Source organism: Pogona vitticeps, chromosome 5 (genome assembly GCF_051106095.1).
Source record: "Pogona vitticeps strain Pit_001003342236 chromosome 5, PviZW2.1, whole genome shotgun sequence".
Lineage (NCBI taxonomy): Eukaryota > Metazoa > Chordata > Lepidosauria > Squamata > Agamidae > Pogona > Pogona vitticeps.
Window position 1 is genome coordinate 158094606 of NC_135787.1, and position 102550 is coordinate 158197155.

General features: G+C 39.1%; 2 protein-coding genes, 1 non-coding gene and 1 pseudogene across 5 annotated transcripts; 3 read left to right on the forward strand and 1 right to left on the reverse strand.

Moving 5' to 3' along the window:
• Positions 1 to 6179: 6179 nt before the first annotated feature.
• On the forward strand, positions 6180 to 14160 carry SLC25A3 (solute carrier family 25 member 3). 2 transcript variants are annotated; one of them, XM_020803317.3, is made up of 8 exons: positions 6180 to 6319; positions 6472 to 6638; positions 7858 to 7982; positions 11125 to 11304; positions 11408 to 11589; positions 12949 to 13121; positions 13670 to 13780; positions 13860 to 14160. In XM_020803317.3, the coding sequence occupies exons 2-8, from the start codon at positions 6485 to 6487 to the stop codon at positions 14018 to 14020; spliced, it is 1086 nt and encodes a 361-aa protein (XP_020658976.3). In that variant the 5' UTR covers positions 6180 to 6319; positions 6472 to 6484; the 3' UTR covers positions 14021 to 14160. The 2 variants fall into 2 exon arrangements, with proteins under 2 accessions (XP_020658976.3, XP_020658975.3); XM_020803316.3 differs by lacking the exon at positions 7858 to 7982 and adding an exon at positions 8154 to 8278.
• LOC140707933 (small nucleolar RNA SNORA53) lies at positions 11749 to 11980 on the forward strand. The gene has a single exon (XR_012088062.1). It is a non-coding gene; the product is annotated as a small nucleolar RNA SNORA53 (small nucleolar RNA).
• Positions 14161 to 15121: 961 nt separating the features above from the next.
• LOC140707822 (5S ribosomal RNA) lies at positions 15122 to 15240 on the reverse strand (annotated as a pseudogene).
• A 14013-nt stretch (positions 15241 to 29253) lies between these two features.
• APAF1 (apoptotic peptidase activating factor 1) lies at positions 29254 to 92044 on the forward strand. Of its 2 annotated transcripts, XM_073000246.2 has the most exons (27): positions 29254 to 29393; positions 33044 to 33224; positions 35228 to 35417; positions 35939 to 36136; positions 37771 to 37954; positions 38372 to 38484; positions 40347 to 40478; positions 41257 to 41495; positions 44640 to 44807; positions 46532 to 46663; positions 47195 to 47308; positions 48341 to 48525; positions 49862 to 49988; positions 51776 to 51901; positions 54679 to 54813; positions 58839 to 58964; positions 60355 to 60516; positions 67056 to 67184; positions 67663 to 67788; positions 70517 to 70636; positions 80964 to 81089; positions 83782 to 83907; positions 85508 to 85627; positions 86359 to 86484; positions 87258 to 87383; positions 88007 to 88153; positions 90554 to 92044. In XM_073000246.2, exons 2-27 carry the CDS (start codon positions 33087 to 33089, stop codon positions 90707 to 90709), a joined length of 3771 nt encoding a protein of 1256 aa, XP_072856347.2. In that variant the 5' UTR covers positions 29254 to 29393; positions 33044 to 33086; the 3' UTR covers positions 90710 to 92044. The 2 variants fall into 2 exon arrangements, 1 of the variants encoding a protein (XP_072856347.2); XR_013536662.1 differs by lacking the exons at positions 49862 to 49988; positions 51776 to 51901; positions 54679 to 54813; ... (10 more) ...; positions 88007 to 88153; positions 90554 to 92044 and having other exon boundaries at positions 44640 to 44796.
• The last annotated feature ends 10506 nt before the right edge of the window (positions 92045 to 102550 follow it).

Genomic DNA, 102550 nt, shown 5'->3' on the forward strand with positions numbered 1-102550 from the left:
GGTATTTTAAATAATAAAAAGAAACACAACATCTGCTGGATAGCTCAGTTGTTTAAGTATCTGGCTGCAGAGCCAGAGGTTGGGAGTGTGATTCCCCACTTTTGTCTCCTTGACGAGCTGGATTTGATGACCCATAGGGCCCCTTCTAGCTCTGCAGTTCAAAGATGATTATATGATTATCTTGTCACACTGATGTAAGTGCTGTACTAAGAAAACCTGCACATTGAGAATACCGTTCTCATTTATACTTCAATTTCACCTGGAAAGTTCTGGATTTCTGTTAAACTGTTTTCCTAAACTACTTTGAACTGAAACATTCTAAAGGCCATGAAGGTTTTTTTTAACAACTAATTCTATAAATTATTAAAAGCACTGCAAAAAAATGTATGAAGGACTGGGATAAAAGTACCAGAGTCTTATCTATGAATGCCATTGTAATCAATACAGTGGACCCTCGACTTACAGATGGCTCGACTTACAGACTTTTCGAGTTTACAGCCAGAGAATTGACTCACAGACCAGAAAAAAACCAAAATGGAACAAAAACGGCCGGTTATGGGATTAATTGGTTTTCAATGCATTGTAGGTCAATGGAGACTCGACCTACAGACTTTTCGACCTGCAGCCACCATTCCAATACGGATTAATTCTGTAAGTAGAGGGTCCACTGTATAGACTCCAAGGTTGGCATGTACTCCCCATGTGAATAAACATATGTTCATATTGTTTACCAAGCACATTAACTCCACATCATGTGATTAAACAGTGTTCTGCTTATATACCACCCCATAGTGCTCCAAGCACACTGGCTAGTTTACAATTTTAATTATGTAGGCTATACATTCACCCCCGCTATGACAGAATAGTGTCCTAGATGACACTGGTGACACTAGCCACCCAGAGTGGTCGTAATTGACTAGATAGGCAGGATATAAATACAATAAATAAATAAATACTGTTAAACAGATTCCTGCATTTTTAATGAAAGCCATAGGAATTTCTAACATGGCTGGATAATGTATGATCCTCCAGCTATTGGACTAAGACTCCCTTCAGGCATAACAGCATAGCCAGATTGTTCTGTGGTGAGATGTGCTGTGGTCCTGTCTGGGATATTTTTTCTTGATTGTTTTATGGGATGTTGTATAGGATCTCCATGTTCATGGTGACTAGAGTTGTGTTCTCTGGCAGACTGCTGATTTGTAAGCATTGAGAGTGATATGGCAGTCCCTGAGAGGAAATTTATCCCATATAACTGAAGGCAACTGTGGTCTAAAGCTGAATAGTATCTGAAATGTATGATGATTTTCTAAAACTTTGTCTTTATCTCACACTCTTCTTGCATCCATCAGTTACTCAGCTTTGCTGCTAAATAGTCAGTGACTAGGGTATATGCAGTCATGGCCAAAAATATTGGCACCCTTGGATTCTCTCAGAAAACGCAACCCTTCTCCCAGAAAATTGTTGGCAGTTGCAAACATTTTGTTACTCGGATTTTCATTTCTTAGGTTTGCGTTGGAACACAAAAAAACAGAAGAAAAATCAAATCTGATACAATCCCACACAGAAACCCAAAAATGCACTGGCCCAAATTATTGGCACCCTGTCTAAGTTGTAACTAATAATTGCTTTTCAAGCATGTGATGCTCCTTTAATTTTTATTTAGACATACCTGTCACAAGTAGTTGCAACCAGTTAAGATGGAGAAAAGTTGACTCAACCTATGTGTTGTGTGTGACACTGAGCACGGAGAAAAGAATGAAGTGTAAAGAGTTGTCTGTGGATGTGAGAGAAAAAATTGTGGAAAAACATCGACAATTTCAAGGCTTCAAGTCCATCTCCAGAGATCTTAATTTTCCTTTGTCCACTGTGCAATATTATCAAGAGGTTTACTGATGTTGAGCATCAGACCATTTTTGGCATGCTCTTTCACCCTCATTACAGGGTTCCTTAATTCGTCCTCACTTTCTGCCATCAGAGTGGTATCATCTGCATATCTGAGGTTGATATTTCTTCCAGCAATCTTAATTCCGGTTTGGGATTACTCCAGTCCGGCCTTTTGCATGATGTATTCTGCATATAAGTTAAATAAACTGGGGGACAATATACAGCTTCTCGTACTCCTTTCCAAATTTCGAACCAATCAGTTGTTCCATACCCAGTTCTAACTATTGCTTCCTGTCCCACGTATAGGTTTCTCAGGAGATAGATAAGGTGGTCAGGCACGCCCATTTCTTTAAGGACTTACCATAGTTTGCTGTGGGCCACACAGTCAAAGGCTTTTGCATAGTCAATGAAGCAGAAGTAGATGTTTTTCTGGAACTCTCTGGCTTTCTCCATAATCCAGGGCATGTTAACAATTTGGTCTCTAGTTCCTCTGCCCCTTCGAAATCCAGTTTGTACTTCTGGGAGTTCTCCGTCCACATACTGTTGAAGCCTACCTTGTAGGATTTTGAGCATAACCTTGCTAGCGTGTGAAATGAGTGCAATTGTACGGTAGTTGGAGCATTCTTTGGCACTGCCCTTCTTTGGGATTGGGATGTAGATTGATTTTTCCAGTCCTCTGGCCACTGTCGAGTTTTCCAAAGTTGCTGGCATATTGAATGTAGTACCTTAACAGCGTCATCTTTTAAGATTTTAAATAGTTCCACTGGAATGCCATCACCTCCACTGGCTTTGTTGTTAGACAAGCTTTCTAAGGCCCACTTGACTTCACCAGGATGTCTGACTCAAGGTCAGCAACCACACTATCTGGGTTGTCCGGGATATCCAAATCTTTCTGGTTTAATTTCTCTGTGTATTCTTGCCACCTCTTCTTGATGTCTTCTGCTTCTGTTAGGTCCCTCCCATTTTTGTCCTTTATCATGCTCATCTTTGCACAAAATGTTTCTTTAATATCTCCCATTTTCCTGAACAGAGCTCTGATTTTTCCTTTTCTATTATTTTCCTCTATACCTTTGCAGTGCTCATTTAAGAAGGTCCTCTTGTCTCTCCTTGCTATTCTTTGGAAGTCTGCATTCAATTTTCTGTAACTTTCCCTATCTCCCTTGCATTTTGTTTCCCTTCTCTTCCCTATTTGTAAGGCCTTGTTGGACAGCCGCTTTGCTTTCTTGCATTTCCTTTTCTTTGGGATGGTTTTTGTTGCTGCCCCCTTTACAATGTTAAGAGCCTCTATCTGAAGTTTTTCAGGCACTCTGTCCACCAAATTGAGTTCCTTAAATCTGTTCTTCACTTCCACTGTCTATTCATAAGGAATTTGGTTTAGATTATACCTGAGTAGCCCAGTGGTTTTTTTAATCTTGAATTTTGCTATGAGAAGCTGATAATCAGAGCCACAATCAGCTCCAGGTCTTGTTTTTGCTGACTGTATAGAGCTTCTCCATCTTTGGCTGCAGAGAATATAATCAATCTGATTACGGTATTGCCCATCTGGTGATTTCCGTGTGTAGAGTCACCTCTTGTTTTGTTGGAAAAGAGTGTTTGTGATGACCAGCTTATTCTCTTGACAAAACTCTATTAGCCTTTGCCCTGCTTTGTTTTGAACTCCAAGGCTAAACTTATCTGTTGTTCCTTTTATCTCTTGACTCCCTACTTTAGCATTCCAATCCCCTAGAATGAGAAGAACATATTTCTTTCGTGTCAGTTCTAGAAGGTGTTGTAAGTCTTCACAGAATCGGTCAATTTCAGTCTCCTCAGCCTTGGTGGTTGGTGCATAAACTTGGATGACTGTGACGTTGAAAGGTCTCCCTTGGATTCCTACTGAAATCATTCTATCATTTTGAGATTGTATTCCAGTACAGCTTTTCCCACTCTTTTGTTGATTATGAGGGCTACATTCCTTCTACAGGATTCTTGCCCAGGGAAGCGGCTCTTTGGCTCTCTTTCTCTCTTGGCACCCCCACACCAGCCTGGCCAGTGGCCGCCTCAGCGCCCGGCGGTGCTTCCTCCTCCTCCTCTTTGTCCTGCTTCAGCTGCCTCAGCTCTGGAGGCTGCCTGGGCTCGCCTTGCAAAGTTTGCTCCTCTGTCATGGTGGGGGTAGCTGCTGCCGCCGAGTGTGCCTTTTTGAGGGGGGCCCTCAGGAAAGTTGCTAGACCTCCGTGTGTTTGTGTGCGTGCATGTGTGCGCATCTGTGGGGGGCCTGTTCTGTTTAATTTTGTGGGTACCGGTGGGGCTTTTCTCCTTTGGCAAGGAGAATTCTGTGAGGGTTTTTTTTAAATGTTATGTTGTGCCCTCCTCCCCACCCTACTAGGCGGTCACCAGCACTCCCTCCCTTCTCCGCTTCTCCATTCTGCTGGTGGTGGTGGTAGTGAAGAAGGAGCCGGAGGGGGTCGTGGCTGGTGACAAGGGCTCGCATGCCCCTCCTCCTCCTCAGAGCCCCAGTTGGGCTAAGGAAACTCCTGGGTGGCTTCCTTGGGCTCTTGCTCAGCTGAAAAATCTGATGTGGCCCAGCCTCACCCAGATTCTGCCTCCAACGGCCCCCAGGTAAATTGAGTTTGAGACCCCTGGTCTAATGTCACTTTGTTTTCTGGCACTGCTTCTTCGACGTCTTCTTCCTCATTCTCTGGCACTGGTTCTGAAACACTTGTCTCCCTCAAGTCATCTGTTAATTTCTCTGGCATGGTTTCTATTCACTCTTGAATTACTTATTTATTTTTAAAAATCTGTGCAGAACAAAATCAAAACCATGCTGCTTTGTGCAATTCAAGGGGGAAGTGTAGTAACAGATTACATTATAACCTCCTGCCAGTCAAGTCAGGAGCAATCATACGAAATACCATTACATTTAAGAAGTCCTGCCCGCCTTATTGGTTGTTTTAGCTTTGTAACACCTATTGAATTATTATTTTCTAGCATCTAAAATGTTTAAAATCTATGACACTTTGATTAGTGTACAGAAATTTTTACCACACATTAAACTAGTTTAGCTACAACCATATCTATTTAAGTGAGAGTATGTTCACTGTACTCAGTGGGGCTTAATTTTTAGTAAATATAATCCTGTTAGCCCTTAAATCCTGCTATTAATAAATGTATTTATTTAAATTTATTTATTTATTTAACTTCTTTACCACTGATCTGGCTGCCAGGCTACTCTGGACGGTTTACATATTAAGCCAAACAATTCAAAACAATAAACATAATAGTATAAAATCAAAATAAGGACAGACAGCCAACATTTTAAATAATTATAATAAAAATAATATAAAATAATAGCAGGCCTGATTTGTTAAGTTCAGTCACTGTATTAAGATGTTGTAAGGTCCGGGAGGTGGGGGCACTGCAAGTTAAACCACAAAAGCCTCTAGACTGCGAGGTTGAAAGACCAGCAGTTCGAATCCATGCGGCAGAGCGTGTTCCGTCGCTTGTCCCAGCTCCTGCCAACCTAGCAGCTTGAAGGCATGTAAATGCAAGTAAATAAATAGGTACCACCACTGTGGGAAGGTAACGGTGTTCCGTGTCTAAGTCGCGCTGGCCACGTGACCACAGAAACTGTCTATGGACAAACGCTGGCTCTATGGCTTGGAAACAGGGATGAGCACCACCCCCTAGAGTCGGACACGACTGGACTAAATGTCAAGGGGAACCTTTACCTTTACCTAAGGTCCGGGAAGGTCTGTCGAAAATAAAAAAAAGTGTTTTTAACAATGAAAGGAGAAAGAATGAGGTATTGTTTGATGCAACTTGTCTCTTGTTTTGAGTGTTTGTTATCAAATTTGTTTCTCACAATGTCACATTGACAGACACTGGGGATCAGCTCCGACTGCCAACTCTCAATAGCTAAAGCCTCCGCAAAGGTGTCATAAAATTTCAACAAGGAATGCATGCCCTGCTTGCTGCTGACTGACTCCCTTGCCTTTTTTTTCTTTTTTTTTCTTTTTTTTCTTTCTTTTTTTTTTTTTGCTCCCTTTGTCTTCCACTGCTCAGTCTTATCTAAACTCAACGTCGTCGCCTGGAATTTGTAATCCGGTCGGTGCCAGACTCCCGAAGGTCGCGAGCAGCAAGGGCGTCTCGCGCACCCAACTGCACAACCACTTCAGGGTCAACCAGCCCTGCCCTGAACACGTGCCTATGGAAGAAGGCAAACCTACAAAGCCGGGCAGTTCGAGACGCGCCGGGCAAGCTTCCTTCGTAAGAACGTCGCGGAAGTGACACAAGCCCTTGCGGCTCTGCCGCCCAATCGCGTCGCGCCTTTCCGGTCTAAGGCCCCGCCCTTTGCGTCAGAGGAGGACAAAGTCATTGGGGAAGGGTGATTTTCGGCCTTTGAGTAGAGGCGCCGCCTGAGGAGTGGAAGAGAGGGGGATTGCCGCCATTTTAGAAGGTGAGTCCCTGGGAAGGTTTTCTGGCGGGTCATACCGTTCGGTCCCGCCACCGCAACTCAGTGCTTGAGTTTGCCCCTGGCTGCCAGTGAGGTAAAACGCTCTGCACGCGGCGGGGTACCCGCTAAGCTGACTGTAGCTTTTCCCCTTGCAGCTTTCCTGTCGCCATGTTCTCCTCCGTTGCGCCGCTCGTGCGGCTCAACCCATTCCACCTTCCTCACATGCAGTTGCAGCAGGACAGCCTCGCTTTGAGGAAGCGCCCGGTGGAATCGACGGAGCCCTCGTCCACTCGGCGGACTTTGGCGGCCGCTTCCGCGGAGGGTGAGTAGGGGGCCGAGGAGAAGGCGAGCGCGTTCACATTCTTCCCTCCCGATGTTCTTCTCGTGTGTAGGTCTGTACTGTACTGGCGCTTTGGCAAAGAGGTGGCGGTTGGACCCAGCCTTAGAGGACAAGGAAGGTCATTCACCTCTGGCTTGTGCTGGTTTCTACTGGAGGCTCGTCCCTGGTTGTGTGACGTGTGTCCCTTCAGCCCTCTGACCCTGCCTCTTTGGCCTAGGTGGAGGAAGCTTGCCATACGACCTTGGGGCTGGAAGGCCATAGACCGGCCCATGTCTTGGAATTTGGATGAAATTCAAGAAATTTGGATGTAATCCAAGAAATTAGACCACCACCCACGTCCAAAGTGATTTAAGGATGGTGTGCCTGTTTGGTAGAAAATGGCTTCCAGGGGTGAAGAAAATTCCTTTTTGGACCACTAATTTGTAGTATATCCAAGCCGGCATGCCCACTGCCATGTTTACTCTGGGATTTTGGGAGTTGTAGTCCAAAAAGTAGATTTTCCCATATCTGTGGGGCTGTTAATAGTAATTAGTTGGTATACAGTTTCCTCCCTGATGTTAGTTTGCTGGAATTAGGTCACAGTTAGAATGACATGGAAGGAGTGAATGGGACTTAGAATTGTGACTGGTATTGATAATTGCTGCACTCTTAGATATTCCAGGTGATCAGTTTTGAATCTTGCTTGTACTCTGCAATATATTTGTCGTATTAGCATGGGTTATTTTGCTGAGTATCTTCCTCATTCTGTTGCCTGGAAATTGTTGATTCATGGCAACTGGACTTCTTCATATAAGAAAGAAGTTCAGTTGCCATGACACAACCTCCAGATAACCTCACCTGGATAACTGAGAATCTTCACAGATACACTCTATATGTTATGTTACTATTAGCAATGAAGTTGTTTTGACATTTTCAGACAATCATTCTCTTAAACTTGATGCCAATGCAAAAGTGCAGATGTTGTTGATACCTGGTATTGAAGCAGGTGTGAAAAGTTTTGTCCAGTTAATTATCATATTAGAAAATGAATAGTAAAAAGACTTGCTTAAGTTGACCTGTAGCTACATCATAAGGTGGGAGGGAGGAACCTTGGTGTAAACAAAATATCAGATGCACTTAGAACTAGCAGATTACAGTATATTGAAATTTTAAATATACTTTAATGATTTGCCAACTTGTTCTTATTTCTTTTTTTAAACAGAAGAATATAGTTGTGCATATGGCTCTGGCAGGTTCTTCATCCTTTGTGGCCTTGGTGGGATTATTAGCTGTGGTACCACGCACACAGCGTTGGTTCCTTTAGATCTCGTTAAATGCCGAATTCAGGTTTGATTGCATGTCAGATGGAACAAGTTACATAGCATGATAAAGTGTGAAACTGTACTAAGTTTGGATTTAACCCAAAGTTTGGATTTAACCCAAAGAGGTGTATTTTTTTTTTAAGAGTTGCATGTGGGGTTTGCTTAACAGCATGGTGTGTCTTGTCTTTTGCTACAGAAGAATACAGTTGTGAATATGGATCACTCAAGTTTTATGCTCTCTGTGGTTTTGGTGGGATCCTAAGTTGTGGTCTGACACATACGGCAGTCGTACCTTTGGATTTAGTGAAGTGCCGTATCCAGGTTTGTATGTTTTCAAGCAGTAGAAGCCTTCTTTTCAGTTCCTTGGAATGAAATATTGGATCCTATTAATGCAGAGAATCCTAATATAGTGATAAAAAGACACAAAGGAAAGGCTCGGCAGTGATGCTGAGCAAGTGGATCATTGTTCTCAAGAATGTATAAACACTGTGTTTGACATAAATGTTTGTCATAAATTTGTCTAATTTTAAAATTAAGGCTAGAATCAGAGTTATCACAAGTGATATTTGGCAAATTAGCAACTGGATCAGTGTCTTCTGAAGAATGTTTCAACAGATTGAAATAAACATTTGTCTTAACTTGTTCTAAACTAAAAATTTAGACAAGAACCAGAGTTACAGTATTACAATTATATAGTATCTGGCAGGTTAACAATAATATCTTATAACTGTTCTTTATACAGTATGTTCATGAGCTGTAATTTAGTTACTCAAAGGAATGCTTCCAGACACAGACCTCTGATAGATATGTGTTCATATTTAAGATAGATATCTCTGGTTACATTCTGAACCTTTACAACATGTGTGGTATAGAGACTAAATGCCTGTTTCATATGCCTGGGTTTTGGAGTGTATGTACTGTAAGACTTAAAAAGCTATTTAACAGGTATTAATATAATATGCAGACACATGGAACATTTTGCGTTAAATAAGGTTAAATGGAGAGTTTTGTAACTTTAAGTGATGTAGTGGTACAAAGCAGTTGCTGTGTTGCAGATCAAATTAAACTAGTTGGAGAGAAAATGTGACAGTTTGTACTTTTTAGACACCATGAGTTAACAGGTAATTGCTCTCAGACAAACATATATAGAACTGCAGCCATAGACAATGGAATATATACATGTTGAAACTTAATATATCTAACATTTATTATCTGCTTCTAAATTTGAGAAATTTCGGTAGTAGCAAAAATATAAAAATTCAAAACAATATTATAGTAAACACACAGGAGTTAAATGAGTTTAAATTCTCTAGCTTTTAAGTTATGTCAGTCTCTGTTTCTCATTGTATGATTGAAGATGTTACAACCATAAGGATGTAGTAATTAAACACATTCATGTATTATATATGCAGTTAAACCCAGCAGCTTTAAAAACCTATAAGAAAAGTTTTCATAAGAAACTTGATTTGTTGTTTTTCTAAAGCAAAGGTCTTGAGGAAACTATCTTGACTGTATGTGGCCCAGTATGCTCTACAGAAAATATAATCCTGCTCATACTGATGTCAGAAAGTCCAGAAAGTAAGAGGAAAGTGAAATGGAACAAGTCAGTAGAGGGCAACATGAGGTAGGAAGGTAGAACCAGACTATTGAAGCATTTATGAAGTTTGTATTATACAATACCCGCATACTGCCAAAACTGTTCCGATTTGTTTTGTAATCAAAAAAACCCACAATAATTAATGGATTTTTGCTCTTTGATTATGTGCGGTTAAGTCAGAACTAGAGATGGGGGTATTTGTATTCGTATATGAGTACGAATATTCCCACACAGGTGGCAATCGCAAGGGTCCAGCCCCATGGGGCCAGGCGGTCCACTCACTGATCTCCCATTGCTGTGGACACAGTCATTTTCCAGTGGCTTTATAAATTGCAATCAGCTAGCCACTCCTGGCAGGAGGTGGGAGGACAAGCCTCGCTGCAAGGTTGAAGAGTGGCTCGTAGATCATGAGCTGCAGAGCCATTGGAAGAATCCTGGTGTCTGCAGCAGCTGCAGATCAGTGAGTGGACTCTCGTTATCGCCACCTGTTGGGGATATTCATATACGAATACCCCCATCTTTAGTCAGAACTAATAGAGTTTCCATAGTATTTAAGGAGTGGTTTTACCAGTTCGATCCCTCAATGAGTTTCCATGACAGACCCAGGGAATTGACCCCAGGTCTACTGAGTCCTAGTCCATTACTATATCCAATACACCACACTGAGTAACAGCTCTTTTCTGAAGACTGTGAAATCCAGTTAGGCCTAACTAGAGTAGACCGTTTAAATGAATGGCACTTGAAAAATCAACATTTTCATAAGCTCCACTGATTCAACAAGATGGGACTAACAGTTGGATTTAGCATTTATGCATACGTTTCTGACTACTAATGCATGACATCCCCCCCTTGATCCTCATTGGTATTGGTGGAATTAAAATTTGAATGCTACACTGATGCTTCCTGCCTCTTTCACGCTTTCCAAAATTTCATGTTTTTTTCCATTTTGCTAGTAGTTTTTACTAGAACAGAAGAAAATACTATTCCTATACCAACATTAATTTAGTGTGAGATGTTTTATTTAAGAAATTCGACTGTTTGGTAGTGACATTGGTGTCTATTCCAGAAATACACTTCGAAAGCAGTCCTGTGCAGATTTGAGTTTGAAACTCAGAGCTGCTACCTTAATGTGTATCACAATTCCCAGCCTACCCCATTAGGATTGTATGCTGGTGTGTTAGTATTCCATTGCAGTTTAGGTTTGATAACTTCCCATATTCATGTTGTATAAAATAGCTTTTAGAGATTTCCACATCTGAGGATCTTGTACAGTACTTGCCTTTCTCTTTGTGCCTTCCAGCTTACCACACCATTCTCATGTCTTTTATACTTTGCTTCAGCAAAGTCCTGTAACTATACCATTCCCCTTTTTCCTTAGGCATTAACACTCCTTTTCTGTTAACATCAGTCTTGTCCAGTTCATACTTTTCCTAACATCTAATTTCTCAAATGAAACTTCTGTCATGTTTATGCTCTGATCAGTGTACATGGCTAAACTAAACTGGGGGTATAATACACAAGTACTGTACTTAAAATGCTTGCTTTAACTGACTTTTCGAAACTTGTTTAGGTGGATCCACAAAAATATAAGAGTATCTTCAATGGATTTTCCGTTACTGTCAAAGAAGATGGTGTTCGTGGCTTGGCAAAGGGATGGGCTCCAACCTTCTTTGGATACTCTATGCAAGGACTTTGCAAATTTGGTTTCTATGAAGTATTCAAAATCCTGTATGGAAACATATTGGGAGAGGTAAAGGTTTTCTATTGCAGTTCCTAGAACTATCTTCACTCTTTTACTTCAAGGTAACCTGCCCAAAAGAGGTAACAATTTTATTACTTGCAATTTATTTCAGGAAAATGCATATTTATGGCGTACATCATTGTATCTGGCTGCATCTGCCAGTGCAGAGTTTTTTGCTGATATTGCCCTAGCTCCAATGGAAGCTGCTAAGGTTCGCATTCAGACACAGCCTGGATATGCTAACACATTGAGGCAGGCAGCTCCAAAAATGTTTGCGGAAGAAGGCTTTTGGGCGTAAGTATTGTTAGCAAGGGGCAAAAGCTTGTCTTGAATAGTCTGATACTGGGCCATTGTTTGTTAGGTAATCTTCAATAATAGATTGCCTCTTCAGACAGTGGTGAATGATATAACAACTCTTATTTAGCATGTCGTAAATCTGAAGTTTTATGAGTCAACATGCTCCCTTAGATCCATCTTTGTTTGATCTCTCTTATGCTGAGTTCTGCTTGAAGCTTTGGTTTTGAGCAGTTCCACCTAAGAGGGATTAGCAACTTTATGGTTGTACAGTCAAAGATGCTTGAGTCATTGGCATGTGAGAGTAATATACCTTCACTCTAGTCTCATGTTCTGATAGAAATGACTGTGTCATTTTTGACTGTCAGGATTTTGCTGGAGTGTGGACATGTTTATCCATTCTGAGATTAAGGATTAGAGGGATTATTAACATCCATTTTTCCTTCTGAAAACATTGTGTTTCTAATTTTATTTGAAGTCTGATCTGTTTGGCTTGGAGGAAACTTCATAATAAAACTCAAGTTCCCATGACAAAGTGCCAGTAAGCTTACAGTAATGTTAAAGCAAGTTTTTCTAAAGTGGAATCTGGAACAGGGGTGAGCAAAGTCAGACCACAGGGAACATCAGGATCTCCAGGACCTTTTAAAAAAAAAGGCAAATCCCATCCCCTAGAAATTTATTTATTTATTTAATTTAAATTAATTTATATGCCACCCACTCTACCCAAAGGTCTCTGGGCAGCTTACAACAATTTAGAGATAACACTTTGGCATTTAAAGGCTATTTTACTTCCTTGAACTTGTTTTAGTCCCCAGAGTAACTTGTTTTTAAAAACTGGAAGTAACATTTGGATGGTTCATTTTTTAAAAAGAAAATTAGAATTTCTTGCCTAAATCAGATTGCATAGAGAGGAGACCTAACATTTAAATGACAGGTTTATCCTTGGGGTTGGGCCTGCATTTCTTGAGTCAAATTTTCTCTGGGGGTTGATGGTATATAGCTTGGCAAGAGCTAGAGGAAGGCAGAATGACTGCTAGACCCTCTGAAGTTGCCACTCCTGATCTAGAGTGTGTGTAAGTCATGTTGACATGGTTGTTCATGACCATAGAAATATGCCATATTTTAAGTTGGAACGTTAGCCTGGTTGGCTAATACTTATCTATACTAAAAGCCTGTCCAGCCATACTTTGAGGTCTCAGATGTTGATGATTTAGATTTATTAAATCTGAACCTTCAAGATGCAAAATACGTGTTTTTTTTCTGGTCAGCATAACTGGATAAACATAAGTTCCTGGAAGTATTCAAAAATAGTTAAAGATATTTAAAAATAAGTTTCTTCATTTTTTTCTTACTTTGAAGTTTCTACAAAGGTGTTGTTCCATTATGGATGAGGCAGATTCCATACACAATGATGAAATTTGCTTGCTTTGAACGAACTGTGGAAGCTCTCTACAAGTATGTTGTCCCCAAACCAAGAAGTGAATGTTCAAAAGCAGAACAGCTGGTTGTTACATTTATAGCAGGTTATATTGGTAAGAATGTTTTCCTGACTTCTAGAATAAAAATATTTACTCTCATACTTGGATATAATAAGTTTCCATAGCTTTAATAAGAGTGACTATTAAATTGTCTAACAATTAATTAGGGTTTTGAATGATAAACATCAAAGTAATGTAGGAAATGTTTCACTCCAGATACCATCCTGGCCAGCAAGAGCTACAATAGGTGATAATGAGAGAGGCCATTCAGTGTCTGGATGGACAGGAATCTAAAACTCATTCCAAAGTACCTGTTTCGAGAGGGCTCTGCCTCAGTCCTAATGTTCACATCTAGCTGTGTGGCACTCTGCATCTGTGACAGAGCCCTCTGGATTTTGAAGTCTTCAGGGATGTAGGTGCCTTTTTGTAAAAGATGTGTATTAACATACTTTCTGTTCAATAAATAATGAGTAGATCTTGTCAGTCCATAGTAGCTGAGGGCTAGGTTGTTACTGAAAGTGAGCTCATTGATATAAATATATATGTGTGGATTCTTAATTCACATTGAACAAATCACAATCAATTGTGTAATTTATTTTCAGCTGGTGTCTTCTGTGCCATTGTTTCACATCCTGCTGATTCTGTTGTATCTGTATTGAACAAAGAAAAGGGCAGCTCAGCTGTTGAAGTGCTAAAGAGACTTGGGTTAAAAGGTGAGCATTAAAAGTGGCATTTGAACTATGAAAATGCATGTATGTTTCTTATTACTAACAACAGTGTATGTTTCAACAGGAGTATGGAAGGGTCTCTTTGCCCGTATCATTATGATTGGTACTCTGACAGCACTACAGTGGTTCATCTATGACTCCGTGAAAGTGTATTTCAGGCTTCCCCGCCCACCTCCACCTGAGATGCCAGAGTCTCTGAAGAAGAAACTTGGTCTTATTGAGTAGATGAATCAAAGACTGAATGGCTGATAGTAAAACATGCAACTTTACACACATGGCAATGTAGAAGAATAAAACCTTACCAGCTCAGGCTGCAGTGTTGTCACTATTGGTCAAAATAAACTACAAGAATTACTGGTGTTTAACATGGTGTTTCAGTTCTCGGCCTGCAGAAGAACGTAATGTAATGCCTAAGGAAGCCAGTAAATTCATAGAGAAAGGATATTGAATAACTATGGGCTTTACCCTAAATTGCTTTGTTTTAAGGTAGGTTCACCAAGTTGCCTGTCCTCTTGTATAATTATTTCCAGTAGGTAATCAAGTTGTTACTTTATTCTAAACTGTAAACATGGTCACTAGTTTAGTTACATTTGAGATGCTTGTAAACATGGTCACTAGTATAGTTACATTTGAGATGCTTGCTGCTAAACCATCCATGGTTAAAAATGAGGTGGCAATATAAAGTCATCTTGGTTTTATTGATGAGGGAGGCCATATGTACACCCACTGGTACATGAAACTATTCCAACATGTGTACTATGTCGGTTATCTGTATCCAGTTTTTGGCTCATGTGAAAAGACAGCCTTGTTCTGTGTATGGACCTTTGAAGACATTGTACACTTTTAAACAGCTAGCTGGCTTTTCTGGGGGTGAAGTTAAAGCAAGTTAACACAACTGTCAGCCATTTAGACTAGCTTAAAAAAGGCTGTATTTTTAATAGCATACAAAATTACAATCCATTTCCACTATTGTCTCCTTAGACTTCAAATATATTATAATTGGCCATCACCACGGCTTCATAAATTATTTTCAGACATTAAATCCACCTTCCCTTGTTCAGAGGACAACAGAGGCTTCCTCAAGTCAGAACAGATCCAGACAGAGCCTTGGAATAGTAAATTTTAAATTAAAAATAAAAGGCAATTGGTGATGGCAACATGAGTCCCACACGAAGCTATGTCTACAGAATTCTAGCCAGTGTCATTCTACTAGCAGAAATCATTGTACTCATGGATGCAAAACCTTGGGAGGAAAGGGAGAATCCAGTGCAGTTGCCAACTGTACAATTAGTATATTTTTACAGATAGAAAAACAAATGCACCACTGATTTACAGCACCCGGTATTCCCAGGTGGTCTCCCATCCAAGTACTAACCAGGCCCAACCCTGCTTAACTTCCAAGATCAGAAGAGACCAGGCACTTTCAGGGTGGTACGACCATCAGCACCACTGATTAAGGGGGGGGGGGGGGGAAGTCTAACAAAGCTCCAGTGGTAGACTGTTTCGTCAGCATTGCATTTTATATAGACTGAAGGCTTTATCATTGTCTACATGGGGCCTGAAATACTAGTTAATCTTAATTTCAGCCTCAATTGACATTAAATTGGAGAATTTCTTATTCAAGAAAGCAATTTCCTTCTGTCTTTCCAGCAAATCCTCAAGTAGCCTTCCTATTCTTAATGTTAGATCATCTAACATTGGTTCCAAGTGTGCTAAATTTTTCTTTAAGTTGTATACTTTTGGTTTTAAGTCATTTGCAAAGGCTACTGTAGTCAAGACTTTGACTCTATCACTTTCCAGATCTAAAAGCTTAGTTGATTGCTTATTAAAGTCTGCATTTAACACAGATATCTTTTCCATAATGTCCTGCATTTGTCGGGCATTTCCAGACGCAGTGTTCCTTAGTTCGGTAGTCCTGTCAATGCTGTTTGTAAGAAAATTTCCTATACTTTGTATTGTAGTCTTTTCAACTTTATCTACTTTATCTTCCAGACTATGTAGATTCTCTACCAATAAGGTCACATCTGTTTCAAGGCCTGAAATACGTCTAATATCAGTCTTCACAGTAGCAATTTTTATAGAGAAATCCTTAGTTACAGAAGCTGTACTCTCTTCACATTTAGTAACTGCATGAAGTAGAGGGGTTAGGTTTTTCTTGAGTTCTTCTTCTTGAAGTAACCTATTAGACCATAGTTGCATGGTGTTCACCTCTTCTTGTAGATGCTTCATCTGAGCAATTATATGGTTATCTTCCAAGTGCTGCATTAAACTTAGTGTCTTTTCACACTAAAGATTTAAAAAAAGTTGATTAGAAAATTGAATTTAAATTTCATTTCATCAGCTTTGAACAGTTAATCAAATTAATACAGAAGCCAAGTCCTGTTTTGTGGTATTTTCCACCATAAGCATGCACAAAGAGAAAAGATTTCAAAGTTTCACAGGTGCTGTTTTCATACCTTAAACAGAGGAGGTAATATAGCGGATCTCACATAAACAAATTGTATTTTGAACATTTAAGAAAGGAAGCATTTGTTCCAAAATATCTATGTCAAGAGTCCTTTCAATTTGTTCACTGAGCAGCAAAAAAAGAAAAAAAAGGGAAAAAAAGCAGAAAGTAAGATTTACCCTCAAAGCAGTTTTGGGTCTAATGTATGGTTACAAATTGGTTTGAATTGTTATTTAAATCTTGTACACATACAGCAAGTCGGTTTCAGTCTTCTGGAAATTATGATATTGGATACATACTGTCTGGATTTTGAAAAACATTTTATGTGCTGTCAAGTTGGAACTGACCTATAGTGATTCTAATAGGGCTTTCAAAGGCAAGTGAGATATTTTAGGAGTGGCTTTGCCAGTTTCACACCCCCAGTGAGTTTCCATGGCTGAATGAGTATTTGAATCCAGTCCTTCCAAGTCCTAGTTTATCCCCTTTTCAAAAAGCTATAGGAACTAATGTTTCCTATGACCAGCTTCTGCTGCTGGATAGGTAGTTGAGTTATTGTCTGGATAATCCCTATGGATTTTGAGTCATGATTTCTTGTTCTCTCCACCTCTTTCTCTGCCAAATTGCTATTTAGGCTAGTATTTGATTAAACTACTGAAAAGATTCAAAATTACAAAAATAATCAATCATGGAATTATTTGTAGAATGAAGGGTGAATTGTGGAGAATATTTTAACATGAATCAAGTCCTTGCACAGGATTTCATCTGTCACACTGACTTCTCTGAGCAGCAGGCTTTATAGCACAATCCTATCCATGTTTATGTAGTGGAAAATTCACTGCATATAATCAAGGTGACTCTTGAGCATGTTTTGCTTTTCTTGATCATATTGCTGTACGACAACATGTTCTGGAACAGGATTTTTCAAAAACAATTTGGGAAAAAAGATGGCAGCTAACCAAGGAAAAATTAAATTCTGATGGATTATATTACCTTTTTCAAATGTACCATATGTTTCACTTTTTGTTATTGGCTTTTGCCAAATGATAAAAATTAAGTCCCAGAATGCTGGCCTTACATAATGTCTTACCCATCAAAATTCTACTTTTATCTTCTACAAAGAGCTGTTGCAATTAAAAGCTGTTGCTTTTGAGCAACTATAGATGAATTAAAACAAATAACAAAACTAACACTACAATTAAACAAAATATGACAGTGAGAAGCAATAAAGGGAGAGGTAATTTATACTGAAGTTGTACAGTTACATAAACCTTCCATCAGCTCTCATTAGTTAGCTCCTTGCTTAAGCTAATGCTTAATTATAAAAGTTTTAAAGTTAGTACTGCATGAATTTCATGAAAAAAGCAACACTTTATTCAATGTCATGTATGGAGAAGTGCCACAACATTGCTACATACAAAATTAATGTACTGTACTGACTTCAAAAGGCTTCTCAGTGGCCAAAATAATTTTAGCTCTGCCGTTTCTTTATCTGTCCAAGATAAATTGCACATTTTAACTGCCATCTCTTTAGTTAACTATTTAAATGAAGATTAGTATCCAGCTACAAGTCTCCATCCTACCCACTACTATGAAGTACAAAATCATTCTAAAAGACTCATTTTTGTGCAGGACAGCAAGATGTGAAACCTTGCTATGTAACTGTACATCTGTAGCCGTACTACACAAATATCTTGACATTGCAACAGAGTTAGACAAAAACAAGGAAGACTGACTAAAAGATTTGGAGCAATTCCCAATGAAGAAAAACCTGAAAGTGGGATAAGTAGCTTGGAAAACAGTAAGTACAAAGCAATGATAGAGGTACAGTGGTGCCTCGCATTACGACGTTAATTCGTTCCAGTGAAATCGCTGTAGAACGAAAACATAAAGAGAAATTAAAAAACCCATAGAAACGCATTAAAACCCATTTAATACGTTCCGATGGGCTGGAAACTCGCCGTCCAGCGAAGATCCTCCATAGGGCGGCCATTTTTGCTGCCTGTGCAGCAAGGAATCCGTCGCAGAAAACAGCGGGGGACCATTTTGTTTACCCGGGGGCCGTTTTGAAACTGCTGATCAACTGTCCGAAAATCGTTTTGCGAAGAATCGGTTCCTGAAGCAAGGAACCAATCATCGCAAAGCAAAATTCCCCCATAGGAAACATCGTAAAGCGATCGCAAAAAGTTCATTGTAATGCGGTTTCGCCGTTAAACGGAGCGATCGTAAAGGGAGGCACCACTGTATAACATTAAATGTGGAGAAAGTGGAGCTTATTTCTGTCAGAATACAATGCAAGGTCACCAAATGTGGAATGTAGGAGACTCAGGACAAACTATTGCCTGTAACAGTCTGAATTGTGGAATTTGAAACCACAGAATATATTTAATACACACCAACATGGATGCTTTAAAAGAGGATTAGATGAATTCGTGACAGGCCAGTAATAAGGACTAAGTCTTGATAGCTGAATATTACTTTTAAATACCAGAAGCAGTCTCTCAACACTTATTTATTTATTTATTTGATTTATACCCCGCTCATCTGGCCTAAAAAGACCACTCTAGGCAGCTTCCAGTGTAATATAAACAAAAAAATACATAAATCATTATAACATACACATACAAAAATAAAGTAAAAATAAATAAAGGGAGAATCAGAAAAATCAGGTATTAGCTGGAGGGAAGGCCTGAATGTATAGCCATGTTTTTAATTGACTTTTAAAATACTCAGTTTTGGGAAGCATAAGCAGGAAGGTGCTATTGTAAGATTTCCTTAGACATCTGGTTGGCTATTATGGCAACAAAATGTTGAGTTAGCGAATTCTGGCTAATAAAGGAAAATGACTTGTTTGTAATATTGTTATGTGCTCACAAGGTTAAAAAGAAAATAATAACGGAACAATAATTAAGGCTTAGTTGTTAGGATCATTTTCCTTATTCCCAGTCACCATGTATGGCTGTGAAAGCTGGACAGTAAAGAAGCTGGTAGAAAAAAAAATGATTTGTTTGAAATGTGGTGCTGGAGGAGAGCTTTCAGATGCCCTGGAATGCCAGGAAGATGAGCAAGTTGGTCCTGGACCAAATCAAACCTGAACTATCTCTGTAAGCAAAAATGTTAAAAGAGACTGACAATGCTGGGAAAGGTTGAAGATGGATTAACTGCCTAAAGCACTGGTTCTTAACCTTGGGTTACTCAGGAGTTTTGGACTGCAATTCCCAGAAGCCTTCACCACCAGCTGTCCCTCCTGGGGTTTCTGGGAGTTGCAGTTCAAAAGCATCTGAGTAACAAAGGTTAAGAACCACTGGCCTAAAGGAACCCACAAGCTTAAGTATGCAAGAGCTGAGCAGGACAGGGCATTCTGGAGATCACTCATTCACGGAGTTGCCATATGTTGGTGACTTGACAGCACGTAAGTTGTCTGGAATTCTTTAAAAGTTACTAAGGATAGTAGGAAATTCAAGAGAAAAACATTGAACCCAATCAACCTTCTACAAGTACCTGCAGCTGTACCCTAAAAATAGTAGAAATTAAATCCTACTGAACTTAGTAGGGGCTTACTTCTACATGAATAAAAGGGCCCAAGGTGATTTACACCATTAAAATACAATATTTCAAGCAGAAAATAAAGTATACAATACTAAGAAGGCTCAAAGACACAAAAATGATAAAAGCAAATCATACATAAAAAAACTACAAGCAGTAAGGCTCAACGATCCATTTAAAAACCTCACTCAGGCAGCCAGTCGCTGAGGGAAGGCTTGCCTAAAGAGAAAGGTTTTGCCAGCTTGTGGAAAGACAACAAAGATGGTAAGACACAAACCTCAAGTGAATCATTATAAAAAGTGCACCATATTGAAATATGTTAATTTTCTATTAATGCTGGGGGTATAACTAAAATTTACAATGCTCTAAAACTGGTTCTCCACCTTGGTAACCCAGTTGTTCTTGGACTGCAGTTCCCAGAAGCCTTTGACACCAGTTCTGTTGGCTGGGGTTTCTGGAGGTTGCTGTCTAAGAGCATCTAGATCAGTGGTTCTTAACCTTTGTTACTCAGATGCTTTTGAACTGCAACTCCCAGAAACCCCAGTCAGCACAGTTGGTGGTGAAGGCTTCTGGGAGTTGCAGTCCAAAACTCCTGAGTAACCCAAGGTTAAGAACCAGTGATCTAGATTACTCAAGGTTGGGAATCACTGCTCGAAAAGAACAGTTCTCAAACTTTATAGAAGTTAACTTTGCCAAACCATTAAAATAACATTTTGCGCCACAGCTAAAAGGAACAGGAGTCTACTGATTTGATAAATCAATATTATAGCATGCATCCCACAAAAATAATTGCAAAAGTAGAAAAGTATAACAATGTACTAGAGTGCACCAGCTGTGAACAAGAGATATCTTGCACCAGCAAAAATGCTTTTTAAGAAAATACTATATATGATTTTTTTTCTCCATAACATACAGCATTATGATCCAGCACAGTATGGTTAGTACAAAATGTGCCACATATTCTGAATTATAGACAGTTTTTCTAACATACATTTTGTTCAGTAAAAACTTTTATTATGTGCTTCATAAAGTTGCACATGGTAGATTAATAAGTCTCTCGCAACCCAGAGTAATAATCTTGTCTCCCTTTCTTTGCTTCTGAGACTCCCGTCTTTCCCACTGATTTTTCCCCAAATCGTTTTTGTGGGTTTTTCGGGTTATTTGGCCGTGTTCTGAAGGTTGCTCTTCAGAACACGGCCAAAGAACCCGAAAAACCCATAACAAAAATAAATCCCTTCAGAGCACTATATCAACAAATTCAGGCTTAAAGAAAAAGGAACAGAATTGTTATAAGCAAAACTGTAACTTCAGATGTTCTAACACCTACCAGTTTCTATTCAAAGTCTCAATGGTTCTGCAAAGTATTCCCCCCCAAACGTCTCACACATCCAACTGCTGTTTACCTAGCAACACCTTTGTGAATGCTAGGAATTCTGCAAGTAGATAAGACACCTTCAGAAGGACAACTGAGCAGACATATGGCTGTAAATAGCTCTTAAAGAGGGCCGGGGGAAAGACCAAATAATAAGGGGTAAGAAAGGGACCTAACATACACCTAACCAGCACATTGCCAGCTTGAGTTTTTTCAGGAGTTCCTTGCCCTAACACTGGAACTTTACCTCAAAGGCAACATGACATTTTTAGCTGTTTTCACCTGCACTACGAGCAGCTCTTTTATGAAGCCAATTTCCTTGCAAGTCTAAGCCGCCTGAAATTATTTTGTGTTACAACAGGGGTGGATCAGAAAAGTACACTGTTGCTGGAATACCCCCTTATGTCCCTCTCCAGAACTACAATGAATTTCAGAGTTAACATCTGGGATGCTGGTTGTGGCACAATCTGGGCTAATTAGAACATCTGTGTGCTTCAACTTTGTAAGTCTCAGCTTTAGTACAATGCTGTCTTATCATTCCTGTATCACTACTATTCAGGATCAATCAATCACTTCTTACCATTCCCACGATGGTTGTTTTCTTCTATTGCTTCCACTGCAGATTGTGCAAAGTCATGATTTTTTTCTTTTGACTCAAGTGCTCCACTGTTTTGTTTTAAGGTAGTGTTTTCATACTCCATGCCTTCAAGAGTTTTTTGTATGTTCATCACATCAGAGATGGTCTTCTTCACTTCTTCTTCTATATGGAACACCTTTATGTTCATGTCCTCCATTTTCTTCTCCATAGCAACTAATTCACTTGATACTCTAAGAACAGAGTGAATGGCGTTTTCTATCGCTGGTAAATGGGTCTTGCACTCTTCCATTTTAGGTTCATAGTCTGCAAGTTTTTGGCTTAGATCTCTGTTTCTGGCTAGCAAATCGTTCTGTTGTTCTTCCAGTTTTCCTGCTGCTTGCCTATCAAACTGCAACTGCTCTTCAACTTTATTCAGTTCTTCTTCCTCTTGCCTATTTAATGTTTTGAGATTTCTGACTGTACTCTCTTCTAGATCTTTCAGTCTCTCAGACAGGGATTTTAGTTTTTGATCTGCTGCATTGATTTGAGAGGCAATTTCACTATGCAAAAGCTTAGCTTCTAAATTTAAACTACTAGTATTTGTAGCTATTGCAGCTTGGCTTCTTTTCCAGGATTCTATTACACCTTGAAATTTCTCACTGATAGTCTGTACATTTTTGGAGTATGTCTGTTCACCATTTTGAATGTTATATATGATGTTACGGAGACTGGATATTTCTTGCTCAAACGTGGTCATCACAGAGACAGATGAAGCGGTTTCCTTCAGAATGTCCGAAGAGGACTCAAACTGCATTTGTAACACAAAACAATGTTCATCTTCATTTAATTACTGAGTTGACACTTCCCTACAGAACTAAAATATCCACAGACAGGCAAGTCATGTTTCTCATTGGATTTGTCTTCCAAATGTTATGACCTACATTTTTTGTTCCACATGATTGCAATTTGGGAGGACTAATAATTTGCCAGTTAATCTATACTCACAAGTGTTACTAAGCAGCAATAAAACTTTATTTTTACAATAATAGAGTGCAACAGGTCTAAACTAACCAGAAACAAAATAAATTCCACTTGTAAATGAAGATAAATTCTTCAGAGTATTTGAGCTAATCATGCAGCATAATGTGTTGCCATAGTGAAGAATGAACTAAGATACATCATGAATTAACTGTGTTACAGCAACACAGACTTTATTTCCTCTGAAAAATTGTCAACGGCTGCAACTTTACTAAAGTATTTCACAAGTCCTGCCCACATATTCTGAAGAATGTGTGCAGGCTGAAGCTTAGCCTGGAGCTAAGAACATCTCAGTGTTCACTAGGCCCTGCCTCTCCAATCCCAATCTCCCCATGAATTCTAAATGTAGAGTTCTGCCGATATTCTGTTAACTATCTCTGTTTAGACCTCACTGCTCTGTATGAAAATCTGGGGAGAGATGGGGAACCACACACAGGCACAAGGATGTTGAGGATATGGCCAGCATGCACACATCCTAACCTTGCACCCTTGCCTGTTCTTCAGAACACATGAGTGAGGTCTAATTATTTTGCTTGCACTGCAGATGGAAAGATAATACTTTATTTTGTAGTGTTAAGACAACTTACACTGGTCTGCTGACTGCAATGTCTCTTTTTATTTATTACTTCTTTTCAGGAAATTTGAGTCTGAAAAGGACAGATATACTCTATATTATAGACCCTAAAGTATCTAAAAGGATATTTCAGTCTACTGCTCTTTTTGTGCAATTTGATGTCATAGATATTTATTTCTAAGATTGCCCCAATGTTCAAAGGGCATGCTTCTAAGTAAGTGACTTTGTAAGACTATAACTTTAGTCTTGCACATACAACAATGGCTTGAAATCCTGTTGTATATCTCCACCTGCGCAATGGGAATCATGTTGTCTGGAGAATTGCCACTGACTAAAGCCTTCCTTCTGCAATGTCGGGGTGCATACTGCTCACAAACAATGTGACAAAAGTTGCATACACATCAAAATTGCAAAAAGAAGCCTTCAATCAGTAGCAGCCTAGTACTGCTGATGATGTATTTTCCATTGTGTAGGCAGACTCTAGCCAATAGGATTTAAGCCCAACTTTTTATAAAACCATAATTCCAAAATCCCATATATAGTTTAAACATAAATACTGCTGAATGCAATAATCTCTAAGATACAAGTGGGCAATGTGCATAACAATGAACCCAACCTAGCTGTCCTTCAATCCCTCCCTGCCTCTTAAACAAAGCAATTTAAATGGCCAAATGCACTCCCAAATCCTCCATATGGTAAAACTGCCCATTGATTCAGAGGCAGAAATAACTGAACTCACTCCCATTTTGGAGAGGAAAAAAACCTCACTGCACCTAAACTAGGACTGAGGGATGGGAACACCAGAGGGGGGAAAACCAGTGCTCCAGTGGTCCTCTGGGGCCAAAGGCAACACAGGTTCACTTCCTGATGCCCTGCTCTTAAGGAAACAGGATTGTGCTATAAAGCAGATTTCCATTCTAACAATTCAGTCTATGCCGTAAATAGTTTTGCTGCAAATTACTCCCAAATATTTTGAACAAGGCACAGTAAGTTTGATAGTGTATGTAACTTAACTTTAAAAGCACTCACATAAACACAAAGTATCATGTCTACAATGGAAAGTTACACAAGGAATATTAGAACAGGCTTGTTTAACAACACATACAGTTGAACTATACAAAATGAAACACAAAATCTGGGTTATTCAGTCATAAATTAAAATTTTCTGAAACATTCAAAAATGTTTGTTTGTTTTCCAAACAATATTTTAAAACAAGTGTAAAGTTATTTTTAAATTTAAAGTCCACATCATCAAGCATAAGAGAAAGAGATTGGATGTGTCCACAAAAAGCTCACATTAAAAAAATACAAAAGATGTGTCCACAAAAAGCTCACATTAAAAAAATACAAAAGTTAGTCTTTGTAAAAAGACGTTTTTGTCTTTTTAAACTTTTTATTTCTATTTTGCTTTTATCTGTACTGTTTGCATAGACTAAAATGGCTACTGCTTCTGCAACTGCAAATAAAGGAGTCCAATGCGTTCAGGTGAGCAAGTAGGCCCACAAATGCAGTCCTCTAGGTCACAGCCTATTGAAGCAATTTTCCCCAAATATTTTTTTAACATTACAACATTTAAAGGTTACTAAAATGTCCTGAAAATATTAATATGTTCTTTTAATATAAACATATATTAACTGGGACATAAATTCATGAGATCTGCTTCCAAAGAAGCATGTTAGACTGCAGGTGAAATCAATTTAGAATAAAATCTTACCTGGAAGTGTATAATCTATTTGAACTCAATAATATTTTAGCTTACTTGACACATAAATGACATTAGGTCTAATAATTTGGACTGATGAAATCAATTAATAGTACTAAGGTAAAGGTTCCCCTTGACATTTAGTCCAGTCATGTCCAACCCTAGGGGGCGGTGCTCATCCCCGTTTCCAAGCCGTAGAGCCAGCGTTTGTCCAAAGACAGTTTCCGTGGTGACGTGGCCAGCACGATTAGACATGGAATGCCGTTACCTCTCCACTGTGGTGGTACCTATTTATCTACTTGCATTTTTACATGCTTTCGAACTGCTAGGTTGGCAGGAGCTGGGACAAGCGAACGGAGCTCACTCCATCATGTGGATTCGATCTTACGACTGCTGGTCTTCCAACCTTGCAGCACAGAGGCTTCTGCGGTTTAACCTGCAGCGCCACTACGTCCCCTACCATAACCCAAAAAAGACTTCCCTGAGAAAAATGCATTTAGTGCTGGCTGTAAATCTTTAATATGTACCAGATTTTAGAGAAATTAAGAAAGACCCACAGTGTCCATAATTCATTCTGAATTATTACCTTTTCAGACATTATTGTAATCTTATTTTCCATGGCTTGACATTTTACAGCTTCCTGCTTTAGTAAGTTATACTTCTCCTCCACAACAGCCAGATGAGTCGACTGCTGAAAAAGAAACCTGGAAAATACAGAAAAACAAAATCAGCAAATACTACTGCTTCTCAAAGATTGGGGGGGGGGGGTAAAGCAAATAAGGATGGGTAGGCACTCTGGGGACTACCAATACATGGATCTGCACTGCACAAGCCATATCTTTGAAAATCACTTCTCTAGGCTTCTCAAGAAAATCCTTTAACATTCCTTCTTTGGTGTAGCATCTTCTCATTCTTTTGGAATCTCACCCCAGTCCATTTTCAAAGTTAACAGAAAGCTGATTAAAGGCTTCTGAACCACCTCCAACAGAAATGAAATCTGAATAGAAAATGTTGTAGTGCTGAGCTTTGTTCTGATAACAAAGCCTGGTTCAGAATAATACAAGCTTCCCAGGAAAGCCACAAAAGCACAGAAGCAGGGGGAAAGGATCAAGTTCAACCTTGGATCACCTGGTCAACAGCAAAAATAACCAAAAGGAACTGTTCTGAACCAGGTATTTTTGCCTCCTTGTGGGTAAGCCATGAGTCTGCCTGTCTAAGGAAAACTTGCAAAATATAGACAAAAATTATATGAATTAAACACATCATGAGAAGAGGAACAAGAAGAATTAAGCACACTTTCCTACTGATTAGACAGGAAAAACTTGAGGAAAACAAGTAGTAGTTTCAGCTCCCTTGTCGTCCCCTCCTCCTCCTGCCTTCACACTTTCCCAACATCAGGGTCTTTCCCAGGGAGTCTTCTCACAAGATGGCCAAAGTATTAGAGCCTCAGCTTCAGGATCTGTCCTTCCAGTGAGCACTCAGGCTTGATGTCCTTTAGAATGGATAGGTTTGTTCTCCTTGCAGTCCAGGGGACTCTCAAGAGCCTCCTCCAGCACCACAATTCAAAAATACATATACTACAACATATCAGGCATAAAAGCTTGGTCCTTTGGCACCATGTATGAATGAAGTCTCCCTGGAAAAGACCCTGATGTTGGGAAAAAGTGAAGGCAAGAGGAGAAGGGGATGACAGAGGACGATGACAGTGTCATCGAAGCTACCAACATGAATTTGACCAAACTCCGGGAGGCAGTGGAAGACAGGAGGGCCTGGCGTGCTCTAGTCCATGAGGTCACAAAGAGTTGGACACGACTTAACGCCTAAACAAAAACAAATGAATGAAGTATCCCCATCTTCCTCTATATATCAGATCACAAAATTATTTTTCAGGTATACCCCGCCATGCTTATCATGAAGAAAAAAACAGTAACGAAAACAAATGCTTCAAAATCCACTGCTTCCTTGTGACCCTCTTTAATACAACTTTCCCCAAATAGGTGACTTCCAAGAGTGCTACATTTTTTACCATCCATAACAATGTAACATTGCCCAAGGCTGATGTGCATTGTAGTCCAATCTGCCCAGAAGGCACCATGTTAGATAAAGCCGCTTATCTGCTGAAGAAGGATTCTAGACTTTGATTAAACTCTCCTCTGTCCCTCTACCTGAAATGGTACCCTCAGATCAGTCACTGTCCATGAATCTATTGAATTAACATAAAAGGAGCTGCTTTCTGAACTTTACCTTACTCCAAATTTGTCCGTATCTCCATGATGGAGCACATTTTTATGAACAGTTCAGTGCTTAATTTCTCTGCTATAGTAAGCAGAGACATGCCATTGTGCTGATGCATGTCCCAGACCAGCTAGGCTAGTTGAGACACAGTACAGTACTGTACTTAGCTTAAGTGGAGCATGCACTGAATACCATTTCCCCAATGCAGCAAGTAAGAAGCTGGACAGTTAAACACCATACCTAACTTGAAAGCACACATTTAATATTTTCCAAAATGATTTACAAATGGATATAGATGAAGACCTACAGACAGAAAAGCCCACTCCATAATGAAACTATAAGAGCTAAGGCAATAAATGTGTTTATTAGATTGCTTCTCCATCTTTTGGCTGAGATAAAGTGGAGTATTTATTAGGCATGGAATAACATATTAAAGTGAGCTTCATATTAAATAGCATGGGTTATAAAAACAACATTTTTGTAAGACTAAGAATTTATATTTTACAGTTATTCTTCAAGCATTAATTAGCTATCTAGTCCCAACTGTTATGATATAGATTACTTACGATCACTTTTGCATAAATATAAATATGACCTGGTTCACAGTGATTTATGTATCCAAGCCTAAGTATATTTATTCAGAAGTAAGTCATGATGAACCAAACAGGGTTTATCCCGAGCAGCTGTACATATAATCACAGGTTATTTCCAATTTTAGAATTGTTACATATAAAAGACCACAATTTAAGGTTAAATGCAAGCACAAAATTACCACAAATTATGCAGTTGTATTTTTCATATTTAGCAGAATTGCAAGGGTCAGTATACGCAGATTGCAATGGATGAGCATCAACATACTCCTGCCAAGGCAGAGGCTTGTTGATCAGCAATGCATTTTTAAAATCCCAAAACGACCTACAAACAAGCTCAAATACTAAGAAATTACCTTAGGCTCCATATTTACAGCAACCTACTTCCCAGAGATAAAAGGGCCTAGATCTCAAACTTCCTATTACAGTACTGTACTGTACTTACCATGTGAGCACTGCACACGTTATAAGGGCCACTAAACCTGAGGCCGTTGGTGGATCCATCCACATGGACTTTTTACTCACGAATCCCGATTGCTCCTTGTCTTGGTCTTCATTTGTTCTGGCAGAAAGGTTAGCTGTCCTCCTTCGCTTCACTTCAGGCATGTTTACAATGTTTTCATACAGAATCTTTGCCCGGACTCAACAGAAGGGGGGAAAAATACAAGTTTGTTTCCAAATTCTGCTTTTTCAAAACTGGCCCGCTGTACTTTCACTGCAGGTAATCCCAGCTTTGTTCAGTCCTAAAGATACCTACACTACTCACAAATGAGTTCAAGAGAATTCTTAGGATTTTTATTCCTAGGTAACGGTCTTCAGGATGTCAACCTGAGATGGCATAACCCTTTCCCCCAAAATACATTTCCCCCTGTAACTACCCTTTTTATGTTGTTGTTTTTGCATGCAAGTTGAGCACTCCTCGTTACTTATTCATCAGAAAAAATTGGGAGCGAGGGTGGTGCTGTGGGGGAGTGGACGGGCTCCCCAACTTTCATTCCACTCCGCAGAACTTCCAAGACACACGCTATACAGTAGCTCCTCCTCGCCAGGACCGCCTGCCACGTCACACCTAAGCGCGTGCACGCCGGCTTCCCAGCGCGCTTGCTTGCTTGCTTGCTTGCGCGCTCGCCCTCCCCGGGCACGAGCTCGGCGCAGAAAGGCATTCATGAGTGGGGGCGCGCGCGCGCGCGCGCCTTTCCTGGTTCTTTCGTTGGCGCGGCACGGGCCTCCCTTCCGTCTTTGTTCACCGGGGGCAGCCTCGTGGCTGCCTCGCGCCCGGGAGCGCGCCTCGTGCCTCCGAGACTTTCCGCCAAGAGGCTTGCCTTTCGCCTGGCTCCGCCCCGGGTGTTATTATCTGCACATCGCCCCGCTTCGCCTTGTCCCGGGAAGGAGGAAGTGGCCGCTAGTACAGTAGTTGTTGTGGATGGTGGGCGCTCCTCCCGGGGCGAGCTGAAGTGAGGGGGGTGAGCAGGCGTGCCTTTCTCTTCCCTTGGGCGCGCAACAGCCCTGCCTGCTCCTGAGGTAACCCTTGTAGCAGCGGGAGGAGGAGGAGGAGGGCTAAGTAGCGCTGTCAGGAGGAAATAAACTTTAAAAATGTAGGGGCTTGCTGGGCAAAGACAGAGGAAGAAAGCTTGCGCTTACGGGGGTGGAATGTGTGTGGAAAACAAAGAGGGAGCCCATTTGGGGGGGGGCTGGGTGAGAGGGCGGCAACGTAGCATCCTTAGCAAAGGATCTGGAAGCGCAGCGTCAAGGGCTCACGATTTCCTTGTCATGTTTTGATGGGTGGCTCTTCGGCTGGTCGAAAGTCTGGCCTCTGTGTCTTGAGGGAAGGCGAAGAGGCGTTTGGGTTGTCATGAGCTTTTGAGTAACGAGAAACAGCTGAGGGGGGGGGAAAGTGTACCTGCAGGGTGATTCCAGCACAGAGGGAGGATGTTCCTGACTAGACTCGCCCCGCCTTTGTATAATTTGATCCGTTGCCTGTGTAGACTCAGCCCTGGGATATACCCCGAACTGAAAACATCCGAAGGTTTAGTCCCGGTAACGATAGACCTGAATGGAAAAAAAAATACCCTCCGATCTTGCTTTTCGTTGTCGTGGGTGCCCTTTTACTCCAGCCTTTTGTTCCGTGTGATTCTGCTGACACGACAAAAGGGAAATTGGCCATATGCAGTTTTCACGCATTTCCTCTAGATGGCAAGTGCTCCTGTTTTTAATCTTTGGGACTCACTCGGAACTGGTTGTGAGGCCAGATAAGTTTTAGGACTTAAATCCTTTTGCATATGCTTGCATGTTTTGTTTGTGTACTGTACATTCTTCACTCAGATAGGTAAATACAGTAAGGACAGGAGAAGAGTGTACACTCGAAAAACCACATTATTTCCAATAAATCTTAACTGATTTGCTATATAATAATTTTCTATATTGGGAATACCTGAACCTTCATTATTTTGAGCTTTATACCAATATCTTTTATTCTTGTTTTTTTACCTTCATTACAAAATCCATTAATTAATCCCTGCCAATACTTAAAATCTTCTTCTAATTATACTGGGAGCATCCTGAATAAAAAAAGTAATTTTTGGTATTATTTTCATTTTGATCATAGCGAGTCTCCCAAACCATGATAGTTTCAATTTAGAATACTCCTGCAATTTATCTTTAATATCATTTTTTAATTTATTAAAATTTTGCTCCTTTAATTATTGAGTCACTTTACCCATATTTATATCTAAATATTTAATATCATTACACATTTTAAAACCACATTTATTTACAAATGTTTCTTGTTCATATTATAATTAAACATTATTTGTGTTTTTGCCAGTTACTAGTTAATCTTATTTCCCCAAATTTTTCTAAATCTTTTTTTTATTTTATCCATACTTTCTAAAGGGTTTTTAATGGTCAATAATGAGTCATCAGTAAATAAATTACTCTTAATTGTATCATTTTTACCTAATCCTTTAATTAATTCATTATTTCTTATTGCATTAGCTAACAATTATTTTACCATACAAAACAATATTGGTGAAAGTGGACAGACTTGTCTTGTACCTCAGCCTAGAAAAATCCGTTCTGTTAAACCATCATTAACTATTACTTGTGAAGTATTGTTTGAGTATAATTGATCTATAACCCCTATAAGTCTTCTACCAAATCCCCAACCCTTTATAAGCAGCTTTAATGTTGGCCATTCCACACAATCAAAGGCCTTAAATATGTCTAGTGATAAAACAGTTACCTTTGTTTTTTCCTTTTCTACCTCATATATAATATTCAAAACTCGCCTAGTTAAATTAGCCATTTGTCTACCTTTTACAAAGCCACATTGATCCTCTTTAATCTAATTTGTTATAAATCTATTTAATCTATTTGCTAATATAGCAGTGAAACTCTTATCTTGATTTATTAGAAATATAGGCCTATAAGATCCCGGCTCTGTTAAATCCTTGTTGGGTTTTGGGATAATAAGAGTTAGTGTTTCCAAGAAAGTGGATTGTCTCTCCTTCCAATATTTTATTATAAAACGTTTTTAGTTTAGGTATCAATAAGAAACTAAGATGTTTATAATATTCTGGGCCCAATCCATCAGGGCTTGGTGTTTTACCATCGCTCAGTTTATTAATAACTTCAGCAATTTCTTCTTCTTTAATCTCTTCTAGTATTCTTTTATCAGATTTCAATAATTTAGTTTTAAAATTCTCATTTATATAATTTTCTATATTTTCGTTCAGTATATTGTTTCCTTTTTATAATTTCTGATAAAAAATGGGTTTGGAAGAATATATTTGGTTTATGTGTACGCACTTAATAATAAACAAGGAGATTTTTACGATACTGTTATTAAAGAAATGGAGAAGTTAAAGAAGGGTTATGTTATTATGGCAGAGGATTTAAATATGGTTATGTATATGATATAGGATAAAACTTTTTATTGGAATGCTTTTTTTCAAAGAGACACAATATTGAGCAAGAAGGTAAACAATAATTGAAGGATATTTGAAGGGTAATGAAAGGTGATGAAAGAAGATATACCTATTTTTCAGCAGTATATAATAGTTACTTTAGAATATATTTTATATTCACATCTCAAGATTTAATTTCTCAGATAGTTATTACTAAGATTAATTCCATAAAAATAACAGATCATGCTTTAATGTCAATGGAGATTGAGATTTAAAAAGATTATAAAGACTCTAAAAGGTAGGGTATGGATATTAATATTTTCCAGTACTCAGAGATAATAGAAAATATAAAGAAAAAATGGTTAGAATTATGGACAATAAATGAAGCAGGAGGTACGAAATTAGGCCTGTTGTGGGACATGATGAAAGCAATTTCAAGAGGAATAAATAAGGGAATCCTGTAAATTGAAAAAAAGAATAAGGAGAAAAACATGAAAAAACTGGAAGAAGACTTGAGAAATTTAGAAAGCAAGTTTTTATTTTAGAAAGAGATAGAAGGATATTGGCAGGAATTCAGGCAAAGGGAAAGGAACTAGAAAACCTAGAGACAGAGAAGGTCTAGAGGGATTTGATGTATTTAAAGATGATTTTTTTTAAAATTTAATAATAAAAATTCAAAATTATTAGCTAGAATGTGTAAAATAAGATTAAGAAACATGATTGGGATAATCAAAGATAGATCAGATAAGAGATGTAATATAAAGAAAGATAAATTGAAGATTTTTCAAGAATTCTATATGTTTCCACAATTTATTTGCGTTTTGAAGCTGAGTAATACATGAACAAGAAGTTAATATTTTTGTAAATCCACATATAAACCAAAACTTAAACGTGAAAGTGCTTTAATTGATTCCTGTTAAATTATTTACATTAAATCGTAGACCATATTTTTTCCAGTACCAGAGAAACTAATCAGTGTTGCTTATCTTTCCTGGTGATTTCTTTTTCCCCTCTTTTTTAAAAGATTTATTGTGATATTTAAACTGTGGACTATATCTTTCCATATATCTGATTAATAGTTTCAAAAAATTTGTGTAGTAATTACTCTATAGTCTGTCAGTTGCAGGTTGAAATGCTGCAAAGTGTGTATCTACTAAGAGTGCTAGTAAGGTATTATTAGATTGTCAGTTCTTTTTTAAACTGATGGCTTGATTTTTATATCCCAGAAGACTGTTTTGCAACCTCACTTTTTGATATATTTGCTAGCTCATGTTGCTGTTTACCAGAGAAGAAGCACGTTGGAGTAAAAATGGATTTGAAGGCTCGAAGTTACTTGCTTCGGAATCGAGAGGCTCTGGAAAGAGATATCAAAATTTCCTATATAATGGACCATATGATTACAGATGGAGTATTAACTTTGCTGGAAGAGGAGAAAGTAAAAGCTGAGGTAACGTGTATGTTTTTTGTCCTTTTGTATTTGTTAGCATTTTATTGATTGATTGATTTGATTTGATTTGATTTGATTTGTATCCCGCCCATCTGGTCTATAGGATCACTCTTGCCTGTACTTTATAGTGCTGTGCTAGCACAATGAGTTGGTGCCCTAGAGCAGGGGTCCCCAACTCCTGGTCCGCAGCCCCACCCCCTGCTAGCGCACCATGCCCGTGCGCGCCCCCTCAAGCGCCGCCGCATGCATGCGTGCGAGGACGGTCCATACCCCAGCGAGTGTGCTGCCCCCATGCAAATGTGCCACGCCCCCCCAACTGGTCCGCAGTTGGGGACAACTACCCTAGAGTATTATCTTATGCTGATAACCATCTTCACAAGATAAAATATAGCAGCAGTTTGCAATCAGTTCTTATAAGATGTATGTTGTAGTGCAGGGGACATGCAATGATGAAAGACAAAAAGTAAATTCCCTAAAGCTGTTTGGGTTATCATGGGCATTAGTGCAACATAAATTTGAAGTTGAATGCTAAGATATAATAATTTTTCATATTTTAAATAGAAATACTGCTATATGAATATTTTAAGTAAGTGCCAACTGCACTCAAGTTAGTTGTCAGTTGTTGCGTTTGAAGCTAGTAGGATTAAGTCATGATTAACTCTTCACTTTGTTTTCAGTAGGATCTATGAAATAACTCTGAGTGAAATCGTATGCATGTCTCTTAAAAATTAGGAGCAACTGAGTCCAGTATGGCTTAACCTGTTGCTACAACATTTCATCTCTAGTCCAAGTTAAACCCTTGCTTAAGTAATACGATGATTTGTGGCTTTCTGTTAGATTTCTAGTTTCTGGACATTTGAAACTTGTCATGAATGTTAAGGGAATTTCAAAAGTTTCTGTGAAGGCAGGCTTAAATTGATTGATTTTAGTTAATGTAATTTTATCTGTGAATTTGAAGTCTGCAGTACCATATTTGGTCACAAGATGGCAAACAGGTTTGCCTCCAATGCACTGTGAAGCTACAGAGGGACAGGGAGAGTGTCAAGGGACAGTGTTAACAAAATTGTTATCCTTGCTGTGTAGTAGAAGCTTTTCTGAGAGATGCTGATGTTCGCTATAGTATTTGTTTCCTAGGAGTCTCAGTGACCATGCCTTCAGTCAGACAAGGATGTGCACAATGTGTTCAATTATGATAGCTGTATAAGTTTATTTGAAGCCTCTGGTCGATCAAGCTCAGGCTATATTTAATAGGATATACAATATGTGCATTATATTTAATAGGATACATGGCAGAATGAGATGTCTTGAGGTTGTGAATATCTCAGATAGTTATCTGTATGGACACGTTATACTGATGTGAAGACTTAATAAACAGATGCCTGACAACTCTACATCTAAATTGAGTTTTCTGTAGGATGTGCTTACCTATTCCTTTGAAATAAATGGAAGCAAAGACTGTAATCCTGAACAAGCTTACTTGGAAATAAGTATTTTGAACTCATAGGCTGTAGCCCTATTGCATAGCCACATTCAGAATTCCTTGATGCCACTGAGGAAGATTTACACACATAGAAAATAATTGGATTTAGAAATACTGAATCAGGTGTTTCTGAAGAAGTAGCAGTGTTAGTCTATGTCAGCATATTAGTCTGTGTCAGCATCTTGACTGTAGAAAAGAGCGGAAATGGGAGAAAAACTATTTTGCCACTTTAAAAATTAGCAATTTTATTTCACAGCTATTTCACAGCGAGCTTTCATGGATCAAAGTCCACTTCCTCAGATGCTGGAGTACAAGTATATGATTGATATCTTTATACTGTACTTATCCCAGTGGCCTGTAAATTAGTATATCGCAGGCAGGGCAACAGCTGTAATTTAGGTGGTTTTGGCTGTCGTAGAAAATGCTAATATATGTTATTGGGACAGATATCAGAGCATTTAAGGAAGGCAAGATGTGTATTGCTTGTACCATATGAGTGTAGTTTTCTTCTTTTTCTCCTCAGACAACACAAAGAGAAAGAGCAGCTATGCTGGTAAAACTAATTCTTGCTAAAGATGATTATGCATACATATCTTTTTACAATGCTCTGGTTCATGAGGGGTACAAAGATCTTGCTGCCCTTCTCCAGGACGGTATCCCTATTATTTCTCCTTATAATGGAAAGAATTCTATGGATGGAGAAACCTCATACGGTCAGTATCACAAGGTCCTTGAATGAGAACATATAATGTACTAACATTTTGATTGAAAAAACAATTAGGGCTTCAGTACTCTAGTGGAATAGTAACACATCTTGTACTTCAGAAATGTTTCATAAATGCAAAATGTGATCCTTACTTCTGTTTAAAGTGTCCAGTTGCTACACTTAACACACCTGTTGAGCAGAAGTGAAAGCTACTTTACTCTTAGTGATAACTTAAAAAGAGTTACCATAAGAAAATGGCTGCAATCCAGTAGTAAGTCACAACTAGAATATGTGCATTGAAGCAGTGGAACTTACATAGATGTTGGTCTCCACTGATTTAGTGGACATATTCTAGTTATGTCTTACTATCCTAAGCAGCAGGATTTTAGCCATTGTATCAGTTTGTTTGTTCTGGCTCTTGAGTCAGTATTTATAGTATACCTAACCACTTAGATGATTTTAAGTGAATGGTCTATAATTTAATACTTCTGTTGCTTTTTGTAACTGGCTTCTCTTTCTAAATTTAAGTTAAGACTGTCCTCTGTGAAGGTGGAGTTCCACAACGACCAGTGGTGTTTGTCACCCGCCCAGAATTAGCAAAGAGAATTCAAGAGAAACTACATAAATTGAAAAGTGATCCAGGTTGGGTTGTTGTATATGGCATGGCAGGCTGTGGAAAGTCTGTTTTGGCAGCAGAAGCACTACGTGACCACAGTCTTTTGAAAGGTATTTCTAATTGCCTTCTGTCACTGACATAGCTCTCCATGGTGCAAGTTACTACAAAACATAACTGATCTCCAGATGAGATCTGGAAGGCTGCTTCAAACTGAGAATTCAAATTTGATTTAAATTGAAGTCAAACTGGGGTGGGTTCAGTTCTGCTTTGATTCAAACCATTATATTTGGCTATAGTCCGTATTCAGACATTAACCTTATTGATACACTCACCCTTTTTTCAGAAGAGTACTTAGCTCTTCCTCCTCTTTGAAGAGTTTTAATACATGAGCAAGTGTATCTTTGCTGCGTACGTATGGCTTTTCACATGTACAAACTGAAGAAGAGGAAGAGGTAGGCACTCTTTTCTAAGTGTAGTAAGTCTTATCTGTAGAGGTAGCGACTTAATGCTCCTAGCACCTATTTCATATCTGCTGTTCAAGGTTCCTGCTAAACTGGGCGTGTGCATGAGCACAACTCCGCTTACCTCCGTGCAGCTCTTTTCTTTCTCTGCACAGTGATTGGGTTGGGTTCCAGTCATGATGGAACCCAGCACACAGGGGGCAGAGTTGCATGTGCAGAAAGGGTTGAAGCCACAAGAGAGGCTGAGCCTCACCCAGCAGGGCTGTAAATTAGAGGGTACGTTGCTGCTGTTAGAGCACACCATGATTTTGGAAGATGATGAAATGAAGTAGTCAGTTAACATGCATGGGTGGTATAAACCACACAACATGAGTTATGGGTGTGTGTGCGGAATTCTGCTCAGTCAGTTGTGAGAGCATGTCCTTTCTAAGCAGTTTGATCAACATCATGCTTGTGGCCCTATATCCCTTATAGTGAAGTACATTCCATTGATTGTGCTATTAATTTTCTTGCTTTTTGTTTGCAAATGAATCCATAGATTTAGAAGTGAAATGAAGTTTATGTCTAAGGTGGCCACCTAATCATTATGCTAATATAACTTGTTACATGTAAGTAAATAGTTATTTAATAAACCGTGCCTCGTGTTGCATCCTGGAAGTATTTTGAAACATTTGCAATCAGCTATATAGGTAAAACCATATTCCACATAGTATGTAACAGCTATCTTTTATAGACCAAATTACCGCAAATATTCTGCATGGCAGACCTTCATAAAGTGCTGCTCTAGTTATAGGACCAAGGATTATCTGTAGTATTTGCTTATCAATACTTTGAACTTTGAAAATGGAGACCAATATGCCCTGTGTGAACAGTGTCAAATATATGTAATACACTTACTCACGTTTGTACCAAATGTGAACATCCTATACTCAATTTTTCCCCAAGATCACTTGGTTTTGTTATTTATTTGCACATACTGTATTTGCTCCACCCAAGCTGAAAAGGTTTTCGGGGTAGTTTATATAAGATCAAAGAAAACAGTATCAAAGTAGGCAGTCCCTGCCCACAGGCTTACAGTCTGCAAGACGCGGCACACACAAAAGTGGACGGTTACAAAAGGAAAAAGCAAGCAAACACAGGCACAAGTTCTTAGGTTTCTCATGTGGCCATAATGCAAAATGCTGGGAAAATGTGTTTGTTTAGGGGGTATCCATGTTCACTATTGTATTTTGATTTCAACTTGCTGCTGTGTTTTTTGTATGGTTGTTTATTTGTTTTTTTAGATTGCTTCCCAGGAGGAGTACACTGGGTTTCTGTTGGAAAACAAGACAAGGCAGGTCTGTTAATGAAGCTCCAAAATCTGTGTCTGAGATTAGACCAGGATTTCACTTATTCACAGAGGCCACCACTTAATATTGAGGAAGCAAAAGATCGCCTCCGTTCATTGCTGTTGCGCAAATATCCAGGGTAATGTCAGTAGAACAGAACAATAAGAGAGATATTTTAAAAAAAAATCTGTTTGACTAGAATTGTACTGTCTTTGTGTCATGCTTTTCTATATGTGGAAATTTCCAGTGAATATCATGTGTTGTGTGATGTAGCATAGTGCACAGGCTGTGATGCAGACATCCCCAAGTTTGATTCCTGTGCAAGTTGTCATTGATCTAGTACTGATCTGTAGAGTTTTCATTTCTGTAGGTTTTTCATTTCATTTTTCATTTTAGTTGTCTCAAACCATCACCTCATAAAAAGGGAAAATATATTTGAAAAATGAAGTACTTGGACATAGAGTTTATGGGTTCTCAGTGCATTAATGATTTCTCTAAGTATATGTGCATAATGACTTCAATTTTACCATCTTTCTCCCCTCTGTTTTGGTTGTAGATCTCTCTTGGTGCTGGATGATATTTGGGATCCGTGGGTACTAAAAGCCTTTGACAGTCAGTTCCAGATTCTTATCACCAGTAGGGACAGGAGTGTAACAGACTCTGTAACTGGTAAGAATTGTATGCCCCCCCTTATCCTATCTTTTTACATGCCTTTCACGTGTAATACTATATACAATAGTGTGACGTGTTGCCATGACTACTATTAACACTTACAAAGTGTCAAAAATGATATAGTCATTGTGTAGCATCAAGAAATGGTACTATCTTTTGGGGAATAGCTTTCCATATTGGTTGGATGAATAGTACAGGGGGAAAAAAATAAGATACAAAAGCAGGAAAAATATGAAGATACTGAATTTGACTGATAAACAGTAATGTTAATTCATGTGATCGCTTTATTGATGGTTAATCATGATGGAGACTGGCTGGGTAGCTTAGTGAGTTAGGTATCTGGCTACAGAGCCAAAGGTTGGGAGTTCAATTCCCTACAGTGCCTCCAGGGAGAAGGGACAGCTTGTGTAGTTGTGGACACGCTACACAGTCCCAGAGCTCCCTTAAAAGATGGGAATGGTAAGCTGTTTCTGAGTATTCTCTATATAGAAAACACTGAAAAGGGTCACCGTACGTCGGAATTGACTTGGCAGTACACAATTATTATTAGACACAGTGGATAAAAGTCTTCATGTTAGATGGAGACTTTTTTGATAGTTTTTTTAATTACAGCTGTTATTTACTGATATTGCAGTGGTTTCCTATCTAGTCACCTTGTAATTTCTACTTGTGCCTTTTGCCTAAGTGGATCATGGATAGTGTGAAAACTGTAGTTTTCCAAATGTCCTTCTTTTTATGGAATTAGTTTGTGGTAGAACAGGTTGATGTGTTTCCTGAGGAAAAACTTTGAGCAGTACACTAGCTTAATGGGGGGGGCAGATTTGTGGGTAATGGGGGCAGTGGGGGGGCAGGCAGTCCTCTGACATGAAACTGAAAAACAAACTGTAAACTGATTTGTTTTTTGGGAGGGGTTTTGATAAACAAAACACCTTTTTTGCAATTCCCATCTCTACATGTAAATATTTTCATGTACATTTTGTGCTTACACAAAGCCACAGGTCAAGATATCTGCATTTAAAACAAGTGGATAATATAGCTCTTTTAAAGTTGACTGATTATCGTATGAATGCTAGCTTGAAACTATCTTAAGAGGACTACATATAAGGGTACAGTCTTTTTTTAACCAAGCTTGGTTAAATTTGGTGTACTAAAGCAGTGGTTCTTAACCTTTTTGAAAGAAACGCCCCCTTGAGTCATTGAGGAAGTTATCATCGCCCCCCTCCCCGCGGTGATGATATCTTATCTATCTATTTATCTATTTATCTATTTATCTATCTATCTATCTATCTGTCTATCTATCTATCTATCTATCTATCTGTCTATCTATTTATTTATTTATTTATTTATTTACTTATTTATTTATTTATTTATTTATTTATTTATTTATTTAAGACACTTAAATCCAATGACCCCTGAAAACAAAATTCAATTCCAAGAAAATGAAATGCCCCCAAAAAGTAACATTTAATGATTTAGTTGCAAGCGAATTTTAAGACTCAAAAAGAAATATTAAAAGGGCATAAAAACAAACCGCAATGCAGGAACTAAAAATTTCAAGACGAAAACTCTGGAACTAAATTAAGATTGGAGGAAAATATATATTCATGCACATTGTAAAAAGGCTGCAGCCATCTTCACAGGTTTGGCGCCCCCCTGCCGCCCCCCTTCTGCTCCAGCGCCCCCACGCCGCCCCTTTTCATTCTACCGCCCCCCTGAAAAATGAAATCGCCCCCTGGGGGGCATTATCGCCCACGTTAAGAACCACTGTACTAAAGTATAACAGCTACATAAATTCACCTGTAGTATGCATCAAATTGAAACATTTTATTTCACACTTCGAATCTTAACTCTATATCCAGGCAAAAAATATAAAGTTCCTGTGGAAAGTGGACTAACACATGAAAAGGCACTTGAAATATTATCCTTATTTGTTAACATGGAAATAACTGAGTTGCCAGAAAAAGCTGATAGTATTGTAAGAGAATGCAAAGGTAAGAAATTTCATTTAATTTATGATATTCTCTGTCAAAAAGCATAGTAGGTTTCAACAAATATCTGTACAATTTCAGAAGTTTGAAGGTTTAGCTATTTTTAATTCTGTTTTAAATTTATCATTTAGACATAGAGCAATTTGGCATTTTTAATTTTTGAAAATTACATGGTTACATTTCCTTATGAATGTTGTCTTGCTCTCCTTTCCATTTAGGTTTGCTTTTAATGGATATGCTCACACTCTCCTGAAATCGGCATTCAGTAATCTACTAACTAGAAACATGGGAGGGAGGAATTTTCTTTCCCATCCCTTTGTGTTCATGCCAATAATCTCCCTGCCCTCACCATCTCCACACTTGATACTCTTTTTCTCCCCTCTGTCCAACCTGACACCTGTAACCTTCATTTAGTTCCTTTACATCTTCGAGACCTATTACCAGCAGAGAAAAGGATGCAAATGTTAACTAGGGAAGCCAGCTGTGAAGCCACTCCTGTAAAGACATAGTATGCCTGAAGATTTAAAGTCACCCCATAGTCCTTAGATTGCAAGTGGTGCTGTATCATTTATGGGGATAAACTGATTTAAGGGGTTTGGTCCTTATATATTAATATAAATCTTTTAATTTGTGAGTTTTTTACTCTATTCCTGTTCTTCTCTTTTGACACTTTTCACAGAAAGAAAGTTAGTCTTTGCTTTACTTAATAATGACTTCAAAATGATGACCAATTTTTAAAATTGTCATTTAATATTTTAAACTATTAATTCTTACATTCTAGGTTCTCCTCTTGTAGTGTCTTTGATTGGAGCATTATTACGAGACTTCCCCAATCGCTGGGAATATTACCTTAAACAACTTCAAAACAAACAGTTCAAAAGAATAAGGAAATCATCATCTTATGATTATGAAGCACTTGATGAAGCAATGTCTATCAGTGTTGAGATGTTGCCAGAAAATTTTAAAGACTATTACAGAGATCTTTCAGTCCTTCAGAAGGATGTTAAAGTGCCTTCAAAGGTAAGATCCATTTTAAGGCAATTCTGATTTTTAAGTAGGTTAGAATGGAAACCATGACACCATTGTAACTGATTAAAAAATAGCAGGGGACTGTGGTGCTTTGCAGAAATCCGGTTTTATAAAAACATACTCTTCCAAGCTGTGCAGACCCACTTGTACATCCTTATGATGAGCATATTTAAGACTGGGCCACCCTTGACTATACTACTTCCACAGATCTCTGCCCCACATACCAGACTTTTCCTGAGGGTCCCCTCAATTGTTAGGAAAACCTTCTAGAGTTTTTCTTTTAGTGATATTGCAATTGTGGTTTATTGTCTCTGGACCCTTAATAAATCATTACCAACTCAGAGGACTGACATGTAAGTGCCTGTTTCTTAGAAATAGCAACTGTTGTGCCTATGCTTAAAATCAAGGCTGCCCTATAATGCATATTTCAATCTAAAGGGATATAGGTTTATAATGTGATAATTGCTTACTTACGTATGAGTTTTCTTTGAATAACTTATAATTTTAATTATTTGCCTCAAGTTGATTCTTGCTTGCTTAAGGTAACCCTCCCAGGATTTTCCAGGAGTGAAGCATGTACCTAAAAGTGGTTCTCTACTTCCACTTTATAGTGTGCAGTTTGTACAAGGCCACAGAGATAGCACGGCACACAATACTGTCAGCTACACATGCTCCATGTGATCTTGGCTGACTCTATCCCGGGAGGCACAGCAGAGATTCAGATGTACAGTCAAGTGTGTTTCGTCAGGCAGTACAACCCACTGGGCTGTACCAGCTTGGATTAAATGCAACATTTAAAACAATGCTATATACTGAATTAGATCATACTGTTTATTTTAAATGTCCTGTTTTGCAGTCCAGCTCAGGCTTGCATTTTCATGAAAATGCTCACTAAAATTTGTAGATTTTGTAAAAGCAACCACAGTTTTTCCAATGTGAGGAAAGGAGTGTTCAAGATTTTATAGGGTACAGAGATGACACCATATTGTTGGCAGATTGCAGTGCTCCGAAGCAATTGCTAATGAAGGTTAAAGAAGAAATGCAGAATCAGACAAAAATTGTAACAACAGAAGAATGGTATAACATTAATGTTGGCAATAAATACATTAAAAATGTTAAAAATCTTCTATACATTGGCTCAACCATTCAGCAAATTGGAGACTGTGGCCAAGAAATCAGAAGACTGAGACTTGAAAGGGCAGCTAAGAAGGAATTAGAAGAGAACTTTTAAGTTTAAGAATATGTTGTTGGAGACAAAGGACAGGTTCATATGTATGTATTTTGGATAACTGTGTAAGAAGTGAAAACTGGACAATCAAGAAACTTGACAAGAAAAAAAGTCAACTTATTTATTTATTTATTATTTATTTATTTGATTTATACCCTGCCTATCTGGTCCGAAAGGACCACATATTTGAAATGAGGTGTTTGAAGAAAGCTCTACAGATACCATGAACCACCAGAAAGACAAATAAATGGGTTCTAGATCTAATCTAACCTGAATTCTCTCTACAAATCAAAATGATTAAACTATTTTAGGTGTATCATGAAAAGGCAAGAGTTGCAGGAAAAAGAAATAATACTTGAAAAAAGTGGAAGGCAGGAGACAGTAGCAAAATAGGAAACTCTAATAAAAATGGGCTGAAATATGTCAGCTTCAAAGAGCTCATGAGGCTCATTTCATAGTTACCATAAGTCACAGACGGCACATAACTACAACAACCACTGGGTATCTATGCCTTTAAAAGCACCAACCATTTCTACAGGTTACGTCAGGCATCCATATTTTTTCTTATAGTCATTCACAGTTTTCTTTTCTTTTCCTCACTGTTGGTTAAGAAATTTCCTGTTATTCTTTTCACTCCTCTGAATGGAAATGGTCTAAGAAGCATAATTAATATTTAGCTGCTTTACGTACAAGTAAGGTTACCTTTAGGTTGTGATATTCACTGTTGAGATTCTGTTCTATACTGATTTACCATTGTCTTGATTTTTTTTTGTAAATGGAGAATCTCAGTAATCACAATCATTAACTGATTTATAATTTAGAAAGTGTTCTTTAAAATGTTTTTTTCTTTATTATGAAAAATAAATAAGATGATACTGGCTTTACTCAGGGCTTGATTATACATTACTGTTCAGAGAGCCAGCAGCTGGTGATTTCTTTTGTTAACACTGAGAAGGGAACAAGAAGATCCTTAATTCTATCCTCTGGAAAATGAGACTAATCTGTGTGTACTGTTGCATGCCCCTAAATCTCTCACCACATATTTCGCACATATGAAAGAGTAGTACTACACATGTACAGCAGGTTCCTCCTTATGAAATAATTGGAGTTTCTTTTTCTTTTTTTTGAATGGACTGAACCATTTACTGACAACTAGTTCAGTATTATTTTTCTGATTCAGCCCAATAACAGAGTGTCTTCAGTTCAAAACATGATAATCCTAGCAAGAGGCTATTCATGTGTTGTATAGCCTTCTTAATTCAACCTTTCCATGTGTATAACTTTTCATATGTCCATGGACCATATGTCCTGGATTTTACTGGTTGTATGTGAGTTGGCAACTTTAACTATATGTCTTCTAAATGATTTGGTAAGACTTTATAACGCGGTGAGTGCTGGTGTGCACTTCTCTATCATTCACTGTGGCTGAACCACTGTATGTAGTATGAAGTGATTGCACAAGTATGGTCACATAAGGAAAGTTCTGTCTTTCACTTTGGCTCCCTTCAGACGCTAGAAAGCTCTTCCTGAGGACTGGTGGGCGGGGGCGGAATCCTCAGAAAAAGCCTGGAATTTGAGGCAGGGATCTGTAGCGTTCAACCTAGGCATTTTTTACAAATAGTTGTCCATGCAGCAGCTGCATTTCTTCAAGTAACTTCCTTCAACCCTGACCTTTCCAGAAGATCGCTTGACCCTCAGGAAAAACATTGAGGGGAAAACAGGTCTATGCAGGGGAGGGCAGTGGAGAAAGATTGAATGAGTGAATGCTTCATTGAATGTCACCCAATCAACAGAAACAGTGAACTTGTCCCTCTATACTTGCCTGTGGATTATATTAATTTGCTTTTTAAGATAGCTAACAAAAGTATTAGTCAGTCGAGCAATCTTTCTTCCCAAATTCATTTTAGGTATTCTGTATTCTTTGGGATATGGAGACAGAAGAAGTTGAGGACATACTGCAAGAATTCATTAACAAATCTCTCCTATTCTGTGATCGGAATGGGAAATCGTTCCATTATTATTTACATGATCTTCAGCTTGATTTTCTGACTGAGAAGAATCATGGTCAGCTTCAAGTATGCTTTTAAATTTCTAACAGTGATTTATCAAGCATCTTAAAGTATATAAATAGTTTTAACCAATATAAAAAATCTTTTTACTACACCATGTTAATATAAACAGACTTGTATCTGTGCCTATTAGTTTAATATTCAGCTTTTAAAACTTTATTTTATTTACAGTGGGGTCTTGACTTAAGAATGGCTTGAGTTAAGAACATTTTGACTTAAGAACCACTCTCATAGGAAAATATTGACTTGACTTACATACTTAGATTTGAGTTAAGAACTGAAAAAAACCACGTGGGAGGCAGGGAAAGTGCAAAATGTGAACTTTCAGTTAACTGTTGGCCAGTGAAAAGGGTGCCTGTCTGCTTCCTCATTCCTCCCAGCGTTTAGAGAGTGGATTGGGAGACAGTCTTCAGACTGCCTGGTACTGTACTGCCTGGACTGTATTTTCCCTGACTTCCCTGAACCTTTCTTGACCTAAGAAAAAAAGAAACAAAATATCCCCCTCTAGTGGCAGAAGGCGGAATAGCAGCTTCCCATTAGTTTCTATGGACGGAAAAGAGCAGATACGGATCTAATGGTTTTCAATGCATTCCTATGGGAAATGCAGATTTGACCTGAGAACTTTTTGACTTGAGAACCGCCTTCCAATACGGATTAAGTTCTCAAGTCAAGACCCCACTGTATTTATTTATTTATTTAATTAATTTATATCCCGCCTATCTGAATCACATAGGACCACTCTAGGCGGCTATTTGGTATTGCATTCTATGAAATGGTTAAATAAAGTACTGTAATATAATTTCATTTCTTGTATTACACAATAGATTGCCTGTTTCCTGGTACTGTACAAAGAGGAAGGAACCACTGTAGGGAATCATTTTGTACTGGCTAAAAATCAAGTATATAAAGTATTGTTTTCTTAATTTTTCCAAAATGCTCAAAAATTTGACCTTTATTTATTAAAGGATGACCTTTAATAAATATAAATGGTGTTGTATATTGAAGCGTGATTTTGGAGTACTTTGTTAAAATATTTATAGAAAGAAAGATTGGGAAATGGTTCTAAAATACCTGTGAAATTTAAAAAAATGTAAAGCACAGTTCGGTGGTTTCATATATACTTAGAAGGTCCCACTCACATAAATGTTTTTTTTTATGTTTTTCTTTGAGTGTTGGAGCCTTCTGTGTTTGCTCATTCATCCTTTTAAAAACAAACAAACAAACAACTGCATCCAATACTGAAATGGGAAAAGAGCTCCCTGGATGCTCTGAAGAAAGGATTGTGATCTTTACAGAAAATGTGGTAGTGGAAAAGGGGGACAACTCCCTTCTTCATGAACTGTGGTGCCAACCCTGATTACTATAACCCTCTTTGGCAATTGCTGTTAAAGGAACAATACGTATTCAATAAATTTGTTCACACATTTTTCATAGTAGATAATTTGGCCTCTAGTCAAACACATTCACAGAAAATGGTTGAGTAGGTTGTCTGATTCCACTCCATAATCAATTCCATTAAAACTTTTTAGAATATATATCTACTAGCTCTCAACCCACACTATTTTGTTGTTGTTGTTCTGTAGGATTGAGATCATCAAACTCTTTTTATATTTGTAATGATGGAATGTTTTCAGTTGCCTTCATTCAGTAACAAGCCTAAACAAAGTAAAATGAATGTATTAGACCAAGGACCACTAATGTAAATAATTATTAAATGTTTAATTTTATAGACACTACATAAAAAAGTAGTTCATCAATACAAGAAGCATTATAAACAGTATGTACCAACTTCAACACAAGAAGATTGCATTTACTGGTATTATTTTCTGGCGTACCATATGGCAAGTGCCAACATGCAAAATGTAAGTTTACGCTGATGTACATCTTCAGTCTTTGTTCACTTCTGCATGTAAGGATGGATTGCTTTTGTCGGATCTTAATTTTTTTTTTTATCAGGAACATTTTTAAAGATGTATAAAATGGAAAAATATGTTTTGACTCTGTAAGTGCAAATTGTTTCACTTGTCCTCTTTGGTGTAAAATGTTTTTTCTTTTGATCAAATATGAAAGGTTGAGATTACTGTTCTCATATGGTGTAAGGACATGGTAAATTGGATAGCCACAGTTTTCCTAGATTCTATGAAAATTCTTATAGCATGCAAGGAATCTTTTTGTTTAAGATTTAGGATGATTGAGAGAATCAATCCCCAAAAGTTGTTCTGTTATAACACATTTGAACACTGAAAGAATGTATAACGTCCATATCCTGTTACTTTGTTAAATGGTTTTAGAAAATTGCAACAGAAAGGAAGTTTTTTAAAAATGCAGATTAAAATATAACAGTTCAAAATAACATTAAATATATTTTGCAAATCTTCTACATTTTTTTACAGGAACTCGGTGATCTCATGTTTTCACTAGATTGGATTAAAACCAAAACAGAATTGGTAGGACCTGCTCATTTGATTCATGAGTATGTTGAATACAGTCACATACTAGATCAGAAGGTATGGTGTGATAATGGGCAACCACATTTAACATGAATTCTGCTTCAGTTCAGGAAAAAAGAAGGGGTAGGGATTATTTACTTCTAAATGCAGATAATTTTGATCTGGTAGCTCATTCAAGGTTTTATATATTTAATATTCTGAAAATTGGATGATGAGAAACAAATAATATTTGAAGACCTGTGCTTCTAGATGGTAAGACAAACAACATATCTTGATTGTAATTCATTACTGATATAAAGGAAATGGAAACATAAGAAATATTTATTTTAAAAAATATTTTTCACCTGCCTTTCTCCTTAAAAAGGACTTAAGATGGATTACAACTATTAAAAGATGCTATTTAAGATTAGTAACAATGAGTATACAATATTAAAAGGATCAGTGGATACAATACCAAAAAACATAAGCAACACCAAAATGCTTTCACTCCAGTAAGGTATAACAATCCATTTTAAATACCCCACTTGGCAGGCATTCACTCAGGGAAAGCTTGCCTAAAGAGAAAGGTCTTTGTCTGCTTGCAGAAGGACAGTAAAGATGGGGCAAGGCTAGCCTTCTGTGGGAGGGAGTTCCAGAGTCTGGGAGCAGCAATGGAGAAGGTCCTGTCCTATGTCCCCACTGAATGCATGTGTGAAGGTTGTAGGACTGAGAGCAAGGCCTCTCCTAGTTATGTACATTTCATGCATTCTTAATTACTGCCTTGTTTACCTTTTCATAAGCTCCACTAATGTTCCATCAGTATTAACATTACCTGATTTTAATTAATGGATGTTACAGTATAGATTATAATTATGCATCACTCTCACTGTACATGATTAAAGTTTTTTCCCCTGCTGGCAAACAAAATATGAACACAATTCTGTTCCCAAGGAATTGCAGGCAATTAGAGAAGAAAGGCAGAGAGAAGGGTAACTTCTGTCAATATACAAAGAGACTCTATCCAGTTTGGTCTCCTTCCCAACACGGGTAGAACAGACACAGTATTCTTGACCCCTCTTATTTTTATGATGGGATGTTTCTTGTTTATAGGATACTATTGCACGTGAGAACTTCCATGAATTTCTGTCTTTAAATGGACATCTCCTTGGGCGGCAGCCATCCCTAGACATTGTACAACTTGGACTATGTCAGCCAGAAAGCTCAGAAGTATATCGACAAGCAAAACTAAAAGCTCTGCAAGAACTGAATAAAGGATCCTTTTATGTGGAATGGATGTAAGCAGATTGTGCAAAACATTTCTATCCAAAATATTTAAAATGTTAAAAAATACTTCAACATGCTTTTTGTTTAATCCGATCTAACTGCAGTGAATAATAGTTCCTGCTTACAAACGTGCAGCAGAAGATTATATATTCTGAATTTTAATAGTTTTAATGAGTTTTAATGATAATTAAAATAAAAAACAATTTCCAAAGCATGGTGGAGAAGCAGCTTTGGAGGAAAAGATAAAAAGCATAATTCTGTACACAGACTTTACTTCTTACATGCTTCTAAAGCAAACTGTTTTTCCTAATGCTTTTATATGGAGGTAGAACGTTCTGAGTGTGTTCCCATTCTGTATAATGTTCCTTATGTTTGAGATACTTAGTCCCTGCTTCATCTGGGGGGCTGAAATTAATTTGGTAGTTGTGGTGGTAAGAGTGGCTGCCTTGCTTAGTAGTGCTAGGTACACAGCACTACTTGACAAAGACGGGAAAGAATTTTGTCTTTGTTCTTCACTTTACTGATGTGCTCTCTCTTGTTTAATGAAATTATTTACTGGCTAACAGATCAATTTACAGGACTCCATAATGAGTCCTGCAAATATACTTGAATTTTGTTGCCATCTGTAGGCTAAGTTCGTATTTCTGTGCTTTAGAATTTTGAATGTGTGTGATTTGTTGGTTTGTTTTTGACAGAAAGGAGGCACTGTGAAGAAATGTGTATTTTGTCTTCATTCTTTATTCATTTTAGGTGACTTTTTGTTGCACATTCAGTAGCCACAAGGGAATGCTCAGATTCCAAGAGGGACCAAGCAGACAAGTCACATTCTGTTTTGAAAACCATCATTTTTTTTATTAGTAATTGACAGAGTACTTAGTGAAATCTATAGATTATGATGGAATGAGCCAAAGAGATTGGCACATGGAGAAAGAGTCTTTGAAACTGCTCTTTGGATTTCACAGCGAGAAATAGTTTTCATATTTGATAATGTGTTTGAACAAGCAAGATGGGATTTCTTTTGTAGCAAAGCTGAAACTTTCCAAAAAATCATACACTAATTGGCTTTAGACTTTTAGGGTATTCAACGTTTAACTGGCACAGAAAGTTGCAAAGTATTTTGTCTTTTTGTAGTATGACTTTTATTTATGTCTCCTGTTTCAAATATGCATACAAGATAGTTTCAGTATTGCAATTAAGCAGAAAAGATCTGAACTGTTGAATGTCCTTACAGTATTCTATGCAGTTTAAATTATAGAACTTAGTAAGGAGTTGTCAACTATTTTAATACGTTCAGAGATTAGTTCATGCTAATTGAAACACTGCTCTTTTTATTTTTCTGTAATGCAGAAATAAAAAATCCATAAAGAACATGTATCGTCTGGTTGTGCGTCCTCATACAGATGCTGTTTACCATGCTTGTTTTTCCCAGGACAGACAGAGAATAGCTTCATGTGGAGCAGATAAAACATTGCAGGTGTGATATGTATATTATGTCAGCACATTAGGGAAAAAGTCATTGACAATTGTATGGTGTCCCTAGGATACAGAATATATCTAAAAATACAGAATCTTGCAGAGGCTGCTTCTAAATAAACCTTTTGCCATGCAATGACCCTCTTTAATTCAAAATTTTTCCAGGAGTTCAGATTTTGTCAGCGTATATTTTTATGCATTGCTCTTTCCTCCCTTCCCCAAGAGGTTCTTTTTCTTTCCACACAATATCCCATTAGAAAGGGGAAAACACAATAATTACACAATATTATTTCTGCTGGTTAGACCATCTGTTTGAAAGCATCCTTAATGAAACAGTAATGCATGTTTGTGGTTCTCAAAGATCATTTTCCAAATCACAATCTGGATTATATGAATGAGCTACACGCTCATGCTTTATTTCTCACAGTCTCTTCTTATTTGGAGCAAATCTTAATTTGACGTTTCATCCAATTTCAGCTTTTTGGTTTTTGGTATATTTAGATGCAAATTATAAACAGACATGTCTAGTCTCCTACCCTCATTTGTGGAGACTGGGAAAATAAAAGAGTCAGAGACTGGCTCATTCTTAAAATATGAAACTATAATTCAATGTTTCATCTAAACACGTAAATTTGTTAATCATTATTCTGCTGCTTTTTTCCTTTGATGCTATCATCCATAGATTATCTGATACTTTGCATAAAACTTAAAACTACAGGATCTTAATCACTTTCAAATGTGTGTGTGCTACAGATCAGTACAATGCAGTAGCTGAAATCTTGTTGCACTGTTACACAAAAGGCAACCTCTAGAGGCAAATTGCCAGAAGTTAGGAAACCTCTGTAGAACTTATCTACTACACAGTGAGTAACATGACGCAGTATGCACCGACTCAGTATACAACAGATAATTTCTAGAGATTTCTTACCTTCAAGCAACATGCCTCCAAACCTTACACCATTTGCATAGCAGTGCAACAGGATTTCAGCAGGTGTACAAATACATTTAAAAAACATTTCATGTGGCATGATATTTGAAAAGCAACCAAGAACCTTTTTGTTGAAAAACACCAGAATCTTTAAAAGACTAGTTTATGAAATGAGCAACAGCTATTGAAGCTCATGCTACTAAAAAAACAACCCACACCTGTTCTACAAGATTCATTTTTTGCTGCAATAGACCAATATGGCTACTTTTCTGGAAATGACATTTTTTACTGTCCTTTTAAAAGAACCAATCAGTGGTCAGGTGGGGGTCAGAATTGAAAACCTCCCTGTAAGCTCTGGTTGTTTTTCTCACCTCTTTTTTTTAATACTTGATATTAATTTTGCTTAAATGAAAGGTGTTATCAGTTGCAGCCTCCCAACTTACAGGAAGCTTCCATAGAATTTTCTTCAAATAGTTTGCTGCCTTATGTGTATTACCAGATTTTTCTCTTTATTATAAACTTCATTCTCCCCCTGTTCAAATCTATTGATTGATAAGCATGTATCATCTTATATAAACCTCTGTTGAGTTTGCACATGTTTATTGAACAATGCCAAGACTTATTGGAAAGTCAATTTCTCTTCCATATTTTGAATAGTAAAAACTCAGTTATATAGATGACACGGAGGCCAAAATCCTCTTGCTTGGAATAGAATGCCACACTAATGCATGCTGAATGACTAGACTCAGTGGGGTAGTTGAACTTACTACAATAAGCAACAGAATTTCAGCCTTTGTGTAATTTTAAAGTAGTTCAGACTTAATGTATAATTTCTTGCACTTCCTATGTTGTATTTTTAGATATTTAAAGCTGAAAGTGGAGAGAAACTTCTGGAAGTAAAAGCCCATGATGATGAAGTGTTGTGTTGTGCTTTTTCAGCAGATGACAGATTTGTTGCAACTTGTTCCGCGGATAAAAAAGTAAAAGTAAGGATATGGTAGTAAATCAGTGATCTTTCTCTCAACCTAATGTACTACTTCTGTTTCTAACAGCAACAGTGAGAGACTAACAGTGTAAGCTTATATATATCCACTTAGAGGTAAACTAGATTAAATTTATTGTGACTCTTACTCCATAGTTAGAGGACAAACAGTTGCAACCTAATATATATTTTAATAATTTCCTATATGATATAATTTCCTGGACACATGATGACATAGCTTGTTCCTTGCTACCTTTTACGTGTAAAAGACATCTGCTTCTTTCTGATTTCTTAATATTGCATCTGCCATTTCACATTGCATGTTTATATTTTGCCGTATAAACGTTAAACTCTAGCCATATTAATAAAATCACAGCTTTTTCAATAGTACCATACTTGTTCCTAAAATTAGGTATTCTGCATAATATTTCAAAATGCAAATCATAGTACTTGTATGCTGAAGAAAAGTATTTAAAAATACTTGTTTGAACACGTAAATTGACCACTTGGTATACAAGTGGAACCCTGGCATTTTCTTCAGAAGAATGCCAAAAGGTCAGGGCAAATCTGATTTAGGATACAGTTCTTCTGTACTCTAATTTGGCACTAATCAAGAGGACATTTTGATCCACGAAAGCTGACACTGAAACAGTTTTGTTAGTCCTTATTTGTTGTCAAGTCAGAACTGACTTAGTGATCCTAATAGGATTTTCAAGGTAAAAGAGGTGTTTACAGAGTGGTTTTACCATTTCCACTCCCCCCCCAAGTGAGTTTCCATGACAAATCTGGGTCTCCTGACTCTTGTTACTCCATGACTCTATCCAGTACACCACACTGGGTATTCTTAGTTCTTACTGTGCTGCCATATTTTGTCCTTGGTCTCTCTGCCCCACTTAGCTGCCTAGAGTGGTCGAAATGACTAGATAGGTGGAGTATAAATAAATAAATAAATAAATAAATAAATAAATAAATAAATAAATAAATAAATAAATAAATAAAAAAATAAATAAAAAAATAAAAATTTGTTCCTTTTAATTTTGTCAACATGTTGGGATAGACTGACATAGTTACTTCTTTCTAAACTTTCATAAAGTAATTCCAAAAGATTAACTAAGTCCAACTTCCTCACACCAAATAACTAGTCTCTGACTGCATCAGTTCCTGATTCCCATAATAAGCAAGAAGCTTGTATAATGTATGAAAAGGAACTGAAGCCTTTCATTATCCTTACTGAAATATTATGTGATATTCTTCATTTTCCAGCTGTCTTACAATCTAACCTAGTAGTGATTGACCAGGAAAGGAATCTTGTAGTTGTGGTGGACAGCTTAATAGAAGCATCAACCAAGCATGCAACTGAGCATTTTGACAAAATCTTTAAGCAGAGTCTTGAATAAACTGGGTAGTATTTCTACTGGAAGTGTAGTCACCCTGTGGTTAGGAAGGATAGGAAGCAGTCAGTATGAATAAATTGTTGGTATTTGCAATGGAAGGATGAAAAAAATGTGGCTTCTTAAGTATCTGTGTTTGAGATAGTTCATTTTACTCATTAAAAAATTATAAGAAGAACTAAATAGTACAGACATCATGTTTGCTGCTAAAATTATTTAGGTGCATCTTGGTTTTCTTCAGTATTGATTCCATTATCAGTTGTGTGCTTGTAGCACCTTCTTTTCTCTCTCTTTATTTTGTACATTTAGTCCTACCTTTCCTCTAAGGAAGTCAAGGGAAGATACGTGGCTGTTTACACACCCAATCCCACTTTATCCTTACAAGAACCCCATGCTGTCAGTTAGACAGTGCAGTAGTGATCAAAGGACACTCACTGAGTTTCATGGCTGCCCCAATCTTTGAATTCAAATCCCTTTTGCTTAAAGCCACCACAGTTGTATCCAACAGATCAGCCTCTATTCAGTAGCAAAAAAAATCTTTTGTTCCCAGGTATGTGATTTTCTATAGTAAGATAGGAAATAATTCAGTTAGTATTTCAATATATTGTTTTAGTTATGCTTTTTAATTTACTTGAATGTTATAGCTACGTACTCCTACATTTCTCTCATGACTCTTCAAAAAAAGACAAAAAGGTAGACCCCAGGACATACCCCTTGGGTACTTGGTGTTTTTCCCCCAACTAAAGTTTCCCTTTTACTACATTCTTTATAATATTTTCAGTTACTGAGTACTTTGCCAACAGGAGCAAACTGTTTACCTGTCTACTACAGTATTGTCAGCTTTTGTTCACAGTTGTCCTGCAACGTCTGACTTGGAGGTCTCTGCTGTAGTCTGTCTGAATTAGAGATGGATATGCTAGGAAACGGATCTTGAACTTTCTTCTTGCAAAGCAGATGCTCTACTGTTGGTCATCCAATCTGACTACGTTGAAGCTAATCTCTACTGTTTGCAATTTTTGTTGTAATATTTTGTGTGATTCTGTACCATAGTGAGTCCTTTTTCAAAGTCCACATAGGGTCCCTTCATCTCCTTTGTCTATAAGGCCACTTCTCTTATAAGATGCAAGATATCAGATTAATCAGACATGATCTGTTCTTCCTCCTATTTTCTATAGTTCTTGGTTACACAAATCACTAAGCTGCTTATTCCAGATCACCATTTCAAGTAATTTCCACCATAGAAAATCGTAAGGGTCACAGAAAATTTGTTGGATGTTTGAGTTCAGTCTGAAACTTCTTTTTCAGAAAGCATTGTTAGTTTCCAAAAAAGTTTTCATATGTATTAGAAAATTTTTTAATATTTTGATGGTTGTATAAAATTGTTTTTTAGGTCTGGAATTCAAGAACAGGTCAACTTGTGTGCTTATTTGAAGAACATGTAGAAGAGGTCAACTGCTGCCAGTTTAACAAAACAAGTAGTCACCAATTTCTCTTAGTCACGTGTTCAAATGACAGGTTTGTCAAAGTAAGTAGAAAAGGGTGAGTCGATATTAATGCTAATACTAATTTTACAATGATGGCAAATAGGATTGATTATTTCACATTAATCAGAACATTCATGGAAACTTTACTGCAGTCTATGAATCTGGCCTCTATAGTCCAGCTGTTCTTATAGTGTTAGCCACTGGAGGGCCACATGAGTTCTGTATCTGGACTCTCTTGCTAAATGAGAAAGGGAATTAGGACTTTCATATGTCCATGTCTGTTCTGTTTTGCCTATTCTGTAGAAGATAACTAGCATTCTTTCTTACTTTGATGCTATGATTGTTAATTATGAATCCAGTTGTGAATGTTTCTATGGATTCTGCTTGTCATGAATGTTTTTCCATTGAATGGCTTGGATACTTAAAAGATTGCTGCTTACCTGCATTCACTAACTGTCAAAGGAGACCCTGCTTAATGTCCTCCTCCCATTTGCAGTCAGGAGAGGGCATCCCAGTTATGTTTCTCAGCAGTGGAAGCAAGAGCTTTTTCAGACTATGGATATTTTGCCTGAGTACACTTGCACTATATTTGCTTGTCATGCTAAACAATAGTTTAGCACAGTGTGAATGACTAAGAAAAAGGTGCAAGAAGTTTTGAGCTTGCACATCTTGCTCTTTCCATCTCCTATGTCTTCTAGGAGGAGGAATTCAGAAGTTCCTGTTTTTATTTAACCACTGCTGTGGTTTCTGAGAGCATAAATTTTAATCTTAACTATGATTAATCTTAACTATGCTTATTTTAGCTAAGCCATCTTCAATAACTGTTTCATAGTTGCTTGTGTGAAACTAGCCTTAGTTGATGTCAACCACCATCATTTCATTTGAGTGTCATGACAAAATGCAGATAAGCAAAAGTGGAAGTTTCTTTCCTCCTCCTTCTGTTTTCAAGGGGAGGAGATGAGTATCGTATGCATGAGCCTGAGGCTCACTTTGGTTTATCCTCCTCATTCACTTTGTGCTGAACCAAGTGCGTGTCTAATGTATAGTACCAACATGGTCTGAAATTCTGACTTTCTAACTTCTAGTGAGAGGTTAGAAGAGCATTGTTTAGCGGCGGCACTTTTAAAGGTCTCTCTTGAGGCTCTCTGAAGTTTGATTTCCATATTAGTTTTCACTGTTTTAAAATGTTGATGATTTTTTTAAAAAATTTGCTTTTTTTTGTGGGGGAGGATATTTGTTTTTTGTTGTTAGCCTTGAGGGATTCTACCAGCAAAACATGCTGAGATATAAATATTTTTAAAAAAATCCATATGGATGTTACTTCTGAATATATTCCTGACTTCCTTGTTTTTTCTTTGCCCTTTTGCCATTTATTTCAGCAGTTTCTACTTAGTTCATGCTGGCTGGGCTTTGGGGAAAACACACAGTGCTTCCTCTCCTGTCAGCAGAGATAACTACTGTTCTGGAATACAGTGGTGCCTCGCATACCGAATGCACCGTATAACGACGAATTCGCATAGCGATCCCTTCTCCGGGATCGCTAATGCGGAGGCATAGCATCCGTCCATATGGAGAAAACTCGCTTACCGAAGGGTGCCAGGAAGGAGCCGCCGCCGCCGCCGCCGCGAGAGTGATGCGGGGCCGCGCTGGCCGGGAAGAGGAAGGCAGGCTGCACGGCAGGCAGGCGAAAGGAGGGAAGCCGCGCGTTCGCGCGTCCTCTTCCTCCTCGTCCTTCTCCTGCCGCCCCGAGGGACCAAAACAGGCTGCAAGGCAGGCAGCCGAAGGGAGGGAAGCCACGCGTTCGCGCGCCCTCTCTCTTCTCCCCCCCACTTTCCCTCTTCCTCCTCGTCCTTCTCCTGCCGCCCCCAGGGACCAAAACAGGCTGCAAGGCAGGCAGCCGAAGGGAGGGAAGCCACGCGTTCGCGCGCCCTCTCTCTTCTCCCCCCCACTTTCCCTCTTCCTCCTCGTCCTTCTCCTGCCGCCCCCAGGGACCAAAACAGGCTGCAAGGCAGGCAGCCGAAGGGAGGGAAGCCACGCGTTCGCGCGCCCTCTCTCTTCTCCCCCCCACTTTCCCTCTTCCTCCTCGTCCTTCTCCTGCCGCCCCCAGGGACCAAAACAGGCTGCAAGGCAGGCAGCCAAAGGGAGGGAAGCCGCGTTCGCGCGTCCTCTTCCTCCTCGTCCTTCTCCTGCCGCCCCCAGGGACCAAAACAGGCTGCAAGGCAGGCAGCCGAAGGGAAGGAAGCCGCGCGTTCGCGCGTCCTCCCCCCCCCACTTTCCCTCTTCTCCTCTTGCTGCCAACCCCCCAAACCTCCCAGAGTCGGGCGATCAGCTGTTTGGCGGTTCTAAAATGGCCGCCTGACGCCCGAAATGCCCGCATGCAGCGTTTTCGCGCCCTCCCCTCGCTTACCGGGCGCGAAAATGGCTGCCGCTATGGAGGAAACTTCGCTGAACGGTAAGTTTAGGGCCAATTGGAACGCATTAAACGATGTTTAATGCGTTCCAATGGGCTTTTACATTCCGTTTAGCGACGATTTCACATAGCGAGGTTTAATCCGGAACGGATTAACCTCGCTATGCGGGGCACCACTGTATCTTTTTTTTAAAGCTGCTGCAGTTGTTATTGATGCTGCTATACGTGCTGTACTCTAAGGATAAAAATTTAAGGGAAGAAAAATTGGCACCACAAATAAGGAGTGTAGCTTCATTTTACCAAGCAAAAAATTGTGTTGGTTGTTGTGGGTTTTTCGGGCTCTTTGGCAGTGTTCTGAAGGTTGTTCTTCCTAACGTTTCGCCAGTCTCTGTGGCCGGCATCTTCAGAGGACAGCACTCTGTGCTTTGGTGCAGTTTGTTTGGGAATTGAGTATTTATGGCTGTTATATCAGCTTTTGTCCTTTTCAGGAGATGGGTGATTATGGTGGTCAGTGTGATTTTGTTGTGGGTGTATTGTTATGATAAGGAGGAGAGATTATCTGTCACTGTGATTGATGGGTGTCATTAGCTGGTCTTTCGTGTGTAGTGATCACCGGTCCTTGTGGCTGGGTAGAATTCGTTGACCTTTTGCACACTATTTTTCAGTGCTGGGAGCCAAGTTTTGTTGAGTTTCAAACTTTCTTCCTTTTTGTTGAAGTTCTGCTGTTTGTGGATTTCAATGGCTTCCTTGTGCAGTCTAACGTAGTGATTGCTGGTGTTGTCCAGTATTTCAGTATTTTGAAATAGAATTTCATGTCCAGCTTGTTTTAGGGCACGTTCAGCTACTGCCAATTTTTCTTGTTGATTTAGTCTGCATTGTCTCTCATGTTCTTTGATTCTGGTGTGGATGCTTCGTTTTGTGGTTCCAATATATACCTGGCCACAACTGCAAGGTATCCGGTATACTCTTGCAATGGTGAGGGGGTCCCTTCTGTCCTTTGCTGACCGTAACATTTGTTGTATTTTTGTGATGGGCTTGAATACTGTTTGTAGGTTGTGTTTTTTCAAAATTTTCCCTATGTGGTCCATAACCCGTTTGATATGTGGCAGTAATACTTTATTTGTGGGTGGCTGTTTTTCTTCTTCAGTTTGGTGTTGTTTTCTTGGTTTGATGGCTCTTGTGATCTCATTTTGGAGTAGCCATTTGCCTGTAGGGCCTAATTCAGATGGTTGAGTTCAGTGCTGAGGAACTGCGCTTCATGGTTCCGATTTGCACGGTCTGCCAGTGTTTTGATTATGCCTCTTTTTTGCTGCGGGTGGTGGTTGGAGTTTTTGTGTAGGTACCTGTCTGTGTGGGTGGGTTTTCTGTAGACCTTGTGTCCCAATCGGAGATCAGTTTTGCATACGACCATGACATCTAAGAACAGGAGTTGGCCCTCTATTTCTTTGTGTGCTCTAAAACTGTATAGAACACATAGTAAATATGATTTTATCAGAGAAAACTGGTTGTAGTGAAATTTGCAAAGCGTAAATATTTATTTTGTTAGTTTGGTATTTCCTGTACTATTCTGTGAGCAAATATCAAATTAAGCTGTTTAATACAGAAACTTATAAATGTTTTTTTTTTCCATTTCCTTCTGTAATTTTTAAAATGCAGCTCTGGGATGTGAACAAGAAATACTGTCGTAATACATTGTTTGGCCACAGGAATTCTGTTACTCACTGCAGATTTTCACCAGATGATAAATATGTGGCTAGCTGTTCAGCAGATGGAACTTTAAAGGTATTGTTTGAGATTCTGAATTGAAGTATCTAAAGACATTTGATTTTGTAGCATTCTGTCGTGTAATTTCAAAGCTTTTCAAAGCAAAGGTTATAATCCTGTACTGTGCCTCTGGTTTCTTTTTTGCACAGTGAAGCATGTTCCCACTTAACATTGCAAACAATTTTCTTTCTTCACAATGTACAGTCGTGTAGTCATCAGCATAGCTCTGCTACGTATGTTTGACATTTGTCACCTGCCAGGTTAGGCTAACAGATAAACCTTCTCCAGGACTGCAGTCTAGTCTAACACGCGTGGCTATCCATGTAGAACTCCAGAACGCTTTTCTCCTGTGTGTCCTGCTTTGTATTACTCTAAGACTTATTAACACAACGAATATCTCTAAGCTGAGATGAATTATTAGGCTTTGTGATGCTCAAAGACATTAGAAGTCATCCTCTTTAATTAAATACTGTAGAACAGAGCCTTGGTGTCCTGTTATAAGGGTTGAAAAAGTTGAAAAGTATAAATGCCATCATTATTTGTAAATATTTCAGGTACGTAAAAAGACAAAATCATTATTGGCAATAAAGAAAAGTAACATGTTTTGGTAACATAGTTTTAATATCTGTATCTGAAAGCTAGTGTGCTGATATTTTCTTCCACTTGTATGGAAACAAGAAGCAGAACTTCAGGATGAGATTTTGTAGATGGGGCAGACTTGATGATTTTAAGAACCGGATACTTTGGTTACTATTCTTCCCAGTGGAAGGAGATGAAAGCACAACACTTCAGAACACAGTTACAGGAAAACAGTCTGTCCTTCTACCTAGATGCTCTAGGATGCTTGAGAGGAATTCCAAAGTATCATTACACAAAATTACATTATACCCTCCAAAGCCACCTTGTCTTTAACCAGCTGTCTTCCTTGTGCCTATCATAATGATCATTGCTTTATTGATATGGGGATGGGAAGAGAACTTCTATGACATGTCGTATTTTTTCTGCAGCCTGTGTTTGAGCTTATAGGTGGGTTTGAACATGTTTATAAGAAAACCTTTCCCTACTGATAACCATTAGTTAGGCGCAGACAAAAATGATTTATTGAAATAAATGAAAGTGTTCTTCAACAGGCAAAATTTTAAAGATAAATCAGACCGGATAAGCTAGAAAGGAAATCAGCTGGCATGAACTTGGTTGCTTGATTTAAATGTGTTGCAAGTTTCCAGTGTGCTAAAACAGATGTTTGGCTGTGATGTCTATAGGTCATTGGAGAGACTGTTTGCTGCTATATTTGACTATGCACAAATATCTATACAAAGCAAAATTTTCTAAATTATTGGTTAGCATTAATTTTGTTTTCCACTACATTCATTTTTAAAGGCTTAATTTTCTTTGTTTGTTTCTAAAGCTTTGGCATGTACAGTCAGCAAACGAACTAAAAACTATTGACATAGGTGACTTCTTCAGAAATGTGGAAGATTATCAGACTGATGGAGAATTGTTAGTAAAGTGTTGTTCCTGGTCATCTAATGGTGCCATAATTGTGGCGGCAGCCAAAAATAAGCTTTTTGTAAGTATTTAATGATATATTATTGGTGAGTTCTTCCATTTGAGTCTCCTTATTTTCAATTTATGCTTGCAGTTCCTGTTTATCTAATCTTTTTTTTTAATTTATGAAAGAGTCTTGGCTTTGTTGTCTGACCATTGAGATTTGACTCTCCTTAGAAATTAATGTTACATGTTTTTTACTTGGGTGAAAGACAGGTGAACGACTTGTAGAACATTTGCTTTTGTTTTGATTGGTCATTAGGACTCAAATACAGAATTCCATTGATATCTGATTTTACAGACAATAAGATAGCTTTAGTCCTTTATCACCAACACTGATGCTTTCAGGTCTAATTAGGGGCTACTACAATGTATGCTGTTTACCCTTTGTCTCCTTTTCCTCATCTTCTTCCAGTTCTCTTACTATCTCTCCTTCTTTATCCATTTTTGCTGAATGATAATCACATTGTTGCAGTATTTTTCCTATTGTAGTACTACATTACAGCTCTAGTTTTGTTCATTACTACCTGTCCCCTTCTCTGCCACCAGTTTGATTCCAGCCAGTTTTAGAAATCCATGTCCATGTTCTTCCCCATGTTACACATTGTACCAGCGTGCTAATTGTGCTTCATGCTAAGGATTCTTAATTAGAGTTTGAGGCTGATTAGCAAATGTTGGGTAATTTCAACAAGAATTCCAGAGTCTTAAAGCTATGAAAAAAGCTGCAGGCACAAATGCTTAATATATATATAAAGACTAAGCTTAAATTGTAGACAATATACTTAAGTCATGGTTGAAAAAGTTTCAAAATACAGGAGCATAAAAGTACCATAGAAAATACCAAGGAGAATGATATAATTACATTTTTAAAATATATGGCCTTAAGAGGCACAGTCGGGGAGTACAAAAATGCAGAGAGTAGAATGATAAAGGTGGCATTTCCAAAAAGTTTAGCTTTAACCATTATAGCCGTTAGCATATGTAAACATCAAAGTCTTTTTCCTTGCCTCCCGTGGGACAGCCTCTGTTTGTGTCATTGTGTTCTCTATAGCTTAGGTTTGCTTTGCACAATCTCCTCTAATAAATTGGATACACATCTTCTTAGGGTCCTGGGCCAGGACTACACAGCCAGTCTGGGGCATCTGTGCCAGCTTCCTCACAACTTTGGTTAAAATCTTGTTGCTTAGCGTAGCAAATCACAAGTAGAGTAGGCTCATTGAACCAGTGGGGAGATTTGATGAGTAACCCAGCAAGGGTGGAGGCAAAATTGTTCCAGTTGCAGAGGTTGCTACTAGTGAGAAGAGGGGAAGAAAGAGACTCTTTCCCCAAACCACACATATACAAACACACTGCCACTCTGCACACTAAAAATAGATTTAAGGCTAACAGAAGTGTTTGGCATATGCATTTAGAGTATTTTGGATCTGTGTTTCTGTTGCTTCTTCTTGTTATCACTGCCTGTTCTGGGACTATGTTATCCAAAGCAGTCAGTCAGATGTCATTTTAACCTGCAATTCTGTTTATTACATATATATGCATGCAGAATTGTTTAGAATTCTGGGTTGTTTTGGATGAGGCCTTGCCACTAGTGGTCAGCAGGAGCAGCTGTGCAATGCAGAGACCCATTTCATGGTTTAATTAACCTGGCATCCAAACCGAACATTCTGGCTTGTCTCTTTTTTCCAAAAAAGTTATTTCGCTGGTTTGTCATTACATGGAAACATGTAATGTATGTATGCTGACAAAAATTAAGTTGGATTTAGGAAAATAAAACAATATTGTTTGAAAGATTCCAGCAGTCTTTCACAAAGCTCCATGCCTATATGAATCTTATATTAGAAACTGTCAGTAACCTTATGAAATAATTAAAATTATAAACAGTGTCCTGAAGATTTTACATTTAAATTCTTAAACTGGGTTGGGAATAGAATTGGTGTGATAGTAATAATAATACATCTTTTTCAAGCTTTGACAATTCAGCATTTTTAATTTTAGTTTGCAGAAATAGTATACTTCTCAGGATTGTCTGTAGAACTCAGAAATGTTTTTCTTTTTAACAAACATTAAATCTTTTAAGTAGTTATTAAATAACATTATTATATTAATGGTTTAAAATAGAGAAATAGTTAAGATAATTTCATATTAGTAAAATAGTTAATTTATACAGAATGTTTAAAAGGTTATAGTAGAGAGTTTTTAAAATTCTTTTGTGTATAACAGCCTAATGGAGAAGCTCTTTTTGGCTGTTGGACAATTCTATTCATAGTACATAAACCTAATGTTATATCTGGGCCATCTTCAATTACTGACATTCAGTATATGATGTTGAAACAAATACTGTAGTGTCAAAATCCATGTAAGAATATCTGAATGTTCTCACAGGGCCCCTAATTTACATATTTCTGGAGAGACTCAGATTTGTGTCTAATGTAAAAATTTGTGTCCATTATAAAAACCTTCTATTTCATATATTTATTTATTTGATTTATATCCCGCCCATCTGGTATATTCTACCACTCTGGTCGGCTTCCAACAAAACACATATACATTGAATGACACAAAAGCATTATAACATAATCAATAACAGAAGCAGGGCAAAATACTGTATATATATTAAAAATAATAATGGATAGCAAGAAATAGATTTCTTCTATATAAAATCTTGGTTCTTTCTATATAAAATCTTGATTTTATTATAACATACAACTTCAGTTTAAACAGCATAAAACTTATGATTAGTAATTTTAAAAGATTTAAAAAACTATTTCCCTTTAGTAAAAGGCTATTTTCTTAGCAAAAAGCTATCAGATAAACTCATTCAGTCATTTAAAAAATTCTATTGCAACCCTCGGAGGGTCGGGGAGGGGGAGTTGCTATAGTCTATAGGAGTTCTATCTCCTTGACCAGGCTTCCTATCCCTTTGAGAGGAGGTCTCGAGGGCCTGTATTGTGTGTTGGGCTCGCAAGACAAGTTAGGGATTCTGTTGGTGTACCGCCCACCCTGCTGCGTACCAACAATCTCCCTGCCTGAGCTGACAGAGGTAGTCTTGGACCTGGTGTTGAGGACTCCCAGGCTGTTGGTGCTGGGGGACCTCAACATTCATGCCGAGGCTCCCTTGACTGGGGCGGCTCAGGACTTCATGGCCACCATGACAACCATGGGGCTGTCTCAGTGTGTCATCAGCCCAACTCATGAGAAGGGCCATACCTTGGACCTGGTTTTCTCAACGGGACTGGAAGATGGTGGTTTGGATGTGGAGGGGTTGGTTGTGACCCCATTGCCATGGTCAGACCACTTCCTGGTCAAGTTTAGTCTATTAGCTTCTTCTTCCCTCTGCAAGGGTGGGGGATCTATTAAGATGATCCGCCCTCGGAGACTAATGGATCCAGATGGATTCCTGAATGCTCTGGGGGATTATCCGTCTGATATGGTCGGCGCTCCTGTCGAAGCTCAGGTCACCCTATGGAATAAAGAGATGACCCGGGCTGTTGACACGATTGCGCCTAAGCGCCCTCTCCCTGCTCGCCAAGCCCAGACAGCCCCTTGGTATGCTTCTGAACTGCGGGCGATGAAGCGAGAGGGGAGATGGCTGGAGCACAGGAGGAGGAAATCCCGCTGGGAGTCCGACCGAACACGACTTAGAGCCCATTATCGGGCCTATTTCGTGGCAATACGGCTGGCGAAACGGCAATATTTCTCCAGCCGTATTGCTTCCTCAGAATGTCGTCCAGCCGAGCTGTTTCGGGTGGTCCAGGATCTTCTTCAACCGGGAAATCCGGTGGAGGTCCTGGACTGCTCATCAGCTCGCTGTGATGAGTCTGCCATCCATTTTGAGGAAAAAATCGCTCAGATTCACAGTGGGTTGGACTCCACAGTTACTGCAGAATCAGAGGATGTGTCCAGCACACCGTGCTTTGGTCAGGTATTAATGGATGAGTTTCAGTTGTTGAGACCTGAGGATGTGGACAGGGTGCTTGGATCTGTCCGTTCTACCACAACTCCGCTCGCCCCTTGCCCATCCTGGCTAATTAGAAGATCAGCCAGGGGGGTTCGCACCTGGGTCCAGGAAGCCGTGAACGCCTCTTTGAGAGAGGGAGTGGTCCCTACCACCTTGAAAGAGGCAGTAATTCGACCACTTCTTAAAAAGCCAAACCTGGACCCAAGGCTGGTGGCTAACTACCGACCAGTAGCGAACCTCCCTTATTTGGGCAAAGTGTTGGAGCGGGTTGTGGCTGGGCAACTCCAGGCGCTGCTGGATGAAACGGATTTTCTGGATCCATTTCAATCGTGTTTCAGGCCGGGTTTTGGTACAGAGACTGCCTTGGTCGCCCTGTATGATGACCTTTGCCGGGAGAGAGACATGGGGAGTGTGACCCTGTTGATACTCCTGGACCTCTCAGTGGCTTTCGACACCATCGACCATGGTGTCCTTCTGGATAGGCTGGCTGGGTTGGGAGTTGGGGGCACTGTTTTACAGTGGTTCCGCTCCTTCCTGGCTGACCGTGTCCAGAGGGTGGTGCTGGGGGACAGTTGCTCTGCCCCATGGCATTCATGTCATGGGGTTCCTCAGGGCTCGATACTGTCCCCCATGCTGTTTAACATCTACATGAAACAGCTGGGAGAGGTCATCAGGAGGTTTGGGCTGAGGAGTCAGCAGTATGCAGACGACACTCAGCTCTACCTCTCGTTTTCCACCAATCCAGGTGAGGCGGTTTCTGTGCTGAACTCGTGTCTGGACCTGATAATGGACTGGATGAGGGTCAATAAATTGAACCTCAATCCAGACAAGATGGAAGTGTTGTTAGTGGGTGCTTCGCCAGACAGGCTGGAGGGCCATTTCCAGGCCATTGCACTCACCCTAAGGGACAGGGTCCGCAGCTTGGGGGTGCTCCTGGACCCCAGTCTAACACTGGAAGCCCAGGGGGACTCGGTGGCCAGGGGCGCCTTCCTCCAGCTGCGGAAACTATACCAGCTACGGCCCTACCTGGACGAGCGGAGTCTCAAGACAGTTACACATGCACTGGTAACATCCCGTATAGATTACTGCAATGCGCTTTACGTGGGGCTGCCTTTGAAGACAGTCCGGCGACTGCAACTTGTCCAAAATCGAGTGGCGCGGCTGGTGAGTGGTGTGGCCACCAGGGAACATATCAAGCCGATTCTGTATAAGTTACATTGGCTGCCAGTTGCTGCCCAGACCCAATTCAAAGTGCTTGTTTTGACATATAAAGCCCTAAACGGCTTGGGCCCTGGATACCTGAAGGACCGCCTCCTTCCATATGAGCCTACCCGGCAGTTAAGATCTATCCAGGGGGCCCTTTTGAAAGAGCCGTCCCTCAAGGAGGTAAGAGGGACGGCTTGTAGACAAAGGGCCTTTTCGGCAGCTGCCCCCAGACTATGGAATGCCCTCCCGACTGAGATTCGTCTGCCGCTGACACTGATGATATTTCGGCGCCAGGTCAAAACCTTCCTGTTCCAGAAGGCTTTTAACTGAAATAATATTAGCTGTGGGTCTGATGGCAATTTTATATATATATTAATTGTATTTTAATTGTTACATATCTTTATTGTATTTTAAATGCTGTAAGCCGCCCAGAGACCTGTGGGTAGTGTGGGCGGCATATAAATTAAATAAATAAAATAAATAAATAAATAAATATTACTTATAAAAACAAGCTGAGCACACCATAAGCATAGTAAATAATTCACATTGCATTAGATAATTCCCACCCACTTTCCAGCAGAGATTTCTCCCCGGTTTGGAAAAAAAAGGTGTCTGTATCCTTTGGGATATGTTCTGAACGTGATAAAAATCTCTTTTTTTATACTTTAGATGTTTTGGATTAATCAAAACATTCTAATATAGAACTTTGGCTTTCCTGTGTGGAAATGATGTTCTTGAGTAGTGATCTGCTAGGTTAGCGCTCAGCTAGGCCAGCTGAACTGTAAGCTAGCCCCCACTTTTGGAGCGCCTAAGTGATGTAATTACCCTAGTACCATATTTGGACAGTACAATAACTTTTGTATGTCAATTACACGCTTTTACATTTTCCATGTTCCCTATTTAAATCTCTTAATATTTTTTTCCTTCTGTATATCTTTTCTAAAACCATATACAGTACTTGACAATGGTGAGTACAGCCTATATCTAATGTCATCCTAGCTTCTGTACACTAGTGTAACAGGATATTTTCCCCTTCTCCTCCGTCCTGCAGCCCTTTGCACGACTGAATACCCACATTTCATAGCCACTCAGGTTTTGGGGAGGGTGGATAAAAATTAATATTTTTTTAGATCAGTTTAAATCATGATTCAAATTGTGATTTAAATTAAAAATAATCTTTCATTTGAATAATCAGAAACTTGATTTAAAAAAATAGTGATTTAAATCAAATCCACCCTGGTTTTGAGGCATTCTGCCTGATGCCTAGATATATATGTATTTGTCAGTTATCACTGTTAGTGTTAAGAGAGTCTTATATACAATTTTATAATTAATTTTTTAAGTAGCTGTTTAATATGAACATAATCATTGTATCAAAATGGCTATTATGTTTACAGATTTTTGACGTTAAGTCCAGTGATTTGTTGGCAAATATCGTTATAAGTCACCACAATACTATTCAGTATTGTGACTTTTGTCCAAATAGTCAGATGGTAGCAGTTGCTCTGTCACATTATTCTGTTGAGGTAAGTAACTATATTAATGAAAATACACATAATTACCTTTTCCCTTGATTTTTCTCGTTGCATTGTTAGATAGGTTTGCAAAGGGTAGACATAATTTAATAAAATTATAAAATGTACTTAGAACAATAGATTGTGCAGCACTGTTTACTGGTAGAATATGCATTCTGTGTATTCTAGATTTTTATTGACAGTTCTACTAGCATCGTTTTTTTCAAAAGGAATAACAGTCTATATTCTATACCATCCAACAATCCCACCAAAACAACCTATAGACTGTGCACAGCAAGAGAGTTCAGCATTTCTAAATCATTCCATGCCATGAAAAAACATCTTAGAGGAATCTTTTCCAATGTAAACCCTTTCAAAATAACTAGCTGTTTTGTCATTGTGGGAATAGAATGCAATGGTAGACAGAAGTGTCCAGAATAGCTGTCATAGTAGAAATAATTAGGTCTTCAAATTTTTCTCTTTGCTTTAGATATGGGATATTGATTCCTTGTCCAAAGTAGCTGACTGCCGAGGGCATATGAGCTGGGTGCATTCTGTGTCATTTTCTTTTGATGGATCTTTATTTCTGACTTCATCTGATGACCAGACAATAAGGGTAAGTTCATTATTTCTTCTTTGTGGCCCCTGTGAATCGACAGAAATGGGTTTTACTGCGCCTGCACAGGACTCCTCAGAATATTCTAGAGCTTAAAAAAATGTGAAATTAGTTGGACGATCAGAATAAAGGCTCTCCTTTTGACCTGAAGATTAGGGAGGAGAATGTAGAGAAACTGTCTATTGATTATTTTGATTAATTATACTAAAATATTTGTTTGGCCACTTATACGTGAAAGTCAAGTAAAGCTATGTGTATTTCAAACTGAGCGCTTTACGACGAAATCGCTTAGCGACGCTGTTTTTGCGATTGCAAAAGCGATCGCTTTGCGATGATCCCTATGGGGTATTTTCACTTTGCGATGATTGCAGGGAAGCGATCATCGCAAAGCCCCCATTTTCACACAGCTGATCGGTGGTTTCAAAATGGCCACCGGGAAAAAAACATGACTGCCCGCTGTGTTTAGGGAGGGATTTCTGGCTTTAGAGGCATTGAAAATGGCGGCGCTATGGAGGATCTTCACTCAGCTGTGGGTTTTAAGCCCATACGAATGCATTGAAGGGGTATCAATGCGTTTCTATGGGCTTTTAAATATCACATAGTGACGTTTTCGTTCAGCGATTTTTGCGGAATGAATTAACATCGCTAAGCGAGGCACCACTGTTAATGGTTAGGCTTATATATTTCTTCCAACTCGTAGTTCAGAACTACTGATAATTTTAGAAGAGTTTAAAGAATATTCAGGTTTAGGAGTAAATATTTCGAAATCAGAAATAATGTTTAAAAGGATAGATTTAAAGGAACAAAAAGAAATAGCAAAGCTGACAGGTATGAAATTAGGAATTAGGAGATTAAAGTATTTAGGTATAACAATAACAAAAAGTATTAAAAATTTGATGGGAACTAATTATAAAATAACTTGGAGAAGGATACAGGAAAAACTAAACGAATGGGATAATAGATATATAAGTATTTTAGGGAAAATAAGGGCAATAAAAATGTTTATAATACCAAAGATGTTATATCTATTTCAGGTACTCCCGGAGTACATCCCAAAAAAACAATTAGCTGTATGGGATCAAGAATTAAAAAAATGGGTTTTTGGGAAGAAGAAAGCTAGAATAGTAAAGAGGGTAATATATTCACCACAGGAAGATTTAGGGTGGGGTCTCCCACATTTGGAAAGCTATTACGAAGCTTTTCAAATAAAAATGCTATTGGAATTAGATGGGAAAAGTGTGGAGAAATGGGTAAGATGGGAGGATATAATAAATAAAGGAGTAGGTAAATTTGGAATATTTACACAGAAGGTTAAAAACGACATTAAAAATACAATAGGCCCAAGACAGACAGCACTAACAATATGGGGGGAAAGGCAACTTAATTGGATGCCAAGTCTTTCCAAATGGACCCCACTAGAATCTCTAGGTGAGGATTTGAAAATTGAGAAAACTTTTTGGAAGAAACTAAAAGAAACTGGCTATTATAGAGTGAAGGATTTATATAACCCTCAGGGGACACAGATTCCGGCACAAAATGTAGTAGGACAAGTTGGAAGACAATACTGGTTACAGACTATGGCTTTATATAATATTTTGAAACAGAGAAGGTATTCTGGAATACTAAATAAAGAGGATACCCCGCTAGAAAAACTATATAATAATAAAGAGGATAATAAGAAGGGTATTGCAAGGAAGTTGTACAACTTGATAAATACAGATAAAGATTATATGATTGGGACAATACAAACGAAGTGGGAAAGAGAAATGACATTGTCAGCATACGAAATAGATGGGTTAATGGAAGGCATATTGGAAATCAAAATGGATAAATTTAGAGAATTGGAGATGAAATTAATATTGAAATGGTATAGGACACCCCCTCAGTTGTCTTATATGATAAAAGGTTTGAATTCAAGTTGCTGGCATTGTAAGAGGAGTAAGGGATATTATGCACATCTTTGGTGCGAATGCCCTAAGGCTATTGAATTTTGGCAGCTGATTTTAGAAAAGGTGAACGCCGTGTGTAATATTAAATTGCAGCTGACTGGGAAAATCTTGTTTATGGGAGTTCTGGGGAATAATAAAGTAAAAAAACCTAAACAGAATTTATTTAAAGCTATGATTATAGCAGCACATGCAGTAATAGCTTATGGGTGGAAGGATGCATCAAAATGGACTTTGGAAAGATGGAATTGGTATTTATATGAATGGATTCAATCAGACATACTGTCGATTTTGACACAGGATAAGGTATGGGAAGAAAAAACATTAGAGATAAGAAAGAAATGGTCGGGATATGTAAGATGGGTAAGAGAAGGGGGGGCCAATAATGTTATATTGGTTAAACTCCAAAAGGTGTGCTCATGGTTGCAGATTTAAAATTAAATGGTCTTTTTTTTTTTGGGGGGGTGGGATAAGGGGGTAGAAATAAATAGGAAAATGATGACTATGTAAAGATAAGAGAAATGGTTATGTATGGATATGTTAATTAAAAAATTAAAAATAATAATAAAAAAAAATATATTTCTTCCAACTACAAAATGAATTCCCAAACTGATTTGCAGAAATGAATAATATATTTAAAAAATTAAAAACATAAGAATCTTCCTGGAATTACTCATCCTAAATAAGAATCCTAAATTCAGATATCCAGTTTATGTGTCTGCAGAGTCTTAAGTGTTGACTTTGTACAACTTGTGTTGTATCAGTTATTCTCTTTTCAACAGATTTGGGAGACAAGTAAAGTATTCAAGTCCTCTGCCATTGTATTAAAACGTGAAATAGATGTTTTGTTTCCAGACAATGAGGCAATCATTTTAGCCATTGACAGTTCAAAGTATCTGCAAGTAAGTATGTATATTTGAACATTTTACTTCCAATGAGTAGTATAATCAGGTTTGGATTGGTTTGGATATTACTTCAGGCTTCAGTGACTTACCAAAAGCTAGACTTCTGTCCATCATCTATAAGCAGAAACAATGCAGATGATATGCAGATGATAAATTACATCTTATCTAATTTACAAGACTGTTCTCAGAAAGAATGATGTAACAATGGTAAAAATTATGAGTTGCATATACAGTCTTCAGTTGGCCCAAACAAATCCTGTGTGGATTTTGACATGCTTTTTCATTCGTTTGCTGCTATGTTTCTGCAATGGCATTCCTGCAGATATCTGGAAAAATTGTTATGTTCAGAAGCTATCATACCTTCAGCAACCTTTTTTTTTTTTTTTTGCAAATTTGACAAATATTGATCTTCTGAATCCTACACATCAGAATGATGATAAAGCATAGAATGCAATTTACTTCTTAAAAAATGTACTTACAGAACACCTATTTGGACAATTTTATTACCTTGGCTTTACACGTGTGCTCAGTCACAAATTGGATTTTGAACTTTCCATCTGACTCATGAGTTAGTAGCCTAGGTATAGGGGATCATTTACTGACTTTGTGCCTATTAAGATATAGACTTATATCTACTGAGATTCTTTACCTTAGGCAGATTAATCTTTATATGTGAGAAGAAAGTACAGTGTTGCTTCAAACAATTGTGGTTACGGTCCTTCACTCAAAGAAGTTTTTCTATCCTGAAAGTGAGGTGGGAACAAGCACTGAAGTTGCATTTGAGATTGAAGTAGTTTATGAACAGGTTGGAACTATACATTTTTTTAAAAGTATCAAAAGAAGAGATTGTCAAAGTTCCTACATCCAGTAGGTAAACTGCTAAATTCGTACTTCTTATTACAGTTTTTTATTCATTCTCCCTTGGGAATCTTCATAGGATTGTCTGTAGATACTCTTTCATTACAATTACATGCCTTTTTATTTAGCATTGGGATATGAAACAATTAATCAAAAGCAAAAACCAATACAAGAATAAAAGTCAAATTCTGGGCACTTAGATGGCAAAAATAGATGTCTGTTTCTAATATTTAATATGTCAATGTCACTGTAACGATCACCTCTCCCTAAAGAGAATATGATGCTTGGACAGGGAGTCACTGTGGGCGCAAAAGTACGACCTTTATCTCTGAGGTAGGTCCTTTAGGCCTCAGAAGTGTGTAGCATAAGACATGTGGACTATCCTGACCTTAAAAGAAAATCTTTGCTTACTTTCTAAGTAACCAAGGATTGACTTTGTGCTTCCTTAGACAGCACGATGGCCTTGTAAAGCAGGACTTCTTAAATGTAATAGCAACTTAGTGACCTTCTCAAATCTCCACTGAATGTAGGTGTAAGTCCTGCTGTTTCAAGAGACAAGTCCTCTGTAAGAATTATATTTGTTTTTATTAAGAAAATAAAAGAATTTCATTAAAATACAGTTGTTGCTGCAAGGCATAAGCATTTAACACATCCACCCATTACAATAAAGCTGCTATTTCTAAATAAAATAAGAACAACTACTTCTCTACTGCTAAGTAATCATTCTGACTTCTAAGCTAGGGTATTCACACCCCTTCTTCTTGAAAAGAAGAACAAACCTCTGTGTTTGTGAGGTAGCCTTACAAGGAGGCTACCAAATTCATAGCTTAGAACTATTGGATTTAAGGTTCTTCTTCATGGCCTCTGTGAATCACACCCTGGGTGATCTGCGCCTGTGCGGAGCCTCATCAGAAAGTTCTAGAGCTTCTGCAGTAGCAAAAAACACATTAGAATAAGGCCCTTCCCCCCTCGTATAAGTACCTTGGCTCCAAGGCTCCCCTTTTAGTTTCTTTCAACTGCTGTGTTGAGAGCCTCATATTTCTGCTTCTGTGAGTAAAAGAGAAAGAGAGTTTATTCTTGATTCCTTCCTGTTATCAATCTTTTTCCCTTTAAACGTTTAGATTAAATTCATTATTATCAGAGATTTTTTCCTTTCTGCTTCGCTCGGCCTCCGGCTGCAGCAACCCCCCCCATCATCGCCTTTTATCCTCAAATTATTTTTCTCCTATTCATAGCCCCTTTGAGCCTGTTTAAACACTGTTTACCACTCTCCGACGGCCACACCAAGTGTCTTTTTTGCTTGCTAGAGGCACACCAGATGTCCTCCTGCCAGCATTGTAAGAACTTCAAGCGTGGAATCCTCCGTCCTCGCTTATCCAGATTAAAACTCCATCTTTGGGAACAATCGCTTCAACCAACCGAAATGGCCAACCTCCTTGTAAGGCTACCTCACAAACCAAAGCAATGGAGAAGGCTCTTTCTGAAGCCTCTGAACAACATACCACACCATCCCACTGCGATGCTCCACCCACTTCATCTAAAACTTCAAAAATCCATAAATCGAAGTGCTCGATACCAAAATCCTCAATATCGAAGCCCTCCACTAAACATCGAATGTCGACTGAAGCCTCTTCGATCCCGGAGACCTCTCTGCCTAAAAGGCCTAAAAAGCATAAATCTAAAGCTGCAGTCATCTCTCAGCAACAAACCGCCGAATCAATCTCTATTGGTTCACCTTTTGAAGATGATGGAATTCCCTCTCATCAACCCTGCTCCCGATCACCGGAATGGGATTACAGAGTTGATCAATTAACATCTTCTCCTCCCAGTCCTCAACACTCTGTTCTTTCGAGCAACCATTCCATAGTTGCTTCACTTGACAGGGTCGGCTCCGAACAACAACTAGAGACCATACCTTATTCAGTAACACTATGACCACCTGGAGCCCCTATTTCATCACACGTGGCTCAGACCCACGTTCAGCACTCTCATCAGGTTGCCATTTGCCCCAACCAGTGCTTGACCAGACAAACTGCAACCGCCAATCAGCCAGTTGCTCTGTCCAGCTCAGCCATACCTTCTCAATCTTAGCAGCCATCGTTGTCAAAACAGCTATATCGCCATGACCCACATGGACTCCAATCTGCTCCCTACCTGGCACCTAAAAGATCCAGGACAGTCAAGCAGTTTTCTTCTACACGCGAGGCTTTTACAGCTCCAGCCTCCCGATATTTTCCCGCTAATCCAGATGAGGGGAATCATTCCTCTCACTCAGCATCTCCAGCGCCTATATACTCCACTGCCTTACCAGCTCTTCAACAACCTCCATTTCAACATCGTCGAGACAAGGCTCTGATATCGATGATCCCCAATATCCATCCTGATCCATCGACACTCATTCTGCCCCTCTATCGACATACGATTTCCGTTAACCGATAGAACCAAGCCATCAAACTCAACATCACCAAGTTTGACACGGACATGCAACTACAGTATATCAAACAACATCCATGGACACTTGAATGACATCTCTGGTATCGAAAATCCTCGACACCTACAAATGCCCATGGACATACAGGCTCCATTTGTATGTCGAAAAGTTCGTAAGTCGAAGTACCATTTTCCATTGAAAAGCATGGGAACGGAATTAATCCATTCCAGCATTTCAAAAAATTACCAAAATAAAAATAAAACCACAGAAACATAACACCTCAGTCCAAACCCACCCTCCAAAACCCACCCAAAACAAGTTTTTTAAAAAGAACATACCAGTCTGAAGCCTCCTGGCGCTCTGCTGCCTCTGCCGGGGGCGAGCAGCCAAGCACCCGGCCAGCTGACCGCTGCCTCCAATTGCAGTAGCGGGAGACCCCCAGGAGGTCTCCAATGGCGCTGGGGAAGCTCCCCCAGGGCTTCTCTGCCGCCATCAGAGATCTCCTGGGGGTCCCCCGCCACCGTGATTCGTGCCCTCAGGCTTTCCCAGGGAGTAGACCAGGCTTACCAGGGGAAGCCCTTGCCTGGTATGCCCACTCTACCAGGCTTTCCCGGGGAGTAGACCAGGCCTACCGGGCAAAGCCCTCCTGAGGGCTTCACCTGGCAGGCCCGGTCTACTCCCTGGGAAAGCCTGAAGGTGCTGATCGCGGTGATGGGAGACCCCAGGGAGGTCTTGCCCGCCACCATGGGAGACCTCGCTGGGGGGTCCCTGCCGCCACGATTGGCATCTTCGGAGGTCTCAAAGGGCTTTCCCACCGACATTGGAGGAAGTCATTTGAGACTTCCAAAGGCAAAAAGGCAGGGGGAAAGGGTGGGAAATTGGAATTTCCTGCCCTTTCTCCCAGCCTTTTTGCCTTCGGAGGTCTCAAACGGCTTCCTCCGATGTCAGAGGGAAAGCCCTTTGAGACCTCCGAAGGCGCCGATTGCTCGGTTTGCAAAAAATGGCATTGACTTGCGAACGGATCCTTGACCTCGTTTGTAGGTCGAGGCTCTGTTCGCAAGTCAATTTTTGTGAACGGAGCCATTCGTAAATCAAAAAGTTTGTATGTGGGGACGTTCGTAAGTTGAGGGTTGACTGTACTGTGACACTCAACCTATTGACACTGAAGTCGACTCCCAATGTGTTCCCGATTATTCCTATCACAGATCCAGTCCTCAGACGCCATCAGTATTACTTACCTCACCAGAATCCAACCATGTCGTTGCCGGCCCACCATCACCGGCGGAAGACTTCCAAACTTACACCCAACTTATGATCCATATGGCTAAGTCTCTCATTCTCCAAATCCACCATCCGACAGAACCAGCCAATCATCTATACAACCCAATCTCTAAAGATACAACTGCTCCAGGACATATCTCGAGGGTTCCATCTCTACTGAGCACCGCTCAATGATCCTGGACAAAACCAGCCTCTTCCCATAACCATGTCTAAACAAATCAATAACCTCTACAGAGTCCATGATCCTGGAGCTCTATTTCTTCAAAAACGACCAGCTCCAAACTCTGTTTTTGTCGAAGCCTCACAATCCAGATCTCAACATCGACAAACCCTCATACCACCAAATCAAGACAGTAGAATGATAGACTCAATGGGAAGATGGCTTTATTCATCAGCAGCGTTCACTATGCATGTCACTAACTAGCAGGGAGCCATGGGTGCATATCAATGTTTCCTTTGGGACAATATGTCAACCTTTGTCTAATCTTTACCAGAAGATAAAAAAGTACTCGCCCATACCTTTCAACAAGAAGTTCTTTCCATTGCCAAACAACAGTTGCTTTCTGCTAGGCACACGGTAGATGCCACAGCAAAGTCAATGGCCACTTCAGTAACCTTACGACATTTCTCTTGGCTAAGGACAGCTGGCCTGGCTGAGGATGCCCGTGCATGTTGCATGTATCAAAGACCTTCCATTTGATGAGGCAGGCCTCTTTAATGCTGAAACTGATGATATTTTGGAAAATGTGCAAAAGAAAAGATCAGCAGCTTGGGAATTCATCCATCTTACCAACAACACCCCCAACAAAATCATTGGAGACGACCGTACAACTCATATCAAAAATTCCAATGTGATCCTCCAAAACAAACATCTTATACACACTATTTCAGAAATCAAAGAAATAAACCCTGCCAACAACCCATTACTGATTGCAAGCCCAAACATCACGCTTGATGCTCCCATGACCAAGATCGCACACCACTCCAGACATCCTGCCATCTGGAAACACCTACCTGTCTGGGAATCCATCATTACAGTACCTGGGTACTGTCCATCATCTGCAACGGCTACCCTATCCATTTCCAACTTCCTCCGGTAATACACGTCATCTCTCCACCATCTCCAACTCTACAAGCGGAAATAAAAAATTTACTCCTCAAAGACGCCATATAACCCATCTCACAACACAACAAAAGGTTTTTCTCTCACTATTTCACCGTACCCAAAAAGGACGGGGGTCTTCACCCTATCTTAGACCTACAAGAGTTAAACAAATACATCATTACCACAAAGTTCTATATGGTTACCCTCAAATCAGTTCTCCCTTTACTCCACAAAAACAACTGATTAACTGTTATAGATCTCAAAGACGCATACTTCCATATTTCCATACATCCCTCACACAGAAAATTCCTTCAATTTCAGCTAGGATCACAAGCCTACCAATTCAAAAGTCTTTCTTTCAGCCTTGCTACAGCTCCAAGAATATTCACCAAGTGCATGGCACCGGTAGCTGCTTACCTCAGGTTGCAAAAAAGTCTCATATTTCTATATATTGATGATTGGATCCTTGTAGCTCATTCCCGTCGCAAGGCCCAATGAGACACTTCACCCTTACCCTCCTTCACGATCTCAGTCTCACTGTCAACGAACAAAAATCAAATTTGAAACCTACACAAATTAATCATTATATAGGCGCATGCATAGATTCCACACAAGCTTGTGCCTTTCTTCCTCCAGACAAGAGAGAAAATCTCATTGCACTACTTTGAGTTTTCACACACACACCATGCTATGGTACCTGCTTTGACTGTGCAGCGTATACTAGGCACCATGGCCTTTATAACTTCAGTAGTGCAGCACGTACATCTCAAGATGAGATCTCTTCAGTCCTGGTTTCTTACCCTCTTCGGCCCGCTCACAGACCTTCCTTACACACTTTTAAGGGTCACCCCAGCACCCGCCTCCCAACTTCAGTGGTGGCGTTTTCCTCCCAACCTATCCGTCAGGCAGCCGTTCCGACAGCCACAACCACAAATAAAGGTCACCACCGATGCCAGCCTCACAGGCTGGGGAGCTCACTGCAGATCTCTCAAAATCCACACCAAGTGGTCTTCCAGAGAGAAATTGCTTCCCATCAACAAATTAGAGCTGTTGGTGATTATAAAAGCTTGCAAAGCTTTCAGAAATCTCCTCACTAGCAAGATTGTAACAATTGCCACTGACAACACCACGGCAATGTACTATACAGTCAACCCTCGACTTACAAACGGCTCGAGTTACAAACATTTCGACTTACAAACCACTCTGATAGAAAAATATTGACTCGACTTGCACACTTAGATTCGAGTTACAAACCAAAAAAAACGTGTTTGAGGTGGGGAAAGCATGAAGTTTGAACTTTCAGTTAACCGTTGGCCAGTGAAGAGGGTGCTTATCTACTTCCTCGCTCTTCCCAGCATTTTGAGAGTGGATTTGGAGACAGTCTTCAGACTGCCTGATACTGCCTGGTATTGCTGGTATTGCCTGGTACAGTGCGGTATGGACTGTATTTTTATTTTTTGGCGCTTTTTTAATTTTTGATTTTTGGATTTTTAAAAGGTGTTCCCTCCCTCCTTTGCTGCCCCCCCTTTCCCCAAAAGGTGCTTGTATTGGCTTGTCTTGATTTAAAAGGTGCTTTTCAAGGTGATCTGTTGTCTGAAAGGTGCTTGGTTTTTTCCAGAAGGTACTTGTCTTGGCTGAAAATGTGCTTTTCAGGGTGTTCTGTTGAAAAGGTGTCTGTTCCCTCCTTCTCTCCCTCATTTCTTTCCTTTTTTTTTAACCTAAGTCATTTTAGATTAAAAGGAAAAAAAGAAATTCTGCCCCTAGTGGTAGGAACGGATTAACCAGCTTTGCCTTAGTTCCTGTGGGAAATGCCCCTCAACCTAAGAACCAAAAACAGCCGGAACAGATTAATTGGTTTTCAGTGCATTCCTATGGGAAATGCTGATTTGACTTACAAACTTTTCGACTTACAAACTGCCTTCCAATACGGATTAAGTTTGTAAGTCGAGACCCCACTGTATTCTGAAACAAGGTGGCACCCACTCTCCACGTCTCCTCTATTTAGTGGTTGACCTCTGGGAGTGGTGCCTAACACATCATATTTGTCTCACAGCTTTACACATTGCTGGTCATGACAACAACTTAGACAATCTACTCAGTCTCACAAGCTCTCAAGCTCACGAATAGGAGTGAGACCAATCAGTTTTTCTTCACCTATGCGAACGATGGGGCAAACCAACTCTCGATCTCTTTGCCTCCCATGTGAATAGGAAGTGCAAATGATACTGCTCCCAAGCCGGCACTGGCGGATACTCCCAAGGAGGAGCATTCGTTGGCCAATGGCCCAAGATTCTCGCTTACCTTTTTCTGCCATTTCCGCTTCTCCACAAGGTCTTGGTTTGCTTACATCAAGACAATTGTTATAGCCCCTTGGTGGCCGAGATAACCCTGGTTTCAAGTCCTTCACAATCTCTCATCAGACATTCACCACCTCGCTTGCCTGCCCCACCTCCTCATGCAGAACAACGCCCAAGTACTCCACCCAGACTTACCTGTTCTGCACCTGGCAGCATGGAGGATTCTGCCTCGCTAATGAATGTCCTCTGTCGATCAAAGAAGACCTCCATTAGAAAGGCTTACCTACAGTATATAATTGGAAGAGATTCAAATTTTCACTGAAGCTTCTTCATTGCCTTCTATCAACCCATCACTTGCTACTGTTCTACGTTTTTTGCTTCATCTCAAGTCTAGCCGCTTTTTCCTCTCTTCCTTCAGAGTTTACGTCTCTGCCATAGTTTCTTATCAGCCCCTAACTCTCCAGCAGCTGATTTCTTCAAGCATCCAACATTGAAACACTTTCTTAAAGGTCTGCCTCATATCTACCCAGATACCTGCCCACCGTCCCCGCAATGGTCACTAACACTAGTACTGCAACAACTTACTAAAGGTCCTTTCAAACCTTTAGCTTCAATTTTTACAACTACTTACCTTAAAAACAGTTTTCCTCATCACCATCACCTCAGCTCGATAACTAGTGAGTTAGCGGCCTTATGTCACGCCTATCCTTATTTATTTATTTATTTTATTTATATCCCGCCTATCTAGTCAATTAAGACCACTCTATGTACAGTTTTTTTTTCTGGACAAAATCAAACTATCCATGGATAATTCTTTCCTCCTCAGAGTCGTCTCTCAATTCCATCTCTCTCAGCCGTTTATCCTTCCTTCTTTCTTCCCGTCACCATCCACAAGAAATAATCCTCCATAATTTAGACGTTAGGCGATCCCTTGCCTTTTACGTCCAACGCACCCAACCTTTCAGGTGTTCACTTAGACTTTTCATAAATCACCAACCACCTAATAAAGGTTGCCAGGTGACCTCTCAAACTATATCTAGATGGGTCGCTTCAACCATTCACCTCGCGTATCAGTTGGCATGCAAACCAGTCCCAAAGGTGATTCGCCCTCACTCTACCAGAGCAGTGGCGACCTCTATGGCATTCCTACGTACTGTACCTCTTACAGACGTCTGCACCTCTGCCACCTGGGCACAGCCATTCACTTTGATCTGGCATTAGAGACTTGATCTCCGACAGAAGTCTGATGTGACCTTTGGACGTGCTGTTCTAGCCTCTACCTTGGTGTGATGCTCTGCCTCCGGGTAAGACAGCTTTTTAGTCACCCAGGGTGTGATTCACAGAGGCCACGAAGAAGAATGACAGGTTATCCGCCTGTAATTGTAGTTCTTTGAGTGGGCCTCTGTGATTCACACATCCCGCCGGTCCTCCCCACTGTCACACCATTCTGCTTAATGTAGCGACAGTTGACACAACTGAAAGGGAAGCCTTGGCGCCAAGGTACTTATATGAGGGGGTAGGGGCCTTATTCTAATATGCTTTTTGCTACTGTAGAAGCTCTAGAACTTTCTGATGAGGCTCCGTGCAGGCACGGATCACCCAGGGTGTGAATCACAGAGGTCTGCTCGAAGAGCTACAATTACAGGTGGGTAACCTGTCATTATTTAGAAGGATAATCCAGTGATTCAGAGTTAATCCGTGTATGTTGCTTGCATTGCAGCAAAAAAGCCCGCAAAACAACAACCCAAATAGTAACTGCTTTTTTGCAAGGACTACCAGGTTTTTCTTAATAACATAAATAAAATGTCATATATATCATTAGTTTGTAAAATCCATTTGGCTTTGTTGTTTGTGTGAATTAGATCTGACATGGCAATCCTAGTAGGGTTTTTTATGTATGCGAGGTGTTCAAGGGGTTGTTTCCCATTTCCCCACAAATGAATTTCCTTGTCCAAAAATGTTTGAACGCTGGACTCTACTTCCTACATCACCCTGGCTGTTTCTGTCATTGAAAAAAAAGAAATTTGTTTTTTAAAAGGTAGCCATGTTAGTCTGTATTAGCATATTAGGCAAAAAGAAGATAATTAAAAAAGAGAAGAAGGCAAAAACGTTGTGGCATCTGTGTTTGGCATTAAATTCTAAAAACCCCTGGATTCAGATTCCCATTTGCTTTGTTCTGTAACTAGCTGTTCTTAGCAGTTCTCATAGAGTTTGTAAAGATGACTGGTCATAAACAAAACATGTATTCTGCATTTCATTCATTGAAGTGTGCGTAAAATTTAATGTGTACTCTGTTTTGGAATTTAGAGTACAATGTGCACTAATGCTTTCCAATTATATGTTGTATTGTAGCTAATCAATGGAAACACAGGCCATACAGTTTATCTGACTGAAATGCAGGCATCATGCATTTGCTGTTGTTGCCTAAGTGAAGATCTGCAGGTTGCTGCATTTGGACAGAGGAATGGAACAGTAAAGGTAAGGTAGTTACGTTTTTGAATGAGAATTTTGTACTTGTGTTTTCCAGCTGAGATCATTTAAGATACTGTAAAAATATGACAAAATAGCAGTTAGGCTGTCACAGCCCAAGCCTGTAAGAACGAGTTGGAAACGAGCCATGTTTTCTTAGATTTGGTACCCTTCTTCCCAAAGAATCTAACATGTTAGCTTGCAGAGATTAATAGGGTTTCCAGTATTCATACATAGTACATTCTCCTGCTCAGTTAACTTAATGGTTTTGGTTTTTAAAAATACATATTTAACCATATGATAAATATTAGAACAGAATGACTGTCAGTTTCATGCCAATTAGGTAAGCTGTGTTTGTGGGAAATGATCCAGTGAAAAGCAAAGCATGCTTAATAAAAGAATATGTAGGTGTTATGGATTTTATGTCTCCCTATCCTAAGACCTAATGATGTAGACTATCTGAGAGAGACAAAAATGAAGCATTGATGTCTACTTTCCTCAAAATTCATTGTGTTCCATTTCGTTTTCCAGGCTGAAGTCTAATGTAGAAAATAGTTTAGAGCTAAATATTAGTTTGCTAATGTATCTCTGTATGTATGTTAGCCTCTTCAGTTTCAAGTCATGAAGGCATCATTCTTCTATGAGAGCTTTAATTCCAGTAGCTTTTGCCCAGTTATCTTCTTCCACATTTTAATGAATATTTATGTATTATATAGTGCTTAATATGTAGTGTACCACTACATGTATCTATTTTGAAAACAATACTGATTATATAAAATGTAATATGGAATACTAAATGTTATTGAGATCACAGACATATAAGTAACCTGTTGATGCTGTGCTAATGAAGAGCCTCGTGGCACAATGATTAAACTGCTGTACTACTTCCAAAACTGCTCACAATCCAGGGGTCAATCCCAGGTAGCCGGCTAAAGGTTTACTCAGCCTTCTTTCTTTCTGAGGTTGGTAAAATGAATACTCAGCTTACTAGGGGTGGCAGCAATGTGTAGCCTGCATAATTAACTTGTAAACTGTCCAGAGAGTGTTTTAAGCACTAGCATAGCATAGGCATCCTTCAGTCTCGAGAGACTATGGTAACATGCTCTGAATTGAGGAGTGTCCTCTCCAGAGCATGAAGCCCGGGTAAGGTAATATGGAGGATAGGCTGTTACCCAAGCAGCAGATCCCCCCTCTCCACATTGCTGAAATGGTCCAATGGAAAGGCAAGAGCCAATACAACTGGTTCCAGCAATGTCGCAGGAGTTAGCAGAACGACACATGCTGCCTTCGGGACTCCAGCTCCAGATTTTGCCTCGAGGTTAACTCCTGAAGCCTTTTCCATGAGTGGATATAGCCACAAGGCAGTGGAGGTTTGAAATTGGAGTTTTCCTTCTCCTAGATGTGCTGCCTTCCGTGGCTGACGAGCCCCACCTACCCGGCCTGCTCTTTAATAGTGCAAAAGTATGATCTGATCCTTAAAACTTTCCTGACTCCCCGGCTTATGCAAATCTCATTGCCTTTCCTATTTACCATATTAAGGCCAGATATAAAATCCTGGGACACGGTCTTTTAAATCAGGAAGTCCCACCCCTAGGCCCCACCCCCAGGCCATGTGCTCAGGAGACAAAAAGAAAGCCCAGGAAAAAAAAACTCAGCAAGGCATCCATGCAAACAGACCTGGCCTTCGCCTTCAGCCCAGCTTCCTAGGGGAAAGGGTCCAGGGGCCTGGGACACGCTCTTTTAAATCAGGAAGTCCCACCCCAGGCCCCACCCCCAGGCCATGTGCTCAGGAGACAAAAAGAAAGCCCAGGAAAAAAAACTCAGCAAGGCATCCATGCAAACAGACCTGGCCTTCGCCCTCAGCCCAGCTTCCTAGGGGAAAGGCTTTAAGCACTATGGGGCAGTATATAAGCAGTACACTTTAATGTAGTAGCAAAATGTCTATTTCAACTCCATACAGATAACTATCCTGTGTCTGACCTTAGTCTAGACCAAAGAAGCTTTATTTCTTATTTTCTTCTTTAATTGTATTAATTCTCTGTTAGAATTATACAGAATTGCTGTAAACATCAATTTTTATGCCTCAGGCAGGGATCATTATTTCTTTTGATCTCCACAAATTTTCCTTCAAAATTTTGTGAGTGTTTATGAACCTTCTTTTCTGTATAGAACCCTCTGAGGCCTGGGAGGGCAAACAATGTGGACGTTTTAGGACTCTAATGTGGCCTGCCAAAAAATAGGCTAAGAGAATTGAGAAAATGTGCATAGAAAACTAATTGCATGCCAACATCTGCATTTGGGGGTTGCAGGTTTGGAAAATAGCAGTAATAGAAACTTTGATTTAGATTTATTTAAAAACAAAGCAAATTGAAGCAATGTGTGCTGCTTATATATTGCCCCATAGTGATGAAGCACTCTCTGGGCAGGCTAGACATTGTGACCTGGGTCCTCAGTTTACCAGTGTCAGGACAGAAAACTGAATCAACCTTTAGCCAGCTGTCTAAACCATTGGGATCAAACTCAGGTTGTGAGCAGGTCTTGACTGCAGTTTAACCACTGCAACATGAGGCTATACACTGTACTAGGGCTTAAAAAAGAGAATTGTTAAGTGTCTGCCTCCATACTATTGTTTCTGCCCTTCTATAGTGTATGCACATAGAACTCCTTACTATACACCATTGTCTGATCTCTTTTTAAAAAGGTAATAAACCTGCCAAATGGAAATGTTTTAAAATCCAGAACTGGACACACAGAAGCTGTGCAACATTGTCAGTTTACTTCTGATGGAAACACTCTTGTTTCAAGCTCAGATGACTCTACTATACAGGTGTGTGGATGTTTTTGAACTATTGTTTTATGGTGTAGAATGTTTCTGAAGAAATACGTACAGCCTGGCAAAATGTATGTTTTCTTGAATCTCAGTGGAAGTGACTAGATGGGCCATAATTGATTCAAGAAGAATTATTTCAGGTTTATTATTAAGATATCTTGCCTTAGAATGAAAAGGTAAGTGTATAATCTGTGGTGATTTTATTTTAGTACAATGAAATTATTTTACAGAACTATTTGGGGATTTTTAGCTCCAGATTAGCCACCAACCTTCTAAAAAAAAATTCTGCTGTATGCCAGTTGCTGAAATTTATTAATGAAAATGACGTATTTATAATTATTTGACACTGTGATGTTAATCAGTGTTTAATAATTGCAAAAAATAGTAAAACAAAAAAAGATGCTGAAAGCAGGAGACAATACAAACCATACCTGTTTCAGTGCTTTTAGCTTTTCAGATTTTTTTCTCTGGATTGCTGTCTTGAGACTTATATGCACTTTAAAATCCCATGACTTCATTGGGACATCTGGATAACTGTCATAATATTTAAGTCTTAATCATTGGGAGATTGATAAATGTACCTGTAATATGTGGAAAATAATCAACAGAATGGCTGTGTGTAATGATGTTGCACTCTTGGAGACACGGATAGATATACAAACCACATTGGGGGAGACAGTCTCTTAAACTCTTGTGCGGGGCTATTGCTGTATCAATTGCTAACAAATAAAGGCTTCCTTTGCCAATTAGGGGTTCATTAGGGTATTCCTGTGGGTGTGAACATGTGGGTGGAGAGTAGCAGGTGGTGGTGGTAGTGGGGAATAATTCCAGCAGGCATCCTGTTCTTCAGGACATTGGAAGCATAATGCAGTAGGAATGCCTATCATTCTTTCTCAGCTGGACAGCACTGTGGGATCATTCCAGCGCGTAGACGGTGCTGTAGAGATGCTTGATTAGTCCACATTTAGCTTCAGCACCGGCTGTATCCCTATTCCTCGATCTGCCTTTTGACTGACCAGGAGCACCTCTGTATTGTCTGGATTAAGTTTCAGTTTTTTCACCCTCACTCAGTTTATTACTGATACCAAACACTGATCTAGAGCTGAAGTAGTTACCTTGGATTTAGGTGGCAAGGAGAGGTAGAATTGAGTGTCATTTGCATACTGGTGATTCTGAAACCCAAAATTCTGGACAATCTCTCTCAACAGTTTCATGTACATATTGAATAGCATAGGAGACAAAACAGAACCCTGAGGGGACCCTACAAGTCAGCAGTCAGGGTGTCAAAAAGGTGTCCTCAGCATCACCTCCTGAGTTCTCTCTTCCAGGAAAAACCTAATAACTGATATATTTTGACATGTAAATGTCAATCTTACAGTGCTTTTGCTTAAATAGATGCATCGTATGGTTGAAAGCTCTGATACTGGTAATTATTTCCATTATGATGTTCCAAGTTAAATGTTACATATATCAACAACTTGATCTAAGTGCTTTAGAATACAGTTACTGTCCTGAAAAATACCTGTGAGTGTCTTTGAGGATTTTTTTTTTTTAAAAAATCTTTTTTCCAATTCATTTTCATGTCTGTTTTATCGAGGTGTGGAATTGGCAGTCAGAGGAATGCATTTTTCTCAAAGGCCACAATGAACCTGTCAAAAACTTTTCTCTTTTGAAACATTTAAGGCTTTTTTCATGGTCATTTGATGGGACAGTTAAGGTAAGTTAAAAGCACCTTGACAGCTTAAATTAATGCCTGTATCTAAAATTCCTTTCTTATGTCCTGTCAAATCATGTGCAACTTACAGCAGCCCTAACAGGTTGCTGTAAGTTTCAAGGTATGTTAAATAATTAAGGTTTTGCTATTATTTTACTGTCCCCACCCCCAACGAGTTTTCATGGCTGTTTCAAGATTTGAACCCAAGCCTCTGGAGTCCTAGCCCTTTGCTCTGTCTATGACACTACACTGGCCTTTTAAACATACAGAAAAGGAAATGTCATTCACCTGAAACGTTGTTTCTTTTGTTTTATAGAAACAAAATCAGGTGCATCCAGAGGTGTTGTGTAGGAATTAGAAATAGGTATGAATTACTACTTAGGTGGTTTGTGCCATTTTGTTCTTCTGATGAACAAGTTTTGGGTGGTTCCCAGCCCCACCACCTCTGGTGGGCACCCACGCAAAGGCAGCACATCAGCTTCCTTGCCCTGCCTCTTCTGGGTGCTGCCTCTGAGTGGGTATCCACTGAAAGAGGCAAGGTTGGGAAGCACAGAACTCTTGTTTGTCTGATCCTCTAGTAAGAATCTATTTTTAACTATAAAGTACACAGTAGACGAAAATTGTTTAAAGGTTTAAATCCATCAGCTACTAAGTTCTTCTGAAGCAAAGAATTTACATCTGTTTGTATGTTCTGTAAAAGGAGAACTATTCAGTGATCAATTTTAATGTTGCAGCTCTGGAACACAGTTAGTGGAGAACTGGAAAGAGATCTTACTTGCCATGAAGATGCAATTCTTTCTTGTGCTATTTCACCTGATGGCACTATGTTTTCCACTGCATCTGCTGACAAAACCGCTAAGGTCAGTAAATATTTACAGAAGTGTTGATATTTGTAAAATACAGGGCATGAACTAGTCAAAGGGACACAATTTTATATCTAGCTAATTTCTATGAGAGACTTATACAAGTGCTTAATTTTCTGTTATTGATAAAATACTTCAGAAGTGCCTGACATGAGCCACATCAGGCCATGCTATTTTAGAGTGGTTTTCTAATTAGTAAGTAAACATGTGAAATACAGTAATTGCATGTTGGCCTACAGATGTTTATGAATTGCTTCTCCCAGGATCTCTTAACTCTGATGGATGGTTCTGATAGGAATTTAAATTTTAACAATGTCTGGAGGGCCAATTGTTCCCCACAAGTTTTCATCCATGGAAGCAGCATCTATTGGTGAAAATCCGGGAGGGCATTGCCAGGTCCTATTTTTCCTGTCTCTTCTTCATTCCCACTTCCTCCCATTAATGGCTAAGTGTCATTCTTGTTTGTGCTCTCTGTGGAACACACAATTGAGTTCGCATTTGCACAGAGCCAGTCTTTGGAACTTTCTAGAGCTGAGCTGCCTGCCTTCTCCCATCTTGGTGGCAGCCCTGCCCATGCTCCCCACTACACATGTATAGCCCCCATAGTCCTTGTACGTGTTGTAAATTGACTTAAGTAGCAATTTTTCAACTTAGTCTGTTGTGGAAGTCTTTTTATCTGTATATCTGATAATGTCTTTTACAGCCAGAATGTTCACAGTGAAATGAATGTACTGAAATATTAATTTAACAATATGTTTTAAATTTTCTAGATATGGCGTTTTGAAAGTTTGTCAATTCTTCATAAACTAAATAGTCACAAAAGCTGTGTGAGATGTTGTGCTTTCTCCAGTAATAATGAATTATTGGCCACAGGAGATGACAATGGAGAAATAAGGGTATGCCATTTTGTTACTTTAAAATTATTTATTTCATAGTTTAAAAATAATTGTGAGTTATCTGTGTAGATCCGTAAAATGAAAGGTAAAATGAAAATCTTAACTTACACTTTCTGTACCTTTTGTTCATGACAGAAATATACAGGTATTTGAATTTAAAAATTCTGTAAAGGATAGAGCATAAATTAATGGCAGACATCCCATTGGCTAGTTATACTACAAAAATGCAGTGGTGTACATTGCACTGGGGAATTGCTGCTAATTAATAAGTTGCTGCTTCTGTCCTTTGTCATGAGTCATTTGCAAAGGTTGGTGAAGGATGCAAGATGCTAGTGGCAACTCTCATTTAAATTTTTTTAATTTATTTATTTTATTTTATTTTATTTTATTTAACTTATATGCCACCCACAATACCCGAAGGTCTCTGGGTGGCTTACAGCAATTTAACAACAGTAAAAAAGATAAAACAATTAAAATACAATTAAAATATATACTCTAAAAGTTGCCATCAGGACCCACAGTTGATATTATTTCAATTAAAACCTTCTGCATAAGCATTTATTCATCAGTTACATATATTTTATGCTACCATTTAATTAAAATGTTTATAATACATGCCCTAGATCTGGAATGTCTCAAGAGGTGAGCTTCTTCACCTTTGTTCCCGAGCTTCAGTCGATGAAGAAGAATCAGCACATGGAGGCTGGGTAACAGATGTTTGCTTCTCTCCTAACAATAAGATACTTGTTTCTTCTGGGGGATACATTAAGGTAAACTCAACAAAATTATGTACAAAACCATAATTAGGTTTTTTCTATTTATTTAGAACTGGAAAAAAAGGTTTACTTTATCATGATATATCCAGAATGATAACTTTTACCTTGGTTGCAAATAAAAAATATTTCTCAAAAGGGCAGGTGGGGTTTCATCATGGTGAGACCGGTCAGGTTTCGGGAGAGCTCCTGAAACTGACCAGAACCCCTCAGTTTTGAGGTCCCCAATGTAAGGGGCGGAGGAGAAGTGATGTCTGAAGCAGCAGAGGTGACAGAAAGGGGAGAGAAATGGGCAGAAGCTGCTTTTTTATCCCCTGAAGTTTTTCTGAGTGCACGGACTGAGGTGGAATCCATGTGGGGAAAATTTCTGGGAACACCCCTTGTAGAGAGTGGAGTACAGAAGGATTTTGGAAAATATCCTGACCAGGACTCTAAGTAAGTCAAGATACATGTTTTATATAAAGCAACCTTTAAGGACCTAAAACAATGACGCAGAAGAAAGCTGGCCTTAATGACTTAATGAAAGTGGATTAGATCCTGTAGCGACACCTGCTGGAAAGAAACTGGATAGCATCTTTAAGAAATTTGGAAGATGACGGCGAAGGAGGAAAAGGCCCCAAGAGGCTCACCTGCACAGGAAGAAAAGCTGAAATTATTGGGGCAAGAGACACTTAAGGATTGGCAACAGAACATTCAAAATATGTTACCCACAGGATTACAGCAGATACAAGGAGGGATGGCTCAGCTAACTGAATAAATTAAAGATTGAGGGTCACAAATGACTTCTATCAAACACCAAACTATAGAAAATAAAAAAGAAATATCGACAATACAAGAAATCTTTAAAAAAACGAGAAAAAAATGGAGATTATAAACGCAGAGCTGGTAGTGATGCAATATGAAAGAAAACAAGATGAAATCAACCTGCTAAAGTTACTCTCTATATATACGGTGGTGCCCCGCATAGCGACGTTAATCCGTTCCAGGAAAAACATCGCTATCCGCAAACGTCGCTATGCGGGGGGAACCCCATAGGAACGCATTAAACTCCGTTTAATGCGTTCCTGTGGGGACAAAACTCACCGGTAAGCGAAGATTCCCCATCCGGCCGCCATTTTCGCTGCCTCGGTAAGCAAGGGCAGGGCACGAAAATGGAACGGGTGGCCATTTTCTTCTTCCGGTGACCATTTTGGAACCGCCGATCAGCTGTTCTGCAAACATCACAATGCGAAGATCTGTAAGCGAAACGCTTACCGATCATCACAATGCGATGTTTTGCCACCTAAAACATCGCAATGCAATCACATTAGCGATCACAAAAAACGCATCACTATGCGGATTCATCGTTAAACGGTGCGCTCGTTAAGCGAGGCACCACTGTATTACAAAACATTTCATAAAGCGGGTCTTGATTTTCATATTGTAAGTTTTTCTATGCTGCTTTTCTCCCTGTATTCATCCAATCATATAATTGGAATTCGATATTGTAGTTTATATGCCTATTGTTCTTGGTTATTAATTGTTTTGGAAACAGTCTTGGGTCTGCATACAGGGAGAAATGCAGCAGAGAAAAACTTGCAATATGAAAATCAAGACCCGCTTTATGAAATGTTTTTGTAATAAGTGTTGGAAATGTAAAATACAGGAGGGAACTTTCAACCATTTTAGGAGAGGTAGGGAATCAGAAAATTATTGGAGATTATTGCAGATTATATGAAATGTTGAAAAAAGTGTATTTTGTGAGGTATTGTTTAAACTGGAATTGTGTTCGTTGAGTATCATGTCTGAGATTGTAGACAGAGAAATGAAACACTTAATACACATAATTATTATAGTTATAATATAGGAAACATTGGAAGAAAACAGAAACGCAGTTGTCTTAAAAAGGACGCAAAAATTGGGAATTATTTTATAGTTGGACTTGAAGTATGGGCTGGAAAATATAGATAAAAGAAGAACACGAAGGTCCAATTAGGACATGAAGAGATTAGTAACTATAGTAATCCTGGTAGAACCTGTTAATTAAAAAAAAAATTAAAAATCTAGTAGAATTGTATAAGTGGATGTAAAAGTACCCTTGTACTCTCTGGAATTTTACCCTTCCCCTACCACCCATGTCCAGTCCCCCACTCCCCTTACCCCCAAATCCTATCATTATTGAAAACGAATACAAATTAATTAAAAAATATTTCCCAGAAGAACCGACTTTATAGTGCAATATGTCAGCCAATCATCCTGAATCTTCTGTTATGAAACTTGAGAAAGGAATGGTGGGGCCTTTGCCAATGCATAGCTCAGTGGGGAACAATATGACTGAAATCAATGGTTGCATTTATAATATGCTATATTCGGAACGTATCGCTTTCTGACTGGGACCATATTTTCTCTTCCTTCTAGTGGTGGAATGTGGATACTGGCCAGCCTCTACAAACATTCTACACAAATGGAACCAATCTGAAATCATTGCATGTATCCCCAGATTTCAGAGTATGTGTAACTGTAGATAACCTTGGCATTCTTTATGTGCTACAGATTATGGAAAAATCTTTTTAAGACAGTTTTTGCAACTGTATTTTTTTTGAGCCAGAAGCAATTCTAGACAAATCTTTTTAATGCTTATGAAACTGTGAAGTAATTTTTACTTTGACGTGGACTAAGTAGATGGTACATTTGTGATTTTTTTTCTGAATCAACAGGTATTCCTCTTGTGCTTGATCAGTGCTGTTCAGTTTGATTTTCATCATGTAAGTAGCTTTTGCCATGGCTACTTGCAATGAGAATAATTACACGAAGGCTAGAATCCAGTAGGGTGCTTCTGTGGTATTTTTGAAAATGGGCATAATACTGTAAAAATCTTCAAAAGCTGGAGATCTCTGTCGAGCTAATTTCTGTGTGATGTGTAGGCATGGGAGTGGAAAATAAGAGCGATCACACTTGTGGTTAAGAGCTAGTACTGTGTTGGATTTAGGTCAAGATTTTGTACTAATGACCACTGAGGAGTCTAATACCTTGAAATATCATTACTGATTTTTTTTTTAAAAAAAATCTAAACCATAATCCATAACATTTCATGAAAACTGTTTTACTATATATAATTTTGTGTTGGCAAAAGTTTTTTTTTAAAAAAAACATGTTTTTAAAATGTAACTAGGAAAAATGAGTTGCAACAGACTTAGTATGCAATGATGAAGGACTGAAAATTTCTAGTAGAATAAAATGAAATATCAGATAATACTGTTTTCATATTACAAGGAGTAGCAGATCTGTGCTTTTCGTACATGGTAATCAATGTTCCCTCTAAGGTGCATGGGTACATGAGTGTGCAGAGCTTCATTGGCACCGCACAGCAGCAGCTGAGGTTGATGCCTGATTACTTCTGGGGTTTGGATGAAACCCTCCCACGTCCGTGCAGACGGGCGAGGCTCCCGTGCAGCAGGGATGATAATTGGCGAGAACGTTGATGGTAACAAAAACAGAGGTGGGAAATTTGAAACAAACAAACAGCTGGGTGAGATTCCCTCCGAATATCACCTGGCCTGATTTTGGAAGTTGGAGAGTATTTACTAGTTCACACACATATCAGCCAAGTGGTTACAGTTGCTCTGTCCACTGTCTGAAAGACTATTTGAGTACTTTTCATGTTAGGTATTTTGGGTTAAATTTAAGCCATTGCCTTTTGCTATTTCTCAAACTTAAATCTCATCTGTTAAAAAAATACACAAATTGTAATAATGACTTGTTAAAAAAATGATACTTTAAAAAATAATGTGCATCTCCTGTTTACATTGTTTTTGGGTCCACATTTTCATTCTAGGGTGTTTGTAATGAGAGGAAAGTGCTATTTTTTTAAGGTAACTACAAATAAAATGAATAAAACAGTAACAATTCCAGATGTTTCCTAAGTGGTTATAACTAAATCTAACAAGAATTTGTCACAGGTGAAACCGCAGTACTTTTTAAAAAATCGTATATTTACTAAAGGGAAGCCATATTAAAAAATAATTCAGGTTATTAACAGATTTTAAAGCATAGATCTTATATATGAATTTTTGCATGAGAACTAAGTGCTGTTACATTACTTCAGGATTGCACTGTGTGTGTATAAATGGTTTATCAGCTCTAATTTGAAACAATCAAGAGAGCTGCTAGACAAAGAAAAATGATTAAGTACTAATGTGCAGGATTTGCACATACTTGGTGCATACTTTACCTGACAAAATCTTATTCAGTATCTAATCCCATGGGCTGGAGTGGTGTAAATAATGACTTGAGATGCAGTTTTTGTCTTTTATCATGCTAAGTGACCCCCACATAAAAGATAGAAAGCTGTGCAAAATAGGGGAAGCCTCTCATATTTTGCATAAAACCCAGCAGGAGCTGGAGCATAGACGAGAAAAACATATATATTTTTTAAAAAAATCAGATAGATATATCAAATGTAATACTTAGTTTTTAAAAAGTTTATTGGTTAGAATGATGGGCTGGGACTCAGTAGACTGGGGGTTGAATCCCTGCTTGGCCTTGGAAACTCACTGGGGATGTGGAACTGGTAAAACCACTCCTTACATATTGCACTTACCTTGAAGACCTTATAACGGTCATGGTATGTTGGTTCTGGCTTGACACACAAGAAAAGTTAAAGTAACAAAAGGTATCGGATTGCATTTTTGGTTTAATTAAACAGGATTGTAACAGGTCATGGAAAGTGCATTCTGAGAAAGTTCTTCAACTGAGATTAACTAGGAAAAAATCTGATCATGCTGTCTGCTGCCACTGAAGATAACAAATACTAGATAATAAAACAGGAAGTCATTAGGCTATTACATTTGGAGAGAGAATTCATTCCCAGTTTTTCTAGCATTTTTATTTGCACAAGTAATAGTAGGAGTATTAATAGAATCTCAAAACCCTCTCTTTACTTGCCTAGATTAAATGAGTTGGAACATGAGTATTTTCATATAATGCAGAATGTGATATATTTTTTCTACCCTCATCCATTCATTCATCTTTTCTTTAACAATGTCGTCTTCCTTCAAATATTATTTTCATGTTGTGTCTACAAGGAACCTAGAAAAGAAATCCTATGGAATTTTCAAACCTTACAATGGCAACTAGCCATGATCTTGTATATGGTTGCATCTTGCTTGTGGGCTTCCTATGGGCAAGTGGTCAGCCACTGTGGAAGAAGAATACTGGCCCATGTCAGCCTTTTCGTGTGATCCAGTATAGTTCTTACATTCCTCAGCAGTAACCACTTTGAAAAATGCAAGACTTCCAAATCAGCATGCACTGATTGGACTTCCAGCTTGACGCTGCGACAAGACAGCAGCAGGAGGATGGAGCTCTGTCCCCTGGGCTGAATTCCTACCTGTTTGGGACGCCCTAGAGGGTTAAAAACACCCTGAAGAGGTGGTGTAATGGGGGAGAAGCCTGTTGATCATGGGGGGAACGGTGGTTACCAACGTTTGATCCAGGAAACTCCCCAATCAACCAGCAGGCAGAAACGAGCAGCTGAACTAGCTTGCTTGCAAGTCGTCGGCAGCCAGCAATGGAGAAATGATCGTTTTGTTTCATTTAGTCGTTCAGTCATGTCCGACTCTTCGTGACCCCATGGACAAGAGCACGCCAGGCCCTCCTGTCTTCCACTGCCTCCCGGAGTTGGGTCAAATTTTTATTGGTTGCTTCGATGACACTATCCAACCATCTCATCCTCTGTCGTCCCCTTCTCCTCTTGCCTTCACACTTTCCCAAAATCAGGGTCTTTTCCAAGGAGTCTTTTCTTCTCATGAGATGGCCAAAGTATTGGAGCCTCAGCTTCAGGATCTGTTCTTCCAGTGAGCACTCAGGGTTGATTTCCTTTAGAATGAATAGGTTTGTTCTCATTGTAGTCCAGGGGACTCTCAAGAGCCTTCTCCAGCACCACAGTTCAAAAGCATCAATTCTTCGGCAGTCAGCTCTCTTTATGGTCCAGCTCTCACTTCCATACGTCACTACAGGAAAAACCATAGCTTTGACTATGCAGACTTTTGTTGGCAAGGTGATGTCGCTGCTTTTAAGATGCTGTCAAGGTTTGTCATCGCTTTCCTTCCAAGAAGCAGGCGTCTTTTAATTTCGGGGCTGCTGTCCCCATCTGCAGTGATCATGGAGCCCAAGGAGAAGTGATAAATTAGCCTAATTAACATCATGTTACCACTGGGTGAGAAATATTTATAACTGTATTGTTTTACTATCCCTGGACTAGACAATTCCTATGGTAGAAATAGCATCTTCTATTCCCCAACACTGACTGAGCAGCGGTGAATCTGGAGAGAGGAGGAGATGCAGGGAGACACAAGAAAAATAAACTGGATATTAATTAGACATTTAATTATACTGCAAGGAAGGAAGTCTGGTATTACTTTGTCATAAGAAATCTCCTGAAAACATCATTGGCAACAACTCTGAATCTCCTGAAAACATCACTGGCAACAACTCTGGGAAACTAAAATTTGTTTATGCTACTACAGCTGTCTAAGGTGTTGGCAAAAAGCCTAGAATCAATTACCTTGAACACTTTATGGCTGTTTGGAATTCCCTTTCTTTTTGAGGATGGAAATGAACTACAGATAAATTAACCAAAGAAAGCCCAATCCAGCCAAAGTGGAACTTCTGAACGGTATCCTGGGTTTTGAACTTGACGGAACCTTGAGCCTTCTGGTGGGGAAAACTCTATGTCTGAGACTGGATTCAAGCTTAACCCTAAAAATGATCCATCTATTAAAGTTTGGGATGAAACAAAGTCTACTCTTCAAGAATTTTAGAAACAATGAGATCACATAACGAAGAGGCGAAATTATTCAAGGAGCAGTTGAACAAGAACTATAGTCAACAGGAGACAGGGAATAATGAACAAGGAAATGTGTTGGATGATGTATGCCAATCAAAAGAAGGGTTCGAGGAAATTATAGGAGAAAAACTACGAGATTTAACTCTAACCCTAGAGCCAAGGAGAATTTTAGGTGTGCTAAGGAAAGATAAGGGGAGAGAATCAGCAGATCTAATTAAAAAGAGCCTGGATGATCTATTGGAGATAGATCATATGTATAAAATGTTCTCAGGTGGCACAAGGCACAGCAGAATTTTTAGAGATAGAAACAAGAATTGGGAAAAGACAAATAAGAGAAATAAGAGAAGGAGTTACTTAGAAAGATGAAAAAGGAAAACAAATACTAAGGTGGCCTTCAACGTGGAACGCATGTATATACCTAACTTCTGGAATTGTAAGGAGGCATATTCTATCTATTTAAAAAAGGAATTTAATTGAAATAAGGGATCAATAATAAGGGTAAAGGTGTAACATCTTTCCTTGTTCTTAAGATAAATTGAAGCTAGATATAAGGATGAAGTAAAACAAATAGTAATTAGTGAACCTACATTAGATATAATATTGATATAGACATGATAGAAAATGTGGAGATAGAAATGGCTAAACAATTATATAAAGAAAATATGTATAAATGCTTTAGATAACATCTATTATGTGCTAGGAACCTATTCAGTTATTACTGATATAAAATACAAAGTTTGTCGGTTAAATCACCTCAAAATTATATAAATTTGGAACCAAAATTACTTTTATTAGGTATGTTATTAGAGGACTTTGAGAACATTGTATACTATGAGAGCAATATTATAATAGTAGCCAATATTGTATACTAAAATATACACATGAATGGTTTAAATGTTTAAAAGATGTATAGATTTTGAAGGGGCAACTAAGAAGACATCAAGATACCAAAAAAAATCCCATTTAACAAGATGTTAAACAAGCACAAATTGAATGTAGATAGATTGAAAAACTAATAAAATGTTTTTAAAAAAACATGCACTGATTGGAGGATTTTACATTGTAAGATTTTGTCCTCTTGTACTGTGGAAAAAGCATGTTCTCCCTGTGCCAAAACTCTGTGGATTTGTAAGTGGAGACAACGTCAGCTTTGTATATGTGGGACTCTGAAATTCACTGCCTTGGCCACTGTATGCTATTGCACATTTTCTTGTCTTTTACAGTTGTAAATTCAAAGAAATAACATTTTAAAACATTATATCCATTGGCCTTGGGTTCACAAGACACACATATGGTCACTATCATAACTGTATAAGTAGTAAGAGGATGTTGCCCTCCATTGCAGTAACATCTGCTGCAAACTTCTGAAGGAAGACTTGCATTTCTGGAATATCTGCTTCCATGATTTGGTGCTGTCCGGATGAGCCTACGTATAGCCTTGGGACATTGGTTTCTGCTCTCATTGAATGTGGTGGATCCTTCAATCCCTTTCGACTTTATTTTGCCCGTTACTTTGCACTTACTTCTGACTGACAAATTCTGAGCCTTTTGCTTCTACTGGCTGGAAATCAGAATTATGAACCAGGTATTGGCATTAGTTTGCAGTCATGTCTTGCAGTGGAAACATAAAATTGGAAACAAATTCCCAGACCTGGATGTAAGAAAAAAAACTATTGATACCGAAAACACAGAGGGAAGGAATGATTGCACCCTGCAGTGAAGAGAAAGCAGAGCATGTCAGCCCTCCAGCCAGAATTGTTCTATTCAAGAGCCTAGAACCAAATAATTTTTTAGAGGTTTTTCTGTTCAAAGCCCAGATGTCCTGCTACGTTAAACAAGAAAAGTTACTTTCTTTTGAATGTAGGGGAACTTTATCAGGCTGTTTTCTTTTGCATTGAAAGTTTTATTTTCTAATGATGTCTAAATTCCCTTTCTCTGTTGTCTATTTACAAACTTTTTTATATCTGCCAGTGCTGGGGTAGGAACCGGCAATTCCACTCCAGTATCTTTGCCAAGAAAGCCCCATGACCAGAAACAAAAGGCTAAAAGATATGACACAGGAAGATGGGACCCTCAGGTCAGAACGCGTCCAACATGCTACTGAAGAAGAGCGGAGGACAAGGACAAGTAGCTCCAGAGCTAATGAAGTGGTTGGGCCAAAGCCGAAAGGACACTCAGCTGTGGACGTGCCTGGAAGTGAAAGGAAAGTCCGATGCTGCAAAGAAAAATACTGCATAGGAACCTGGAATGTAAGATCTATGAACCTTGGTAAGCTGGAGGTGGTCAAACAGGAGATGGCAAGAATAAACATTGACATCCTGGGCGTCAGTGAACTAAAATGGACAGGAATGGGTGAATTCAACGCAGATGACTATCATGTCTACTATTGTCGGCAAGAATCCCGTAGAAGGAATGGAGTAGCCCTCATAGTCAACAAAAGAGTGGGAAAAGCTGTAATGGGATATAATCTCAAAAATGATAGAATGATGTCAATACGAATCCAAGGCAGACCTTTCAACATCACAATAATCCAAGTTTATGCACCAACCTCCATTGCTGAGGAGACTGAAATTGAACAATTCTATGAAGATTTACAACACCTTCTAGAACTGACACCAAAGAAAGATGTTCTTCTCATTCTAGGGGACTGGAATGCCAAGGTAGGGAGTCAAGAGATAAAAGGAACAACAGGAAAGTTTGGCCTTGGAGTTCAGAACGAAGCAGGGCAAAGGCTAATAGAGTTTTGTCAACAGAACAAGCTGGTCATCACAAACACTCTTTTCCAACAACATGAGAGGCGACTCTACACATGGAAATCACCAGATGGGCAACATCGAAATCAGATTGATTATATTCTCTGCAGCCAAAGATGGAGAAGCTCTATACAGTCAGCAAAAATAAGACCTGGAGCTGATTGTGGCTCTGATCATCAGCTTCTCATAGCAAAATTTAGGCTTAAACTGAAGAGAGTAGGAAAAACCACTGGGCTACTCAGGTATAATCTAAACCAAATCCCTTATGAATGCACAGTAGAAGTGAAGAACAGATTTAAGGAACTAGATTTGGTGGACAGAGTGCCTGAAGAACTTTGGATAGAGGCTCGAAACATTGTACAGGAAGCAGCAACAAAAACCATACCAAAGAAAGGGAAATGCAAGAAAGCAAAGTGGCTGTCCAACGAGGCCTTACAAATAGCAGAGAGGAGAAGGGAAACAAAATGCAAAGGAGATAGGGAAAGTTATAGAAAATTGAATGCAGACTTCCAAAGAATAGCAAGGAGAGACAAGAGGGCATTCTTAAATGAACAATGCAAAGAAATAGAGGAAAATAACAGAAAAGGAAAAACCAGAGATCTGTTCAGGAAAATTGGAGATATCAGAGGAACCTTCTGTGCAAAGATGGACATGATAAAGGACAAAAATGGAAGGGACCTCACAGAAGCAGAAGACATCAAGAAGAGGTGGCAAGAATACACAGAGGAATTATATCAGAAAGATTTGGATATCCCGGACAACCCAAATAATGTAGTTGCTGACCTAGAGCCAGACATCCTGGAGAGCGAAGTCAAGTGGGCCTTAGAAAGCCTGGCTAACAACAAGGCCAAGGGAAGTGATGGCATTCCAGTGGAACTATTTAAAATCTTAAAAGATGATGCTGTTAAGGTGCTACTTTCAATATGCCAGCAAGTCTGGAAAACTCAACAGTGGCCAGAGGACTGGAAAAGATCAGTCTATATTCCAATCCCAAAGAAGGGCAGTGCCAAAGAATGCTCCAACTACCGGACAATTGCACTCATTTCACACGCTAGCAAGGTTATGCTCAAAATCCTACAAGGTAGGCTTCAGCAATATGTGGACCGAGAACTTCCAGAAGTACAAGCAGGATTCCGAAGGAGCAGAGGAACTCGAGACCAAATTGCTAATATGCGCTGGATTATGGAGAAAGCCAGAGAGTTCCAGAAAAACATCTACTTCTGCTTCATTGATTATGCAAAAGCCTTTGACTGTGTGGACCACAGCAAACTATGGCAAGTCCTTAAAGAAATGGGCGTCCCTGACCACCTTATCCATCTCCTGAGAAACCTGTATGTGGGACAGGAAGCAACAGTTAGAACTGGATATGGAACAACTGATTGGTTCAAAATTGGGAAAGGAGTACGACAAGGCTGTATATTGTCCCCCTGCTTATTCAATTTATATGCAGAATACATCATGCGGAAGGCTGGACTGGAGGAATCCCAAGCTGGAATTAAGATCGCCGGAAGAAATATCAACAACCTCCGAAATGCAGATGATACCACTCTGATGGCAGAAAGTGAGGAGGAACTAAAGAACCTTGTAATGAGGGTGAAAGAGGAGAGTGCAAAAAACGGTCTGAAACTCAACATCAAAAAAACTAAGATCATGGCCACTGGCCCCATCACCTCCTGGGAAACAGAAGGGGAAGATATGGAGGCAGTGACAGATTTTACCTTCTTGGGCTCCATGATCACTGCAGATGGAGACAGCAGCCACGAAATTAAAAGACGCCTGCTTCTTGGGAGGAAAGCGATGAAAAACCTTGACAGCATCTTAAAAAGCAGAGATATCACCTTGCCAACAAAAGTCTGAATAGTCAAAGCTATGGTTTTCCCTGTAGTGATGTATGGAAGTGAGAGCTGGACCATAAAGAAAGCTGACCGCCGTAGAATTGATGCCTTTGAATTGTGGTGCTGGAGGAGGCTCTTGAGAGTCCCCTGGACTGCAAAGAGAACAAACCTATCAATTCTAAAGGAAATCAACCCCGAGTGCTCACTGGAAGGACAGATCCTGAAGCTGAGGCTCCAATACTTTGGCCATCTCATGAGAAGAGAGGACTCCCTGGAAAAGACCTTGATGTTGGGAAAATGTGAAGGCAAGAGGAGAAGGGGACGACCGAGGACAAGATGGTTGGACAGTGTCATCGAGGCAACCAACATGAATCTGACACAACTCCGGGAGGCAGTGAAAGATCGGAGGGCCTGGCGTGCTCTGGTCCATGGGGTCACGAAGAGTCGGACACGACTAAACGACGGCGACGACGAGTGCTGGCAAGCTAGTTGATATAGCAATATAGCATCCAGTGATTGCTTACCGGGGAAATCAGAAATTTCTCTACTGTGCCACTTTGAAAGATTTTTCCCTGGGGGGTGTGTGGAATTATTCAAGTTGCCATCCCACTGCACTAATCTTTCTAATACTTGACTGTCTCCTAAACACTTTTAAAAGCTATTTTGCAATGCTGTGTGAGGCATTCATCTGGTGGTAGATCAGCTTCTCTCCTCCTCATCCATAAAATGGAATCCAGGTATATTAAAAAAGAAGTTGGAAGAAAATTGTATTGTCAGCACTGTGATAGGGAAGGATCCTCCATCTGGAAGGAACTGAAGAGAGAGACAGTTGTACCAAAATAGAGACTGCTCAGGTAAATACCTTTTTTTTTTATTTCCCTTAAAGTTTAGCCCTTGAGGCTATCCATAAATTACACAGTGTCTCTTTGATTTTTAACACTATTTGCTTGACTTCCAAATTACTGAAGTATTGTGCCTGTTACTTTGCACTTACTTCCATACTGATAAATTGTGGGCCTTTTGCTTCTACTGGAAATCAGACTTATAAACAGGCATATAAACCAGGCATACTCTGTCTTTTGCTTCAGAAAGCAAAACTGTTTAATTGCATCATTGTGAATGTTGGGCATGTTATTCTTACAAACACATCAGCGGCACCGAGCATCCAAAAATGAAAACATATTTTTCAGTGTATGTATTAGAGCTGGAAGCTTCATCTCTGGCAATGCTGCATAGATTGCTGCCCACTTGAAGCAATGTTGTTTTCATACTTTTGACACAGTAGAACAATACCAGTACTATGGAATATCATTGTATGTTCAGGTGTGTCTGGGATGTGTCTACTGGCACACTTATTGGTTTGTCTGATCAAGAAGGCTGTTAACTTTTTTCCTTAATGTCTTCACAACTTGATATGGGAAATGTGACTGTTCTTGGGAATGCATTGGTTGGCAAATAATAAAATATTATTGTAGTGCATTCCATCAATTTAACTGTTGGTGCTGCTGAGATTGTAGTTTGTATTTGCTGTGAGTAAACCAAAGCCCATTATACCCTGCATTTTGGCAGAAAGAGGACCAGTTTGTTTTAAACGTCCAAGAGCTTGTAGTATCAAAATGTAAATAATTTCTTGGTAGATAATAGAAAGGCATGCTCGCTGTTTCCTTTTAGTAGTAATTCTATTTTTTCATTGAGTGGCTAGTATTTTTGGAGATTACTCATTCACAGAGTCACCATAAGTCAGATGTGATTTGACAGCATGTAACAATAACAACATCTTGCTGATATATAGTTTGTAAACTTGCTTTCTAGCCTGAGCATATTTTTCCTGAAGCAGAGCTTAATAAGCACACAGAAGAGTGCCTAATTCAAGCAGAAGCAGATTCTCCATTCATCTGAATAGAATAAACATCCCTTACATGGGATTTGTCCCCTCAGGTCAAGAGAACAAGGAAGCTCAGGAGTGGATTGGAACTCATATAGTCACAAAGATCGGTTAGATCAAGGTCTATTCCTTCTATGCTTAGAGTCTAGGGCTGGAATAAAGTTTCAGATGGAACAAGCATGCCAGCTTAAGCCTGTGTTAGAAGCTAAACATGCCAGTTGTGAGCTGTGATTGAAAATGAGCTATGCTATACAGTCGCCAGGGGAAATGGAGCATATATTATGCTAAAGGTGGTTAATCCAGGCATACATTATTCTCTTGTTGATTTATCATGGCACAGTGGGTTGTTGGGCTCTCCATAACTGAGTACCCTAGGGAGGTCCTTACAACCACATATAATTCCTACAGTCCTTGCAGGCTACCCAGGTAAGATGAAGACAGTACAAACCTCACTCAATTGGCACATGATAAGCTAAGCTCCATGGCTAAACAATATACAAAACCTTGTTCTCCATTCAAGAAGTCACAATCTCCCACCAAGACATGGACTACGACCCATGTTGGTGATTTGTGCCATGACTTCTATTTTTACCTGACTCTTGATTTCTGAATCTTCTATTTTACAGCCCTCCCTCCTTATCGAGCAATTCAGCGGGAACAAATTTTGCAACAATAACCTTGCTGTATATTGTTAATCCACAATTTACTTAATTTCTTTATGCAGTGAGAACTGAAATGGAGAGAAAAGGACTTGGCCAGTGCTGATGATGTAATCAACCTTATGCAGCATAATTTATGGAACAGGATTTCGGCCATTGTCTGTGTTGGTGTGTCCTTTGTACCCAGTTCTCTTCTGATTAGGGTTTTCACAGCTAAAGGAACTTAAGTTTCTAGAAGATGAAGAACATCTGCTGACCCAAGTGAAAAAACTGGAGATGGTGATAGCCAGGGAAAGGGATGAAAACCTGGCCCAGCTCTCTGGGAAACTCTTTTCTGGGAAGCCTCATTCAGGAAATGGAGGAGAAGCATCAGCAGACAGGAAGTGACCTCTTGCAGGATGTTAGAAAGACCTTGCAGGGTTTTACAGAGAGAGAA

What these genes read in the sequence shown, in the direction of transcription:
- SLC25A3 (XM_020803317.3), top strand. Translation starts at nt 6,485, where the DNA reads ATGTTCTCCTCCGTTGCGCCGCTCGTGCGGCTCAACCCATTCCACCTT. An exon ending in TCGTTAAATGCCGAATTCAG is followed by an intron (nt 7,983 to 11,124) that starts GTTTGATTGCAT and finishes AAACTTGTTTAG; the next exon opens with GTGGATCCACAAAAATATAA. An exon ending in ATTTATAGCAGGTTATATTG is followed by an intron (nt 13,122 to 13,669) that starts GTAAGAATGTTT and finishes ATTTATTTTCAG; the next exon opens with CTGGTGTCTTCTGTGCCATT.
- APAF1 (XM_073000246.2), top strand. Translation starts at nt 33,087, where the DNA reads ATGGATTTGAAGGCTCGAAGTTACTTGCTTCGGAATCGAGAGGCTCTG. An exon ending in TGTAACAGACTCTGTAACTG is followed by an intron (nt 38,485 to 40,346) that starts GTAAGAATTGTA and finishes CTCTATATCCAG; the next exon opens with GCAAAAAATATAAAGTTCCT. An exon ending in ATGACAATGGAGAAATAAGG is followed by an intron (nt 87,384 to 88,006) that starts GTATGCCATTTT and finishes TACATGCCCTAG; the next exon opens with ATCTGGAATGTCTCAAGAGG.